The sequence below is a fragment of the Trifolium pratense genome, linkage group LG4, assembly GCF_020283565.1.
Source record: "Trifolium pratense cultivar HEN17-A07 linkage group LG4, ARS_RC_1.1, whole genome shotgun sequence".
Taxonomy (NCBI): domain Eukaryota; kingdom Viridiplantae; phylum Streptophyta; class Magnoliopsida; order Fabales; family Fabaceae; genus Trifolium; species Trifolium pratense.
Genome location: NC_060062.1, coordinates 47,927,214 through 48,042,976, shown reverse-complemented (window position 1 = coordinate 48,042,976; position 115,763 = coordinate 47,927,214). Strand labels below are relative to the sequence as shown.

General features: G+C 32.8%; 8 protein-coding genes, 3 long non-coding RNA genes, 4 other non-coding genes and 2 pseudogenes across 18 annotated transcripts; 7 read left to right on the top strand and 10 right to left on the bottom strand.

Moving 5' to 3' along the window:
- The first annotated feature begins 2,578 nt into the window (after positions 1-2,578).
- On the top strand, positions 2,579-7,197 carry LOC123881655 (annotated as a pseudogene).
- A 10,850-nt stretch (positions 7,198-18,047) lies between these two features.
- Positions 18,048-23,067, top strand: LOC123881654. Its single transcript, XM_045930374.1, has 12 exons — positions 18,048-18,636; positions 18,743-18,788; positions 19,179-19,248; positions 19,771-19,854; positions 19,970-20,086; positions 20,316-20,786; positions 20,905-21,305; positions 21,438-21,537; positions 21,637-21,696; positions 21,785-21,871; positions 22,137-22,265; positions 22,429-23,067. Exons 2-12 carry the CDS (start codon positions 18,745-18,747, stop codon positions 22,729-22,731), a joined length of 1,866 nt encoding a protein of 621 aa, XP_045786330.1. The 5' UTR covers positions 18,048-18,636; positions 18,743-18,744; the 3' UTR covers positions 22,732-23,067.
- Positions 23,068-25,604: 2,537 nt separating this feature from the next.
- On the bottom strand, positions 25,605-26,284 carry LOC123881652 (STS14 protein-like). Its single transcript, XM_045930373.1, has one exon. It carries the CDS (start codon positions 26,229-26,231, stop codon positions 25,722-25,724), a length of 510 nt encoding a protein of 169 aa, XP_045786329.1. The 5' UTR covers positions 26,232-26,284; the 3' UTR covers positions 25,605-25,721.
- Positions 26,285-28,688: 2,404 nt separating this feature from the next.
- On the top strand, positions 28,689-29,520 carry LOC123881651. The gene is made up of 3 exons (XR_006799558.1): positions 28,689-28,780; positions 28,912-28,992; positions 29,187-29,520. It is a non-coding gene; the product is annotated as an uncharacterized LOC123881651 (long non-coding RNA).
- A 208-nt stretch (positions 29,521-29,728) lies between these two features.
- Positions 29,729-33,614, top strand: LOC123881650. Of its 2 annotated transcripts, XR_006799557.1 has the most exons (7): positions 29,734-30,177; positions 30,431-30,496; positions 30,954-31,110; positions 31,613-32,035; positions 32,217-32,279; positions 32,410-32,467; positions 33,377-33,614. It is a non-coding gene; the product is annotated as an uncharacterized LOC123881650 (long non-coding RNA). The 2 variants fall into 2 exon arrangements; XR_006799556.1 differs by having other exon boundaries at positions 29,729-30,177; positions 32,217-32,467.
- A 789-nt stretch (positions 33,615-34,403) lies between these two features.
- On the bottom strand, positions 34,404-34,913 carry LOC123881649 (STS14 protein-like). The gene has a single exon (XM_045930372.1). The coding sequence runs from the start codon at positions 34,911-34,913 to the stop codon at positions 34,404-34,406; it is 510 nt and encodes a 169-aa protein (XP_045786328.1).
- An 8,392-nt stretch (positions 34,914-43,305) lies between these two features.
- Positions 43,306-44,278, bottom strand: LOC123881648. The gene has a single exon (XM_045930371.1). The coding sequence runs from the start codon at positions 44,033-44,035 to the stop codon at positions 43,490-43,492; it is 546 nt and encodes a 181-aa protein (XP_045786327.1). The 5' UTR covers positions 44,036-44,278; the 3' UTR covers positions 43,306-43,489.
- A 6,082-nt stretch (positions 44,279-50,360) lies between these two features.
- LOC123881647 (CASP-like protein 5C2) lies at positions 50,361-52,658 on the bottom strand. The gene is made up of 3 exons (XM_045930370.1): positions 52,185-52,658; positions 50,696-50,828; positions 50,361-50,607 (listed from the first exon to the last, which is right to left on the bottom strand). Exons 1-3 carry the CDS (start codon positions 52,313-52,315, stop codon positions 50,413-50,415), a joined length of 459 nt encoding a protein of 152 aa, XP_045786326.1. The 5' UTR covers positions 52,316-52,658; the 3' UTR covers positions 50,361-50,412.
- Positions 52,659-54,295: 1,637 nt separating this feature from the next.
- On the bottom strand, positions 54,296-54,520 carry LOC123882597. The gene has a single exon (XR_006799917.1). It is a non-coding gene; the product is annotated as a small nucleolar RNA U3 (small nucleolar RNA).
- A 1,709-nt stretch (positions 54,521-56,229) lies between these two features.
- Positions 56,230-58,466, bottom strand: LOC123881646 (oxygen-evolving enhancer protein 1, chloroplastic). Its single transcript, XM_045930369.1, has 2 exons — positions 57,965-58,466; positions 56,230-57,160 (listed from the first exon to the last, which is right to left on the bottom strand). Exons 1-2 carry the CDS (start codon positions 58,193-58,195, stop codon positions 56,402-56,404), a joined length of 990 nt encoding a protein of 329 aa, XP_045786325.1. The 5' UTR covers positions 58,196-58,466; the 3' UTR covers positions 56,230-56,401.
- A 6,610-nt stretch (positions 58,467-65,076) lies between these two features.
- On the bottom strand, positions 65,077-65,146 carry LOC123882528. The gene has a single exon (XR_006799856.1). It is a non-coding gene; the product is annotated as a small nucleolar RNA Z105 (small nucleolar RNA).
- Positions 65,147-65,210: 64 nt separating this feature from the next.
- On the bottom strand, positions 65,211-65,299 carry LOC123882612. Its single transcript, XR_006799928.1, has one exon. It is a non-coding gene; the product is annotated as a small nucleolar RNA SNOR75 (small nucleolar RNA).
- Positions 65,300-67,529: 2,230 nt separating this feature from the next.
- On the bottom strand, positions 67,530-68,506 carry LOC123881645 (cold-regulated 413 plasma membrane protein 2). The gene is made up of 4 exons (XM_045930367.1): positions 68,325-68,506; positions 68,105-68,212; positions 67,953-68,023; positions 67,530-67,841 (listed from the first exon to the last, which is right to left on the bottom strand). Exons 1-4 carry the CDS (start codon positions 68,504-68,506, stop codon positions 67,594-67,596), a joined length of 609 nt encoding a protein of 202 aa, XP_045786323.1. The 3' UTR covers positions 67,530-67,593.
- A 450-nt stretch (positions 68,507-68,956) lies between these two features.
- On the top strand, positions 68,957-69,028 carry TRNAG-UCC. The gene has a single exon. It is a non-coding gene; the product is annotated as a tRNA-Gly (tRNA).
- Positions 69,029-69,266: 238 nt separating this feature from the next.
- Positions 69,267-71,572, bottom strand: LOC123922792 (annotated as a pseudogene).
- A 902-nt stretch (positions 71,573-72,474) lies between these two features.
- On the top strand, positions 72,475-76,417 carry LOC123881644. Its single transcript, XM_045930366.1, has 5 exons — positions 72,475-72,867; positions 72,952-73,004; positions 73,790-73,827; positions 74,455-75,067; positions 75,993-76,417. Exons 1-5 carry the CDS (start codon positions 72,510-72,512, stop codon positions 76,122-76,124), a joined length of 1,194 nt encoding a protein of 397 aa, XP_045786322.1. The 5' UTR covers positions 72,475-72,509; the 3' UTR covers positions 76,125-76,417.
- Positions 76,418-78,976: 2,559 nt separating this feature from the next.
- Positions 78,977-87,718, top strand: LOC123881643. 3 transcript variants are annotated; one of them, XR_006799555.1, is made up of 3 exons: positions 78,977-79,379; positions 79,537-79,705; positions 86,412-87,718. It is a non-coding gene; the product is annotated as an uncharacterized LOC123881643 (long non-coding RNA). The 3 variants fall into 3 exon arrangements; XR_006799554.1 differs by lacking the exon at positions 86,412-87,718 and adding an exon at positions 80,592-81,298 and having other exon boundaries at positions 78,978-79,379; XR_006799553.1 differs by lacking the exon at positions 86,412-87,718 and having other exon boundaries at positions 79,537-80,133.
- The last annotated feature ends 28,045 nt before the right edge of the window (positions 87,719-115,763 follow it).

The following is a 115,763-nucleotide window of genomic DNA, read 5'->3' as shown; positions in this document are numbered from 1 at the left end:
TAACTGAAAGTTGAGGCAAAATGAGAGGTGAAAGTGTCGTAAGAAGTTGTTTATGGGTAATTCGAAGTTATTTTAAAAATAGGGAGCATAAAATAGTTTGTATGAAAAAATGATAGTTTGAAAAAAATAATAGTCGAGAATACATAGACAAAAATGATAGCATGAAATACATAGGATTAATGTATTGTTTAATAAAATAAACGTTTTAAATTAATCAAATGAACCAAAACAAATAATTTTGTTTGATTCTATTTCTGAAAAACCATTAAAAACCGAACCAAATCAAACCAATTCGATTGAGACTTTTCACTAAAAAAGAGAGTTCCAAATTGAACCGATTAGAATCCTACCCATATTGAATAATCTTATAAAAATGATAGAAAATTATATTAAATTTTCTCCGTCACAACAGTTTTGAAAGCTTAGATATTTGTGTATTTTGACTTTAAGTTATATAGTGTCATGACTACTTTGAAGTTTGATGCAAGGAAGAACTCATCCTTATGACTTTCACCTTCCAAGACTATGTAGTGCCTAATGAATTTTAATCTCGTATAGTCTCTAATTTTAAGACTTCTAACGGTCGATCTACACACTTAATTATATGGTCTATATTTCCTTCACTAATATTTTAAGAACTCTCAGATGAATTTTAGGGTGTTGTAGGACCTGTTTGTTTCAGCTTTAAAAAAATGGATTTTTTCTTTCTATTTTTAAAAATAGATTTTCTAAAACCGTTTTTCAAAATATTACAAGTTTTTTTATATTCGTTTTTTCTAAATTCAAACATTAATTTTGACATAATATAACATAAACACACATTATTGAAGATCAAAACATAGTCAAAATCATAATTTCTTGAAAAAGTTGTATTTCAAAAATGATTTTTATGATAATCTATTTGAAATAACTTCAAAATTAAATGATTTTTCGAAATTTTTATATCCAAAATTTTTTTCAATAAAATGATCAAATACCTAAAATCATATTTTAATAATAACTATTCAAACCAAATTTTCATTTGAAACTTTTATAAAAAAAATTCTTTGTAAATATTTTTTACTCAAAATTATTTAACACTACAAAAATCTATTTTGAAAAAATCTATAACAAACAGGCACGTAGTAGTTCATTGAGACTTGAGAGTAGAGACTGTGGGTAAGAAAGGTTAGAAATGTCCTCCATCAGAGGTTCAATTTGCAGTCTACACACACCGCAATGCCTAAGCCCGTAAGACATATGACTCAAAAATAAGTGTCATTTGAGGTTGCTTACACATATCAAAAAAAGTTAATAAACTTTGCTGGTAAATTCTTTGGGATAAAATTTGTCTATGGGGGTACCGTTACCCACAATGTAAGTTGGGTAATGGAGTTTGATTTATGGGTGCGGTTAACTTGAAGCCTGACGTTTTACATTTATCAAAATGGACCAATGATTTTAACTCTTGTAATCGAAAACTAACTCATGCTCAGATTTGGATTTGACTTATGGAGTTACCGCAAGAGTATTGACAACAAATGCTTTGTTTGAAATTGCGCGTGCAATTGGTACCCCCCCCCCCCCCCTTCTCGCCTTAGATGATGTGACGTTGAGTGGGACTTTTGGTCATTATGCATTTTGGTTGATATGGACCTGTCGCCTGTCGAAACAGCTATTTGATGAGATATTGGTTGAACGCGATGGTTATGCGGTCAAGCTTGCAGTTGTTTATGAACGTTTACCGGATTTTTGCCATCATTGCCATGTTATTGTCATCACATCGCGACTTGCAAATGGTTACATTCGCCGCGGATTGATAACAAGGAAGCAAATGAAAAGAAGCTGACCAGAGATAGTTCATAAAATTATTTTAAAAAAAAGTACGTCGCCAAAGTAGTTCAGAATTCTCAACAACAGGTACCAATATCCGCACCAGAAGGGGATAAAAAACCTTATGTTGAGATCGCACATGATAATGCACAACAAGTTCACTAATTAGATAAGCTTACAGGGGATATTATTGAGTCGAAGCCAAAACCAGTGCCTGCCAAAGAGGATGCCCATGAATTGATACAATTACATGATGAGGTACCTAAAGGTTGTGCATCCATCGCTAAGCAATAAGCACAATCATCGATTGTGATAGTACCAATAACTGACCTGAAGGTAAAATGCATCACTTCTAAGCAACCAACACAGTCACCATTTATGACATCACCGATAACAATAAGAACTTAAACTAAGAACCAAAACATGACACTTTTTTTTCTTCTTTTTGGTCAAGTAGTCTAGTGGTTATAAATTCCACCCATAAGGTGAATAAGTAGATGATTGAGATTCGAACTCCGACCCCCTTACATATATAATGTAATGTCCCGCTAATTGAGCTAATTTTATGAGACTACCTGCCACTTTTTTTACCGAGACAACAAAAAATAAAATTTGGTAATTACAAAGACAAAAATATATATTTAACCCTAAGATTTTAAAAAAAATAAAAATAGTATAAAAGTTAGTAATTATTAAAAAAAACAAAAAAATCAACCGGCCCATTAAGTGAGGGTTTAAATATGTGCGTGCTTTTCAATTTTACGCTATTTTGTGATTTGTGATGTGAAAAGAAAATAAAAACTCATTCTTTCTTTCTTCTTCAAGAAACGAATGAAACAAAAACGCAAACATTGTGGATCGAATTCGACACATCCATTCTTTCTTCTTCAAGAATCGAATGAAACAGAAACCTCTGTGCGTGGATGTTCGGTGGTTCGCTTAATCAACTTTATTATTAGCAGCATCAACGAACAACATTCAATTTCCTGCTTGAAAAAAGGTACAAACTTTACCCATTTTTTCTCATTCTTGATCATTCAAGAAAATTCAATCTTCTGTTTTAGAAAAACAAAAGAACCTTAAGTGTGCAAAAGGTGTTCTGTTTTGTCCCAAAAAAATCTTAAAAGATAGTTTTTTGTTTGTCACTATAGAGGAGTTTCACTCGTGTTTTGAATTGAGACATGTTGGGAACGATGGTGGGTTTCCTGTAACCCTAAATTTTCATTTTGTGAAGGAATCTGTTTTCATTATCTGAAAAAGGGATGGAGTATATTGCCCTAATAACCCTAAATTTGACCGTTGGAATGAATAAATATACTTTGTTTTATAAATTTTGTAATGGATGGATCATAGATGCCTTAATGACTCAAGTCCCTGAATGTGAAATCTATTTGTTGCCTATTTGACAGTTGGAATAGATGAATATATATAAGTTGTTATATGAATTTTGTAATGGATGGATCATAGATGCTTCAATGACCCTAGTCCCTGAATGTGAAATCTAGTTGTTGCCTATTTGACCGTTGGAATCGATGAATATATATACTTTGTTGAATAAATTTTGTAACGGATGGATCATAGATGCCTCAATGACCCTAGTCACTGATTGTGAAATCTAGTTGTTGCCTATTTGACCGTTGGAATCGATGAATATATACTTTGTTATATAAATTTTGTAGTGGATGGATCATAGATGCCTCAATGACCCGAGTCCCTGAATGTGAAATCTAGTTGTTGCCTATTTGACCGTTGGAATCAATGAATATATATACGTTGTTATATAAATTTTGTAATGGATGGATCATAGATGCCTCAATGACCCTAGTCCCTGAATTTGAAATCTAGTTGTTGCTTATTTGGAATCGATGAATATATATACTTTGTTGAATAAATTTTATAACGGATGGATCATAGATGCCTCAATGACCCTAGTCCCTGATTGTGAAATCTAGTTGTTGCCTATTTGACCGTTGGAATAGATGAATATATATACTTTGTTATATAAATTTTGTAACGGATGGATCATAGATGGCTCAATGACCCTAGTCCCTGAATGTGAAATCTAGTTGTTGCCTTAATTGCTACTCAAGCAATTGTCTCTATATTCAGTTTTGATGACCCTTAGTCCCTAAATTCGATTATGCAACTGCAATTAGAAGTGATTTTGCATTATGTACAACATTCAATCTTCTGCATCATAAAAACAAAACAAAAGAACCTTAATTGAGCAAAGGTGTTCTTTTTGTCCCATGACCCTTTTGTTTGTTTGGCACCAATTTTTGAAAGATATTAACTTTTTGGGTTGGTACGGTAAATTTTGGAACTTTCGTTTCAATATATTTGCATTCATGAATTCATGAATCATATATGATGAGATAGCCATTTTTTCATTTTTTATTTTGTCAAAAACATTCAATCTTCTGCTTGAAAAAGAGGTACAACTTTACCCATTTTTCTGGTTCTTGATCATTGAAGAACATTCAATTCTGCTTGAGAAAAACAAAAAGAACCTTAATTGTGCAAAAAGTGTTCTGTCCCAAGATCATGTTTGGTAACCAATATTTTAAACAAACAGTTTTTTTTGTTTGTTATGATAAAGTAGTTGCACAGGTTTTCGGAATTTTCATTCCAACATATTTGCTCCATCTGCATTACAATCAATACCTGTTGGGAACGATGATGAACTTCGATAAAAACTTTTAATCTTCTACTTTGATAAAAAGTGATTGGATGTCTTGATGCCAAAAAAATGCTGGATAAATTACTTAATGACCCTAGTCTTTGAATGCGAAAGCTAGTTGTTGCCTTAATTGCTACTCAAGCAATTGCCTCTATCGGTGTCCGCTTTTCTATTAAAAAAAATTATGAATTTTTATTCATAATAATGCATGAATGGGTATATAGTCTGCTTTGATGACCCTAAATTCAATTCTACAGGTGCCTATAGCAAATGCCATCTTTTTCTGTGGTGATCGAGTTGAAAGGACCGGTAATCCAGTAATTGAGAAGCTATCTGATTTACAGAAACTATCTGAAATTGTTGTGTCCAAATTCGGTTCTTCCATCAATGCTTGGGTTATTGAAGCTTCTGTTTTCAATGGACCTTTCGCTGTCTACAAAGATTTCATATCATCTGTGAATCAATATGGAGAGCCAGGATCGTACAATCCAATTGGATTCCCGGCATCTATATCAACAGCCTCACTTCTATCTAATTGCATTGAAGAAGTATGAACTGTTTCTTCCCTTTCTTATTATATGGACACATAGGCACTGTACTGTTTGCAACCTCTGTTTATTCCTGTCTGCTATTAATCATTTTGTCTAACATAAGTCACAGCTCAAACATATCTCAATCCTACATGCCATGTGTGCAGGGTGCATAGAACTTAAATCCTAATCTTGACCCTTATTAACATAATCTGACCTTAGTAAAAGTATGTGGCCTAATTATTTTGATAGGCAAATGTTAGTTATTAGTAGTAAATTAGTGGATAATGTTAGTCACGCAAGCGGCTCGAGCTATCAAGTATGTCTTCTTTCGTTACTCTTGTGTCCAAAAATGATATCGGTGTTACTCTCGTGTCCAAAAGGGATATTGGTGTTACTCTTCTTCTACACACCACTTCTACAAATCTACAAATGTTACATTCTTTGAGGACATACCATACCCACAATCCGGAATGGTCCCAATAGAACTGGGAGGAAAAACAACAATGGGATGAAAAACGGCGGCTCAAATGGATGGCTATAGTGTGGCGTGTGATAAACACGCGCCGGAAAATTTTGGCTATATTATGTGAGGAGAATGTACATGGCCTCCAAATCCATGGCAAGAATAAGGGAAAGAGTTAACTAAGAAAAGAAAGTTAACTCAATATAATCAATACAAATTCACACATTGTCCTCCTAATGGACACTAATCAAGAGGTATATGATTCTTATCTTAGTTTCTTATGTTTTGATTTCATGAGTGAATGTATCAATTTTCCTAGTTTGTATATATTTTTCTTCAGAATAATTGTTTGAGTTGCAATTTATTAAATAAATGGAGATTGCAGTTGCTACTGTAATTGGAACTCTAGTGGCATTTCTTTTAGTTCCTATGAGATCTCTTGGTCCTGACAACTGGAGAATAGCAGCAGCGCTAATGGGAAGCTATATTGGTGGACAGTCGCTTGGTTTGTCCGCATCAGTTTTAGCTGCAGGAGTGGCCACAGGTAATTTTATCTGTGTTGTTTATTTTATGGTGTTGCTTGCATTGGCTTCTAAAATACCTGCAGAGACCGCAACACCAACCACCGATAATGCAATGCATATGAAGTCAGAAAATGAGGGAAACATGCCAATGTTACAGACAGCTACTACAGTAGCTACATTATTTTTAATATGTTGAGCTGCTACATACTTCACAGAACAATATGGTATAACAAGGAGGAACTCTTCCAGGAGTAACTGCAATCATAGTCATTTTAGAAACTTTTCTACCAAAGCTGATTAGTCCCCTTATACCTGCTGGTCATACTGTTGGCTTGGTTTTGATGCAGGTATTTTTAGTGGTGGTTGGAGCTAGTGGAAGTATATTGAATTTGATCAAAATAGCCCCAAGTATATTCATATTTGCATTAGTTCAAGTAACTATTCATCTTATTGTTCTTGGATTAGGCAAGTTATTTAAGCTTGATTTGAAGCTATTACTTTTAGCATCAAATGCTAATATTGGAGGCCCGCTTGTGGAATGGCTAAGGCTAAAGGCTGGGAATCTTTAGTTGTTCCTGGAATTCTTACAGGTATTTTTGGTGTTTCAATTGCAACTTTTTATATATTTTGTAATGGATAGACCATAGAAGCCTCAATGACTATAGAGTAAAATGCTGGATGAACTTAATGACCCTAGTCCCTGAATGTGAAAGCTAGTTGTTGCCTTAATTGCCACTCAAGCAATTGTCTCTATTTGTGTCCCTCTTTTTTGACGAAAAATATATATGAATTTTTATTCAAAATGCATGAATGGATATCTATAGTGCTTTGGTGACCCTAGTCCCTAAATTAAATTTTGCAGTGATTTGAATTATGATCTTAATGACCCTATTACCTAATGTTTCATAAGTTTTGTAAGGAATGGATGCCTCAATGAGACAATGGCGTCAGAGTAAAATGCATTATGACCCAAATCGGGAATCTGTCACCGAGATGAATTTTTTTTTTTCATTATCTATAATGCGTTGTGTGGTAAACATGAGCCCACTAACTCAAAATTCAACAATAAGATGAATATACTTTGTTCTGTGATTTTTGTAAAGGATTTTCTTGATAGTCCAAAAATGCAGGATGATGCCTTAATGTTAAAGCTAATTGGTGAGAACTTTGTTCAACATTATTACACTAGTGCAGTTCTGTCAATAGTAGGGTTTTTTTTTTGACAAACGTCAATAGTAGGGTTAAAAACATATACTTACATGAATATCCATTTCATATGCTTCTTGAACGGCAAGGATGCAACAGAAGACAAAAATAAAAGTTTCTTTAATCTCTTCTCTCTAATTCACATGAAAAAAAATAGTCATCTTTACATTATTCAATAAAATAAAATAAGAACGTAACATTGATTTATCATTCAAAATTTCAATGACTATGATTTTAGAAGGTAACATGTAATGAGAAGTATGCTAATATTATCCTAACCAGAAAAGTACAGGATTTTCGGTTGTGTAAGTCTGACTTGCTTTTACCTTTTACTCTGTTCAGTGTTCCTTTATATTTAATCCTTGAAATTTCTCCGGGTAAATTTTACTAGGTGTTCTTTATTTGTAATATTTTAGATTTTTCTTTTATCATTTTTTGTTCTGTTTAAGTCATTTATCTTTTATAAAAAACACATATATTATTTTTCTCATTTTTTATTAAAAAAAATGTTGACGTGACAATCCACATAGAAAACTTTTATTTTTATTGAAATTAAAAGAAATTCATAAAATGTAAGAAAATATTAATATCTTCATATCTCGTCTTTTTTTCTTTGGTACATTCATATCTTCATCTTTATCGTAATATATATATTTTATTAAATTATTTATTAAAAATTTACACCCCCTAGACTAGGGTACGAGCAACGCCACTGCTTGTGTGCACATATTCAATGAATGCATACCGCCTAATTTTTAAAATAATTACCAACTTATTGGCTGTCTGGGGCCACCAAGAAGTTGTCGTGAATAATTTATTGAGGATCCTTGGCTGCCAATAAGTGTTACCAGCAGATTTTTTATTGGCTGACCAAGGCCGCCAAGAAGTGGTAATTAATTGGCGACTTATTGGAGGTTTTTTTGGCCGCAAACGAATTCTTTTTTTCTTGTAGTGATTCTCCTTAATTTATTTCACCCAACTCCCATCTCATTCTCTAAATACCATACATGGGGCTAGAAAATATGTCGAATTCATCTGAGGTCGACTTTACTCGAAACTCGGGTCAAGTTCGACACGAACTATTTTTCAGCTCGAGTTTGGCTTGTTTAAAGTTCACGAATAGTTCGATTCGTTAGGTTTAGTTCATTATCAAGTATTAATTATTAAAAGTGTGATTAGCGTGTCTTTCTCTCTTTTAATGTAAATACTCCATCCGGTCCTTATTATAAGGAACACTTTGAAAAAATCACACAGACCAACGAAGCACATTTAACATAATTATTTTCATTTAATACTCTTATAAATTTTAATTTATTCCATGTATACCCTTATTTAGTTACTCTTTATTCAACTAACTTACTTATTTTTAAATTCTCTCTCATAATAAATAAGGGCATAAGTGAAATTGAACATTTAAAACATTTGAAAATTGGTCAAAGTTTCTTATAAAAAGGACCAAATTTTTTGCCCTAAGTGTTCCTTATAAAAAGGACCGGAGGAGTAAGAAGTATGGTTAGTTTCAATTTTGGAGGAGTTAGAATTGATTTAAGATGAGTAAATTAAATTTTTCCATGTTTGATTTCTCTAAAATAGAATTGATTTTGCTTTCGGAATTTATTCCACTTGTGAAGTTATAAATTGTAGCTCCGGAATCTCAAATTGATTTTTACACTTAAATTTATCGTTTAACTCACTTTTATATAAAAAATAAATGTATATAAACATAAATCAATTTACATTCAATTGAATTAATTCACTCAAAGTAAAATTTCTCATCACATAGCCAAGTTTGGCAAAATTAAGATATAAGCTAGCTTATAGCTAAAAAGCTACTCCCTCCGGACACAAATATAAGAAAAAATAACTGTTTACGCGGTGTTTAAGAAATTTAGTTAAGTGTAGTTAATTTTCTAAAATTAATGTAAAACATGAGTTAAGTTTACTACTTTTGAAAAGTGGTTTATGCCTTGAAAATCACATAAAATTTTGAAAAGTGAAATGATTAAATAAGAGTATATTAAGAATAGTAGTATTAATTAGTTTAAAAGTAGTTGACTTTTGCTTATATTTGTGTTCAAAATTTGAAATGTTTTTTTTCTTATATTTGTGTCCGGAGGGAGTAACTTATAGTTGATAGCTGATAATTGATAGTTTATAGCTGAAAAGTTAGTAAAATGAAATTAAAATATTTGTCAAATTTAACTATTGTAAATACTAAATGACATAAAAGTACATGGTTAGTGTTATCAAACAAGTACTTAGTATTTTTTTTTGTTTTGTAATTTTGTCATTTTGGTGACATTTGATTTGATTTTCTATCTTGATACGGTTCATTTGTTTCAAGTTGAATGATTAATTTCGATTGAATATACATATCCAATCAATGACTTGACGTCAACAACATTATATATTCGCTTTCGAAAAAAAAAAACGTTGTATATCCAGGCTCGAGAGAGATTTAACAATTTTAAATTTTTATTGCACAAATATAATCCAACAATTTAACCGAATAAATATCATATTTTTTTGTGAAATAAAAAAAAAGTATTTGGTAAAAAAAAAAATTAGTAATAACCAATAACTAGTAGTACGGTACTACCGTGCGTCAAAAAAAAAAACTAGTACCATGACATCATCAAACTCTCCCAAAAAAGTACATGGACTATTTATCCGTAGAGTGTTCTGCGGGGCAAAATAATCTCATACATCTCACAATAAGATATTTTCTAAAATCGTAGCCATTGAACATTAAATTATAAATCATTGGCTGAAGTTGCATTTGGGTTTGATCTAATAGAAAAAGGTGTTGGGTCACAACAATGGGTAGCTCGGGAATCATTTATATTGGACTTAAAAACAACCATATACGTGAATTGAACACTACACTTATTTTATCCAAAATCTTAAGGTATTAAGTTTATGCATCATGCCACAACAAAAGTGTATTTGCAAAATACACCGAAGCTCAAACCAATATAAAGAGTTAGAGTGGAAAGTTTTGTGATGTCTTGCATTAATGTCAAAATGCAAGACATATCACAAATTGACCGCTTACTACTAGCCATTTGCGAACCAGAGTGGATTCAAGACTGCTTGAAGACTATGTTATATCGAGTCTTTGGAAAAGCAGGACTTCTAGTGGAGTTAAATTGAACCTTGGGTCAGTCCATATATACAATTCAATTGTTTCGAAAAACATTGAAATCTATGCATAGTTACAATTTTTTAAATGATATTAAATAATTTTATTTTAAAATTGCGCTTAAATTAATAAAGTTTTAGTCTCTATAAATATTTCAAATTCTAACTTTTTATTTCTTTAAAATAATTATCAAATTTTTGTGCTCCATATGTTTTCCGGTATGACTTTTAATGTCTGCTTTTAAATCATTAATGTGTATTTAACGAGGGAGCTTCTACGGTGCATTCATGTTTTAGACTGTTTTGGTGCAGTCCCTTTAGTTGACCAATAGAATATCAACTTACTGTCACATCAACGCAAGTTCATGGTAAACTCTATAAATTTTTTATTTATTGCACATCAATCCCTCATTAAGTAATATATATATATATATAAACATAAAAAGAATAGGAATCGTTATTAAAGTTAACCAACGAAATCTGAAATCTCAAGCAATCATCACAGATCTTCAATTAACTAGTGATCGAAATAATAATACTCACCCCTCCACTTTGGAGTATCCAATTATTGGTAGCAGATATCGAATAATACAAGTATACAACCATAACTAGGGTTATTGTTAGACATCTCATGAAAACAAATATTAGGCAGTTCTCGTTTATTTGTTAGACATCTAATGAAAACAAAGTTGTTGCATTTGATTTGTTGATGAAGTGGTATGTTCGTTCTTAATTTGCAACTTCAGATCCAGATCTATTAAGTCATAACGAACTCATATCTATTATTTTTTGTAACTTTATTTTACGTTTGTTTTTTTCATCAATTAGTTGGAATATTAGATCTACATCACGAACTTCCTTTAATAAATCAGATTCGATCATTAGAATGAGGATGACGAAATATTCTTTTTATTTATTTGTAAAGAAATGGAAGAAGCCATTTGTTATGATGGAAGAAGAAGAATTTTTTATTTTTTATTAGGAATGGAAGAAGCCATTTGTTTGAACAGAACAATGATGTTGTTTTAATTGATTTTCACAATAACAATTGGGGTAATGGTTTAACTTTTATTATAGTAGGGACTTAGTTGCAATATTAATAGATAAAGATACATGGTAAGTACCATATAAGTGGTATGTACCATATAATTCAAAGTGTTATTGATTGAGTCAACATTATTTTCTCATTGGCCAGATTATAGAATGTATCAATGAAGGTACAAATTAGGAATGCACCATAGAATTTTCCATTTAACAAACATGTCATGAAAATTGGATTTAGAGGCCTAACATATTTGAACCATTCAATTTCAAGTTGATGGCTAAAAACGTGAAATTAAATTGCATGAAAAGTGTAAATATATGAACCCGCGGGTCCTTCTTTCACGTACTAGTGCGTTAAGCTAAGGGAGACAATTTGTGTTGCCAACTCGAGACAGTCACTTGCTTATATTGATGCTGTGCCAACAATACAAATATATGGTTCACATATTTCAGAACACAACTTTGATTCTGGCACTTATGGTCTAATGATTTGAGCAAAAAGATGTTCTACCCTTTTCTTTGAAATGTCGTTTCTAATTTGGTGTATTCATAAAGTGCCATGCATGAATATATAGTGCGCTCGTATCTCAAGATGACCGATAGAGAAAGCCGATTTTTAATCGCTTCACGATGTTATTTCAAAAATCATGTATTACGTACGTACTCTAGTATTATTATTTTTTCGTTAATTATTTGGTATAATATTTTTAGCGGATGATGTTTTGGTGGACCACCTTCACAAGTAGTTAACTGTGGACAAACGATCAATACTATTATAACGAATACGAATTTTATAAAATTTATTGTTGAATTGAAAGTTTATATCGTATAGATCATTCATAAAAAAATTTAGAAAAATTTAAAATCATTTGATATGTTATTGAAACTTATCAAGATTAACGGTATTTAAGAAAAACTCATAAACCGCTAATCTTAATGAGTCTCAATAACATATAAAATAATTTTCAATTTTTCTAATTTTTTTTATGGATGTTCTATATGATATAGACTTTCAATTATGAATGTTATATAATAGTCGGTTTGACACTCCACCTCATGATTTTCTTTACTCCCCTATCTATAGAGTTTTTGTCTTTCATGAAAATTGAACTACGTACCCCGAAATTCAAGTACATCTTTAATCTATTTCTACTACAGATATATTGAGCTAGATATGTGTGTACTCAGATTCTTGTCTTATGAATGTTAGTATTTTGTAATCCTCAATTTAAGAGTTCTATAAGACATTTTCGATGAATACATAGATCTAGGAAGCATGTATGTCAGATTGATTTGAAAATCGATCCACTCACTTGGACTGAACCATATACTGCACATAATTTTCTTCGTATATCTTGGAATTTTCTGCCATTAAAAATTTGTCTTTGAAGAATAGTAATGGAATTTCAATTTCAACTATAAGATAAAATAGAAGTTTCATTTGTTTATTTATTGAGACCTTAAATTTTAACTCTTCATGCAGTGAAATTTAAAATAACAAATGTGTCCAAAGAAAAAAACCTTACATTTTTGTTTTACTTGTTGCATTGAAAAAATAACTTCAATTAATATTTTGTTTAGACAATGTTCAGATTTTAGATTATATACTTTGTCATTTTCCCTAAAAAGCAATACTATATATGTTATGCATAATCTCCTGTATCAAGGAAATATACTATATGTTGTTTGTCAAAGAAGTTTGTTGGTCTTTGTCTTGGTTATATTTTTTATGGAACGTTTTTTTGCTGTGGTTTGAACAAAAATTAACCTTAGTTTTAATTGAAAAAAACAAAGATAAGAAGTTTAATATATTTTATGAGAGAAAATTTGAATTATGAGAGAGGGAGCTGATGGAGTTTTAACTTTTAGGATATGTTTGGACTGGTAATATAGCCACTTTAACCTCAATTGGAGGCTACTGGATTTCGGTACACATCAAAAATTGGTGTTGTTTTGAATTTTTTTTTTTTTTTTTGGTGATATGTTGTTTTGAAATTTAAGTTAAGAGTAAATTAACACTCATAATTGTCAATTCAACTAGAGGCCTTTTATTTTGTCATAAAAATAAAATAAAGTCCTTCTATAAAAAATAAAATGGTGAAGAACTTAAATAATAAATCTAAGGTGTGATTGACTTGGGATTAGAACACTAACTAGTTTATCTTACATTTACGTAAACGTATTCAAATGTAAATTAAACCACTTCTATGAAGGTGAACAATATATTTATGTAAAAATTGCATATAAAGTTAAAAACTGCAAATATTAGTTTGAAATTAGAATTAAAGTTGAGTTAGGCCGTTTTGCGTGTTAAAAAAACCGACTTAGGCCGAGAGGATATCTCATCTTACCATATGGGCCGAGTGGGGAAGAAGGGTAGAATTACGGAATGAATACGTCTTGTGGCTAATACCTAAGGCATAAAAAAAGCATTTTCTACGGGATCTCGAAACCACCAACCACCCTGACCTAATTCACGATGAGCCCTCCAACTTCCTACCATGATGCCCACTGTTAAAAATTCAAATCTGTTTTTGGTCCTAGTCGGTGCCCTTCAACTAGGTTTTCCTCACAAACATAAAAAACATTTCTTCCGTATGAGTGGTAACAACACTCTAACCTGATCTACCACGCTAAGTGTCCCAATGACACATCGACCTCTACTGTATAACATTCTTACAATGCATTTGTAATAGTGAGATCCTGGACACCATCCTTTTTACCTCTTTCCTTTGTCTCACGATGCCCTCTAGGCAAAGTAAGTCACCAGTCATCTGCACAATGCACGACATACTATATAGCCAACTTCCTGGTCTCCGTCTTTCAAGCAGCATGCCCAAAGCCTATGAGTCATTCAAGACTATGTCGACATTAGAAACAAAATCAATTTTACTTGAAGACATCAAAGTATGTCAAAATAAATTTAACACATCTATATTTTACATTGTCTTTTAACTTTCAACAAGTTTTAAGAAGATACTCAAATTCTTATATCAACATTAAAATTCTTAAAATTTTGAGTTTGATCTAACCCAATCTTATAAAACTAACTATAGGGCGAAAATTGTCTATCTTTATAAACTAACTATAACACATCGATTTGGGCTCTTAGCACTGATGCGTGAATATAAATTGGGGGTAGTCCAATAACCGAAACTTAATAGCATGTGATTCAATGAATTTTAAAGAAAACTATTTAGTCCCATCTTAAAATTTTGGATTGGATCTAACTTAATCATACCATCTTAAATTATCTTTACTTATAATAAATTCATATCACATCATGAAACTTTTAACAAAAATCAGATAAAATCATCATTAGATTTTTGAAAAAAAAAATCATCATTAGATCAAACTACTGTGGTTCTGTCAAAATTAAAAAGATACTGTAATTCTAGTACTAGTACTGTCTACTAGTATTGTATTATTGTGTATGTGAACAACAGTGAACATGTGAACTTCCCTATCCTTTCCAGATCAAGCTTTTTAGAACTTATATTTGATATTTCAGCTTTTCCCTAAGCTCTTTCCCCTTCCTTTTTGAGTTCTCTTTTTCCGTCTCAACTCTCAACAAAGTTTACAGAGAAAAAAAGGAACTTTCTTTGATCAGAAATTTATTATAACGACAAAAAGAGGATGATAACTGGCCACCATACCACACTCCCATCATTTTCTTTTTGTATTGGTTTTGGTAAACATAAAGTCCCATTTGATTAAAATTATTTGTATATTTGTGACCATATGTGACAACCGTTACTTTACTTTCTTTGATATTGAAAGACAATATGCTTATCTCCTAATTCAACCAAAAACATTTAGACAAATAGAAAATTCACAAAAGCTATACTACTTTATATGTGTACAACATCTTTATGCATTAGCTTTTTCATCCCTTTTGAGGTAAATCCTTGCTTTACTTTCTTTGTAACAAGGTTATTTTGTTACCTAGTCACTTGTTTGATGTTTCCTTGTTATTCAGTTAAACTTTAGTGTTGTCTAGTGGGACTCTGTAAATAAAATGCCATTTTCATCATACATATATATGGATTAGACATGACAAGTATCACTTCCAATAGGAATGAATTCAAATAATTTTGGGAGCCTTCCCCATAATATGTTAGCGAATAGGTCGTTAAAATTTGTAAGCGTCGGTCAAATTAGTTCTTGAATTTTATTATTTATGAATACATATTTTAGATAGTAAGATGTCGATTAAAATAGTTCATCTATTAATTTTTATTATTATAAACTATCACGTGATGAACTACGTTATTTGTTTGGTACAAATGGTTAATAATTTTTTCTAAGACGAATTATTTATGAAAATTTGAATGGATTCTTGTGAGGAATAATTATTGATCAGATTTATCTTATTATAGCACAACAAAACAAAAATAAAAAAACTAATGATATGAGTCACTAATCGAATATGTGATTTTTTCACATTGATCACACACCATCTCACCGGAGATTAATTTGCCTACGGAATTTGACAATCTCAAAACAAATTTTGTGTTGAAAATGATATTTATAGAGAATAAATGCATAAAATCCAAGGTAATTTTTTTTTTATCTTTAGTTTGATTTATTAATTAACATGTGTTTTTTTTATACAATATTATTAACATGTGTTTTTTTTTGAAGGATATTTTATTAACATGTGTTATTAAGTCACTTGTTAACATTTTTCTAATCGTAATTGTGCAATGACTGGAATATTAGTCTACAAAAGACCTAATTTAAACTACCATTGATATAATCTTTTAGGCATGCATTGATATAATTAATACAATTAAAATTATAACTTGTTGTGGATTGCACCTGAGCCGAATTTGGCATCAAGCTCAACCTACTTAGCCGTCTAACTCGGCCCAAAAGTATGCTGACCCAAAGTCAAGTGAATCTGCTCAAACAGCCACATAAGTTAACCCTTATGTAACAGCCGGCATCGAAATGATTGACATTTATTATCAATCATAACTTTTGAGTGTGAGAGTATCTACAGGTATAATCCTCTTTCACACAGCCATATCAGCACCACCGGCTACATATGTTCTAATCAGGTGAAATCACAATCTTTAATTTATTTTATAATTTTTTTTTGGTAAGAATTTATTTTGTAATATATGAAACCCAGTTATTGAAAGTTGAACTACCAATGACAAAAAATCATTTGAAGATAAGATAAATCACCTGCCTTACCCAACACTGTATACGGATTAGTCCAACACACCTATAAAAATAAATATGACACAATTGTAGCATATGGTAAAAATATATCTCTTCAATTAAAAACAAAACTACTATGTAACTATCTAATATAATTTTATTTCAATTTTCTGTCCTTTATTTGTTACGTAAATTGAATTGGATTATAATTAAAGAGTGATGCAAAATGAGACAAATGGTGGAGGACAGTCACCAACTCTCACTTACTTACCGACGAGAGTAAAGAACATTGCATATGCATATGTACTGTAGTCAATGTAGATGTCTTTGTCTCTACTCTAGTCATCTACTATGTTCACCAAAAATATGTCTTCATTTTTAGAGGTATACTAACTCATAAATATACTATTTATAGATTCTCATTGACAAGAAACAAAGTTATATAAAATCTCAGTTCTTCATTCGAATGAAAATGTTAGAAAAAACACTAAATTACAATATACATAAATGTGGTAAATTGTTTTTTTACTTATGATTCCTCTTAGGTTGGAATTTTAAATTTGTTATATTGTGAAAGACTAACATTTATGCTCAAATGTTGCCTAACTTTGTACTCCTATTTATTTGTGGACTACAGTATTATATAATAATAAAAAATATTATAATATATTAGCCATGCCTTGTCCTTTGTTTAAGCCTAAAAGGGAAACAACTTTTCCATAGTGCATTTTTACACCTATTTATTCACATTTACTTATATGAATTCCTTAAATAAGAAAAAATATATATATATATATATATGTTCAAGTAGTTAAATATTTGAATTCCTTAAACAGTAAGTTATGAGTTTGATCTTGAAATTTTAGGTATGGAGAAGATTTAATTGAAAAGGGAGAATCCACCTTATATATCTAATAAATTTTTGACGAAATTAATCAAGGCTAAACAACGATAAAAACTTTGTATTTATAAGATAATAAAAAGTATAGCAAATTTTAACAAGTGTAGCAGGATACTAATATTAGATTTAAAAAAAAATTTGATGATGTGAAATTTAGGGTGAGAGATGGTGCCCCAGTCCAAGACAGAAAAAATTTTAGGGCTCTTAAATTAAATGTAAAAATATTTTCTTAAAAATTGTACGTTCAATACTATAAAAAAATTATGTTTTGGTTTTTTTAAAGACAAAACTCTTACTCCCTCCGTCCCATTTTATAAGATCTAGTTTGACTAAATACACTATTTATATGTCTTGTTTTAACTGTATTTTTCTAAAAGTATATAAATATAAATATTATCATATATGATCTTGTTTGATTTGTTTTGAAGAATATTTTCAAAATATCAAATTTTTATAATTTTTACTAATAAACAATTAAATATATTTGTAATTAAAAGTATGTATTAGCATACATGCAATAATTAATGAGTTTTTATATTTTGGAATGAATAGAGTATTTTATTTTTTATTTCCTAACAAATGCCTTTAGCAAGGCCCAAAAAATATTTAAAAATGGATGCTAAAAATTCCATGTATACATTGAGTGTTCACTTTAATAATTTCTACTAGTAATAAATTAGTTGAACTTGTGCCACTAAGATTATTTTCCTAATATAGTCTTCATTGAAGATAGTGAAGTTGGTCACTTTAAAGCCCTTTCTTCTTCTCTCTAGTGACATTGGATCTCTAGACCCTTTATGGTACTTTTGAATGTTTTGACATTTTGCTTAGTCTATCATTTTTCCTTCCTTCAACAAACCCCAAAAGGTAGTAACCCTTTACAAAAGCCTAGGATCATAGCACAACACAATAATCATTAGTGTATTAGTCAAAAACAAAAGCCTCATTAGTCAAAAGCTTCATTCTTTACTCTAATGGGTTTGGTTTGGTTTGGTTTGGTTTTTTTGTTGTTGGATAGTGCCATTAACGGTTCTGTTTAAGTTTTAAGCATTACTTGCTGAAAAAAGTAAACTTTTTTCTATGGTGAAATGCAACAAGAGTACAAGACAAGTCAACTGAAGTGAAGATTCTAGCTAAGAAAGTGTTTCTTTTTATCTTCCTAGGTAGGAATTTTGATTCTGTGTTGCTTTGTTTTTCCAATATTTACAGCAATTGATGTTTTGTTCTGTTAAATGTAATAAAAATTGTTTTTTTTATGATGGGTTTTAGGAATGGGGCTTGAAGGTTTGATTCCAAGGCACAACCGTTCTAAGAGGTGCTTACTCTATTTAATGTGTTTAAGTTCTTTTTTCTTTTTTTGAAGCATTCTTTTGTTGCTTAAAGTTGGGTCCTTTATGTATAAGCACTTTTGATTGTAGAATTTATTCATGAGGGGTTACTTTTTTTTTTTTTTTTGAGAAAATGAGGGGTTACTTGTTTTTCTGGAAAATAAAGGTTTCACATTTATGTCAATATTGTTTTTTTTTTTTTCCCTTTTGGGTCTAATTTTGTATACCCATTTGGATTTTGGAGAGAAGGGTGTACCTCTTTGAAAATTAAAATTGAAGGTTCATAACTCTTGAAAGGGTATCTCAAAATACAGTTTTTATTATAATTTTTCTTTCATATATTAATTGTGTTTTACTGTTTTTATATTATATTGCAGCTTTCCTGATAAGAAAACAGTAAAGGAGGATAGTTCAAATAGCTTTGAGGTTTCAGATCAAACAAAGCTGGTATAATAAATCTCTTCTCTATTTTCATCTAAAAGTTGTCATAACTTTTTTCTAGCTTTTTTAACTAAGGGAATTTGAAGGCACAATTCTGATAAGCACATTGAGTTTAATTTCAGTGTATATCAAAAGTAGTTTTAATTAAAGTATGGTGCTGAAATGTCATCATTTTTTTAGTTAATTTGTTATTGGGAACAGTGAACACCAAGGGCAGCCCAATTTTTTTTGGAACTGATTTTGTGGCATTTCCGGACACTTTAGATCAAAAGTGTCTGATGTCTAACACTGATACATGTGATTACATACAATTACTTCCATTTTTCAAATTATTATCAGTATTGATGTGCCAGTAGAATGAGTATCATGTCTGGTGTCGATGCTTCATAGAAAGCATGTGTATGTGGGTGGTATAAGTAATCCTATCTCTTACAGTGGTGATATTAATGATCTAGTTTATTATCATTGTGGACTGTTATTTATAACCAAAATTTTCATGCCTAAAGTATGGATTTGATCTGGTTCCAGAATGCAGGTTACCTCACTGAATGCAGTGAAGCTCGAAAAAAACAAACCCCTATGAATAATGTTCGACATAATCTGAAGCAAGAGGTACAGCAGAAGAACTATTTAATTATAATATTTAGCCATATGATTCAATAAGTCATTTTGTTTTAATCATGTTTTAACTAGTGTTTTCCAATTATCTATGTCTATTTTGTGGCAGATTCTACAATTGGAGAAACGACTAGAAGACCAATTTAAAGTCAGATGCACGCTAGAAAAGGCACTTGGATACAGACCTATATCTCTTGTTAATCCAAATGACATGACAATACCTAAGGTTGGAATTTCTTCAATAAATTTTAACAATCTTCTTGTTTTGGTTATGAAACCATTTTCTTCTGATGCCATAACTTTTAACTAATTATTATCAACATGTGTGACATATCCAGAATTAATGTACTAAATTGTTTTCTCAAATAACATTGATTTTGCAAGCATACGTATGGTTTTGATTTATCATGTTCGCGAATTTCTTTCTGTCTGATAACGGTTTTTTCTTAAACCAGCCAACCACAGATTTAATCAAAGAAATTGCAGTTTTGGAGTTAGAAGTTGTATATTTGGAACAGTATCTTCTCTCCTTGTACCGTAAAGCATTTGAACTACAACTATCCCCCGCCACGGTTCCATCTACCGTGGAGGAAAGCGAAAAGACTCCTTCTCTAACAACATCTAGAGCAAGATACCTTGAAGTTTCTTCACCTGAGGTCGTAACCAAAAGAGGATTTTCATCTGTACAATGTATTGATCATGAGCTTAATACTCCTCAAAAGGAATGTAATGGATACGAACTCGAGACTCCGGATAAAGAATACATTGTACATCATCCAGAAGAAAATAATTTAGACTCCAGTGTGCATCGCTGTCACTCCTCGTTATCCCAATATTCAGCATTTACAGAAAAAGTATCTCCTCCAGAAGAAGCGTCGACCGATTCTCTACGTGCGTGTTATTCTCAACCCTTGTCCATGTTGGAGGTAAATCATGTTTCACGGAAAATCTTTTTGTTTTAATATATAATGTTACTCCTAGTACATTGAGTTGCTGCGACCATATCGTTCTTAATTGGTTTTTGACTCATTTTGTTTTGTACAGTATGCCGAAAGTGTTGATGCTTCAACAAAAATAATCAGTCTAGCAGAACATCTCGGTACTCGAATATTTGATCATATTCCAGAAACAGCTAATAGGCTTTCCGAGGATATGGTTAAATGTATATCAGCTATATATTACAAACTTGCAGACCCACCTGTAACAAATCCTGGCCTTTCATCTCCCAGTACTTCAACAAGTGCGTTTTCTATTGGAGATCAAGGCGACATGTGGAGTCCAGGGTTCAGAAATAACTCATCTTTTGATGTACAGTTAGACAATCCTTTTTTGGTTGAAGGATTCAAGGAGTTTAGTGGCCCTTATAGCACGATGGTTGAGGTATCATGGATTTATAATGAGAATCAGAAATTGAGTGATACAGTGCAGTTGCTTCAGACTTACAGGTGAGTTTATTAATAGCTCTGATTCTTTTGTATGACTTATAGTTTGCTTATATGTCGGCAGGTCGATCAAGTAGACGTAGTCTTTTAAACTGGATTGTAGTATATTTGTCATGTACTTCTATGCTGTTTCAGATCACTTATTTGTCAATTAGAAGAAGTAGATCCGGGGAAGTTGAAACACGAGGAAAAGTTAGCTTTCTGGATCAACGTACACAATGCTTTAGTGATGCATGTAATTATTATTCTCAAAGCCATTTCACCCTTTAATACATTCCATTCCTCCCGCTTGATTAATTAATAGGTTTAGAATATGTTCTTTGTTTTCTGCTAGGCTTTTTTGGCTTATGGAATTCCACAAAACAATGTGAAAAGAGTCTTTCTTCTTTTGAAGGTAAAAAACCAATAGTAGCATTACTAGTCAATTTGAGTAATGAGTATGAAACTGAGCCTAACTGCTTTAGCTGAATTGCTCGTTACAGGCTGCATATAATGTTGGAGGTCATACAGTCAGTGCAGACACAATACAAAATACTATACTAGGTTGCCGAATGTCTCGTCCTGGACAGGTGAAACTTACAATCCCGACCCTTTACTCTATAAAAAAGTGTGCTATTGTGCCGTATATAGAATAATACTACTCTGTCCCAAAATATAAGGGAAAATTGGTCAAAGAATATTGATGTATTTGGTTAAAAATTTGGACTAGATACATCAACTTTGGTTGACCAATTTTCCCTTATATTTTGGGACGGAGGGAGTATCATTGAAAATTCATACTACATGACATACCTGCGAAGGATCTTCTTCTAAGTAACTTGCTTCGTATTGTAGTGGTTCCGTGTGTTCTTTTCTTCGAGGACAAAATTCAAGTCTGGAGATGGCCGACAAGCATATGCAATCAAACAGCCCGAGCCTCTTTTGCACTTCGCACTTTGTTCCGGAAACCACTCTGATCCAGCGGTACTTATCTCATTTCTCATATATATATGTGATTTTCATTTGATTTTGACGTCCCCATTTTTATAATACTTAATGCTATCTTCTCAATCATTTCTCAACAATAACCGTATTTTACATGGTTAACGTAAGTGAGTTGTTTATTTTGAACTGAACTTTATGACAGATACGTGTATATACACCGAGGAGAGTGTTTCAAGAACTAGAGATTGCCAAGGAAGAGTACATTAGAGCAAGCTTTGGGATACGCAAGGACCGGAAAATACTTCTACCTAAGATTGTAGATTCATTCTCCAAGGATGCAGGTTTATCCCATGCCAGTCTTATAGAGATGATCCAACAGTCTCTACCGGAATCCCTGAAAAAGAGGGTTAAGAAATCTCATCTTGCGAAATCCGGAAAGAGCATAGAATGGATTCCACACAACTTCGCTTTTCGATATCTCATACCTAAGGAGCTGGTAAAATAATTACTTGGTAGCTTTATGAGAGACCATATGCAAATGTTTGGTTAATTGTTATGTATTCTTTAGGGATTTGCATTTAGTGCAGTAACTGTGTCACGCAGTTTTCGATCTCGACTGTCTAATCTCAAATTAACAGTTGAGATCGTTTTAATTTTAAACTGATTTTGTTTTTTTGAAGTCTGAACTGTCTAATCACAAATTAACGGCCGAGATCGAAAACTGCGTGTACGTAACTGCGTCTATTGTTTACTGCAGCAGATCCTAGTCCTTTTGTACAAAATTGACAGTGTAGCATCAACTGATGAATCTAATATTGCAATATGTAGTAGCATTTGCATATATAATATTTCTTGCCATGTTATTTTTTTTTTGCAGTATCTGTAATTGTTGTAGTTTATCAGAAGATTTGAAATTCTACTATAAGCAGTGTAAATGATTTGTTGATATAATTTATTGTCAATTGAATTTCTTTGGACTTCAACATGGATTATGAAATTGAGATTCAAATTTTCAATACCAAGACCTATTTATTGAATCAGGATTAAATTTTATAATCAGGTAAAGTTTTCATAATATTAATAGCTATATAAATCAAGATACATGTAGTTTAACTTTTGTGCTTGTTTGTATGTTAAGTGTGAGGGTAAGAGTCTTACATTGGATGAAAAATTATATGTTGAGCATTTTAATTGTAAGTTAAGGGACCATATGACTTACTCCCTCTATCCTGATTTATAAGCAAAATTTTACGTTTAGATTCATTCAATAATGGGACGTACCTGGTCTATAATATAAGTCAGATACATTAGTTTTTCAATGAATCTGAAAAGTTGACTTTTGCTTATAATTAAGGATGGAGGAAGTATGTCTTAAGATTTTGCTTATGCGGTTGTTTTTAGTTTAATGTGATGAACCCCGAGCTCCTTTATGATCCAAAGGTAATATCATACATATGAAACACGAATACTCTTCTTATTAGACATGTCCTGGTGTCAGACATGCGTTGGTGTCAGACACTGACATACACTTATGATTACACTAAATTATATCATAGATAATGTTGAGAATCGGAATCCACAATTGGAAAAACAACAGTGAAGATTCTGAAACACACTAGTATATTATTAGTAAACAACATAAGAGATTTTGGATTGACTTGAGACAAGAAGGATTGGAATGGATCCACATTGTGTGCCCTCTGCATGTGCACGTGACCTCCAGGTGTGATTCATGGGATTCATATAATAAGTTAGTGACCTGCGGGTGGAGAGAACCCCACTAAACACATTGCCCCTCTCCGTGCAAACACATGACTTCAATTCAATCACATTTAATTTTGGTAGTTGAGTTAGTAAAACAACCATTTACCACATACAACAGGTTGAGATTGGGATAGCTGAGAGATTTCATTGAGTTTACACCACATAAAATATTTTGGTTTAATTAGTTTATGGGTTCCTTAAAAACATTTTAAATTTTAGGCTTTAATGCAGTTTTGATCCCCCTATTTTGAAAAACCTGAACTTTTGATCCCCCTATTTTAAAACTCAGCACTTTTGATCCCCCTATTTTAGTTTTTTGTTAGTTTTAGTCCCCCACCTCAATTTGGTCAAACTTTTGCTAATGTGTCATGCTCACTGATGACGTGACATTGTACATGTGGACAACTTGCTATGATGATGTTAGAAAAATTGGTGACACACAATATTTGACCTATAGAGATGCATGTTTTGCAATGGGATTCCTTAAAGATGATCGTGTTTACATCACTGCAATCAAAGAAGCAAAAGATTGGGGCTCGGGACACTATCTAAGGAAATTGTTTGTCCACATGTACAATGCCACGTCATCAGTGAGCATGACACATAAGCAAAAGTTTGACCAAATTGAGGTGGGGGACTAAAACTAACAAAAAACTAAAATAGGGGGATCAAAAGTGCTGAGTTTTAAAATAGGGGGATCAAAAGTTCAGGTTTTTCAAAATAGGGGGATCAAAACTGCATTAAAGCCTAAATTTTATAATGGTCCTTTAAAGAAGGAAAAAAAAAGTCTGGATTGGTCCCTTAAAGACATTTGTTTATCACATTGGTCATTTCCGTCAATTTTTTACAAAAAAAAACATTAGTTGTAGTTGACTGGATTGTGGATGTCATTAAGTGTAAGTGGTCCACCAAAAACCTTATTAACTTTTAAAATTTTAACCATTGGAATTTTTTGTTATATTTGGAGTTAAAATTTAACGGAAATGACCAATATGACAAACATATATGTCTTTAAGGGACCAATCCAGACTTTTTTTTTTCTTTAAGGACCAATCCGAACCTTTTTTTTCTTTAAAAGACCATTGTAAAATCTAAAATGTCTTTAAGGGATCAATAGACTAATTAAGTCATATTCTTTCTTACATCTTACTTAAAGTTTCTTCTTTTCTCGAAATTTTCCGTTGCTAGAAAGAGTTTTGATAATTCAGAGTTTAACAATAAATATTTGATAGATAAATGAAGTTATAAGTCGTTGGAAACACTGACGCGTACAAAGTAGATGAGTCGGATTTCGAACACCGGTCATAATGTCTAACCTAACAATTTTAATATTTTTCTCCGATTGAACTACCATGACTAAATCTTTTGAATTATCTGAAGCACAAATTTGATAAATAACTTCACATAAAGTGTGGTTAATGAACTTCCCCTAAAACGAATCATTCGGAAGAAGTTAAGTACGACTTTTTGTGGGAACAAATTTTTAGTAGACTTTACTTAACTAGCTGTCGAACCCTAGATTACTAGATCCCCTAAGAATAAGAGCTAACACATAAAAATAATAATCTAAGATCTAGTTTGTGTATCGATCATTATGTGTAACACAGATCAAGATCTGTAAACTAAAGTCATTATTTATTAATTAGCATTTAGAAAGTTGCAACTGCAAGAAGAAGTTGAGATGAGACCCAAATCAAGCAGATGAACATTAAAATTACAAGAACTTAACAATCAATAAGGACTCTCTCCAACATAATTACCAGGTGGATTATAGAAACAAATACTCAAACTAAACCCTTCCTTACCACAACTAGCTTGAGCACAACCAAGTTCAACACTCTTTCTCCAAACAACTTGAGTATAAACACCACACTTATGATTTGGAACACAAGAATTATCACTACGATTATAAAATTCTTTCTCCTTCACCCAATTTTCTACCACCATACGTGGCGTAACCGTCGTGCCACGTGCCATAAGTTGATTGGCGCCGTATTTTCCGGCTGTTAAGTTGGCAAACTGGCAAGCTTGTTTGTCTCTTTGATAGCGGACCAGCTTACTGGTAATGTTGGCTATCTGCTCGTTCCATGTTAATGGCTCTACGCCTACTGCTGCTCTTGCTTGGTTGTGTGTTTGTAGAAACTCTGTTGCGGTGGTTGAAAGTGGTGGTGGTGCTGATTTTGATGACACGTGGAAGGTAGTTAGAACTGCAAGAAAAAGAAGTAATTGATGGTTAACCATTTTCACTGTGTGTGTAGTTTTGTCTGATCTATTGTGTGCATGATGAACAGAGGAAGTACCAATATTTATAGGTGATAGATAATATTTTTTTTCTATTTATTTTCTTTAAACAATTTTTTATGCATTTTTCAAACTTTTTTTCAAAATAAACGACCCTTTTGATTTAATAAAAAGATATTTCTCAATACCAACAATGAATTGGTCTAAATGGTAAGAGTTTTTTATCCTTTAAATAGATAGTCAGAGGTTCAATTTCTAACTCTTGCGTATGGAAAAATTCGGTTAAAATATGAGAACCTGCTTTTGTGCCCACAGAAGTTGTCACTAACGGTGGTAGAAATTTTGTACATATATGGTAATCCAAAATAAGATATATTTCTCATTCAATTTTACACTTTTATCAATGCGTGTAAAATAGTTAAATGAGTCACTCATTTTTTCGATTTGGTATCTCTTTTACGGTTTGGAATGAGTCACTCATATTGTCGAACAAAGTGCTACAATTGTTTTTTACCCAAATGAGTCATTCATTGTGGGACGAAAATGAATGCTACTTTTGTTTCTAAATATAAGATTTCATCGAGTAAATCACGAGAAATAAAATCGATTATTATAGGATTAAATTTGTTTATAATTCGTATTGTTTTTATAAGTTTATCCTTCTAGAAAGAGATTGGTTCATTTTTACATTGATGAATGTATTTGTGATTGCAATTTTTTTAACATATTGTGGGTAAAAAAAATCATCAATATATATAGTTAAAAGTTTGAAAGAGGTCTTATAAAGAAGGATTGGAAAAAACTCGAGAGGTTTTATGTTTAAACTTATACTCTTTCCGTTTTAAAGTGAGTGTTAATTAAAAATTTGCACACAAATTAGACCAATTATATTAGTGATTTAATAAATCTAAAAAAAGAATATTTGCTTATATTTGAGATCTGAGTAGTACTTTTGTCCCAATTTACTAACAAACAAAATAACCAAATTTCTTTATCTAAAATTATAAGCAAAACAGATAAATATTTATTATTTGCAAAATTTATTTGTACTTATTTTGATGAAAACTAAGACATACTCTCCGCGATTTTAAATATAATTGACAAAAAATACAGCCCATTGGTTTGTGAGCTTACTCATATATGGAGTTGAGATCTCTCTATTTACTAGTCTTTTCATTTCCTCCGTTACTATATATGTTTGGAATATAAATGCAAAAGTCGGATATTAAATGAGTCCTAACTATAATAATTATAGTATACTTCAGATTAATAAAAAAAAACTATAATAATCATCCACAAGTTCTAACTTAACTGATAATAAATACCGAAATTATTAGATCGGACGTCATGATCAAGGAACAAACCCGGGCTCTTCTATTGTTTGTGTACGAGTATGCATTAATTAAACCTAACTTTATAAAGATTTTGTCATTTTGTTTATCTAAAAAAAACTATAATAATTGAAGAAATGGAAATAAAGAAAAATGGAAATTAGGAATGTACCAAAAAAAATTGGAAAGGATATTAAATCTCATATGTGATGTCTGTGGTGGGTAGCAAACTAATGGATTTGTTTGTGTACGAGTATGCATTAATTAAACCTAACTATGAGATCATGCTTTGTAGCCTCACAACTGGAAACATTTTTACGGATGAGGATCCTCTCAAGTAAAAAAACACTTAGAAAATAGTGTGTTACATTTAGATCTTTAAAATATAAAATAAAAGAACTTTATAATTTAAAATAAATGAAAAAAAAAATCGTTTAATAATTAAGATTAAACAATTGACAAAAATTGATAGGATTCTAGTGATCAATGAGACACTTTTAAAGTCTACAAAAGTGTTTTAGTAAAAAAAAAATTATTCTAATTTTTTGTTAAATATGTTTTAGGATACAAATTTTTTTAATTATATTTTTTTTTTTGGTTAACGATTGTTTTTTGTATAAAGATTGGTCCTGATTTTTGGTCTTAGCATTATGGTTCTTAGTACAAGGGTTGTGGTAATCTGAAGTTTTGCCAAAAGAAAAAATCAAAACATGTTCAACTTTTGTAGATCAAAACGCTTTTGTATTGTCAAAAAAAAAACTGATACGCTTTTGTAGATCATATATGAGGAAGTACTAACAATACACTATAATACAACTCTTTATAGTTAAAATTTATATGAATTCCGCTAAATTATGTAGGGAAATTTGCTCTTTAGCACCCCTATTTCCTCTCAAACTTCCCAATAATCCCAAAATGCCCCCAATAATCCCAAACCCCCCAATCAATTTCTTTCGTATCATAATTACCGAACACCTTCATTTCCTTTCCTAATTATTGAATTCGTGTTGATTTAGGAAAAAATCAAGAAATGTCGTCGTTTCGATAGTCTCGAACCGAACTCTCTCTGTTTCGGTAATCACAAACTGAAATCGTTCTGATTCGGTAATTACGAACCGAAATACTAGGAAGAAGTAGGGACATCGATGGCACTGGCATGGCAGAAGAAGGAAATCCATGGTTTTCAAACCTATCGATTCTTCTCTCGTACTGCATCAAGTTAGTTTTTCATTCTCTTTTTCTTCTTCCAAACACAGTTTCAGATCTAAATCCATGTTTTTCATACCCTTTTTCTTTTTTAATTAAAAAGAAAAAAAATAGAAAACAGATTGATGAAGTGAAAATTGAAGGTGGAGTTAGAGATAAAATTGATGAGATTGAATTCCAACCTCTTGATCAGTGTTGCTGCTGCTGATATTGTATAAGTACAAGTAAGATGCTGATATTGTAACAGTATCAAAATCAAAACCCTTGTTCAGTATCATAATCACTATCCGTCTTCTATTCGTGATTATGATACTGAACAAGGGTTTTGATTTTGTTTTGAATTCTATGAATTTTTGCCCAGTTTCGGTTTCTAGCTACCGATTCCAATTTAAAGAAAATACATGATTTCGGGTTGCAGGTACCAAACTGGTTATAACGGTAAAATGGTGAACATGGGGCCTGGAAGCAAGATGCAGCAGTTGCAGAGAAAAGAGAAATAGCAACAGAGAAAGATTGAAGCAAAAAGGGGGAAAATCTTATTCATGCAACTTGAATGATTACAACCATTATGATCAATCTTATATACTAAAGGATGTAACTAACTATCTAACTATCTAACTAACTATTACAACAAACTTAAAAACCAACTTGTAACTGCCTAACTAACTTTCACAATGCAGTTAGCTTGTAAGGCAAGTAAGATAGAATCTAGTTGTTATCTTTGTCATTAACATAGTGAATGGCTGATGACCCATTAGCATAACTTTGATATATGATTTTAACTTGTGATGGTCGAGCCCTTTAGTTTGTTTAAGGATTAGAAGTTGATTGACTTGATTAGACCTTGAGGCTTTTTTGTTCTCTTTATTTTCGTATAAACTCGTTTCACTAGTACAAATATGACATATTACACAAGTAGTTTACATCTGACGAGCATATGTCAGATGTAAAAGGCTATATAGAGTAACGTTTACATCTGGTACTAATATCCACTGAAGGGAAAAATATATAGACATAACTTGTTACATCTGGTTCTAATATCACCAGAAACAAAACTGAACGCGGTGGCAATATTGTAATTATGGCGAAAACACAGTACACCAAATAAGTGACTAACTGAGAAAACACAGTGCACCAGTCTCGCGAACTTCAAGCGCTCGAGAACAAAAAGGAAGGTCACGCGATTTTAGCAAAACCTCAAGAACAACAAACCCTCAATCCCTCTCTCGATTCGAAACTCTCTCAATCAGGACAATCCCTCACTCTCACTCGTCCTCTCTCACTCGTTCTGTCAATTTCGTCATCTCTCTCGGTGGTTCTCGAACCCTAGGTCCCAAATCGAAGTTCAGTGAAACAAATTGAAGCTTCTCTCAGATCGTTCCTCTCACTACAACTAAAAACACAAACAGGTACTGATTCTATTCTCAAATTTTTTAATTTCTTTTTGTTTGGTGAAAGATTGTAATTTTTGGGGTTTTATGTCCTGGGTTATATGTTGTAGATGATTTTGTTTATCGTGTTTTTGTGATTATATAGTGTTTTGATTAAGGTAAACCTCACTCTCACTATAGTGATTCCAGGTTGGTTACATTCTTTACTCCACTATAGTGATATTTACCACTGTCTGATTCTCAAATCAAACTGATGTGTCTTTCTGTTCAGGCTGCTGCTACAAGATCTTTAGCAAGGGGTACCAATTTTGATTCAGTTATTTCTATGTTGAAGGAGGTAAATTATGAAACTTTGTCATTTGTTAAATATTACTGTCATAAACTACAGCTTATAGGAGGAGGTTCTGCTGCAATAATTGATTTTCGTTCACCACTCATTTATTATTCTTTCCAATCATCTTATTTATTTGACAAATTAGCGGAGCAACTATCAGAATTTTCTATTTTGTTGTGAAGATTGAACAAACTCTACCCTGCTTTTGCAAGCACTGATGCACTTGTGTCTCGTAAACATATATAAATTGTGTCTGTTTTTGTAATATAAGATAATAGATAGATAGTTATTATTTGATGCTTATTGTTCATAATGAGGGTGCACACTGCAAACATATTTTATGTTTTAACAATTATTTCTTTTGTCTCAATTTCATCTGTTCATTTCATTCCATTCATCTTATTTAAATTCACAAAACCATGAATCCATGATGTATTCCACCATGTTGAACTTTTGGCAGGATATTTTGTGTAGTTAAAACTATTATTCTAGGAGGAGTTCAAAAACCTTATTGCTTTGTGAAACGTATCTTCCCTCGGATTCATGATTCATGGACTGGTTATCATTCTCAATGATATATTTGGCAGGTTATTCCACAATTGTCTACCCCGATTAAGGTAAACCCTAATTGAGGTTTAGCGCAATTGTTACATCTAGTGAATTTATTTGATTTTTAACTGATATATGTGTTCATTTGTTCTATTGGAGTCTGTTCTGATGTGTTTGTTTTGTTTAGTTATGATGAACTCTTTTGATTTTTAACATGTTTTTGAGATTATTTGGTGTTTTGATTAAGGTGGAGCATAATTAAGGTTCATCTGCATTAGCCATATCTAGTTAGTTTAGTTGAATTTTAACTGATATATGTTTTCAATTTGAGTGTGTGTTGATGCATATTATTTTTCTGGTTTATATACAGCGAGCCCTTTTCGATTTTTATCATGTTTTTATGATTATTTGGTGGTTTGATTAAGGTGGAACGTAGTGAAAGTTCAGCTACAATAGTCGTGTCTAGTGAATTTAGTTGATTTTTAACTGATATATCATATATGTTTTCAATCGGAGTGTATGTTGATGCAATTATGCGAAGCACTTTGTGATAATTGTGTTTTTGATTAGGTGGAGCCTAATGAAGGTTCAGCTTCAATTGCCACGTCCAGCGAATCCGTGGTTGATGCTCTCAAAGTTAAGGAATGGGAAGTAGGAATGTTTCATAATGAGGTTGCTGCTACGCAAGGTATAAGAATAAGGAGAAGACCACCAACTGGACCACCTATTCATTACGTAGGACCTTTTGAATTCCGGTTGGAGAATGAAGGCAATACGCCTCGTAATATCTTGGAAGAGATTATATGGAACAAGGACATAGAAGTCAGACATGTATTATACTTGTAAAATTTGTAAAATTCAAACAACCCAATTCATTGTGCCATACAATCTCCTTGCCCCTGCCAGTTACTATACAAAAGATAAATAAAATCTTCTCTTTTTTCCCAAATCAAAACAGGCATAACTTCCTCCAAATTTCAACCGGTTAGTAAGGTAGTTTTCTCTTTTGACTTCTACTCTATTCAACAATATTTCTCTGTTCGATTTTCCAAACTTTTCTACTTCTCTTTTTGTTTGTTCTAAGGATTTTCTTTAGTTAGATTTGCTTCTAATCCCAACACGCCATAAATCTGACATTTTGTTTTTTTTGGTTTCTTCTTAATTCTCTCTGCAGCAGCGGTGAAAAATAAGCATGCGGGTACTAGAATATCCGGATTTCGCCAAAAAAAACTCCTCGGTTCTCTCTTGATTTGCTTTTATCTTCTCTCTTTCTTTTTTTTTTTTTGTAATGTTTTCCTCTCAATTTCATTATTTCCTGTATTGATGGCATTTTATTCATTTAATTTTTAGTGTGTTTTCAATGGCAGGGTAAAAAAATTTAATGAGATCACATGGATCCCGAGAAAAAATTGGGCCTTTGTGAAGGTAATTTTTGTGCTTTTTATTTGCAATGCCAATACATTATCATTGCATTAACTTCCTTTGCAATTTTCATGTGGAAGTTTCTCCAATACAAATGAAAAGAGATGTGAAGATTCTATATAAAGATTATCCGGTTTGCAAAGGTTTTCAGCAAGCCAAAGACATATCTCATTACTTCATAAGCTGCGTTTCCTTTGTATTGGAGAAACTTCCACATTTGAATTACCAAGTTTATGGCTATTCAAAAATTGACAATCCATTTTTTTTTTCAACTTTAATTTCAGATTTTACCTTCTTGATTTTAGAGTAATGCTTAATCCATAGTTTTTTATTTTAAAAAACTTGAATTAAAGTAATTCTTATATGTTCTCAATTCTCACACGCTTTGCTTCTAACTTCTTCTATTTGACATGTTTTATGTTTTGTTTAGATGCAATGCAGGGACTATAATAAAATTAAGAAAGAAGGCCAGTGTTTATATAGCCTTGATAGAGAGATTGGAAATTTACTGAATATATGGTTTATTTATGTCAAACTTGATGTAAAAATGACCGGAAATAAAATCCATTGTGGCTGCATCTTTCTTTCGGTATATGTTCGATGTGAAAGAATGAATAAGTATTCTTATAATTTTGATGCTTCAGATTCAAACCGTAAAAAAGTTAATTATTCATGATTTAAGTATCTTACAATTAGAAATTCTTGACATTTCTCACAATTGTCTTAGCTGTTGTAGTTTCCTAGCTGTGTTTCCTGTTGTAGTTAGCTGTGTTTCCTGTCCTGTTTCCTAGCTGCATTAGCTGTTGTAGTTTCCTAGCTGTGTTTTGTATTTGGAATTATAATGGCATCATTTTAATCCTAGCCTTCTCACTTCTCATATGCTTCATTCTTGATCATGTATATGTATTGTAGGTGTTCGATGATCCCACGTCATTAACCGAGGAGGAGATGTATGAATTGCGAAACAACTGGGCTACTTGTTTTCTTGACCTGTACAATCCCGAGGTAGATTATGTTGTTTCCGATGATGAGGTTTAGGAGCTAGCTAGTTACAATGGATTCACATTAACTAGGATGTTTTGAATTGTAATGACTTGTATTTTGCTTGAATGTTATAACATTTTGGATTGTTTTGGTATTTTGCTTGACTTGTAAGATTTGGTATTTTATTTGAATTGTAATGACTTTGGTTGAATGTAATTGTATTTTGGTTGAATGTTGAATTTTAATGACTTGGTTGAATGTAATTGTATTTTGGTTGAATGTTGAATTGTAATGCTATTTTGGTTTTTTTTAATTACAAAATAGGATTTAAAAATATAAAAAAAAACAAAAAACGCAGGATTTTGAAAAAAAAAAAAAATTAAATAAAGTTACTATTTCACATCTGGTGACTTGGTCAGATGTAAAAGGTCCAATTTAATTAAAAAAAAAATAAAAAATTGGTCAGCTGAAACACGAGAACAGAGGTAAAAGGGGATACTTTTACATCTGGCGAATGTCAGATGTAAAATGCATAAACTTACTACTTCTCGTACGTCTACCTCTGACTTGGGCCAGATGTAAAAGGGGGTTTTGGCCAGATGTAAAAAGTGTTTTCTGTACTAGTGTTTGTTAAGCACATTTTGGTGGTTGAACTACCACTAGACCAAATCTTTGAAACACAAATTGATAAAATAACTTCACATCAAATTTAATTTTAACGAAAATCAATTTTACAAAACCAAAATTATATTTGACTACCCCTCCAAACATACACACAAAAATATAGGAGATCAAATGCTTGTGACCATGGAAGATTTACTCATATAAGACAGATCAAACTTAAGTCATAGATTATTTATTAATTATCATTATAGAAGCTGGTTGCAACTGCAAGAAGTTGAGATGAGACCCAAATCAAGCAGATGAACATTAAAATTACAAAGAACAACAACAATTAATAAGGACTCTCTCCAACATAATTACCAGGTGGATTATAGAAACAAATACTCAAACTAGGCCCTTGCTTACTACAACTAGCTTGAGCACAACCAAGTTCAACACTCTTTCTCCAAACAACTTGAGTATAACTATCACATTGATGATTTGGAACACAAGAGTTATCACTATGGTTATAAAACTGTTTCTCCGTCACCCAATTTTCTACCACCATACGTGGCGTATACTTCGTGCGACGTTCCATAAACTGATTGGCACCGTTATTTAAGGCTGTTAAGTTGGCAAGCTGGCAACTCATTTTGTCTCTTTGATAGAGGACGAGCTCGCTGGTAATATTTGCTAGCTGCTCGTTCCATGTTAGTGGCTCTACGCCTACTGAAGCTCTTGCTTCATTATGTGTTTGTAGAAACTCTGTTGCGGTGGTTGAAAGTGGTGGTGGTGCTGAATTTGATGACACGTGGAAGGTGGTTAGAGCTGCAAGAAAAAGAATTAAGTGATGGTTAACCATTTTCACTGTGTGTGTAGTTTTATCTGATCTATATCTAAATATATTGTGTGCATGATGAACATGTACAGAGGATGTACCATTATTTATAGGTGATAATAATAATAAGTAGGACATAATGTATTTACAAAAAAAGAAAATATTTTGCATCAATTTAAATTATTATTGTGTTTGATATTTTAAATGTTTTTTCTATTTATTTAAAAAAAAATTATGCATTTTTCAAATTTATAAGGTTATCTTAAACAGTATTCTCTTTGTTCAACAATGAGTGACTTATCTGACTATTTTACATATATATAATTTTTTTGGGGTTAATTTTACATGTATTAATAAAGGAAAAATTACGTAATGTATTGTCATGTGAGTTTAGCTCAATTGGTAGGACATTGCATTATATATGCAAGAGACCGTGATTCGAACCTCAATCATCTCACTTATCCACCTTAAGGATGAAATGTCTAGGCTAGTTAATAAAAAAAAATGTAATTAATGTTATGGAAAAAATAAATTATAAGTTGATTTACAAAATTGTCTTTCATTGATGGTATATATGAAAAAAAAAGTTAATTGAAGAATTGAAAGAATGAAGTGATAAATAGTTAATAGTATAATTGAAAAAATAGCCATAAATATTTCATTGTTATCATAAAATAACTTATAATTTAATATAATTTTATTTTCAAAACAACTTATAATTTGGTACGGATATACTCCCATGGAGTTTTTAAATGTAAGTGAACAAAAAGTCAGTCCATTGGTTTGCTAGCTTACTCATATGTGATGTCTGTGGTGGGTACAAGGAACTACTGGATTTGTTTGTCCTACGAGTGTACATTAACTAAACCTAGAGATTGTTCAGAGGCTCAACTAGCACTTCTCTTCAGTTAGTGGACAAGATCAAGTTATTTTCGTTTAGGTGGTTGAAGTCAAAGAATGTTACTTTGGCTTTAAATTACCATAGCTGGTGGTCGAGTCCTTTGTTATGTTTGGGCCTTGTATGATTTCGATCTTTATTTTTTCTCTTCCTGTCTCTTTGTAAACTCTGGTAGATCATCTAGGCACACCTTGTGCTGAGGTGACTATTTTTAGTTAATATATATATCTCATTTTAGCCTCTTCAAAAAAAAAACTATGTGATCATGCTTTGTAGCATCACAACTGGAAATTAGTTATGGTGTGAGGGGCTGAGTAAAGCTATTAAGCTATCGAGCTATTACGCTATCACGGTGGTATGTCAGAATATGGTGACTCGTTGTGATTTTACAGAAGCTATGACATATCCATCATGATACTAAACATCCTAAAAAGTGAGATCTCCGAAGAAAAAAAATTAAAAAAACAAATTTATGAAAGACCTTATATATATTTTTTTTTTGGTCAAGTCCTTATATTAATTTTTTGATACAACAAACAAAAACGTCACATTTTACTAATTTTAAGGTTAAAATTAGCAAAATCTCATACAAATTTGTTTCTCTCCTTCACCCTCTGTTACAATTTTCCCCATAAATACCTTTTCTTTTCACTTGTCATTTTTTTTTTCCTTTCTGCTGCCTTAAGTGCTCGACTCAAATTGAGTTTTTATGCCTAGACTCAAAACGAAAAATCAATGGACCAAAGTGTTGAGTCCATAAACAAAAAGTCCAACAAGATAAAAGCCCAATATAATTATATAACTGATTTTCACACCCTCATATCTCATATGTCATACACACTTTCTATTTTGTGTATATTGTAAACTTGTAATTTATATTTATACATTTTCCAAAAGTGAATTGTGGAGTAAAATAAAAGTTAGAAAATTATATCCTACATACACAATAAATCATGTAGTTTCCAATATGCACCATAAATTTATAGTTTGATGTGAAAATTTGTGGCGAAAAACCCGAGAACAAATATCACCCTCAAACCGGTTTTTATAATTATTTCTTTTTTTTTAGGTACATAATTATTTCAAATTGGTTCCTTTAATTTTTGTAAAATTGATTTTTATATTTTTCTTTCCAAAATTTTAATTTTTTTGCTGTAAATTATAAAAATTGAAAATTTGTTATTATAGATTTATTTTTTTTTGACGAATTGTTCATATAGATTTTAAATGATGTGAAATCAACTATGAATGCATTGATTTAAATCGTAAAAGATTTAAAGGTGATTGGGAGTTCGATCTTTAGTTGTTGTATATGGACTAAATTTAGTTGTAAGAAAAAAGCTTCAACTTATATTCTCACAAAGTTTAATTTCCACGGCAATAAAAAACTTTATATATTTTTTTGGTATATTATATCTATAACGACTTTTTTTTTTCTTCTGAAAAATTGTGCTATGAAAAGCCTTTCACTAAGGTAGTCTCTAAGACAACAAAAAACTATGCATAAGGGCGTTCCGGTTCATAATACCCGTTCTAGGTACCGAATCGAGTTTTACTTAGTTTGTTATGATTTTTGTTTTCTTTTAGTTTGTTATGCTTTTTTCTTGCTTTTTCTCTCTTTTGGTTTTGGGTGTGGATTATGTTTTTCTTTTTGTTTGAAATTTTTTTTGTCTATGCCCCCCTCCTTTTTTTTTTCAAGGTCTCTGTCTCCCTCTTTTTATTCATGCTCTCTTTATAGATATATTGGGTGCTACATATGATTCTTCATCTGTGCCTTTTTGCTTAATAAAATAACATGTAAAAATAAAAGTGAAATAGATATCCGAATTACTAGTAAAAGTCTGATTTGTTTCAATCTATTTGAACCTCATCATAAAAAATTGACATTTTTTTTTTATTAACTCTATGGTCTATAGGAGAAGATAATTATTTCCATTAAAAATCGAACTCGGAATATCTTAAACAGTTTATCCTAAAAAAATTATTAATCATTTGAATTTAATATTTTTGTTTAAAAAAGAGACCAATTTAATTCATTTGAAAAATTAATTAATCATTTGAAATTTAAATTGAACTTTTTATTTTTAATTCACAATGAGGTCAAAAAGTTGGGTACATAATGAATCTTGATGTGTGTCATGTCATTGTTATGTATGTCGTCAAAACGCTACAACAAATACCCTTTGAATCTTGAAGATGAAAGGGAATATGTTCATATGGATGGACATTGGACATCGTTGCGCAAGTGTATGTCTTCTTCACATTATTCATGCAGAAGCTTCTCACTCACTTGCATCGAAAGTTCTATCCTCTAATTAATTATAGGGGTTGACTTTCATTTTTAGTTTTAGCACTCCAACATGTTCATTCCAGAGACGGTCCCAAAATTTCATTATTTTTTTTAGCCGCAAATATATTACTCTCGTTGTCCCAAAATAAATGACATAATATTGATTTTGTGTATTATGTATATGATCTATTTTGACCATATTTTTCTACTAAAATGTACATGCAAATATAAACATATGAGATGTTGTTTGATTTGTCTCGATGAATATTTTTAATAATATATAACTTAAGATATTACTCGCTCCGGTCCTAAATATAAGAAAAAATCTACTTTTTAAATACATTGAAATATTGGTGTATCTAGCCTATAATACAGACTAGTACATCAATCTTTTAATGTATCTAAATTAAAATATGGATCTTTTCTTATATTTAGGACTAGAGAGAGTAATTATTAAATTAGTTGTACATTGACAAACGTGAATACAGTCAATTAAGTCATTCATTTTGAGACAAAGAGAGTATTAATAACAATTAAGTCTCTGCACAAAATAAACACATACCCGTAAAAGAATACTATAAAACAAAGGTACCGTACCAAAATTTTACTATTATATTATAAATGTTTATATAAAAGATTATACCAATGCATAATAGATAAACTAGTGACATAATTATATAAAATTGAAAAATAGAAGAGGTTAGTGTTGAGTTAAAAAATAGGGGAGGTGTTAGTGTTAAGAATTCCACAAGGGAGATGAGATGAGTGTAATTCATAAATCTATATAGTTGTTGTATGATTTCTTTTTATTTTCAACACAATCAAATATATTTTTATGTGACCAAAATAATCATTCAATAATTTATCTCATATACCATTGTAGATTTATTTTTTCTCATATAAAATTATTCAATAATTTTTTAGATTTTTAGTATAAACATATATAAAAATATTTAATAAATACTAACAAAATAAACAAATTAGTATTATAAAAAAATTGTATAACATGTTATACTACTCCGACCTCCTACTCTTTCGACCCAACTCAACTAATTCAACCAATTGAGCTACTAATGTATTTTTAGTATATTTTTATTTCGAGAGATACTCCCTCCATCCAATATATAAGCAAATATATATATATGAGAGATCAAATTACACCGGTGTAACATTTGAGTAATGTTACACCGCTCAATAACGCTTTAACGAATACAAATTTTACAAAATCCACCGTTTGATTGAAAACTTATATCGTATAGATCATCCGTGTTGAATTTTATAAAAATCTAAAATCATTTGATATGTTATTGAGACCGATGAAGATTAATGGTTTATGCATTTTTATTGAATACCGTTAATCTTGATCTATCTCAAAAACATATCAAACGATTTTAGATTTTTATACAATTCAACATAGATGATCTATTCGATATAAGCTTTCACACTTATATCGTATAGATGATCTATACGATATAATGGTTTGTAAAATTTGTATTCGTTAAAGCGTTATTGAGCGGTGTAACATTACTCAAATGTTACACCGGTGTAATTTGATCCCTCCACATATATATATATATATATTCACACTTATTAAGAAAAGTAAAATATGACAATTTGAAGTATATAACATTTTGTGTTTTCCTTGAAATAAGCTTCACAAGAAGGTGTAAAAAAAAACTTTTATTGGTTATTATTGGAAAAAGAAGAGAGAAGGTAAATTAAAAATAATTTGCATTTAATTTCACTAGAATGAATAAAAGTAAATCTTACATATAATAAAAGTTGATTTTTTTTTCTTATAATTTGGGATTAAAAAAAATTTATATTTTTTATTTATTTTATAATATGGGACGGAGGGAATAGACACATTTATAAAATCTATATACACCACCTCCAATATGAGTTGAAATAAAATACATGAGCCCTTTTTAACGGTCCTCCAATCCATCCATTATATCAAAATAGAAACTCTTCTAGGTGGTGAGTCGTACAAAGAGAGTATTTTGTATAACATTAAACAATTTAAAGGAGTTGTTATGGAATGGGACTAAGCTCAACTTAATGTTGATCACAATACACTTAAGCGTCGAGCTCGGCCCAATAGCACGTTGATCCAAGCTCACATGTTCCAGCTTAACGGCCACATAAACTGGCAACGACCGACATCTAGGGGTGTACGCGGGTTGGGTTGGGCCGGATTTAGCCTAATCCGTTACCCAACTCGTTCAATATTCGTTGGGTTGGGTTCATCATTAAACCCGTACTTTCACTATCAAATCCGAACCGAACCAACCCGATTATTAACGGATTGGGTTGGGTTCGTGGGTTGTTCATAAAATAAAATTAAAAATAATTTTTTGATAGAAAAAAATACTTTTTATAACCATTTCTAAAAAAGCTATAATACAATTTAACACAATTGTGATACATTTCTAACACTTAAATTGAATAAAACACTCTCATTTAACTTCAAATAAAAATTCGTCTTTAATGGTAACCCTTAATAAACTAAATAAGAGTAACAAATTTCCAGAAAAACACATCATTCCCATGACCGGGTTGGGTACACAGGTAAAAGGCTTCAAAAACTCAAATCCAATACTTGAACCGATTGCTTATGAGTATGGCGGGTTGGGGCGGATTCTACCCGCAAGTCAACGGATTCGGGTAAATAATGGGTTGGGTTGGATTGGGTTGGCGGATTCACAGGTTGACCCACACCCATGAACACCCCTACCGACATCAGAATAATTGTAATTTGCTGCCAATTATGTCTTTTCAGTCGTTATTGTGACAACTGACAACTATTAACGTTGAGACTGTGAGATTCACCCTCACATTAATTAATGGTCGTTATTGTGACAACTATTAACGTCGAGACCGTGAGATTCACCCTCACATTAATTAATGATCTTGAATTCGCACTTAGAACTACATATATCCTTCTCTTGTAGAAGGGTCAAATATTTTATTTCTTACTTTCACCCTCTCACTCTATGCAAATATTAACTTGAACTTCAGAATGACTTACACACCCATCTTCACCGCCGCCACCACCACTGTAATGAAGAAAAGTTCCACCGGTCAATGATCAAGAGAATTTTAGTATTTCGTAAATTTGTGTTTTGAAAATGACAGACAAATATACCGTCCACCTTGGCGTTCATACTCGCTCTATTGCTTTGCACTTGCGCGTTGAATTTTCCTATTTAACATCCTTTCATTTTCGTACTTTCTTCTACTGCTGCTTTCACAACTATATTGAGCTCTCCTTCCTCCAATCTTCCCTCCTATCTACTCTTCTTCATCAATCCACATCACACTCCCATCCAAATTTATCATTTGAAAATTCTACTCCTAAACTCATCTTTAATTACAACTCTTTTCACTTTTTATTATCACCGTCACACAGTACTATCAATCAACTAACCCTTTAACATGTTTTGGAAATCAAAGAAAATTCCAAAACAAGGAAAGAGCCTCCTCTTTGCAAATTTCCTTTTCACATCTCATTTTAATTTGGTTTTACATTTGATAATAAATGCAAGAGGACCTAAACTTCGGGGAAAAAAATTTAAAAAAATGCAAAGGGATAAGTTTCTAGCTTATACACTCATTAATCTACTCTACTAATTACAAATTAGACTTATATAGGTTTTATTTTGTTTAATTATCTCTTACGTGTAGTTGACAAGATTATAAATTTATACTAGTCACTTCCAACTGTTTTTTAGATATTAATTTAGCCTCAATAATTATAATATACTACATTCTACAAGTGAAGTTTATCCATCGTTTGAAATTAATTATGCTTATTCAGTCTGTCTAGCACTTTTTCTTATAGGATCAGATTCTACCTGATCAAAAACCGACAGACATGTACGGAGCCAGACCTCGCGGTGTTCAGAAGGCCCGACAAGACAAAGGTTTGGTGAAGCTCAGCCTCACTTTGTTCACGGGACCTTGTAACCCAAAACCAGAAAAACTTATATAGTCACAGTGATAAAAAGTCACACTAGTATAGTTTTTTATTATTTATGAAATAATGAAAAGAATAAAAATAAAAAATTTAGATTTTGTGAGTTTGACTAAAAAATATATATTTATTCACACGATCATATAAAAATAATTCATCCAAAACACAATTCCAAATAGAGAAGCATTTGTTGGGGGAGGTCAACCCCTTAAATGGATCTTAGTTACCTCGAGGAAATTAGTTTCTGTAGTTGCACGTGGATGATACATTTGGTTACAAATATATTTTATTCAATTTTATTCATAATAGTGAAAGGAATATATACAAGTTACAATGTGTAAGTCAATTACAGGAAAATAATTACACTTAATGGAAAATAATTACAAACATAATTATACTTAATTGCAATAATATTTTATTCTATCACACCTTCGCAATCAAAGCGGGAGGTTCACGTACGCTTAGACGGGTCCGAAAATCATCAAAAAGAACTCGGTGTAGACCTTTGGTGAGAATATTAGCAATTTGGTGACGAGAAGGAACGCGTGCTTGGTCACGGACAACCTTCTCTCAAACAAAGTGAATGTCCATCTTAATATGCTTAGCTCGCTGATGTTGTACAGAATTACCACTTTGTCTCGGTGTAGACCTTTGGTGAAAATATTAGCAATTTGGTGACGAGAAGGAACGCATGCTTGGTCACGGACAACCTTCTCTCAAACAAAGTGAATGTCCATCTTAATATGCTTAGTACGCTGATGTTGTACAGAATTACCACTTTGTTCGAGTGACTGTCATGATCGAAATTTGACCGTGGTTTCTCACTTGTATGTGAGCTTATAATGACTTTGTGTTTCATCTATCCACGCAATAAAAATGCAATATTTCTTATAAGAATTGTTTTATTTACCTATTAATTATTTAAATTTTGTTTTTATTTTTGAAAGAGTTAAAATTGATTTTACATCTAATATTGATTTCGCATTTGTTGGAGATACCCGAATCCATCAAATATGAGTTTATGATTCTATTTTTTTTATCCCCATTGAAAATTGAGATGAATTTAGAAATACTCAAATTTTATGAGTTTGAATTTTCATTCAAAAAAAAAAAAATTGATGAATTTGAATTTGGAGAGGACAAAATTCGTCATCGTTCAACTCTATTGTCATGCCTGATCTAATTATTATTACCGCAGAAGCAAACACGATTAAGATTGTGAAACTAATAATTCAAAAAAGAAACTAAAAAATTGTGAAATTAGTCGAATGAATAAATGAATTGAAAAGTAAACATATGAACAGAGTGGTTCTTAATCCTTCTAGATTAAGAAGTTTAAGATCACTACCGTGTTCAATAATTAATATATTTTTTTTCCGTGAATATATACAATAGAATTAAATAACCAACGGAAATAATTTATTCCGAAACTACCCCTATTCCGGAATAGCACTCAACGCCGCCATATACTTCCCCCTACCACCACCAGCACCACTGTATCTCCGTCTTCCATTACTCTTCGATCTAACAACACTAACAGCAACATCACCACCATCATTTTCCGGCGCAACTCTCCGACCAGGCTTACGGTTCCCATCACCAGCAGTAAACATAAACATAGTTTTTTTTTTCCGTCTAAACCGATTTTTCCCTCCGGCGCCACCACTACTCTCATTAAGCGCAGAATTAGCTTTCACGGCCAACGCTGCCATTTCCACCACCGATAAAGGCTTTTTCAACCGATTCAACGGTAAAGCAAAATAAAGTTGACCAAGTCTTAAAACATCGTCTTCATCCATAGCTAAAACGACGTCGTCATATCCCATTTCATCAGAATCACAAATAAAACATCCTTGATATATTTGTAAAACATAAGAAACTTTAACTTGGTACGAGAATTCTTTCATAGTACCGTCGTGTACGACAACTTTTGCTGTTTCAGATTCAACCTGCGATGAATCGAACGAGGTGCAGTTACCCATGATGATGTCGTTTTACAAATTTTTTGAGAATTTTTTTTTTTTGGGAAAATTTGGAAGTAAACTATGCGAGTTTTTGGTGTGTGATGGAAGCTATATTTGTAGATTTGATTAATTGGAAAAACAGAGAAACAGCGTGCGGTGTGTATTTATAAGAAGAGGATTAGAAAATGACAACAATTTGTTGCCACGTAGGATAATGTTTTCTTTTTTCTTTTTTTTTTCTCTAGAAGAAAAGAAAAAAGGAAAAGCACTTTTTTTTTTTTTGAAGGAAGCTAAAAGCGCTTATAAATGATTATGATTGTGTTGTGAAGGAGCGAGGAAATAGAGTACGCGGAAAGACTTTACAGGCTGGTGAGTGATGACAGGTTGTGTTCTTCAGACACATGTATTTGTTGTCTTATTTTGTGTTTTTTGACTGAATTTGTTGTCTTTTTTTACTTTTTTTTTTTTTACTGAATTAGTTGTCATGTTGTTTTTTTTAGGTATGTTTTTACTATGGTTGTTATTTACGCGGTTTTACGTTGTTATTTATTGGATAAGTAATTGTTTGTTTTGATGTAATTTATTGGATAAGTAATTAGAAACCATGTAATCCGATACAACTTAATTTAGTTTAGAATGAACTGATTTTTTGAAGAAGTTTTTTTTTTTGACAAAACAAAAATTAATCAATAGTATTCAATTATATGTTTGAAAAAAAAACATGAAACAGTAAAAGTTTATTAATTACACCAATAAGTACCATTAAAAAGGAATTTAATGATTTTCAAAAAAATTAAAAGAATTTAAAACCAGCAAAGAATAGATAACCCAGCCAGCAAGGCAGGGTAAGCGCTAACTGTGGAAATTTATTTTTGTTGACTGTTCAGTGTGGAAATTAATTTGGATTAATGAAATGATCTCGTATCTGATTGCGTAAGCGCTAACTTCCATTGCATAAGCGCTAACTGCGAAAAACATAAGTGAGTGCAACTTGTTAAAGAGCATCTTCAATGTATCTAAGATAGTTTCATAGACTAATGATACGGTATCTTAATTTTTTTATTATTGGAGTTTCATGACGTGGCACAGAGGATATCAACATTGATGATACCAGTACCTTAAATAAGGTATCGTATCATCAATTTAATGTTATTATTATTTTTATTTTTGGTATATAAATCCAATTTAATAGCTTACATATATGTCAAAACATTACTGTTTGTCATTAATGTATGATACTCAAAAAGTGATATCACAATTGGAATAAAATATGCATGAGTTGCATAAATATTACATGACATTATAAGACCACTTGTTAGTAATGTATGATATCCAAAATGATATCATCATTGGAGATGCTATAAGGACAAATGGAATTTGAACACTTAAGTTGAACATAGTACTCATTTGGATTTAAAAATAAATTTGAGTTAAATTTAAAATGAATTATATTATTTGTCAGAAATAAATAAATAAATATATTTATGGTAAAAACGAATTTTTTGAATAAAAAAAAAAAAAGAATTCCACTACACAGACAGACTCACCGAGCTTGACTAAATTATTATTTTTTATTATAATTTAATTTTTTTTCATATAAATAGTTTGGATTGAGTTGAGTATTTTTTCTGTTAATCCTCTGGTTCTTAAAGGAAAGATCACGAATAATCCAAAATTAAGTCGCGAATTAAATAAAGTCTAACTAAGAAATTGTCCCACCTAAAAATTGAAATTGAAATTCTTTAGAGTGATATGTCCTTTGTTGAAACTCATTAACCATTTAAGCTTATCGATTTGGTTGCTTGAGTTGAGTATTTCGTAAAAGAGAAATGCAAAGGTTTTGGAATAACAAAAATGAATTAGTGGAAGTGGTAAGATTGATGTCCCCCTCTTTTTTTGTATTTGTTTTTTCTATATATTTTTTTTAGGGGTTTGGTTCTTTTGCAAGCTTCCTTTGCGTAAAAAAAAAATTAGTGGAAGGGTAATTTTTTGGGAAAAGGATTTGGTGTAGTCGCTATGATGCAGTCAGTGTATTATAGTCATCTGATTAAAATCAAATGGCTCAGATTTCAATGCAATTTTAATATTTTAAAATATAAAAATTTTGATCCTTAAATATAAAATATTCGATCTCGGTCGAATGACAATGATCTTGCTAACTGCATGTATAGTCATGGGTGCTGACAGCAGCCAATCTAAGTCCAATTTTTTGTACTCAAAATTTTCTTAACTCTTTGGCAACGTTAACATATTCATCAAGTTAACAATATTTATGATGTCTGACCTTAACGGCCCGACCTACTTATTTATGATTATTAATTTCATTTAAATTTTAAATAATTTTCCTAGTGTCGTGAACTTATTCTCTTTTTCTTTAATCACGACTGTCCACGATTGGTACCCTAGAAAAATTGTATTTTAAATTTCAAATTTAAATAAAATTAATAATCATGAAAAATTAGGTCCACCCCTTAAAGGGCCGGCCCCCTTAAGGCCCTTTCTACAGCTATTGCCACCGCCAAAAACAATGTTCAGATGTTGGATGGAATGTGCGTTAGAGATGATCATGGCAGTTTTGTTGCAGCAGGAACATATTAGGGGTGAGCATGGTAAAGCCTTGAGTTTATTTCATGTCCTTCATTATATATATATATATATATATATATATATATATATATATATATATATATATATATATATATATATATGTTGACCTTCAAAATGTAAGTTTTGAACTAAACGGGTAGTTGATAGATATATCAAGTTGAACAATAATAACTATTCTTGTGTCATTCTTAATGTATGTGGATGAAAAGTTGAATCGGTTCTCCCGTTCGATCTAAATTTGGTGGCATAATTAGAAACACTTTCGGCCTTGTAGGCTTTTCAGGCTTCATTCAAGGGTGATCCGACATTTTGTTTGCCGAACTGTATGCTATCTACAAAGATCTCTTGCCAGCCATGGGTATTGTTGAACTTGTTTGCTACTTTGATTCTTTACATTGTCAACCTCATCGAAGGTCCTCAAGTTAAGTATCATATTCATGTTGTGTTGATCCAAGACATGAAGAAGCTGCTCTTTCAAACCAATGTTTCTCTTTTTTTTTTTTTTTTTAATTACCAATGTTTCTCTTTATCACACACTTAGAGAAATAAATCAATGTGCGGATTTCTTTGCTAAACTTGAGGCTTCCCCAGTTGCCGACCTCTTAACTCATGCTTCATCTCTAAAAGGCGTTTGTGATCTTCTTCGAAACAACACAATGTGAGCTTTCTTTCTTCGCGAATAGTTTTCTTTTTAATTTTTTTTTCCTTTCCTTTTTAACTTCCTAACAAAAACACAACTTTTTGAAAAGTGAAATATTGAACGCAGTTGAATTTATTAAGATGCTCTCATCCGGCTCAATTTTCAACCGAGATATTGAAACAGTGGGAGAGAACCCGCGTTGTTTTGATATACCACACTACAATCCATGGACTCTTATTGAGTGAAATCATGTGACACAAAACACGTTACCATTTTTGCATTTTCCTTTTAACGTTTAGTCATTTGATTTGATTATTAGCTTCGCGTTATTTTTAAAGTCATCATATTCCAGTGTCCATTACACTAAATTCGGTTATTGTCTATTAAGCAAAAAAATAAGTTGGGTCGAATTCGGCTTTACAAAATTTTTTCAAAAATTTGAAGGTCTTAATCGTATAGTATGTCATATGTGTTAAGTCACGATGGAATAGTTGGAGATCATTTATATTAGACTCGAAGCAACTGTATAAATTATTCCAACATCACATTGACCTAACCACCTTTGTTTGTTGGGTCATGAGGGGGACATCGGTGGATTTTCCACATTGGCCGCATGACACTTATACAAGTGAGTTAGACATATCTTAATCTAAAACCTTAAGACATTAGATTTATGGGTTATCTCATTTATAAAGTATTTAAATCAACCTTCAATTTTCTAAGCAATGGAGGACTTAACCCACACTTACCACGACAATATACTTATTTGTAACAGGCCTAATAATTCAAAGAGTTTAGTCTAATAATAAAAAGACACGTCTTAGATTCGTTAGGTTCCAAGTTCAAACCGGCTTATACTTTTAATTAAAGAGATTTAAATATAACTTAAAATCTTTTGTGCATTGAAGTGTGACACTATTCTTTCACCTAAATTAGATCACAAAGAAAAATACTATTTTCTTATCATAAGTCATGATATGTCATATAAATATATAATGTCCAATAACCATAAAGTTTCCGAAGCACATTATTTGGTCACATGATTGCTTATACTTATTACTTTTTCAGGGTCTTATGTCTCACATGAAGTTCATTATCTATGTACCTCTAATTGATACTATATTCTTTGAATCTACAGAGAAGAATGAAGTTTCGCAGTAATGACAATATCCAGCTTTATAATCAGTTTTCGATATGGTCAAAGATATACTAAATAGAATACATTGTCTTTGTGTCAAAAACATCATGAGACATGAACCATAATAAGTACGACATAAAATACTCCCTCCGGTCCTTATTATAAGGAACAATTTGGTAAAAACACACATACCAAGAAACCTTATCTTTCTTAATAAAAATTCTAAAATTTTACAATTTATTCCAAAACTAACCTTGGTGTATTAATTTATTCTTAGGGAATATGTCACTCTAATTAATGCATAAATTTGGAATGGATACAATTTAATAAGGGTAGAAATGGAATTGTAAGAATAAATTTAATGATTGTTTCTTATAAAAAGGACCAAATTTTTTTTCCAAATTGTTCCTTATAAAAAGGACCGGAGGGAGTATATTAGGATTGTTGTTTGTGTGAATGTCTTGGGTCTAAAAAAACATCATGTATTATTATGTTCAATGTGTTATGTCTGTTGGTGGGGATAACTTCAACAAAACTTATGATTCATAATAATCCAATTCATTTAGCCTAGATACATTAATAATACAAACAAGATTAATAGATTATAATCACCATTATAGAGGAGGATTAACATTTGGAGGGTCCCTCTTCGTTAAGTACATATTTTCCTTTAATTGTACTATACTATGTAGTATTAAATTAGTTTAAGTAGAGTTAGAATAATTATGGATCTATAAAATAATAAATATACAATTTTTTTTAAGAAGCCAAAAAATAATTCTCCAATGATTGCATAGATAATAATACCTGGTGAATAAGATTTTGAAACTTTTAAAGCTGGTGGGGCAATTTGCATCTTGTTGAAGAGGTTACTTGTTGGATTCTACTTTGAAGCTGTTTTGGTTTGGGATGATTTCTTCAATTCTTTTCTACCCCCCAAAAATCCAAGTTTGCCCCTTGCGGTTTGAAACATTTTTGCCAAAAAACTTCGGTTCGTATTCACCGAAGTCAAATATTAGACCATTTCGGTAACTGCAAACCAAACATTAGCGTTTTCGGTACACACAAAATGAACGTCAGCTTGTTCGGTATCTGCGAACCGAAATGTCCTAGATTTAAATACGTTGGTCGTTGGAATTAGGCCATTTTCGGTAGAAGTTTACCGAAATAATTGTTTCGGTACATGCGAACCGAAATGTCCCAGATTTCGGTAAGTGGTTACCGAAATTTATCAGCATGTCAGCTTATTTCGGTTCGTATAAACCGCAGTACCCCCAAGGACAAAAACGGAAATTCAGGGGTAGAAAAGAATTGAGGGGGGTTGGGAGAGAAATCATCTTGGTTTGGACCTAGAGGCCCAACCAAGATATAAGGCCCAATTCGAACGACAATAAGGCCCAACCAAGATATAAGGCCCAATTTAAAAGACGATATAAGAACCTCATCTTCGTAGCAAAGAGAAACCCACAAGACTCGATAAAGAGTCATGTGTCGGGTGCAACTGACAACTATATTTCGTGCCGCAACTCCTGTCCCAATACGTTTGGGACAGTTAACAAACTAACTAATTTTTCCGCCAAATCCACCAAATTGAACTATATAAACGAATAAGCCATTAAAAAATGAGGTACTCTTTCATTCCGTAACTTTTTCTCATTTTTAACTTATTTGAATATTGAAGTCCTTGTAAGTACCCCCCCCCCCCCCCCCCCCCGACCCCGTTGCTCTTCTTATCCGACTACTTCAAGTTCTATACAGTTTATAAGCTCTAACAAACTAGCTTAGGAAATGCTATATTTTGTCAATCACTCCATCACCACTGATCAAAAGACTAGATCACTGGAAATGAGTTGAGAACCAGTAAATGAAATTTTTCATATTTCTATTGAATTACAGAAGTAATTATTGCATGTAGGCTATAGTATGGTAATTTTATTCTAATAGATACAAAAAATGACTTTGCCATTTGAGCTCTTATCATTCTATACTATAAAAAATGAGCAAGATATTTCACAGAGAAGGAAAAAGCCAAAAGTTAATTAGACAAGAAGCTGATGAAAGAAACCAAGCTAAGATGGCCATAGCAGCAGAAATTAGGTATCTGTTGCATAAATTTTGTGGACAGTATGCTTTATCAGCTTTCTTCAACAAATCTGTGATACTAGCAGTTGAACATGCTGCAGCTAGTAAGAGATATGACAAAACCTGATGCAACAATTCTAATATTATTAATTTGGTGCATTACTGCAAAACGATAAAAAAAAAATTAGTCGTGGATTGCGATTGCACATACCATGTCGCCAAAAGTAATCGTGAAAATGAATCTCCGTTGCTTCGGTACATTTTTGACAAAGATAGAGTATCCATCTACAATCAATAAGGTTGTGCTCCAGGAAATTACCAAACCCATCACCATTACCAAAAAGCTGTGGAATAACAGAAAAGATAATTAAGACAAGATAAACTCCGTGTCCGCGACAATGTGACATTTGAAACTGAAAAAACATCCTTATACCAAAACATAAGAAGAAAAACATCAATTCTGCAAAAACATCATGCATTCTATCATAATCACCATGTTGAAGTGACCTTGGTAGTGAAATTGCATTAAGTATAACTATTAGAAAAGGAAACACTGCAGTGAAGAATGAAAAACGAGTAAACTGCCAAATTAGTCGCTGACTCTGTAAGACATTCTCAAACAGTGCTGAAAATTTAATATGTGTTAAGAAACATGGCATCCATGAAAAAGTAGAGAGAAAACTAGAAAATTCTTGTATTGATGATAATGAGTAGAATTACAATAACGAGAAAGTTAGGTACAAATGACTAGTGTAAAGCTTATTTATAGGCTAACTAACTAGACTAACTAACTAGTAACTAGATCAACCAACTATATCTCTAATAATATGAAAGTCAATTGTATAAATATTTCAGTTCAACTAAACACAACTTGAAATATTTCCTCTCTATAATGCCAAAATGTTTCAACTTTCTCCAGTGCTTAACGCTACTTGGCAACAAACTAATGTGCTTATTCAATGTAATTATTTTCTTCACTAATAACTGATTTACTAACTTTCTCCAGCCAAAAATCAGAAAACTATGCTAATCAATGATTATGGGATCCCTTCTTAAATTGACATAGAAGCAATTTTATTAATAAAGAATTCATACTACATCACTTTGCCTATAATTAGATCAGTGTAGATCAATGTAGCACTAACACTTAAAATTGAAGTTGTGTTCAGTGTTTGTACATTTCAGTGTCAGACATTGATACATGTGGTTACATTTAATTACTTTATTTTTTTCTAATTTATTATAAGTGTCAATGTGACAGTATCGTGTCTGATTTCCGTGTATGTGTCTGTGCTTCATAACGTAAATTAGTACTAGCCCTTGAAAGGAAAATTGAAACAATAGAATTGTAGCGCACACAAACATCTGTTTTTCTTTATTACCTTAACTATGACACAACAATCACAGGTACATGTGCATTCTATTATCCAAATAACACCCAATATGACTTATGTTTTCCCTCAAATACCTTCTTCTAGAAACCCTTCACTAATTTGATTTCTAAAGTATTTCTCATTGATCAATTCTACCAAACACATTCACAACTCATTAAAACACAGGACCCACCATCCAATTACTAGTAACAAAAAAAGGGGCAAAGTAACATTGAAAAAGTTTCAAACTTTACAAGAGCAATAACAAAATAAGAGATACCCAGAACATAATTTGATATGAAAATTAAGAATAAGTTAGAAACTAACCAGAAAGCAGAGTAACCATAGAAATCAACATCCAAACACATGAAGAAAAGAGAAGCAGAGGAAAAGACAGTTTGGCCCAATCTAAGAGCAAAACTTGAGCTAGTTCCTAACACCCCTGGCATCTCCTCCATTAATTCTTCTCATGATAATTCAATCCAAAACATACCCATAAACAAAATCAATGCAGAAAAATCAGAATGAATTTTATTATGATTATGAATATGTAATGTAACAATAGGGGAAGAGAAACAAATGGTAAAGTTAATAATAATAATAATTATTAGTATTTGTTCTTTGTTGAGTTTCTTTCTTGTGAGTTTGATTATTATGATTAGTTGATTATTAAAACAAAGTAGGTAAGAGGTATTCTCGTCCCCTCATTATGTTTGAGAGAAGAATAGGATCAGTTATTGTCGGCGCTGTACATGAAACATGGATCTAATCATTCTCTCAACTGTACTAAATTACTAATAATTGTATTCAAAAGTTTATAGAAAATTATGTGTATACTATTTTCTTTGACTTCTTTTATCACCACTATGCCCCACCCCATAGTCACACAAAAGTGGATTTTTTAAGCCGGTATCATTGCGCAACTGCAGAGATTAATCTCTCAAGTCTTGTGGGACTCAATGAGTGGCAAATTCTTCCTAAGAATTTTAACGCTGCTGCGTGCCCAAACCAGGGATCGAACAGGACCTTGGTTAAGTTAGAAGAGACTCACGTCATCTCATCTAAGTGCTCTTGCATACACAAATGTGGATTTGCCCGTAGTAAACAATAACCAGTTGCATACAACTTTTAATTTGCACTGGTGATATCAAATTAGACGGGTAAGATTAAAATTTGTATCTTTTGAATTAAAACAATCTAAATTATTAATTTTAGATCGGACGGTTAAGATTGATTATAGTGTCTTGTTGTTACAGCAGAAAATTTGTTTACGTCACACACATCACAGACTAAAGTAATCGAGAAATTGGATTTGTTTTGTTGTATCGGTGTCATGCAACTGGGTGAAATTATTTTCACGTGTGAAGTTTATGTTAAAATTTGATTGTCTAGTTTCAAATCAACAATCGAGATCTATTACGGTACCAATAATATGTATGATGACGGAATTGTATCTTCTACATTAAAAATTCTTTCAATTCTTTTCCATTATCAATCTTCACCATCAAAATGCACTATCCTTAAAATAAATAAAAACTCTCATTCTCTCTCTCATGTTTGATGGAATGTGATTTCATTTGAGAAAAATTGAAAGGATTTTTAATGGAGAGAATTGAAGTCTATGTGATGACTATTATAAACAAAAAACATGCTTCAAATTTCAGGCACTCTTATTATTAAAGAGTTAATCAAGCCTAAGTAAAGGATTTTTCTTATGATTACTATCAATGCAACATGCAATCTTTTAGATGTATAGGAGTTTTCGTTACCTGCTAGTTGTTTCTTTTGGTTTGTTAACGCAGTTGATTGGTCTCTTGTTATATTTGAGTTTTGTTCTTTAGGATATTAGCATTTCTTATGTTGTAATTTGTGTTGTTTTAATATAATATTCTCACCCGGAGTCCCGGACACAATTATAAGTAAAAAAAAATAAAAAATCACTTTTTAAGTTCATTGAAAAAGTAATGTATTTGGTCAATAATATAGACTGGATACATTATTTTTTCGATGAATCTAAAAAAAAAAATTGCTTGTAATTTTGACCCGAGGGAGTATATTTTTTGACTTTTCAAAAAGAAAACATAAAATTAGTTTTTATTAATATATTTAATAATAGTATTCTTTAATGACTTTGACGCGACTTTTCTTTGAATTTTTATTTCTTTTTCCTTATTTAAATATTGTAGAGTTTTTTTTTTCCTAGACGCGAGGCCCATGATTATTATTTTTTTATAAAGGAAAATGCTAAATAATACCTCCGGGTACTGTTTAAGAAAGCAAATATAATAATATGACATTGAAGATTCTACAATCAATGCCTCAAAAAGTCTAAAAAAAATGTTATTTTGAATTTAAAAATTTCCGACCCTTTTATAAAAGTGGATATGTATTAACTACCTAAAGTGTTTGATATGGTTTGTGATAAAAAAAGTGTTGGAAATCTGTCAGACAACCGTGTGACCAACCCAATTAGACTGTGCTAGCTGAGAACGATCATCTACAGTATGTTGTGATGATTCCCGTAGGATATCGCCACAGAACCGTTAATCATGCCTTGATCACACGATCATAATTCATCTTCCAGATTTATGTTTTCGTCTTCTTAAAAATCAAGGACACAGTAGTACGATCCTATAGAACAGATCATGTTCAAGTAAGGTCGTAACAAAAGAAAATGTCACATCAGGAGAATCTTCTAACAAAAGAAAATGAAAGTTCATCACTGCCAAGTTGAAAGAAGTAAAATGAGCTCGATGTGCAAGGTCTGTACATTTATTAGTGTCACTGCTAAGGAGTATAATGCAATTCAAGGTTCATAGTAGGATTTTTGAGCATGTTTCTGTCCTCCAAAGAGCCCACATCATAACAACAAAGAAAATAGATAGTAGTATATCCCAAGGTAGATTATCGATGTTCTTACACGTCAAGTTTCATTCAATCCAAGCAAAATATCAAAGACTAAAATGTTCTTCTTTTATGACTCTGAACCATAGCTCCTTTGTATCTTCACAATCTCCCAAAATAAGCAAAATTAACACTAGGGATTCCATACATCGACCACACTCAATATCATAAGTCATACATATTCTTACTCTTTCTTCATTTGTGAGAAGTCTTCCATGAGCAATTTTCCACAAAGTACCTTCCACTTCCAAACTTTGTCAAAGAGGAGATCCACAAAGTGACCCAATGGCGCAGGGTGTTGTCGGAAACCCACTCCTTATCATGTCATTCAAATTATCCCCCATCCCCATTATCCACCGCGGGAGTTTTTTCCTCTACATCCTCATTCTTGCGGATCCTCACGGAATCCCATTAGCATAAAAAAGAAGTAAATTTCTATTATTTTTAATCGATTAATTATTAAAAATAAATAAAATTTTACCATAAAACAAAATTATATTAAGAAATTATGGTAAACATTACTTATACTAAATTTTTATACATATTATGTGAAAGTACAAATAATATAACATTAAACACTTTTATATACAACTATAAAATATACTATTTTATTAATTTGTTCGGGATGGGGGCTATCATCCTCATCTCCATCCCCGCACTATCCTCGGAGAACTTTCTTACATCCCTATTTTCACAGGGAAAAATTCTCTATCTTCAGAGCAAACATGATAGTCCCCTCATGAACCCGTATTTGCTTATACAAATTGACATCCTACCTAATATTCAACTCATCCTCCCCCATAGGATAAAAATTTAATTAGAGACATGATAAGATGTCAATGGCTCAACAAGCATTAGACTATTTTGTCAAAAAAAATCAAGCATTAGACTAAAGCAACATATGAGTATTTGTCATATTTTATCTCTCTTATCCTAACCACCAAACAAACTCTAATATCATATATTGTGCCTCATATAAGAACTACAGTAGTAAGAAGGATGGATACAGATACCCTGCAAATTTTCAGAGTGCTGGAGTTATCACATTTTCTGTTTTGATATAATAGGCCCAATAAAACTTCCAAAACTAGCATGATACATGTTTGCAAGAACATTGCATCTAATAATCTAGAGCTCCTCTATCTCATATAGTAGTTGAAGAACACAAGGTAGAAGAACCCCAAGAATCCATTGCATAGAAGAAAGCAAAGCATTTAACTTGTTGAGTGTAAGGGAAGTAATGTTGGACATTTCTCATTTGTGAGTATCATCAAATACAAATCTTGTTAATTATGGACCACCAATGTTAGGTGATCCATGATAACATATGTAAAATAAAATTCAGGATAAAATGCAATATTAGTATTTATTGCAATGTGAGAATCCAAAAACCATATTTCATATTTGCAACAACAATTGCGGCTGCAAACCTAATTTCAATTTTCAAAACATTGGCAATACCATGAAATTTTAATTAATCTCGACATTAAAAGCATATTGATTGTAATTGAACGTCGATATAATATACAAACATGACAATCCTCTCAGGTTTTGAAAGTTGTTGAGTCAAAGGATAATGCATCAACACTCTTGAAGTTTACAACAAAATAAAGCAGAACAAAGAAGCTAGCTATAGCTATCTATGATTCAAGCTGAGCATACCAAACACCTTGGATCTTAACATCCTTTGGAGCTTTAGCACCCAAATCAGTATCAGATGGCTGAATACTCTCAAACACACCGATAAGCTCACCAGTCTCGGGCTTAGACTGAGTAACACTCAATGTGATTTTCCCTTTAGATGATGCAGCACTCTTGTTGTTTTCCTTACCAAGTTCTTCTTCATCTCCTCTTCCACCAGCTGGCAACGCAACAGCGTTGTCATAACCGGTTGATGCACCTCTTCCCTTTGGGTCCAAGAAAGAGCTTCCTCTGTATGATGGTACCAAATACTCGCCACTGAAGCTATCGGGTTTCCCTGATGCTACTAACTGCTTGATGGTGAAAAGGAACGGCACACGCTCACCACCAGGTAGCTGAACGGTGACAGCAGCGTAGTCAATTCCGTCTTTCTCCTCGAATTTGACAGTTCCGTCTGATGAAACCTCGAAGGGTCCTTCGATCTCATCAAGAGTGTAGGTTAAACGTGTCATAAGTTTGGTGTTTTGGAATGTGAGTGGGGAGTTTTTGTTTACGCCTTCTGCTTTAACTGTGAATGAAGTTGGTTCGAGGCAGAATTTCTTGGCGTTGTATTTTCCTGCTTTGAAGGCAAATGAGTCTACTCCTCCATCAATGGTTGGACATTGGTTTGCTGTTCCTGTTCCTTTGACTTCCAAGTATGTTTTACTTTGGATTTCGTCAAAGGTTAACCTCTTTGGAGCACCTTCTGCACCTGCTCCCTGTATTTATTTATATTCTTATTTTTAGTCATCAACAATGAAAATCATATATATAATGGAACAAGCAGGCCAACTAGTAAACACTTAGCAAATTAATCAGTTATCTAATTTGGTTTTACATGATTGAGCCATGTGCTTGAGACTTGCATAAATTAGCATCCCATTAAAGTGGGTCTGGATCCTCTCCTATGTCTGCAATCAGAGGTCGACAGATGGATTTATCCATCAGCCGACCTCTGGCTGATGAGTCTGGAGAGGATCCAAGGTGAATTCAAGTTAAGTCTACATTTGGTTAAGTGAGACTTGGGAATTAACATCACAAACCAAACCCCTTGTATTGAGTATGTGATGGTTAAACATGTTTTTAGTCTCTATAAAATTCTAACCTTTTAAGTTTAGTCCTTGTTTTGCTTTATATTTGCTATTTATTACTTCTTATCATGCTATCTTTTTTTGATAAGTTTTAGAAATATGGACTAAACTTGAAAGATCGTGATTTTTTACGAGGACGGAAAACATATACCTTATGGTACAAGTTAAAATTAAATTATAATGGTGTCTAAGATATTCCATTGCATCTTATTATTGTCTAATTGACCTCCTTAATCAAATTGACTTGTAACTACTTCAAACCAAAGCAATCCATTCATCACAATTAGTTAATGGAATTGACAAGATTCTATAGTAGAACCTTAAACTTAACTAAGTCATTATAAACAAAACAAAAAAACAGTAAATTCAGCAATATATTCATGCAACAACTAATGTATCAAATAGAAAAGAATAGAGACAAGGAAAACATACAGAGACAACAAGAGCAGAGGTAGCAAGAGCAAACCCAGCAATCTTAGAAGCTTCAACACACTTGTTAGCCAACTCCTTGAAATCATTCTGAAGGGAACAAGTAACCTTAGCACCATAATGTTCCAAACCAAAAGCCTTAGAAACAGATTGAGTAGACTTAAGCTGCAAACTGTTACTACGTAACTTTGTTGGTTGCATGAAAGTAGCAGCTGCTTGTAGTGAGGCTGCCATTGCTAGCTAGCTTTTTTTCTGTTAACTATTTTTTGTTGTTCTACAAAACAAACTTGTTTTCAAGAGGTTTTGTGTTGGTTGAGAATGTGATTGTTACAATTATTTGGTGGCTATGGTGTGAGTAAGATTGCGGATAGGATAAGGTGATCTCTCATTGGATGGTTTAAGGTAATGTTAATTGTTTTGTTGGATGCCATGTGGCAAGGTTCTTGATTTGGATAGAGATACTGTCAGATTTTTGGTGACTGGAATCTCACCACAGATTTCTTACATTAACAATTATTTGTCTAACCGATAGAAGAAATCACTTAAATAGATTTGTATTTGATACTCATAATTAATTTGTAATCTTTCATGTGTATATAACTTATTTTTATTCGTTGATGGGTAAACACTCCATATTATCAAGGGATAAATTAGAAAAATCCAACATTTGGTCTAAAGACACATATTTAAAAATATAATTTCGGTTCTAGAAATACATTTTTATATTTAGTTAATTAAATTTTTTTTTAGGTTACATGCTAATTTTATTATAATAAAAATGTCAATTTATTTACATTTAATCGGTTAAAAAGTAAAGGATTGGACATAGACACATATTGAGACATTTTAAGTAATGGGGGCATTTTTTATTTTGAGATAAAAATAAATTTTTCATACATAAATTATAAGAAATTGACATTATTTCGTCCTCCTAAAACTTTCTATTTTATTTTTGGTCCATAGGCACAATTTTTATATCTTCTGGATTATGTTTTTTTAACATGATATGAACATTGTGAGGTTTGCAATAATATTGATACATATTAAATATAAAAAGATAAAAATAAAAAAAATCGTAATCTTGACAATATTATGAACATAACCCAGTCCTTAGGAATAAAATCAAAACAAACAAATTTATGAGGATGAAAATATTAACATATTTTGTGAGATAAATTTTTTTTTTTTTTAAGATAAGTTAAGAAACATGTAAACATTAAGGGAAGTTAAAACATCCCAACTAAATTGGTATTTCTGGACATCCCAATCATATGAAAGGAAACATATACATTAAGGGTCTGTTTGGTGCGCAGGATAGGATAGTGATAGGATATGATATAAAACAGGATAAGGATAAGATATGATATCAGCAGGATAACACTTATCCTTAGTTATCCTATCTTGTGTTTGGTGCACACAGGATAATAAACATGATAACTATTATATCATGTTTTTAATACATACTTGCTCATAATAATATGATAAAATATATAAAATATTTAAATGACAAAATTACCCTTGTAAATCAATTGTTATTTTTAAAAAATTATTTTGTAATACTTTGAATTTTTTAAATAAAAAATATAAATAAGTAATCAAATAACTTTATATAGTTTTAAATAAAAAACATGAGAAAATAATAAAGTTTAATTTTTTATATGAATCATGATCAAATAAATAACTCAATGGTATATACATGTTATATAAGCTAAATAAATACTCCCTCCGGTCCTTTTTATAAGGAACACTTAGGGCAAAAAATTTGGTCCTTTTTATAAGAAACTTTGACCAATTTTCAAATATTTTAAATGTTCAATTTCACTTATGCCCTTATTTATTATGAGAGAGAATTTAAAAATAAGTAAGTTAGTTGAATAAAGAGTAATTAAATAAGGGTATACATGGAATAAATTTAAATTTATAAGAGTATTAAATGAAAATAACTATGTTAAATGTGTTTCATTGGTCTGTGTGATTTTTTCAAAGTGTTCCTTATAAAAAGGACCGGAGGGAGTATATGATATATCTCATATGAAAATAATAAAAATACCATTGCAAAATAATTATATTTAATTTTTTATAAAATTTAAATTAATATCCATATTTTACAATTTTTTAATAATTAGTTTACTTTAAAATATTGTAATTTTAGTATAATTTTGATTTTTTTAGATTATGTAAATTACAAAATTACCCTTGTGAGAAAATCACTTGTATATTTAAAAATTAATTATTTTATTATTAATTTACTATCAAATTATTTTATTATTTATATTTTATTAATTTTCATTTTTTTTATTTTAAAATATATTTTATAGAATAAATCAGTAAAAAAATATTTTATCCTATCCTGCTGGTAACCCAGCTCAAATTCAGGATAAAAATTTTAACTAGAGAGACAGGATAGGATAAGCTACAGGATTAACTTATCATATTCTGTTGTGTCACCAAACACTGGACTGAAACAGGATATGATACAGTTATCATATCCTGTCTTTTATCCTGTGCACCAAACGGGCCCTAACATTTTATAATTTGTGGGGATAACATAATATTTGAAGTGAGGTCATGAGAACAAAATAACATTTAACTGGTCAAAAAAACATAGTTTTGTCCAAGCCTGATCCGCAATATCGACTTTATTGGGCTGAATGCCACACATTCTCTTAAAAAAAATCAATACACCTAGTAAAATTTGAGGGACTAGTTCCTGTGGTATGAAGATTCACCTTGGTCTAATTCGGCCAGTTGGATAGAGAGAGGACTAAATCTGTCTGCGAAGACCTCTTGAAACGTGGGGTGAAATATTGAGGAGTTATACAGTCACAGTTGGTCTTCCCTTACTCTCTGACCAACAACAAGCCGAGAGAGGTCAGTCTTTAGATTTAGAAACAACAAGTTGGGAAATCAATAGAACGCTTCACATTTTCCTATGGGGGGGATAACATTAACATTATATTTGAAAGTGAGGTCATGATAGCAAAATAACATTTAATTGGTTAAAACAATATTAAGGTAGTGGGGTCAGCAACCCCCATTGAGCATAGTGTGCATCCGCCCCTAACTGGATAGGACCATTTGTACTTTATTTAATTTTAAAACTATTCCTGAAACTCGATAAACAAGGGGGTTAATAAAATGGACAAAAATTGAAATTTTGTACATCAGACATCATACAAGACAAAATGTGTTTAATATCTTAAATATTTGTCTTGTGTTGTTCCTTCGTGTACAAACCTAACTCTCTCTCGTCTTAACTATCAAATTCTTTTTCATCCATCTCTAAAAAACTCCGATAAATATACTAAAGTTACCATAACTTTTATTTATGTAGAACCTTGTCTAATACCCTTCGGAATAGCTTAAAGCTAAGGAACACTTTGAAAAAATTACACATACTAATGAAACACATTATACATAGTTATTTTCATTTAATACTCTTAAAAATTTAAATTTATTCCATGTATGCCCTTATTTAATTACTCTTAATTCAACTAACTTACTTATTTTTAATATTTTATCTCATAATAAATGAGGGTATAAGTAAAATTAAACATTTAAAACATTTGAAATTTGGTCAAAGTTTCTTATAAAAATGACCAAATTTAATTTTCATAGGAGTATTAAGGACATAAATGAGTACACTGCCACTTTGGTCCCTGAAAGTGACACTCGCTGTCATAATAGTCTCCCAATCATAAAAAAACAATTTAAGATCCCTGAAAGTGACTTCCGTTAGTCAGAATAGTCTCCGATGTTAGTTTACGTCAAAGAACCGTTTGGTAGTGCTGATGTGCCTATTTTGTTGACTTTGTTGACCAATACATGTCATTTCTTTTTTAAAATTGATGCCACGTAGGCAGGGACCAAATTGAAGGTAAAAAAAATCAAAAAGGTAGATGACCGTTGAGGGACTAAATTAACTAAAATAGAAAATAACCCCCAAATATAAAACCTAAATCAATCTCCATTTCTTCCTCTTCTCATCTCCATCTTTTTCCTCTTCTCATCTCCATAACCATTTTCGATTAGTTGAAAGATGAAAGGAGTTCCACCATTTTCGCAGCAAAGAGAAGCTTCAACTACACAAATTGGAAGTCAATCATCATCCTCGCGTTTTGATCGAAGGCCTGACTGTTTTTGTGAGAGAAAGACAATGATGCTTAGAGCAAAAACATTGAAGAATCCAAGGAGACAATTCTACACATGCCCACTAAACAAAGTATGTCATTTTTGTGGTTGTGTGTAATTTATGTTTGTTTACAGTTTTGTGCTTGTGTAATTACTATGTAATATATTTGATTTTGATTTGTTATGATGCTATGTTATGTTAATTTGCAGGAAGATAGTGCAAATTGAAAATACTTCATGTGGGTTGATGAGTGGGAAGACTATCTTGCAAATGAATCTTTAAGAAGAGTAGAAAGAAAAGAAGGAGTAAAAGATGATGAAATGAAAACTAGTGTTGGCAACAATTATGAAAATGATAAGTTCAAGAGAGATGTAAACTCAAAGTTGGATATGTTGGTTGTTGACATGAAGTTTATAAAATACTTTGTATTTGCTTGTATTGTGATTCAACTTTTGTATATGGTTGTTCACAAGTAGTGTTGTTGATTAGTGATTGAAATTAGTGAGTGTAATGTTATTGATTAGTGAATGTGATGTATTTTAGCTTTAACCAAAACATATTTGTGTCATTTATAGTGATGCCATTTATAGTACCAGTAGGTTATCATCATATGCTAGTTTTGATCCAAGTACCATAAGGTTTAAAGGGCGTGACTTTAAACCATTTGCCTGCAAGGTGAAACTAGTTATACGTTATAATACACTTAAATAATTAAACATAATATTACTTAAGTTTTAATTAAACTTAACATTTTACATAGCCTTCAAACATAAAGTACATATATGTCTTCAAATATAAGCATTCTTAAACTTAACATTCATCATCAATGCTAATGGGACTTTTTAACTCCTCTGAATGATAAGAATTATGTTCTTCTTCACTACTTGAATGAATAACATTTTCATGAATGATATTCTCTTGAACCTCACCTCCATCATAATCATTATGCCATACAAATGCTGCATCTAAATTTGCATTCTCAGCATCAGAATCATCATCCACCTCAGTGTAAGCATCCGAATCACCAACCACCATACTATCCACCTCAGTCTCAGCATCATAATCACCATCCACCTCAATCTCAACATCAGAAACTTGCACCTCCACCTCAGGCTCATTTTGCACCTCCACCTCATGCTCATTTTGCACTTCCACCTCCACCTCAGACACATTTTGCCCCTCCACCTCAGGCTCATCTTCACTTGCAGGTGTGATGATTAGAGGTACCTCTATGTCATGTTCAAAATACAACTCAATCTCATTGTTGTTATCCTTAGCAACACCAACCATGTCCATAAAGTCTTTATCATTAACCAATTCCCTTAAACCATCAAGCATGGTCATCTCAGGGAGCAAATACCATATATGGCTAATGTTAAAGTAGCGCCCACACTTCTTCACCATGGCTTCTAAGTCTAATTTGTTGAGGAAATCAACTTCAAGTCCTTCCCACACACAGATTTGACCTCTAATGTACTACAAGTTAGTGTCTCCAAACTTGATGAAATCTCCACCATGGTGGAAGATCAGTGTTAACTCAAATTCAGTTTACATCCTAAAAATGATAGCAAAACAATCATTTAAAAACACATTCAAATACATTATATTTTTATGAAACCCTAAAAAAATTCATAATCTTAAAATACAACAATAGAATATAACTAAACAGCCACAAATACAATTCTACTACATCATTAAACAAAATGAAACACAAGTAAGAAAAAAGCCCTAAAATAGCAATATTGTTAACAACCCACATAGACACTAACACATTGTAAACTTGAAAAATGTGTTTTTGAGGAAACAACAAAAAAAAACTTAAGAAACCACTAAACCCAACACAAGAACACCATTCTTAAGGACAAAAAAGTGACGAAAAATAAAATAGATTGACGAAAAACTTTACTTTGCCAAAATCGTAGGCTTGCTCGATGATGATGAACAAACCGATCAACTTAATAACTAGTAACAATGGAGGAAGGGTGATTGATGAAGAAGATGAGTGACGGTTTGCTTTGTCACTTTGAGGAAGGAAGAGTGAAAATGAGAGGAGTTAGAGAGATGAAATGGACCAAATAAAAAGATATTACCATCTATCTACCGTAAAAAAAACTCATTCATCTAACTTTTTTGATTTTTTTACCATCAATTTGATCCCTGCCTATGTGGCATTAATTTTTAAAAAGAAATAACACGTATTAATTTTCGAAAACAAATCAACTTTTCACAAACTTTTAATTTGTGTTAGATATAGCACTCCAACAATTTGTTTGGATTGATCGAAAGTGACAAAGCTAAATGGATCTCCCAAAATTATATGCAACGGAATAGAACTTGTTAATTAGACAATTTCTTCTTTTTATGTCTGTGCTTCCATGTTTATGTTTAAGAAATACGGTAAAATAAAATTGCATTTTGAGTTTGACATTTATGTTATGTTTATATCAATACAAACTTGATATCACAAGCAGATCGTTTTGTTGTGTTTTGTGAATAAATTAGCCATATGAGAAATTTGCAACAAAGTTCCCAATTAACATTAAGACCGAACATCATAACTAAAACTCAAACTCAATATAAAAATAAAAAAGAACAATGTACAAAAAAAACAGTGAACTCAAAAGGTTCAATTCTATGTTTACTTCCAAATCCCCAAGAAATGAACAATCATATATAAAATTAACAATGATTCTACAAAAAAAAATCAAATTAGTTGGAAATCATTCTTAACAATAATCTGTTTCTTTTAAGGAAAAAAAAAAGTATAACGAAAACATATATTAAATTATTCAAACTTGAAAAACAAAAGTAACAGAACATTTTTCATAAAGATAAAAACTATCCAGGTTCATAAGTGAAAAAAACAGAATGAAAGATAACTCAGTAAATGATTTTTATCAAAGCAATGCTAATTTGATTCAATTCTACTGAAAGAAACAAAAACCAAAATTAAAATTGAAAGTAAAAGTTAGAAAAATGGCACTCAGAATGAGTAGGAGGTTTTTTAATCACATAAAAATCATATGACAATAAATCAATCATCATCGTGCCAAATATAACTACAACAGTTATAACAAATAGAAAAATAAAACAAAAACATTATTGAAAAAGTGGAAATCCTCTCAGACAAATGCCTCGTTTCGTCCTCATGATTGTTTAGAATGGAAATTACATCGGACTCGTCATCGTTATGATCATCACTGAGAATACCACTTATTATTATTAGGGTTTTTTTAATATGCGCAAGATTCAATGCCTCATTTTGTGAATTTTCTAAAATGAGTAAAATTCCCTCATCAATGAGTTTTGGAAAATCCACAGGATGAGACATGGAAATCTCACACAGATTAGAAGAACCCTTCTTAATAATTCAAGACAATAAATTCATTCAAAAAAAAAACGAAACAGAAGGAAAAAACAAGGAATTTCATTTATTTATAAACTAAACAGCGGAAACGGCGAAAAAAAACAATTTTGCGGAAGAATGATGATGTTGAGAGTGAAACTCTGTTTCGTTTTTATATAGGCGAGAGTGTGTTTGTGAGAGGCGATTTAGGGTTTTCTAGTTTTTAGGGTTTCAATGGGCTTATTTGATTGGATCCTCTGGAAAATTTTAGAATACTTGGGCCTAACTTATGGTAAACTTTCCTAAGAAAAAATTACCTCATACCCCATAATTATACTTCTACCCTCCAAAAACATGAATTTCCCAAAACACCCTTAATTCCAACAAATTGAAAAGAAAAAATAATATCACTAGCCCTCATATATATACCCCAAAAATATATACTCCCTCCGTCCCAAAATATAAGTAAAAATTGGTCAATGAAAGTTGATGTATTTGGTTTAAAATTTAGTCCAGATACATTCACTTTTGTTAACCTCCTTTTACTTATATTTTGGGACGGAGTAGTATGTTATAAGGCGGATTTGATTATTTTATGCTTACGTGAATTTATCTATTAATATAAGTCGTTGTATTAGTGTTTCTGTATTAATAAAAAGTGTTTGTAACAACTAGCGTGTCAGGCAAGCGCGTTCCGCGTGTCTAACTTATGTAAAAAAAAATATGCCTTATGTTATAATTTGTTTGTTAATAAAAGATTTTTGCTACTAAAAAAATGTGTCTTATATTATGGTGAGTTTGTTAATAAAAGATTTTTGTTGCTACTAAAAAAAATTAAGGGTATTGTCGGTATTATTGTTAAGTGTTATTTCAAATGATAGTGAAGGGCAAAATGGACCAAAGAAAAAGTCAGCCCAAACTCCCTCATCCCCTTTATATATTGTTATAGATATAGATTTCATAAGCTACTTATGTCATATATTGTAATAAGCTCTCATTACATGTCATTGGGCTTAACAAGAAGTTTATGAAAAAATATATCTGATTGTGTAGATTAGAGTGATTTGATGGTTGAGGTGGATGAAATGGAGAGTAGAGTGATAAGGAGATTAGGAGTTCAATTTTCACCGTCAATCAATGATAGGCTTGCAAGCCAAAACCAAGTCATCAATTCTTAGAGTTGCACATATAGAAGACAACTTAACTAGATTGTTAATATTAGTAATTTTCTCCTTCATCGGGACTTGAATCCGGGACTTTTTAAACTTGAACTCCTTAAACCCTTAGCTCCAAACAGTTGAGCTACCCACTCCACCCCGAAAAATATTTGTTATCTGAATGTTAACTTAAAAATTAGTTTCACAACAAATTCAAAAGATCCAAGGTATTAGATATACCCTGAAGAGCAAAAAGCTCTAATAAGAGTTTGTAAATAAAATGAATTGCTTTAGCAAGGTGAAAATTTCTCATTTGTCTTTGATTCTTTGCTTCAACCAATTTAGGTAATACTTTATTTGATACTTACATCTTCCTTTTTTTTGGAACTAGAAAATATGCAAGTAATCAATCGAATTGTTTGTTGGTTCAGTCGTGATTAACGCTAAATTTGATAGGGATGACCATGATTTGATTTCTTGCAACTGCGGTCGAGAGTGGACTGAAACCACTTGATGCTAGAACTGGCCGCAAACCAGATTAGGCAGTACAATAGGTCGGATACTTGTTGTGGAAAAAATTATTTATACAAGCCATAATCTATTGTCACATTTTTTTTTTTTGAATGAGACCTCTTGTCACACCTCATCACTATATCTATCTCTCTAGAAATTCCAATTTTTTTGAATCGATTAGGTTATTAGCTTTTTCACTCCAATTCCAAACAATGTAATAATGAAAAAAATTGCATGAGAACAATATTTTTTTCACCTAATGTAAAACTTTCACTATTGCTAAGTGACAATTATATACTCTATTATATATATAACTTTGAGGACGAATTACAACAAACTCTGCATAAACATATTGTCTACAAAAAACTGTGAAGTACTTCAATTTCATTCAGACTCCAGTTTCCATAAAATTTATTTTCCAAAAAGATTTCACATTATTACCAACTTGTATTATACTATATGGTATGGTATAATGTCTTTATAATCAATGAATGAGCAATGCCCAAATAGGATAAACTATGAGGAAGATGATGCCAAGAGTGTTAGATATTCCATGTCTTTGTGTGAAAGAATTTCTGAATCCACCAGTTGCTCTAATATGTTCTTGTAGCAAGTAACAACCAATGAAAAGATCAATTGCTACTCCAATCCAATTGTTCCTAAACTTTATAGCAAACAAATCAGGTGCTACTGTCAAAAGAAGGATCATTGATCCTGGCATTTCCAATGAATCTGCATAGATTAATTATTGTATGATCAAAAGTTATGTTTTTCACGAAATTATTATTCATGAACATCACGAAATATACATAGGATGTGTGAGTTACAAAGTAAAACACGTACCCGGAAAATGTTTATTGAAGAAAAGCCTGAGCACGACTGCAACGAAAGCAATCCATTTTCCAAATTCTCCTCTGAATAATAGAAATGAAATTTACACTCAAGATCAATGTAAAATCAAAATGCGAAGAGAGGATGAAGATGTTCGTTATTACCTGAAAAAGTTAAACAAGGACCCTGGAAAGCTGAAGAATATGTAAGGTACTAATAATGAAGTTAGCATATTGGTTCTCCAATGTGTGCGATCCAGTATGAGTAAATAGCTGTAATGGACATTTTCTTATGTAGTCAGTTTAATTTAAAATATGCTTGTTAAGTCGATCATTAGGCAACTTATATGTATAGGTGAATAATAATTCCAAAATTTGATCTTACATTGCAGCAAAGGAAGCAATCCATCTAAGGAAAGACATGCCAATCCCTTTTCCTCCTACCATTGTTGCATCATTGAAGAGTTTTTTGGCTGCAAACTTGAGCTCATTTAAATCGGAGTCGATTAAATTAGCTACAACGGGATCCGTTTTCATAGCCAAATAGTTCATTAACGTTCTACCCATTGTGCTCACAATTTGCAAAAATTTGAAAAACTAGTTATAGCAGAATGCGATATATAGAGACAAATATAGATATAGATATAGATAAAAAGAAATGTGTAGTTTGTACACAATTAAAAAAAAAATGTACTAAGTGTTGAGTTTTCTTTATAGAACTAAGTAGTAAAAAAGAGTAGATTATATATGTGAAGGGTCCTAATTCAATGTGTCATCAACCAATGGTTAAGGAGAAAAACAATGCGAAGTTTTAGATATTTCTTTAATATGTTATTTCCACATGTATTCTGGACTTTGACCCTTTCTGTGGAATTCCAATGTCATTGGGGGTTTGTGATGTATGTTCCATTTCAACCCCTTATTCCATGGTCTGTGAAGTGGCAAGGCACCCATACACCATAAAGACATTTCTTAGAATATTTAAATTCATCAAATAAGAAATCAAAACAACAAGCAGCGTTTGTAGTCCAACGGTTAGGATAATTGCCTTCCAAGCAATAGACCCGGGTTCGACTCCCGGCAAACGCATCTTTTAATCAATATTGTTCTTTTATGTCAAATCTATTTCCATATTTTTGGTGCTTTTTGTTATACGGAGTACTAATTATGAAGACCATATTTTATTTTAGAAAGAGAAAACTAGTGAACTACAACGATTAACGACCATATTTATATTGAAGTGTTTTACTAACTCTTCTGTCAAAATATAAGGTAGCATGCATTACATCTTCACAAATCAGAAGCTTGCATTTGCCTGGAGAGGTATTTATGAGGCAGAGCCGGCTCTCAATTTTGCAGATCTTTGCTTGACAAAAAGACTCGATAGCACACTTTTGCTGCGACACTAGGAACACGGACAGTCTCACGTGGGTTTCGATTGTCAATGGTCTCAAACCCTCTAATGCATCCTGTTGAGTGTTGACAAAGAATCATCAATAAGTTCATCAAATAAATGTTACATAACAAAAACACTAAAAATGCATAACTTGCCAAACATTATCAGTTTAAGAAAATGCAAACAATTGCAAAAAATGGGTTAATATAATCATAATTTGAGTATTCTTTTGACCATGGAACAACATTCGAACTTGCTGATGAATATGACATTACCCTTCCCGTGACACCGAGAGTTTGGATGGCAGCACTAGAACTAGAAGTAGGAACCACGTTTGGTACATGGTTGTTTGATGCTGAGGGCTTCAACCGGTTAATCTCTTCATTTATCTGCAGGCATGCAACTAAGCTATTATTTCTATCGGAACAATGCAACTGATTGAACTTAATCATTTAATACACTTGAAGCTAATTAAGACCCGATAAATAATTATTTGATGATTAAGAAAAATGGTTATGGATTATCTAATGAAGCTAAGTCATATCAAGGAATAAAAGGAAATAAGGAAACTAATAAAAGAGAAACAGAAAGAATTAAACATACTCAACAAATACAAGGGATGCAATTAATCAAGATGCCTATAAGGTCGAAAACTCTTTGTAAAAAATATATAAAAAAAGAAACACTTTGTAAGTAACTTTGTGATTCAATAATGCCATCAATGGTAAAAGAAAATAAAGCAACAGTCCTGCACGGCCTCAAACTAAAAGCTTACTTTTTTGAAGTATGCTAACTCCGTTTTTTTAAGGTTGACTTAGTTTCTGATGCAAGATGCCATGAAAGAGTTTTTGCAACAGGGGTACCTAAATGCATCAGTCTGTTTGTATGAACGGAAATGTACCTTTTTATTGACCGAATCTAGCTTGCATTGTTAAACAGAAACGAATAAGAAGCAAATTTACCAAAACTAAAAACAAAATTCACAGTCTGTGGTGTCAATAACTACTAAGGGAGGAGAGTTAAAGCAGTTAAGCCTACTTGGCAAAATGTAGTGCTTGTGATGTCTAGGAATAATAGCCAACAACTGCTGTTGCCGAACACCCTCTTTATCTGTGTAAGTTCGGCATGTAAGAAGCCTCTGCAAGTAAGCAAATACCTAGTTTAATTAACATGATATCTCAAAAGTATTTGTACCTACCTGATTTAGAGTAGAGATCTTCAAGTCAATGGTTGAGACATCCACAATGTTTGCTGGTCAAGAAGATCAGTTAACTTGTAAGCTACAGTCCCAAGATGATCAACAGCATTCACAAGGGCTCTTGCAGCATAATCTTTCAGGTTGTCAAGTACCCTAAAATCCATTCAGGTAAAATACACAAGTATTATCGGTCAGCACAGCAGATGATACGCGAGCTTATAGTATCTCTCATATGCTTTTAAAATAACAAGTAGTGAAAATTTCAAGGACACAAATCATGCCATGTCCTTTTAAGGATGCCATATGCCAAAACATCATTTTCACCATTGAGACACTCACACAACACAAGTACACAACCATACATTTTAACAATCAGAATAATAAATGCTTCTGCATATAAAGTATAAACAATAGTGCTGATACTGGAAATTGAGAATCACTGAATCGGTTCCCACAGATTTTACATTAACAAAATGAAGGGTCTCCACTTTTAGACCATTCAAATTTTGTCATCAGAAATCATGGAAGTAAATTATTTTTTATGCACTACAAATTTACATATCTGTTTTTTTATGCACACAATTATATTTGATCCTACCAACATAAAGCAAAGCATACAACTTGCATCTATTGAAATACCTAATGATATAATAGAAAATTTTAGCCATAACATAATAGAAAATCACGCTTGTTTGTCCCGGTGTATGTTATTTAATCCTTTACCAAGAAAAAGCTCATGAAGGGGATAAGATCGCCTTCTACAACAACAAACTAAAAATCTCATTACGATGCGAACATCTTACATTTCTTTGTGATCACTACTGAGAAAAGATTTTTCACAGTACTCGGCAGCAGAATAGAGTTGAGGCCTCAGGTTCTTAAGTTCCTGAAAAGACATAACACAAGGATCAACATTTGAAATTGTATCTCAAATCACAATCTTTTCACATGAAACACAGCCTGCAACGGAAAAAAAAGGGAAATGCGATCATTCAATTACAATGACATAGTTCCTCTTTGGTATCCCTGACCTTGACATTTGTTTACTGGGCAATGCCAAATTTTGAGCTTAAAGCTTATACCTTATAAGCTTGTATGACAAAAAAATACCTGTTTGATAACAATTAAGCTTAAAACCTAATATTCCTTCCTTCTTCATGTTTAAAACCTACTAATTATTAATTTCAAACTTAATACCTTCTTCATGCTTGCACCAATTGAACCACTCGTTCATATTAGACATGACCTATTTGTAAAGCTAATTAAGAATGAATATTTGTCCTCGTGACTATCCGTTCGTAGACACATTGCATGTAATATGCTGGACTGAAATTCGAATTCTGACACTTTAATTTAGACACCTTAAAAAAAGAAAATTTTTAACAACCAAACTACTTATTTAAAAAAAATATAATGATTCCTATGAGTTAATTTGTATATTTATTGTCTATTTATATGATATACTTTTTATTGTCTCGTTAGATATTCGTCTCCTATTATATACTCCCTCCGGTCACATTTATATGAAAAAACTCACTTCAAATTTTGGTCACTATTATAAGCAAAAGTTAATTATTTTTAAACTAATTAATACTACTATTTTTAATATACCCTTATTTAATTCTATTTTTTTATTCATTTATTTCACTTTTAAACTTTTCAAAGAGGATAATATAGTAAACTTAACTCATGTTTTGTATTAAATCAAGAAAATTAACTACATTTAACTAAATTTCTGCGTAAACATTTTTTTTTTGGACAGGAGGGAGTATTTATTTTTAAGATATTATTATAATCGTAAACTTAAATATCTTAAATTTAAATCTTTTTTGAACAAAATTTAAATTTAAATCTAATAAAAAAATAAAGGTTCATGGCCTTTTTTTTGGAAAAAAAAAAACCTAATAAAAAATTGGAGAGAGGATATAAATGGGATGAAATAGATAAATCCGGATCTGATATTCATTCATTCATTCATGTTCCATTTCAGCTTCCTAAGAGGAATGTCTGTTCCACGCTTTCCTTTGACTCATATTCCTAACAATTACTATTACTATTCAAACCAACAACAACTGTTTAGCAATGCTTGTTCTGTTCCAATTCCAACAACCATCCCCAAATTAGCATTACCAGCTTGTTCTGTTCTCCCCATTCAACAACTTCAGATAAGTGTTGTTCATGATACAGAACAACAACACAATGTTGTGTTAATATCAAATTTTGAACATGATTCTCTTGATGAAAAAGTTGTTAGGGAGAGGATGAGAAGAATGAGAATAGGACTAGCAAACAAAGGAAGAGTGCCTTGGAATAAAGGAAGGGAACACACTGCAGGTACTACTTTACTTACATTCGTTAATTTTATTGGATGATTGATTTTATTGCATAAGTGATTATGATGAACACAATTGATTGCAGAAACCCGTGAAAGAATCAAGATGAGAACAATACAGGCTTTGAGGGACCCCAAGGTGAAGTCAAGTAAGATTGTCTTTGGATTCTTCCTTTATTTTTATCTATGTGTTGTGTTCACAATTCACATCACAGCTTCACATGCTGCCTTATTGTTCAAATCTATGATGCACGGGTACTCCATTTGAGCCAGAGTATCAGTTATTTTAGGTAGGGTTTTTAAATAGAGGTCGCGGAGATGCAGCCTCAAATCAATTGCGGTGTTATGGTTTTAGGCATAGTATCCCATAATTGATCAAACACCATGGCCACCTCGTCTTCCAACTCTTCACCCGACAGAAGTTCATCCACCAAAAGATTATAGGAGGATTTAACCGAAAACATCCCCTCCGGGTCCGGCTTCCAGCTCCAACAATCTTCTTCCATAGCGAACACCACCGGTTCCAACATTTCTCTCAACCGTACAACAAGGTCTTCCTCCCATTGGAAAAGCTCCCTACGCCAAGAGAAAGACCATCTCATCGCCTCTCCTTGTTGTTCGTAAAATTCCCCCACCATGCTATCCTTATGATTTGAAAGGGAAAATAGCCGAGGGAGTACAAACAAAAGAGGAACTTCACCTATCCAAATTGATGACCAAAAGGAGGTCGAATTGCCATTTCCTACCTTTCTAACCACCAATTCAACTATTTTGGTTGTGGTTCTTTTCTCTCATTGTTATTCAGATGTTAGTTGGTCTTGCAATACAATATTTTCGATTACTACATAGTTACTTTCTCTTGACTCATGATTCATTTTTAGTGGTTTATTATATTCACTTTCCTCTTCCACCAAAAATTTTCAGGTGAAGAAGAAGATGGTTGGACGTCCCCATTGTCATAGGTAAAGATGAGTCCTTCAATTTTTTTCTTTTGTTGTTGCCGATGCTCTTTCACCAAACACTTTGGTGAAATATTTCTAATGTTTGATGTTTTCTTCTGTAGCCAGCTACTATATCAATAAAATAACTGAGTAGAACAAAAGAAATAGATATGTATGCATATTTCACTTTTTTTATTAGCAAAAGTTTGATAAAGTGACTACAAACATAAGAAAAATCAAACAAAAATCAGACAACGTCTCAAACATTTCACTGTGGTTTTAGTAAGGGTCTGATAAATAAGTTACAATTAAAATGAACGATAATGAATACAAGATGATACCCAATTATTCAGTTTCAGATGATCAAGATTTAGAAGCTAATTTTACACTAGTTAAAAATTTCACGCTAATTTGTCAACAAAAAAAAAAAAATTCACGCTAATAGTAATAGTAATAAGGAAAATTGTCCTAATATGATAATTGGAGCGAGATATCGATCATCCTGTAGGTTTCAATAAGGTATGCTCTATTTTTACTTGTGAAGACTGTTGCACATAAATTTTAGGCTGTTTTGATCTTTCGCATGAATACCAAATGAATGTAGCTAATGGCAATTCATTTTCCAATCTTTTATCAACCTTCGTGCAGTGATCAAACCAAGGAAAAGATAAGTTATTCGCAGAGACGTTTATGGCAAAAGCGGCTGAAGTCAAAGCGGGTCCGGGAGCAATTTTTCCTCTTATGGGAACAAAACATAGCAAATGCAGCCAAGAAAGGGGGGACTGGTCAAGAAGAGTTAGATTGGGACAGCTATGATAGGATAAAAGAACAACTTGTGTTCCACCTAATTCTGCAGGCAGAGGAAAAAGAAAAAGAAAAATTGATGGCAATTGCTGGAGCTAAGAAATTCATTCAGTCATGGACAGAAAACATAGCCAAAGCAGCTAAGATAGGAGGGAGTGGAGAACAAGAACTGGACTGGGATAGCTACGAAAAGATAAAAGAAGAAATGATTCTCCTCAATCAGCTTCAGCGTACTACAGAGAAGGTAAAGGCCAAAGAGATGGCAAATATAAAAGTGGAGAAAGAAGCACTGATAAAAGCAATAAAAAAGATAACGCTCACTAAAAAGAGAAAATATCTCCGAGAGAGGAAAAAAGATAGAAAGAGTATAAAGAGTCAAAGATATAAAAATGCAGAGGAAGACAAATGTGCCATTGAAGTTACTCAAGAATTCCAACTTGTCTCTAAATTAACTGAGGTAGGCTTTCAATGTTTACCCATTTATTGGCTATTTATAAATGCAACACGATGTATGTTTTTTTATAAGCAAATGTAACATGATGAGTCAATTAAGAATGAGATTAGCGTACCTATTGAGATGCGGGATGAATTAATTCTGAGCTAAACTGTGCAATACTAGTTCATTGAAAGACAAAGGAGAATGCTGCACAAAGCTAGTTTAGCTTTGTTGGACTATAGAAATAGGAATTTAAATTGTTGAATCCACTTTCTGTAAAGTGATGAACTGTTTGGTTGCTTTGTCAGTTGAAATTGAAAACACTTGCACTCTTGGTTGTGTCTTATTAGAAACTTAAGCCCTATTTAATTTGCATCTTATAGCATAAGCGCGTAGGCCCTATTTAATTTGTATGTTATAGCATAAGCGCTTATGATGATAAGCTATTTCTATAACAATAGATAAAACAAAGTTAAATTGTTTTCTTATAAGTTGCAAGTTGTTTTCAAAAGCTATCTTGGAGAACTTATGAAAATGTCATAAGCTGTTTTCATATGTTCTCCCAATTCCAACAGTCTCGCAAGTGTGTATGCTAGGAATAAGCTCAAATAAGTCAATCCAAACAGACTCTTAATCATGATAGTCTGTATTTATCTTAGGAAAATAGTCTTCAACAGTGATACATAGTTCTTAAAAGCCTCTGTCCAGTATAGCTGTGACCGTGACCTTAACTCAATACTCAATTGAGTATTTTGAGCCCAACCCTTTTTCTGCTATTTATTTATTTAGTTAGTTATACATAGTATAGTATGTTATTCATCTGTTACTTTAAAAAAAAATAATAATATTGAGAGGAAAAGTGAGATTACTATTAATTATAGTGGAACTAATGATGATATATTTTTCCTCTTTGCTACTAATGATGGTATGATTTTCCTGTCTTCAGAATCATGCAAGTAACAACATCGGCAGTGAATTGGATTTAGAGCTTATCAGAAGAGAGAAGATGCTGAAAAAAGTATCACTTGCAGATCAAATCCAAGCTGCTAAACTCATAAAGGGAAAACTCCACTTATAAGGATTCTTCGCATTCTAACTTTTTGAAATATTTTGTATGTATTTTAGCTTCTATGTTATGACAAAATAGTTGATGAGGTATATGTAGACAAGGTAAGTATTTTGTTTCTTGTAGACTGAGAAACTGGTCTGAATAGTTTAATATCGTGATATCCATACTTTAACTTGGTTTTGGGTTTCAGCATCTTTGTTCTTGTTCTCTTTTCTTTGTACAGAAAAACACTCACCTCTTGCTCTATCTATTTATACTATTATGCGAGCCCGTGCAATGTATGGGATTATTTTCATTTTTAATATTATTTAAGTGTTTGTTTTAAAATACTATTTGAGAAATTTGGTTTAAAATTCCTATTCATTATAATATTATTTAGTCATAATTAGTCCACCATGGACCACTTGATGAAGTGGTCCATTTTAGAATTTACCTCATTTAATATAGAAAATTGCTCTTTAGGCCCCCTATGTTGCTCTCCAGGCCCCCTGTTCAGACCAAAATGCCCTAAGAAGGGATTTGGAATTTTGAACCCGAAATTAAGTAGTTTTGGAACCTATGTTCCGAACCTAACTTATCTGCTCCAACTTTGCAAGATGTCTTGTTGCACAAAAGTGCTGTATTTCCTTCTTGATTTTGATTTCAAAATGTGATTGTTTTCTTCACTGAAACCAATATAGCCTCCATTCTAGTCAAAACCATGTAATTTTGCAATGTTTCAATTACCCAATGCTTCAGAACAGAGCTCTAATTATACTGGTTTCATAAGAAAAACCAGTTATTGGTTTCGGAACGCAATGCAATGTTTCAAAAACCATGTATTGTTTTCAATATCATAGAGATACAGAAGCTCCACCATGTGGAGTTGATGATAGGACAAAGCTTGCTTACTTTCATGAGATCAAGATATGACACTAATTGTTCAAACTGCAATGTAAACAGAACTGTTCGCAAAGGAAGAAGGAGGTGAACAGTGTCTTTGCGTTCCAAAACGAAGCGTCTTTTGGATTGTAACTTACAAAACTTTAATATTAAAGCTACTTCCACTTCGGAACATAACTTTCAAAATTCTTTCACGGTGAATTGAATTCACGGAACACATATTTATGCGTCTTTTCAATTCCTTCATCATGAATTGAATTCATGGAACACATATTTATCCTCTTTTCAAAATGAATTGACATAATCACAATGGCAATAACAGCTTCTTCAAGATGAAGTTCCAACATAGAAGCATCAGCTTCTTCAACCACTTTCACTGCTTCGATTTTTAACGGAAAATGGTTCACTACGGCGAGTGTTTTTCACCTCTCACCACATCACCATCACTTTAAAAGCCAGGTCACCTCGACACTTTAAACCTAGTCATCCCAATAATTGCAGCACCAGAGTCAAACAACAATCGTTGTTTTGCTTTTAGTAGATTTGATCCAACAATGTTGGTTGAGTGGAAGGAAAGAGGGAAGGAAAACTGGGAAATCAATGAATGAAATTATACTAAAGTTTAGTCCAAATTCGTTCCTCAATTTCCATATTTTCTTTCCTTCTCCCTTTCCTTCCATCCAACCACACACGTTAGTATCAATTGAACCAATTTGGATTCCCTTAGCATGTTGTTCCATTGACTAGTCATCCACATCTATGTCAATTGAATTTCTATCCAACAACTACTAATGTGGTTGTGTGCTTGAATGCAAAAATTTGTGACCCCATGAATCCAAATTCTAATGAAATCCTTACAAATCCGCCACAATAGATGTTTTGCTTTTTGGGGAGTTTTAACTTTCCATAACAACCCCCACGGCTCGCTGCACCATTCACCTTTGTCCCTGATCAACTTTTTATATTCGGATCGAACCGAATAAATTCCGCTACTTTCTTCCTTCCATATAATCTTGTCCTCCTCGGCTGTAGCAAGTAAAGCGATGGAAAGTATGTAATTCGCTATATGTGTTGGAAAGAGAGAGATAATTTTCCTTTCGTCCCACTGCTTTTGGTTTGGAAGCATGAGTTGTTGCATTTTCAAATTGTGAACTGTGTGGTTTTGAGGTGCACTAACCCAACTATTATTACCGCTCCTCAACCATGGATCATGCATCACTTTTATTTTGCTTCCATCACCTGTCATCCATCTACAACCATGCAACAAAACTTGTCTAGATTTCCATATACCCCTCTAAACATAACTTGGATTATTACCAAGAACAACATCAAAGAGACAACAATTAGGAAAATACCTCGCTTTAAACGTTCCTGACACTAACGAGAGAGGTTTTGTGATAAAGTTCCATCCTTATTTCGCTACTATTGCTAAGTTGAAACACTTGAAAGTCACGGAATCCTAGCCCTCCTCTATCCTTGGAGACACCATTCTTTCCTGAGACAACCATTTGATGCCTCTATTATTGTTGCCTCTATTATTGTTACTTCCTCCCCACCAAAATGCATTAATCCATTCTTTCTAATTCTTTAATCAAAGTGTCCCATAGAAGATAAATACACATTACATAAGATGAAATAGTTTCCAAAATAGACACATTAATTTTTTTTTTTTTATATATATATATAAATAAAAATACAGTATATATTTTAAGAATAGTCTCGTGGGCAGCACTTATAAATAACCGTTAAGATTTTTTTTTAAATTAGTTTTTTTTTGTTTTTTTTTTATCAAGGTTTAAATTAGTTTTTTTTAAGTTAATGTTTCATTTAGCGTAAAATATAAGTGGTTAAGAATAGTCTCGTCTCGTGCAGCTGGCAGCACTTATAAATAACCGTTAAGTTTTTTTTTTTTTTTTTGTTTTTTTTGGTAAGGTTTAAATTAGTTTTTTTAAGTTAATGTTTCATTTGGCGTAAAATATATAAATTAGTTCTTTTAGTAAAGTGAAACACTTGACTCTGTTTTTGGGTTTTGACGGATGGAATTCTCTCCGATCACCGTTCCCATTCCAAACCCTAGTCCTTCTCCACCGTGCGATCTTCCCAAATCCACAACCTTCCATTTCTTTTACGACGATGATGATGAATTCGGGAATCTCTTTCTCTTCGTCGCTGCAGTTATGGCTTTCGTCGGAGTCGCAATTTATAACCGTTTCTACATATCAGAATGTGCATGGACAAAGTTCCGTCGAACGGTTACGGTGGAATTGATATCGGAGAAACCAAATCCGATTTCGTCGAAGTCTTTTCCATTAGCGGTAGGAAGGATGCGGTTTTTTATTTCTTCTAAATCTTGCCGTTTCAGTTTTCTTCTCTGCACTTTTGGTAATCATCTAGTTTCCTCATTGTTGCAATCGTTTATCATGCGTTATCCTCATTGGTGAATTTTGAAACTGTTGCGTTTGATTTTAGAATTTGGCATTGGAACTTGTTTTCTAACTAGGGATGTAAATGTTGTTCACTGTTGTGTTTGATACTTCAGGATTCGTGTTTGCAATCAATCAAGAAAACTAAAGGAGATTTCTTTTTATGTGTTTGGGGTCAATGTTCTTGAAGAATCTTCAAACCCTAAAAATGTGTTTTCAATTCGTGTGGATAAAATACTAGACAGTTTCTTGATTCCACATTCAACGAATCTGCGGTCTCTCAAGGTAACCTTTAGGTTAATTCCTCTCTTTTTCCATTTGTTATTCATCATAGCTTTAGTTTTGTCCAATATATTCACTGCTCTAGAAAATTGGATTCATCTTATGGTGTTGAGGTTTTAGTAGAGAAAGTATGGGAATAGGAATCAAACTATTAGAGAGAAAATTGAGTTTTCTCTCCCATTGCACCAAAGGTCGGAATATTTTGGTGATTTGGTAATATGTGGAGAGAATTTATAGAAACAGTTGGAGGATAGTGGTTTTGTTTGATCCATGTAGCCGTATTCACCTGGTGTCTAAGGATTTAGTTACGGGTTGTTATGTGGTAGGGTTTTATGCCATCCTTTGTGATTGGGCATATTTGATAGATGAGTTAAGAACACAAGTACCAACCCTATGATAAATAGTGGATTTATTGAATTCAAAGTTTCAAATGTTTAAACTGTAAACTGTTTTCTCCAATATCCATTGTTGAATATTTGTGCATAAGTAGTACCGTAATAGTTGAACAAATGCAATCTTTAAGATAAGTCGGAGTTATGATATGTTGTCACATGGGATTTTTTATTTGGTTGACAAACATACTCGGTTTTTATTGGATTTTCAATGAATCTGTAGTCATCTCAAACATATTTATAGCATGAAATGCATGTCATAACGACCCTTGATGGAATGACAATAGAAATACATTTATCTATGCTGATAAATTGAGATAAATAATTTTGGATGCAAAATTTGACATTTTTTTGACATTTAATCCTACAAGGTTTTAATTCCATAAATTAGAATGATTTTATCGTGCCTTGTTGGAAATATGATATCTGAGGCTATATGGTTCAAAATTCGATGAATTGGAAAGATGATGATATTGAATACGAAATTTGATATTTAGGTTATGTGGTCCCGAATTTGATAAACTGAATTGGTGGAGAATGACAATGAATGCTAAATTTGATCTTTGGATTATGTGGTTCGGAATTTGATAAACTGAATCGACGGAGAATGACATTGGAGGCGAACTTTGATATATGGATTATGTGGTTCAAAATTTGATAAACTGAATTGACGGAGAATTACATCGGATACAAAATTTGATATTTGGATTGTGTGGTCTAAATTTGATAAACTGAATTGACCGAGATGGATTATGTGGCCCTAAGTTTGATATACTGAATTGACGGAGAATGACATTAGATATGAAATTTGATATGTAGATTATGTGGTTTGGAATTTCATAAACTGAATTTGACGGTGACTGACATTGGATACAAAATTTCATATTTGGATCATACTGAATTGACTGTACCGTGTCTTGTAATGATTGTCATCTGAATTTGATGTATTTGATCATTGTTCATCTCTCTATTTTTTTAGTGTTTGATATTCTCCTTCAGATGCGAAATATTATTAAAAGGAGAGATATCTTTTGAGTAAAAGAAATATAAAACGTTTTGATTGAACTTTCAATAAATCTGCAGTCCCTTAAAGGTATGCTTTGTAACTATTCTGAATTGGATTTCTTTCCATCTTTTGGACTTGTCTAGTTTTGTATACATTGTTTTTTGATTGGGTCTTCAATGATTCTGAAGTCCTTTTAAGTTTACCTGATAGTTGGTCTAAATTTGATTTCTTAGTCTGTTGTTCGTCGATCTCTTTTTCCATCGTTGATTATTTGTGCCTAAGTAGCACATTAGTAGTTGAACAAATGAAATCTTTAAGATAAGTGGGAAGTTATGATATGATGTCACTAAATTTAAAAAATCAATTGGAATTTTTTCCATTTTTGACCCGTTGTCCTTGGGATTTATTGATTTATCAAGTTTTGTCTTTGGTTGAAAAACATACTCTGTTTTGATTGGAATTTCAATGAATCTGCAGTCCCCTCAAACATATTTATAACATGAAATGCATGTTTTAAGTGGAATTATAAGACAATGCAGTCCTCTCATTTTAATGGAATTACAATAGAAACACATTTATCTATGGTGATAAATTATGATAAATAATTTTGTGAGCGAATTTTGACATTTAATTCCTACATGGTTTTAATTCAATAAATTAAAATGATTGCATTGTGTTGTGCCTTGTTGGAAATATGATATTTGAGGCTATATGGTTAAAAGTTCGATAAATTGGAAAGATGTTGGTATTTTGCTGTGCCCGAATGATATTGGATACGAAATTTGTTATTTAGATTATGTGGTCCTAAATTTGATAAACGGAATTGATGGATAATGACAATAGATGCGGAATTTGATATTTGAATTATGTGGTTCAAAATTTGAAAAACTGAATTGACGGCGAATTACATGGGATAAAGAATTTGATATTTAGATTATGTGGTCTAAATTTGATAAACTGAATTGACGGAGATGGATTATGTGGTCATAAGTTTGATTTACTGAATTGACGGAGAATGGCATTAGACATGGAATTTATATTTGGATCATGTGGTTAGGAATTTGATAAATTGAATTGACGGCGAATGACATTGGATACAAAATTTGATATTTGGGTCATACAGAACTGACAGTACCTGTGTCTTATAATGATTGTCATATGAATTTGATTTATTTGATCTATTGTTCATCTCTATATTTTTCAGTGTTGGGTAGTCTCCTTCAGATGCGAAATATTAATAAAGGAAATTGCTACTTATCACGAGAGAAACCTCCCGACAATTTCACGAGTGCAAGTTTTACTTAATATATATCATAAACTAAAACCATGACCCCCCTGTTTTCCGCTAAACAACAATTTTAATTGGCCAAAATGGAATTCGTGATCAATTCGTGAAAAATCCATCGGGATAAATAGCACTGCTCATTAATAAAAGGAGAGTTATAGTTTGAGTAACAAAAACATGAAACGTTTTGATTGAACTTTCAATAAGTCTGCTGTCCCTTAAATGTAAGCTTCGTAACTATTCTGAACTTGATTTCTTTCCATCTTTTGGAATTATCTAGTTTTGTGTTTTGTTTAGCAAACATACATTTTTTTGATTGGTTCTTCAATGAATTTGAAGTCCTTTTAAGTTTACCTGATAGTTTGTCTGAATTTGATTTTTTAGTCAGTTGTTCAACTCTTTCATTTTCCATCGTTGATTATTTGTGCCTAAATATCACAGTGATAGCTGGAGGGATGCATTGTCTACCAAGTTTTGTCTTTGGTTGACAAACATTCTCCGTTTTGATTGGAGCTTTACTGAATGTACAGTCATTTGAAACATATTTATAACATGAAATGCATATTATGATGCTCCTTAATGGAATGACACAATAGAAACACTCAGGTGCTCCTTAATGGAATGACACAATAGAAACATATTTATAACATGAAATGCATATATGATTGTGGGTTCTTACTCTCTTTTCAAATGTCCCAAAATAAGCTCTCAGGTGCTGCATTTTGTATTTGATGAGATATGAAGTTTTCTTGTTCTCATATTACTTTTCATGCTCTTAATTGAATGTGTTATTTCTGCTAGACTGTTTCTCCCTACAAATCTGCACAATCGAGCCTTATATATCTGATTTGATTTCCTGTGCAGTCTTTCAGCTGAATTCGCAGTGATTGGATCACATAGTGTATATACTTGTGGGAATCTATACCAAATTGAGATAAATAGAAATACATTTATCTATGCTGATAAATTGAGATAAATAATTTTGGATGCAAAATTTGACATTTTTTTGACATTTAATCCTACAAGGTTTTAATTCCATAAATTAGAATGATTTTATCTTGCCTTGTTGGAAATATGATATCTGAGGCTATATGGTTCAAAATTCGATAAATTGGAAAGATGATCATATTGAATACGAAATTTGATATTTAGATTAAGTGGTCCCGAATTTGATAAACTGAATTGACGGAGAATGACAATGAATGCTAAATTTGATCTTTGGATTATGTGGTTCGAAATTTGATAAACTGAATTGACGGAGAATGACATTGGATGCGAACTTTGATATTTGGATTATGTGGTTCAAAATTTGATAAACTGAATTGACGGAGAATTACATCAGATACAAAATTTGATATTTGGATTGTGTGGTCTAAATTTGATAAACTGAATTGACCGAAATGGATTATGTGGCCCTAAGTTTGATATACTGAATTGACGGAGAATGACATTAGATATGAAATTTGATATGTAGATTATGTGGTTTGGAATTTCATAAACTGAATTTGACGGTGACTGACATTGGATACAAAATTTCATATTTGGATCATACTGAATTGACTGTACCGTGTCTTGTAATGATTGTCATCTGAATTTGATGTATTTGATCATTGTTCATCTCTCTATTTTTTTAGTGTTTGATATTCTCCTTCAGATGCGAAATATTATTAAAAGGAGAGATATCTTTTGAGTAAAAGAAATATAAAACGTTTTGATTGAACTTTCAATAAATCTGCAGTCCCTTAAAGGTATGCTTTGTAACTATTCTGAATTTGATTTCTTTCCATCTTTTGGACTTATCTAGTTTTGTATACATTGTTTTTTGATTGGGTCTTCAATGAATCTGAAGTCCTTTTAAGTTTACCTGATAGTTGGTCTAAATTTGATTTCTTAGTCTGTTGTTCGTCGATCTCTTTTTCCATCGTTGATTATTTGTGCCTAAGTAGCACTTTAATAGTTGAACAAATGAAATCTTTAAGATGAGTGGGAAGTTATGATATGATGTCACTAAATTTAAAAAATCAATTGGAATTTTTTCCATTTTTGACCGGTTGTCCTTGGGATTTATTGATTTATCAAGTTTTGTCTTCGGTTGAATAACATAATCTGTTTTGATTGGACTTTCAATGAATATGCAGTCCTCTCAAACATATTTAAATGCATGTTTTAAGTGGAATTATAAGACAATGTAGTCCTCTCATTTTAATGGAATTACAATAGAATCACATTTATCTATGGTGATAAATTATGATAAATAATTTTGGGTGAGAATTTGGACATTTAATTCTTACATAGTTTTAATTCGATAAATTAAAATGATTGCAGTGTTGTGCCTTGTTGATATTTGAGGCTATATGGTTAAAAATTCGATAAATTGGAAAGATGATGGTATTGTGCCTGAATGATATTAGATACGAAATTTGTTATTTAGATTATGTGGTCCTAAATTTGATAAACGGAATTGACGGATAATGACAATTAGATGCGGAATTTGATATTTGGATTATGTGATTCAAAATTTGAAAAACTGAATTGATGGCGAATTACATGAGATACAAAATTTGATATTTGGATTTTGTGGTCTAAATTTGATAAACTGAATTGACGGAGATGGATTATGTGGTCCTAAGTTTGATTTACTGAATTGACGGAGAATGGAATTCGACATGGAATTTATATATTTGGATCATGTGGTTCGGAATTTGATAAATTGAATTGACGGCAAATGACATTGGATACAAAATTTGATATTTGGGTCATACGGAATTGACAGTACCTGTGTCTTATAATGATTGTTATATGAATTTGATTTATTTGATCTATTGTTCATCTCTAGATTTTTCAGTGTTGGGTATTCTCCTTCAGATGCGAAATATTAATAAAAGGAGAGATATAGTTTGAGTAACAAAAATTTCAAACATTTTGATTGAACTTTCATTAAGTCTGCTGTCCCTTAAATGTAAGCTTCGTAACTATTCTGAACTTGATTTCTTTCCATCTTTTGGAATTATCCAGTTTTGTTAATTTCTTTTCATCTCTTGGAATTATCTAGTTTTGTGTTTTGTTTAGCAAACATACATTTTTTTGATTGGTTCTTCAATGAATTTGAAGTCCTTTTAAGTTTACCTGATAGTTTGTCTGAATTTCATTTTTTAGTCCGTTGTTCAACTCTTTCTTTTTCCATGGTTGATTATTTGTGCCTAAATAGCACAGTGATAGCTGGAGGGATGCATTGTCTACCATGTTTTGTCTTTGGTTGACAAACATTCTCCGTTTTGATTGGACCTTTACTGAATCTACAGTCCTTTGAAACATATTTATAATATGAAATGCATGTTATGATGCTCCTTAATGGAATGACAATAGAAACACTTTTATCTAAGCCGATAAATTGAGATGACCAATTTTGGTTGTGAAATTTGACATTTAAGTCTACATGATTTTAAATTAGAATGATCGTATTGTGCCTCTTTGGATGGAAAATATGATATTTGAAGTTATATGGTTCAAAATTCAATAAATTGGTAGGATGATGATATTGTGCGCAAATGAGATTGGATACGAAATTTGATTTGTATTAGCCCGTCCTAAATTTGAGAAACTGAATTGATGGAGAATGACATTGGATACGAAATTTGATATTGGAATTATATCGTCCTAAATTTGATAAACTGAATTGACGGAGAATGTTATTATATACTGTTCTGGGTGAGATTTAAGATTTTATAAGTCGATTTTTTCCATCCGGATAGATGGGCCCGAACATCTGCTGATCATTTCAAAGGGCTTGATCCGCCTAAGAGAGTAGAACACTTGGAAAGTATAATCGCCTTTCATAAGTCGGCTAAGTAACTGGTAAGATAGGCGGATCAAGCCCTTTGTATCGGCAACAATGCCTTTAATAAGCCGACTTACAGTTACTGGATTAGAAACCTTCGTAAGAATTGGATGCCTTTTTAGTTGTTTTTCTCAAACCTGGCATGATGCTTTTGAATTTTGATGATATTTTATTTGTTTAAATCAAAGTGATGGCTACCTAAGTGTTGATGAACTGAAATGTATACTCGGGCTTAGCAAAATGTTGCATCTAGAAGCGAGAAAGTTTCAAATCCCCCTCCCCACATGAGGCTCTTCACACGATTCAAACCACCAGTAGACAAGCACATGAGTACAATCATAAAGGGAAGACATATGTCAAAGAAGAAAGGTGTGAAACGAAAAATGAGCAAAATTGGGAAAATAAACTAAGTTGCCAAGTGAAGTGGCAGCAGCAAATGAGTCATCGATCAAACTTTTCTCGATGCCATCACGTGGCCAGCAATACTTTTCACTTTCAAAGGATTCAATTTTTGTCTGCGTTTCAAAAGTCCAGTCCTCTAGCACTCAGTCCTCTATGGTAGGTGACTAGGCGGCGGTGATGCCGGCTGAGTTGACTAAGATGTGAACCCGCGGGTGGAAGGCTTCTCGGCGGAATCGAAGAGAAACTTTACACCGACTGGATTGGAGATGTCGGCGCGGACAGTTATGGCTCGTAGTTGGAAATGTAGTTAATGACGAGTCTGGCACCGAGTGAAGCTAGGTGGAGTGCTATGTCTTCGCCAATTACGCTGGAGGAGCCGGTGACGATTGCGACTCTGTCTTGGAGCGGTTATGAAGTAGCCCTGGCAGTGTGAACCAATTTCGTTCAGGTGCCTTCAATCCTTTATTTTTTCTTTCTTGATATCTTAGAACTATTATGAGAAATGTTTGGATTTGTGACCTCAATTTATGATTTTGATCAAGGGAATGATGATATTCTAAAATGCAAATCATCAGACTGCTGATGAACATCTAATGATATGATCCACTTACTTTAGATTGATATTTATTTATTCATTATTTGAATAAGAGGTGTACAATGAATGTCACAATCTCCAAAAGTTTGCCTGGAAATTGAAATTATATGTTATAATCTAATTAGTGAGGGGAAAACAAATTTGAACATTTAAAGGCACTATTTGGTAGAAATTGAATTAGTTGGTATGTTATGTTTGTTGTTTCTGTCATCAACTGATTAAAGAAAAGTTTGAATGAGAAATGTAAATAAAGCAGATGAATGATACAAATGTGAAGTGTGTTTGATTGATTACTCTCTTTGTCATTGGCTGAACACATATATGTTATGTTTTCTTACTCTTAGGACATGATTGAGTGTTCCACTTTTCTCACTCTTAGTACATACTCCCTCCATATCACAATATATGTCGTTTTTACACTTCTACACATATTAAGAAAGGTAATTAATGTTGTATGGAAAAGAGAGATTATGAGTTGATTTACAAAATTGTCCTTCATTTATGGTATGAAAAAAATAAATCGAATAATTGAAAGAAGAGAGAGTAATAAATAGTTAAGGGTATAATAGGAAAAATAGCATTAAATGCTTCATTGGTATTATAAAGCGACATATATTGTGGTACAAATTTTTTCCCCAAAGTGACATATATTGTCGTATGGAGGGAGTATATGATTGCGGGTTCTTACTCTCTTTTCAGATGTCCCAAAATAAGCTCTCAGGTGCTGCACTTTGTATTTGATGAGATATGAAGTTTTCTTGTTCTCATATTACTTTCATGCTCTTAATTGAATGTGTTATTTCTGCTAGACTGTTTCTCCCTACAAATCTTGCACAATCGAACCTTTTATAGCTGATTTGATTTCCTGTGCAGTCTTTCAGCTGAATTCGCAGTGATTGGATCACATAGTGTATATACTTATGGGAATCTATACCAAATTGAGATAAATAGAAATACATTTATCTATGCTGATAAATTGAGATAAATAATTTTGGATGCAAAATTTGACATTTTTTTGACATTTAATCCTACAAGGTTTTAATTCCATAAATTAGAATGATTTTATCGTGCCTTGTTGGAAATATGATATTTGAGGCTATATGGTTCAAAATTTGATAAATTGGAAAGATGATCATATTGAATACGAAATTTGATATTTAGATTAAGTGGTCCCGAATTTAATAAACTGAATTGACGGAGAATGACAATGAATGCTAAATTTGATCTTTGGATTATGTGGTTCAAAATTTGATAAACTGAATCAGGGACGGAGGCAGGCAGGGGTTATGTGGGCACTTGCCTGCACAAACTTTTTGAGAAAATTTTTTATATGCTACTCCACCACATTCACCCATCATCAATTAGTAATTTTTAGTGTTGATATTTTAACTAGTCCCCTACATTCACCCATCATCAATTGAAAAGTAACTAGGCTCAATTCAAGTCATTGTCAAGGCAATATCAATATTTGTTTGGTAATACAAATAAGCTATCTTATAATTTCAAGTTCATTTGAAATAGTTATTTTTGAGCTTATGTATAAAATTGGATCTATCTATAAAAGAAAGATTTTTTAGATTATATATTTAATGTTACAAATTTATATATTTGGTGCCCCACTATTGAAAAATCCTGGCTCCGTCACTGAACTGAATTGACGGAGAATGACATTGGATGCGAACTTTGATATTTGGATTATGTGGTTCGAAATTTGATAAACTGAATTGACAAAGAATTATATCGGATACAAAATTTGATATTTGGATTGTGTGGTCTAAATTTGATAAACTGAATTGACCGAAATGGATTATGTGGCCCTAAGTTTGATATACTGAATTGACGGAGAATGACATTAGATATGAAATTTGATATGTAGATTATGTGGTTTGGAATTTCATAAACTGAATTTGACAGTGAATGACATTGGATACAAAATTTGATATTTGGATCATACTGAATTGACTGTACCGTGTCTTGTAATGATTGTCATCTGAATATGCTGTAAAAAATTACCACAATGTTGATTGGGAGGAATTGTGTCCTTTGCTGCTTGCTCAATACTTGAATATGTTTGAGGAAGGTTATATTCTCAGAGGTAGAAAAGATGCTTTTCAAAATGCACTTGCAGGACCTTTGGGTTGTGAACCGAAAGCTAAAGCAATGAATAATTAAATGGGTGGTGGTTGTGATGTAGTATCAGCTAGCTATGTCTAGAGCACAACAAAGCTCTATCAGTAGAATTGAAGAAATTAGAAATATGACACACATTCTTACCTTTCAGATTTTTTGACATAAGATTTTTGTGCTTAGCACCTTTGACTTATATTTTTGTTTGAAGAAATCATCCCTATCTTAAAGAAAGATGTTTTACTTTGGTTTTAATTGCTTATCTATCATAGATTGATGGTCCTGTTTTGCACCTTCAGCAATTTGAACTAATAAAAAGAATTGAATACACATGAAATTAATAATCATAGGGAATGCCTTCATAAGATTTGCTCATGTGATAAATTTGTGTTATTCTTTTTGTTTGTGTTTAACATAGCAAAAACGGTTAAAGTAAGTGTTAGCACATGTACTTGAAAGTTACTTTTCCTGTGCTGTAGAAAAGTTTGTTCACTGATTTCGTCATGACAATGTGATAAGTTTAAGAATATATTCAATTGATCTATTCTACTGCATTTTATTTTATGAGAAATCACAAATATCTCCTCTCTTCTAGTTGTGCTACCAAGTCAATCCTACCTATGATTTATTCTTATTTCTATTTTCTAATACCTGTGATTTGTCTTGTTAACAAGTATTAGTATTAATGATGCATTGACATCTGGCTCAGTCATCTTTGAACTGTCTACTGGGAAGTATAGTATCTGTTCTTCATGGTTCAGATAAAACCAAATTGGATTGGAGTAAAAGGTATAATAAAGTTTGCTTTTGGAATAGCTGGTGCTCTTCTTTATCTGCATGAAAATTGTGAAAGGTGAATAATTCAGAGATATGAAGGCAGGGAAGAAATAAAAATCAAAATTATTGAAACAATAATATGTGGAATTCTTTTATCCTTTGACTAAATTTGTGGAGAAGCTTGGTGGAGACCTGGAATCTTTTGTACCAGCACCCAACAAAGGATTCTATCTTCGAGAAATTGAGGTATTCTATTTAAATCCCAATTACTTTTTATATTGACAAGCAAACTAAGGAACCAGAAGACATAATATTAATACCAAAAGGTGATTGTCCTTTAACATCCCAGTTCTTAATAATTAATAATTTGATGGAGTGGTTTGCATATTGATGGAATTGTTTGCATATTGGTGGAGTTATTCTACATAAGAAATGCTCAAAAGAGTAGACATAGAACACAAATGTCCTCTGTAAGGTCTGCTGATAAAATTAACCTAGGAAAGAATTTGAGTTCATTGATTGAACTACCCTACATTTTACTAGCCTACCATAGAGTTTTCATCTTGTATACTCCATATGTGAATTTTAAGAAGTAATATCGCTCACATATCACTATTTTAACTTAAGTCATAATAGAAAATATATAGTTGCATAGTAAGTAACTCTAGTACAATAACAGGATGTCTCAGTATGTATGTAGAATTCTCATGATTTGTTTTTTCTTTCTTCAGTTTGAGTACTTTAATTTGTTTCTGTCCAATATTAGCATCTCAATTGAGACATAGTAATCTAAAACTCCAGCCAACACTTACTAGTAGTATGTTTGAAGTTCTTCCTAATATTAGTTGTTAACATGTTGCCAAACATGCTTGTATATGTACTTGATCGGTACTCGTCTCCATTGTGATCCAATGTGAGCCAATATGCATATTTTGTTTGAAGATACATATGCAATGGTGTTTAGTAGTCCTGATTGTCCAATCCATTTGTACATATACCAATTTTATAAACCATCGTGCTTAGTTCATATCTACTGCAGTGATTATATTGTCCATTTGTCTTTGAGCGCTTTTTCATCTTGAATTTGTGTCCAGAGAGTTTGAAATGTCAACTGTGCAAATACTTACAACCTTGTTATTCTTTGCTTTATGCATACCTTCTATCTGACTGTTAGGAAGTAATAGACTTAAGTGTTGGCTGAATCTTTTAGTGGGGAAGGAAACTATCTTTTTCTATAATGGCATTAAGAACATGTAATCATTGCAAAATCTCGATGTTCCATATTTCTTAACCAACACAATAGGAGAAGAAAACGGACTAGTACTAGGTTGAATGATACCTTGTGGTAACATCTCATGTACCATCTTTTCTATTTGCTCTTTTTGACTAGAAACTGTGATATCATGATCATTCATTTGCATGGTTAATACTTTCATGTACCCTAAACAATCATCTTTTGTCCATTCCCCACTAATACTTGACACTGTTGAGCGGCCTCAATGGGAAGTTTCAAAGGAATGAATGATGTGAGTTTGCATAAAATTGTCTGAACTACATCCACCCAATAAAATAAACCACTTACAAAGTCAATGCTGCCTTTAAATTTGGTTATGCCAAAACATCCCTTCCTTTCATGGCATTTATAGGGATAAGTGATGTTCAGTTGTATTTTGGAATTCCGTGGATGTCATTAGTTGGTAAGTCTTCATCATCAAATTGGAGCAACATATGAGGTGCTTTTGTTGGGGGCACTTGTGAGAAAAAGAGAATTTATCATCACAACAATAACATAATCCTTTTTCTTTCCTCAATTGCATTTCAGCTGAGGATATTCTTTTGATGTTTGGATTTTTTCTAGTGTAAGTGCATAGGTCGTTGGTAGGGTAGGTAAGAAAGTTTTAGAAAGAAAAAATCAAGAAGTTTCTAATATTAACCCTCTTGGGGTTGACTTAGGGATGAGAATGGGTAGGGTATGGGTAGGGTACTATAGTATCCATCTCCATATCCGCGGATTGAAAAAAATACCCGTACCCATCCCCATACCCGCGTGGGTAACAACTTTTGCCTCTATCCCCATACCCTATGGGTACCTAGGTACCCGTACCCGTTACCCGCATTTTTACTAAAAATAAATTGATCAATTATAAAATATCATATAATTTTAATAGAATTAAAAGAATTTCAAAGATTTTAATATTGACTAATGAAAATTATAAACAAAATTATTACTAACCTTATGTTAAAGTTCATATTTATGTTAAATATTCACATTATTTTTATATTAGGTTATAAATAAGCATTTTTATTAAAAATATGTAATAGTTTAATAGAGTTGTATTATTTTAAATTGATTTACATATATTATAATATAATAATATAAATAAAATAAATATATATTATGCGGGTATGGGGCGGGGTGGGTACTAAAGTACCCGTACCCGCACCCATACCCGTTCATTTTTACGGGTAATTACCCATACCCGTGCCCGTACCCAAAATGCGGGCTTTTACCCTACCCATTTTGGGTAATTTTTGCGGGTACCCTCTGGGTATGGGTCAAATTGCTATCCCTGGGTTGATTTAGTGGTGTTGGCTTGGATCCTTGGAGCATGCTCATCTCAAGGTCTCAGGTGGGATTCCCACCGGTGCCAATTTCGGTGGGCTAGTCCATACAAAGCAAAAAAATTTGGCTTTAAATGGGGCTCCCGCAAGTGGGTGATGGGATTGGTCCCCTTGGATTTGTCGGTCCTTTAGCCGGATACTAAGTTTTCAAAAAAAGAAGTTTTCAAATTGTCACAGCAGGGCTAGGGCAAAAAAAAAGGGTTTAAATAGGGGCTCATAATTAGGATAATTAGAGGACCAAATGTCTTGGCAATTGAGTTTTTTAACGGCTCTAGTTGGGATAGGGGTTCAGTGAATTAACAAATATACTGACTGCAGTGCAGTTGGCCACATCTAAACCGTCCGATCAAGATCGAACGGTTCAGATTTTATAATCTGACCTTAAAATCTGAGCCGTCTGATCTTGATCAGACGGTCTAAATCTACTGACTGCATGCAGTCAACTTCACACAATCCAAATCCCTCTTGTTGGGATGTATGTAGACACTTACTGTTTGTTTGGCTAGACTAAAAAACTGACTTATAGTTATGTCTTATAGCTTACTCCCTTTGGCCTTATTTATAAGCAAAAGTCAACAAAATTTTTTGGCCTTAAATATAAGCAAAAGAGTTTATTTAATGCTATTCTTCCAAAATTACCCTCATTAATTGTTCTACTTTTTAAAATGATTGTAGAGTTCCAATGCAAATTTAAGGTCATTTTAGGAATTGTAGTAAAAATTTTACATAAAATCAAGACAAACAAGTATCTTCTTAATAAGTGTGCAAATAAGAATATTTGCTTACAAAAGAGGTCGGAGTAGTATAAGCTAAAAGATTTATTTGGTAACAGACTTTTCACTATGAGCTTATAGTTTTTTTTTTTTTTTTTTTGAATAAGCCAAAATGAGATATATATAATAAATAATAGTCATTCAGCACAAGACGTGCCGAGAAGACTAGACAAGGTTACAAATAAAGTCAAATAAATTCAAAAACAGGAACCAAAAGAAATTATACAAGGCCTAGGCTAAACAAAGGACTAGACCACCAACTATGGCGATTCAAAGCTAAAGTGCTACTCGTCGCTTTTAACCACCTATAAGAGAAAGTTTTGATCTTGTCCAACATATGATGCACCGAGTTTGTTGAGCCCCTAAACAATCTGTGATTTCTTTCGGTCCACACAACCTATACACAAGCAAGCCAAATGAGTTGCATAAAAGAACGTCGTGCTCGAAGACAACCTGCTGAATCTGTAAACTGAACAAAGTGATCTGAAAAAGTCTGAGCAGTCACCAAAGAAGAGCCAATCCAAGAACTGGCAAGAGACCAAAGAGCGCCAAAGGTGCTGTAGGAGATGAACAAGTGCTGAGCCGACTCAACCTCTCTGCAACCAGAAACACAAAGACGAGCCTCCGCAGATAAGATCCCTCGAGTAATCAGGTTGGCTTTGGTAGGTAATCTGCAAGAGTCGTCAGACACAAATGGAAACCTTCAAAGGAATCTGACGGTGCTAGATAAGACCTGACGCAACATCTAAAGTAACTACATCTTGGGTCGTCAGAAGCTGATAAGCACCATGAACCGTGTAACCGTCATCCAGGTCAGACTGCCACTTCCACCTATATGAAACATGGTCCTGCAAAGAGATGGTAAGTAGAAAAGACTGACATTCCCCCAACATTTCCTCCTCCCACGCCCTCAACTAACGCCGCCACACCCACGCCTCTCCTCCAGCCTCCCACCCACGCATAAACATCTCAGCCACTGAGGCCGATTTTTTTTTTTACCAGGTCAAACAGCCGCTCGTTCCGGTCCCGCAACGAGGTACCATCCACCTAGGGATCAGTCCAGAAAAAAGTGTCTGACCCATCCCCCACCCGTCTCGAAACATGCTCTCTAAACCACCCTCTCTCTGCCTCACCTCCACCATCTCGAATGCGCGCCAACTGCCTCCACCACGTCGACCCACGCGCTCCACCCTCACACAATCTACCTCTCTCAACCCAATATCGTCCTGCCAACACTTGGAACCACAAACCCTCACTATCCACTAACAACCTCCAACACCACTTGCCCAGTAGGACCAAGTTAAACTCCCTCAACTGCCTAAACCCCAGACCCCTATACTCCTTACGCAAGCAAATAGTTTTCCAATTAATCCAAGACACTTTCCTTAGATCCTCACTTCCCTCCCAAAAAAATTTAATCAAAATAGATTCAATATAAGAGATAATACCTGAGGGAGCTTTAAAGAAGGAAAGGGCATAGACAGGCAAGTAGGCCAACACAGATTTAAGCAAAACTAAACGACCACCAAAAGAGAGGAATCAACTCCTCCAACTCGATAAACGATTCTTTAAACGATCCAAAACTGGTTCCCAAAAACGTAAACACCTGGGATCCTTGCCAATAAGAAGGCCCAAATAAAGGAAAGAAATTTTCCTCACTTTACAACACAGAGCTGATGCCGCCTCACCTAACCAAAAACCAGGGATATTAACCCCAACCAGCATGCTTTTGTGAAAATTCACTCGCAAACCAGACATAGACTCGAACAACACAAGGACAGCCCGTAGAGCCCGGACATTCACCCATCTCTTAGTCCCCATCAACAACGTATTATCGGCAAACTGAAGATGTGACACCGACACTGGAGCATACTCACCCACACTAAGCCCCGTGAACTGATTTCGCTCCACCATAGCTTCCATCACCCTGTCTTAAACCCCTCTCAAGAGGAGACTCATCAGTCGGACTGCCATTAACCAAAACTGAAGTTGTAGCCGTACACACACATTCTTTAATCCACTTCCTCCAAAGGGTTGGAAAACCCATTTTCCCCATCCAAATAACCCCAATCAATTGAGTCATAAGCCTTCTTAAAATCGACTTTGAAATTCTGGTATAGCAGAACCAGATGTTGTATAGAATGTCGAGACATCTGGTCTGACATGAATAACACGGCAAGGCATATAACATTAAAACGGATACTGGGGAATAATGTTTGATCAGATGTTCCAACATTCAACTTAGAGAGAATGTCATACTTAATGTTGGAACATCTTACGAAACATAATAAAATCAACAAGTAAATAAACTGCATAGGAAATTGTTAACCCAGTTCAGCCAAACTGCCTACTCTGGGGGATACTAATCCAGGAAGGAAATCCACTAATAGCTCTAGTCACTAAGACCTCCAGCAAACCCTTTGAATTTACGTCTTACACTAAGACCTCCAGCAAACCCTCGGTTTACGTCTTACACTAAGACCTCCAGCAAATCCTAGGTTTACGCCTTATGACCTCGACACTACTCATGCAACTTCTGCCTAGGAACTCCTAGACATGAGATCCCATCTCACTTCCACACAGCCAACACAACCTGTGTTGTTCATATAATGTTGAATAAAATGTGGTGACAATCACCGTGACATATTTTACTCTTGCTTAAAAGCTTCGAGTAAATCACACACAGTTAACTCCGTACTTCAAAGCTTAGGAGTAACCTTAAAACATTACAACTCAATAAAACACAGTCCTACTCAAGTATCAAATCAATACGTGAGAGGCTCACAAACACTATCTCCTTGCTTAAAAGCTTCGGAGATATTACAATACTCTACTCATTACCTAAAGGTTTCTGAGTGAGGACATAGTGACCATCTCACAACCCGAGTGGTTCACTTACACCAACTCTCCTAGAGAGTGGCTTAAAGACACGAAACCCTAAAGACTACATCTTTGATGAACAATGGTTTCGGTTACTAAAATCTTGGCCTTGAGTCTTCTTTATATAGACAGAGCTAGCACGCTCCTGATCTTCCAAGATAAGCTTCAGAACACAGCTGGTCTTTGAGTCACGTCCAGCTAAGCAAATCAGACCTTAATAAAAACTTTCCTAAAATAGTTGATCCTCTTTAGGAAATAAATAATGTGTTGAATCATTCCATTAAGTCTTGATAAGAACATATCTGCACTAATAACGTCTTGATCAGATCAAATCTTGATATACACGTTTGTAGAGTGGATTTCCATATATAGCAGATACGTGTAATAAATGCGCGAGATTTGGGCAATCTGACTGTCGTACCCAAACATGTTACAACATTTGGTCCAACATCTTTTGTACCTAACATGTTGAAACATTTGGTCCAATATCTGTTGAGGCAAAATCCATTTTAGTGTTTTAATGACAACAAACCTTATGGAATAAATGTTAAGTTTTATGAATGGTGATCTACTGATGTTTGCACTTGAGTTTTTGTTGAAAGATAGGTAATGACAAAAGTGGACAAGCTAGAAGCCACTCACATCAACAAGTGCATTTTAGATACTCAAATAATGAAAGAATCGGAGTAGCATCAGATGATCATAACAATAGCATCACAAGCTTCATGAAGATTTTTAAAGGATGTTGTTTGAATCATAAGAGGTTTCATTTGAAGATTCAAACAAGAAAGCAAGTTTCATGGTTAATAGTCTTCCTCATCACCACAAAATTCACAATGAATATTAAAGATTCAAGGAAGAATATGAAGATCATATTTGATGGAAATACTTGCATCACAAGCTACACAAGAACATATTTGATGCTATCATGTCAAAACTCACATTGAGTTTTGTCACATGCTTTGAGGATTTACTACTACAATTAACATCAATGGAAATGATGCATATGTTGAAGATCTTCAAAACCTACTCAAAGTTTCATCTTAGCTTCTCAAGACAAGAATGATCTAAGAATGATTTTCCATGAATTTACAAAGGAGCTTATGCACCACAAGGCATAAAAGTTTCAATCATTGTCTAAGCTAGAAAATGATAATCCTCATGATGAGTACTCCCACGCCTCCACTAAAAGCATCTCAAAGTACTCAATGAACAAGCAACAATGTGTGCAAAACATCAAGAGGAATTGTGGAAAGTTTTGCAGCAACATGAAGATCCCTCTTTAAGAAAATCTTGAGATACTGTTTCAAGAATGATCTGAGAACATTCTTAGCAGACAGACTGCAGCTTTGACAAATAAGCACGTTTTGGAATAAGTGCTTTCTGGTTTTTCAAGTCAACTAAGAACAAAACAAATAAGCACTTTACAATGGATTTATGGACCAAATCACTACAGGAGATAATCTCTTTTGGGATCAACAACATGTGATGGAATTTAAGTATATGCTTTCCTAGTCACATATCATGAAGAAAACCATGAGCTTGATCAATTGTGGTATTGGCCAACCAATGAATACATCTGATATAATATCATGGACCAATCACAATGGAACAACCAGATTCTAAACTATGAGTTGTGATGTACTTGCAAAATGACTATGTTGGAACATTCTTCAATGGTGTTGTCATACAAGTACATTTTTGTCTCACATGCCTTTGTACTAATCCAGCTGGTTTATTCCCAAGCTAAGGCTATCTCTGAGTTGTCCTTGAGCCTACTGAACAGCTGCATATCACAAAGGAAATAGAGATGAAGGTTCATCACAATTGGCTGGTGCAGTCAAGACTGTTTCAAGACTGATGCAAGACTGATCCTGCACACAGTTTTTCAAAACCATTTCCAACTGTCATAAGTCCTTTTCTGAGCATCCAAACGGCTATATCTGATACATGACAGTGGGAGGAAGTAAGAAACAACTCATATGTACTTGGTAACAGCTCACACACATTTGGATCTTATGGATCAAAGCCAAATGGAAATCAAGACTGGTTCAAGACTGATTCAAGAACGTTCCTGCACACAGTTTTGCAAAACCATCTCCAACTGTCATGAGTCCTTTTACTGAGGTTCCAAACGGCTATATCTGACCTCTGACATTGGAAGGATGCAGGAAACAACTCATTTGTACTTGCTTACAGCTCACACATATTTGGCTCTTGTGGATCAAAGCAAAATGAAGTTCAAGACTGTTCCAAGACTGAACAGAGAACCTGTCAAATATGCAGAAGTTGTCTGCTGCTTGTGGAGCACTGAGTAACAGCTCTTTTTTGCCCTCTAACTGATATACTTGAAGGCCAAGCTTCAACCTCAAGCAAGCATCTATAAAAGGCAAGCAAATCCAAGAGAAAGAGCAAGAGTTCAAGCTACAAATCATCAATTACTTGTTTTTGTCTACAAGTCCTAAAACTCTTCTTTCATCACTCAAACTCAGACTCTTCATTCACATCATACTTCTGAGTTTATTGAGTGTTTCTATTTGCTTCTCAAACAACCTTTGAGTTTCTACAAGCAAATTTCTCAAGAGACCACTTTTCAACATAATCCACTTTTAAGTGGTTATATCTTTGTCTCTCAATTTTACCACTCACACTCCAGCTCTCTATCAACCTATTGGATCACAATATTACTGAGTGTATTGAGTGTATTTTGTATAAGCTTCTCAAACTAGTTTTGAGTTTGTGTATAAGCTTAGATCCAGAACAACTTCCTTTGTAAAAGAAGATGGCTCAAGTCAATACGTAACTATTGATTGAGTGACACCTCTGTAAGGCTGAGGTAGATCAAGCTTGTAGGGCTTAGAAGGTTTTGGTCTTGGTTTAGATCAAAGAAGATTTGTATTTGAGATCGGTAGTATCTCAAGATCATAGTGGAAAACTCACAGGCGTGGGGACTGGACTAGCCCAGTATTTGGGTGAACCAGTATAAATCTTTGTGTGTGAATCTCTCTAACCTTTATCTCTTTATTTTATGTAAACACGCATCACACGAAACACTTCATTTACAGTTACTTTGAAATTCTCACGCAGCTGAGATTGTTCTTAGAACAGTCTGATTTTTAATTCACTAACATTTATCCAAGTATACACTTGAGATCAATTTAGTAGATTGCAGGATTAATTTTTAAAAGGGTCACAATTCAAACCCCCCCTTTCTTGTGACTATTTCTTCCACTTCAATTGGCATCAGAGCTCTGGCTCTAAGGTTTGAGCACTTAACAGTGTTAGAGAAAAAGATTCAGGAAGAAGTGATGTCAAAACCTGCAAATCAAAGTGCATGCCATAAATGCAAAAAGAAGGGACATTCCAAAACTAAATGTCCTCATAACAAGAAACTGCAAAGAAAGCTCGCTTCCATAAAGAAATCAACGTTAGCAACCAAAGGTGACGTTGATGACTCAAAAATAGAAGAGAAAGTCAACACATGTCCAACGGTAAATGAAGAGGTAACATCTTTTGAAACTTGTCCTCTATGTAAAGAAATGGAAGTTGGATTTGATAATCTCCTAAATGACTCAAACACTTTATCTCAAAAGTGTACTTTACTAGAAAATCAGTTACTTGAGATAAAGAAAGAAAAAGAGAAATTACAAATCTTGAATGATAAATATTTTAAAATTATTCAAGAATTGCAATACTCTCATCTTAATATGTTTGAGCAACAAAAGATTCTCCATGATAAACAAACCACTAATCATCTTTTAGAATGTTCTAAAATTCATGAAAAGGATGTTGTTTTAAAAGAAAATAATTCAGATTTGGAAAAAGTCATAACAAGCTCTGTAAAATCTACAAAGAATTTTCAAAACATTAAGGAATCACAAGTTATAATCTTTGACAAAACTAGTTTAGGTTGTAGAACTTTTCAAAAACAAAAGTCATTTGAGGATTGTTTTGTTCCTCATAATGATCAAAGAATACAAAGATACAAATGCTCATATTGTTCCAAATATGGTCATATTGAATCCTTTTGTTTTAAGAAAAAATTCAAAAGAAAAGAACATTCTCATCAGAAACAAGAACAGTCTCAGAATGTTCTGAAAATGCATTTTTATTCCAAATCTTCCTATAAGAGATCAACTTATTATCATAAGAAGAAATCTTATAAGAGGAACAACACTAACCTCCAAGGACCCAAATCACTATGGGTACCAAAATCATTATTAACTTGTGTTGCAGGAATGTCTTTAAGCAATCAAGAAAAAACTTTGAGGCTTGGAAAATTGATGCTCAAGGAATATGACTTTAGAAAGACAATATTTCCTCACATTTAAAAAGGGAGGAATGGTGAATCTACAACCGTTGCAATCATCGACAAAAATCAAACCAAAGGTACATGTATCATTAAGTAAAATGATTTTGCATAAATTAAGGATGATTGATATGTTAAAGGTCTAACACATAACTTCATTAAATTTTGGGAAAATTGGAATTAAAGTTATTTCATCCTCATCCTCATGATTATGATACTTAGATGATTTTTAAATCAAAATCATGTTTTAATGTCCTTGAAAAAGATAAATATTTTGGACATAAAATGGCCTGTCAAATAAGTATGAAAACTTTGGCAAATTTATTCAATTTTGATCTAGTTAGATATTTGTTAAAAATTGGTTTTGAATATGATAAAGTTTGTGAAACTTGTATTTATTATGTAAAGAGTAGTCTTCATTTGAAAAATACAATTTTAACCAAAAATCTTTTTGAACTACTTTATATTGATTTATTTGTTCATTACAAAACTACTAGTCTTTTCACTTTGTACTACTTGATGATTTATTCAACTTGGACTTAAAGCAAAAGAACAATTTCTTTTAAGACTTTTAAAGTTTTGTGAAAAATGTTCAAACTTTAAAAACTCAAAAATCATCTCTTAGTAGTAGTGATCATGGGGAGATTATGAAAAACTATATATCAAAACATTCTTTGAAGAAAATGATATTTCACTTGATTTTCTTGGTTTAGAATTTCAGCAAAAACAGAATTGTTATAAAGAAAAATTCATTAGATGAAATATTTTTAATCAAGTGTTGAAAAATATTTTTGAAAGAAACCATAGACATTGCATATGTTTTTGCATCATGTTTCTACTTGAGTAAAATTTCATCCCATGTGAAAATATAGAAATTTAATCATATCATGCATTTATAATTTTGATGTCATTACTATACTTGACATAGTAAAGAAAACATTGAGAAAATTGTTTTAAAATATAAAAAGCATATTTTGTTTACTCTCTACATTAAAGATTATACAATATGCAATCTCAAAACTCATATTTTAAAAAGCATGCATATTATTTTTTTTAATAAGAGAAACATTGATAATAGTGTTGATGATGAATGACAACAAAATATCATAAGAACATATCTCTCAATTATAAGAACTTTTTCAATTGGAATGAGCAATGGTATTGGTACACCACTTTGAAATTGTGAATAATATGGTACTTAAATGGAAGAATCTCCCTCATCAACTCTCAAGAAGGAATACAAGTTGTTTCACAATATGTTCTAACATTTTGTATTTCCAAGAAAATGAAGCAAAAGAAAGAAGAGGCTGAAAAATTTTATTCTTCCTTTTGGGATGATCTTCACCAAGATTTTTCATACCTACAAATTTGATCTTAAGGAAAAGATCTTCATGTCAACACCACCTTTAATATAAAGAACATTCATCACATGAGATAATTGATGTTGAAGCCAAACCTGGAAACAAAAGCTTTTTCAAAACATTTGTTGAAGCTGAGTTTTTCAAGGAGTACAGTCTGAGAACGTTCTTGCTGTTATGATAACAACTTCCAAAGGCAAATGATCTCTCACTAAGGGTACTGGATCTTAGTCTAAGTTCATTCCCTTTGTGGACCTTGATGCATGCATCACTGCATTTTGACTCAAGTGTAGACATTGGTGTTGATCTCACTCAATCACAAAGCTTCTACAAAGAGTTCTTGGAGATTTTTCAACCATACCTTATCCTTTTGACCACTCTTTATTTTTCCCATTTGAGAATCACTATCAAAGATCTTTTGATTCAATTTTTAGCTCTGAATTCCTAAACAAAAATTGCTCAAAATACCAAGCCCAAAAATCCTAGAATATTTGTTTCCATATTCTCTACAACCGCTGCACCAGTTTGAGATAAAGCAAACATTAGGCCTAAGCGTTCAAAGATGGGACTTTGAAAAAGAAAGCAACTTGGATGAGTTACTTTATACTGTGCTGGATCCAGTAGATTAATCTCAGAACGTTCTTCCTGCCAAGTCAACAAGTGAAAAGATACTTGAGAGATGATGAATTTACTCAACATTGGAGAATGCTCTAAAAGATAAAAAATTCTCCTCAACCGTCAACCAAGTGTTCTATATTTACAATGACGAGCATGTGGTGAAATTTCAAACAATTGAGATGCTCTCATCATTGAATCTCAAGTGGGGAAATCCATTATATAAGGTACACAAACTTCTAGATCTTATAACATTTGCATTATATTAAGCTTGAATACATTTATGCAATGTTATTATGTGATTGATTTGATGATCTTGAAATCTAGAATTCAGTGTGAAATTTTCTCTATACAAGTATATGACTTTAAAAGCTTAAATTGCATATCATTGCTTGTTAATGACTAGTATGTGCATATGCTTAATTCACATCTTTAATGCACTCTTTGTTCTTACACTTTTTCATGATTTTTGTTCATATAATGTAAAATCATCTCTTTCAAAATATCATACTAAGTGTTAAATGAATGAACATTGTTGCTATGCAAAATAATCTTTCTACACCTTTGTAAGCAATACATTTTCAAGAATACTATACTCATATTGCTATCAAAGTTTTTGTTAAGGGTTATTTTATCAAGTTAGATTTTCTCCATATGTCTTAGTCACATTTTTCAATGATCAATTTTATTTTGATATACCAAACGACAATTTTATTTTAAATTAACACTTGTCTTAATTTATGATCTCGTGATAAATATTTTAAAAAAGTTCATGATCACATTGTTGATAAATATTTTTAAAAATACAAGTCATGTTATGTGCTTAATGAAAAATTATCCTTAATGATCAATGAATAATTTTTGGAGTTAGTCTCTTAATTATCCTTCATGATAGACCAAAACTTTTAGAACAAGAAAAATGACATAAAACTCATAATTTTGATAAACCATTATATGTCATATTTGTTCTTACATAAGTCCGGCTTATAGTATACTTTTTTATGAAAACACATTTTTTCTATAAGTCTTTTATATGTGCACCGCTCTCAATTTAAAACTTTGGATGAATCCAATTTTGTTGCACATCTTGATTAGCCTATAGTTTGCTTAATTGATGATTAAGTAGAACTTTTTGAACATGGCTACTCAAAAATTGAGAATTTGTAAAAGATCATCCTTCAAAGGTTTTAAATGAATATCCATTTTTTGTTGGATTTATTATTTGAAGGATTTTAACAAGAGAACATATGTTTGGTCTTCATGAGAATAATTTGTGTGTCTACTCTCCATAAAATTAGAATTTGGTCTAAGAATAATAGTTCTTGCACATTATGTTCATAAACTCATATTTGACTTTTTTCTAAACTTATGTGTTTTGATCAGATGTTTTAACATAAAATCCTCTTGAATTTTTTGCTATAAAAAGGAAACATCTTCATCATAGAAATATTTGGAAAAGAGAGAAATCTATTTTTGACATGTTGTCAATTTACTCTGATTTCAAAGTTTTTTCGTTTGCGCTATTTTCTCTCTAATTTCAAAGTTTTTGGACAATTTTAAACTATATTTTATTGTTAAAATGACCACAACATAGTCTTGTCCATCATTTTTTTTTGGAATGATCATGTTTTAAAAAAAAAAAAAAAAGTTACCTCTACCCAAATTATTTTGAAACTTTTAGAGAATATTCATCTCATAAGATTTAGGGGGAGTTTTTCTAAATTTTGAGAAATTTTGTTTCTTTAGAACTTGCAATATCTTTGAGGTCAAAATCCTTTTTTAAATTGAGAATGTATAACATTATCTTTTAAAATCAAATATGTTTACATGTGATTTAACCATTATTCATGTTGTGATTGCAATATTTGATTAAAATGATTATTGATGATCATACATGCTATGTGCTTTAATGTTTAAATGCAAACTTGATAAGTTTGATATATGAATGAACTTCTCAACTTCATACTCTATGTATGCAATGTTTCTTAATTTGAATCCTATCATTGCACTTCATATTTAAAATTACCCCCAATACTTTTTGATAGATGACAAAAGGGGGAGAGATAGATATATATGATGGGAGAGAAATGTTAGATGAAACTAATTAATGAAGAATGTTATGAATTAACCTCTTGCATGTATTTAGGGGGAGTTTAATTAGAATGATAAGAATTAAACCCTTGCATGTGTTTAGGGGGAGCTTAATTGCATATCTACGAACATTCTTGCATTTGTTATTATTTCCATCCATAAAACATAAGATTTATTCAAAAGGTTTGTCATCATCAAAAAGGGGGAGATTGTTGAGGCAAAATCCATTTTAGTGTTTTAATGACAACAAACCTTATGGAATAAATGTTAAGTTTTATGAATGGTGATCTACTGATGTTTGCACTTGAGTTTTTGTTGAAAGATAGGTAATGACAAAAGTGGACAAGCTAGAAGCCACTCACATCAACAAGTGCATTTTAGATACTCAAATAATGAAAGAATCGGAGTAGCATCAGATGATCATAACAATAGCATCACAAGCTTCATGAAGATTTTTAAAGGATGTTGTTTGAATCATAAGAGGTTTCATTTGAAGATTCAAACAAGAAAGCAAGTTTCATGGTTAATAGTCTTCCTCATCACCACAAAATTCACAATGAATATTAAAGATTCAAGGAAGAATATGAAGATCATATTTGATGGAAATACTTGCATCACAAGCTACACAAGAACATATTTGATGCTATCATGTCAAAACTCACATTGAGTTTTGTCACATGCTTTGAGGATTTACTACTACAATTAACATCAATGGAAATGATGCATATGTTGAAGATCTTCAAAACCTACTCAAAGTTTCATCTTAGCTTCTCAAGACAAGAATGATCTAAGAATGATTTTCCATGAATTTACAAAGGAGCTTATGCACCACAAGGCATAAAAGTTTCAATCATTGTCTAAGCTAGAAAATGATAATCCTCATGATGAGTACTCCCACGCCTCCACTAAAAGCATCTCAAAGTACTCAATGAACAAGCAACAATGTGTGCAAAACATCAAGAGGAATTGTGGAAAGTTTTGCAGCAACATGAAGATCCCTCTTTAAGAAAATCTTGAGATACTGTTTCAAGAATGATCTGAGAACATTCTTAGCAGACAGACTGCAGCTTTGACAAATAAGCACGTTTTGGAATAAGTGCTTTCTGGTTTTTCAAGTCAACTAAGAACAAAACAAATAAGCACTTTACAATGGATTTATGGACCAAATCACTACAGGAGATAATCTCTTTTGGGATCAACAACATGTGATGGAATTTAAGTATATGCTTTCCTAGTCACATATCATGAAGAAAACCATGAGCTTGATCAATTGTGGTATTGGCCAACCAATGAATACATCTGATATAATATCATGGACCAATCACAATGGAACAACCAGATTCTAAACTATGAGTTGTGATGTACTTGCAAAATGACTATGTTGGAACATTCTTCAATGGTGTTGTCATACAAGTACATTTTTGTCTCACATGCCTTTGTACTAATCCAGCTGGTTTATTCCCAAGCTAAGGCTATCTCTGAGTTGTCCTTGAGCCTACTGAACAGCTGCATATCACAAAGGAAATAGAGATGAAGGTTCATCACAATTGGCTGGTGCAGTCAAGACTGTTTCAAGACTGATGCAAGACTGATCCTGCACACAGTTTTTCAAAACCATTTCCAACTGTCATAAGTCCTTTTCTGAGCATCCAAACGGCTATATCTGATACATGACAGTGGGAGGAAGTAAGAAACAACTCATATGTACTTGGTAACAGCTCACACACATTTGGATCTTATGGATCAAAGCCAAATGGAAATCAAGACTGGTTCAAGACTGATTCAAGAACGTTCCTGCACACAGTTTTGCAAAACCATCTCCAACTGTCATGAGTCCTTTTACTGAGGTTCCAAACGGCTATATCTGACCTCTGACATTGGAAGGATGCAGGAAACAACTCATTTGTACTTGCTTACAGCTCACACATATTTGGCTCTTGTGGATCAAAGCAAAATGAAGTTCAAGACTGTTCCAAGACTGAACAGAGAACCTGTCAAATATGCAGAAGTTGTCTGCTGCTTGTGGAGCACTGAGTAACAGCTCTTTTTTGCCCTCTAACTGATATACTTGAAGGCCAAGCTTCAACCTCAAGCAAGCATCTATAAAAGGCAAGCAAATCCAAGAGAAAGAGCAAGAGTTCAAGCTACAAATCATCAATTACTTGTTTTTGTCTACAAGTCCTAAAACTCTTCTTTCATCACTCAAACTCAGACTCTTCATTCACATCATACTTCTGAGTTTATTGAGTGTTTCTATTTGCTTCTCAAACAACCTTTGAGTTTCTACAAGCAAATTTCTCAAGAGACCACTTTTCAACATAATCCACTTTTAAGTGGTTATATCTTTGTCTCTCAATTTTACCACTCACACTCCAGCTCTCTATCAACCTATTGGATCACAATATTACTGAGTGTATTGAGTGTATTTTGTATAAGCTTCTCAAACTAGTTTTGAGTTTGTGTATAAGCTTAGATCCAGAACAACTTCCTTTGTAAAAGAAGATGGCTCAAGTCAATACGTAACTATTGATTGAGTGACACCTCTGTAAGGCTGAGGTAGATCAAGCTTGTAGGGCTTAGAAGGTTTTGGTCTTGGTTTAGATCAAAGAAGATTTGTATTTGAGATCGGTAGTATCTCAAGATCATAGTGGAAAACTCACAGGCGTGGGGACTGGACTAGCCCAGTATTTGGGTGAACCAGTATAAATCTTTGTGTGTGAATCTCTCTAACCTTTATCTCTTTATTTTATGTAAACACGCATCACACGAAACACTTCATTTACAGTTACTTTGAAATTCTCACGCAGCTGAGATTGTTCTTAGAACAGTCTGATTTTTAATTCACTAACATTTATCCAAGTATACACTTGAGATCAATTTAGTAGATTGCAGGATTAATTTTTAAAAGGGTCACAATTCAAACCCCCCCTTTCTTGTGACTATTTCTTCCACTTCAATATCTTGCTTGTATATTTGTTTTAGCAAAATGAGGCCAACACACAAATATCCAACAATCTCCCCCTTTGGCAATTTTTGGCTAAAACAACTTCAGTCCATTAATTAGCACAGAGAGATTTAAAAACCATACAATCCTTCAAGTCAACGTGAGCACACAAATATGAAGGAAGGTAGAACGTCTTCTATGTTACTTCCAAAAGAATTCCTCAAATGAAAATAACGCACAGGGTAAAGAAATAAACTTTACCATAAACCATCAGAGGCATACACAGCAGCGGAATCATAACCAACTTAGCTTCATCCTTCAGTAGAGAGAAATAAACTCTCACAAGCACACTTGGGAAAAATAAATTCCCACATCAGCATCAAGATGTTTCAACATTTTGTAGTGCATCATAACATCCATACATTAAGCACACATAGACAGAGAAATTGATATTGCATTACTCTCCCCCTTAATATCAGATCAGAGAAACTTTACTTTTGCTCCCCCTGAATACATCAGCTCATGCATCTCATCAGGCCATCAGAAAAAAATGGTTCTTACTCCCCCTGAATTCATGCATGTCACAACACACACTACTACTTCTTCATAGACAAGCTAGACTAGCATGTCACAACATCAGATACAACATTGTAAAGTAGCAGACAAACACAAACATACTACTCCCCCTTTTTAGCCACAAAATATGCCAAACAAAAACTTCGTGCATTAACAGCAATAGTAATGAACATCACAGAAATCCATAGTGCAGAATATCAGAGCATAACAGATCCATATATTAGTATCTAGTAATCCATAGTCTTGAAATAGCAGAAGCATTACATCACGTACCATCAGAAAAGGCAAATGTCCTCAACATTATGCTCCACATCATATAATCATCAGATACCATACATCACATACTCATCAGATATAAATCAGCAGTGAAGTCATCATCAAATAGCCTAAAACAGATCACACTTCATCAGCACAAAACTTTCAACATGATGACCAAGATGTTTCACCATCTAGTAGCACATCAGATAGCACAGGTTCCTCCGGTATGGTATCAGAGCATTGACAACAAAGATGTTTCAACACATGATAGCACAACACATAGCACATGTTAGCAAAGATGTTTCAACATGTTTATTTAGCGTGGTATTAGAGCGAATAGGAGCAATCACAAAATACGTCACATGTTAGCAAAGATGTTGCAACATATGGTAGCACAGCTTCTAGCACAGGTTCTTCCAGCATGGTATCAAAGCACGTGGTCTTCCAATCAGGGCATGGAGCATCCATCTAACAAAAACTCCCCTTGTACACATGATCCCATCTTTGTGCAAAGGAAGCACGATGAAAGGAAACATTGTCACAGAGAGCAACAAGCACATTCTGAGGGATCTTTTTCCCACCAGACTTTTTCTTTGAGGCAAAGGGTGTGATGTCTGGCACATCCTCCTCAACATCATACTTAGAGTCACTTGAAGATGCTTCATTTCTTTTCAGACTTTGTTTCTTCTTACTAGTAGGCACATTAACCTCATACATATTCTTTTCAGAATCAACCATTTCTTTATTAAGTGGCACAGTTTTGATGACTTTCTTTAGACTGAGAGACCATTCTTCAACCACAGTAGAATTCTCTTCATCAGACCCTGTTTCTTCATCAGATGAGTCAGATGGGTCAATAGATGTCCCAACATCTTTCACCACAACAGTTTCTTGAACAAGTTTCTGAATAATAGTAACATCAGCCTTAGGTTGGTCCACAGATGTGTCAACGTCTGTCACAACATCCTTTTCAGGAACAGTTTGCTATGATTTATCAACAACAGAACCAATAGCATCTTTTATCTGAGATACATCAGCAACAAGAACATCTATAATTGTGTTTGTGGAATCAGCAACATTCACACTAGCAGAGATAATAATGTCAGGAACTAGCAATACTTTTCATAGCTTCTTTCTCCTTTGAAGCACAAAGGGAGAAATAAACTCCCATATACTGAAGAAAATAAATTCTCATACATCAGAGAAAAATCAATTCTCAAAAATCAGATCAGGATGTGTAGACATCATGGGTGACATCATAGCATAACATATTTTGTGAGAACATAAAGCTAGAGGTTTCAAAGGAAGATCTGAAACTGTCACATATAGCAGTAGTAATCACATTTATGTATCACAAGTCTGACCATTATCACAGCTGATCACAACACATCTGAACACATTTAGTACTTCTCAGCAGAATGCACATCCACACAAATAGTCATAGCATGACCAGTTCTCTTTCAATCATACTTTGAGCAATAGCTTGGTCACATGGAAGATCATCAAGATCAGTTTCTTCCACCACATTCTAATATTCAATACTCCAAATCACAATTAGTTTTAAGACTCTCAGAACCATATCAACATCAGTTTGGGAATTGTAGAACAAGTTTCAACAACACTAACAGGTTGGTCCAAGATGTTTCGACATCTGATGTGACATCAGACTCAGGTGAGGTTTCTTTGGGGGACACAACCACAACTTTAGTAGGGGATAATAAAGTGACAGAATCAACAGCTTTGAAAGATGACAAATGGAAAAATTTCAAAACAAATGTCATCAACAACCACAACATTCATACTAGACTGACCTATGGTTTTAAGAGATCTTGGTTTATCTAGAATTACAATTTCAGAGACAGATCTCACAGATGTTTCAACACTACCCACAACATTTGAACTGACAAAAACCTTTAACAGAGGTAACAACATTTAATTCAACATTAGGGGTGACAACTGAATCAATGAGATTATCAAAACGAGTTTGGTAGGTTTATTAACATCATCAACAAACATAGATAGACTTTTCTAGGACCTTTTGAGAGATAAGATTAACCTGGATAATGGATTTAGAAATAGGTTTCCTAGATGATGCACATTTTGTTGACCAAGCAAAATAGAAGTAGATTCAGATGGATTCAAAGTATTCACAGACCTTTTATGCATTCCCTTCTGACACGTGGTTGATCACACTGTCCAATTCGCTTCTTTGTTGATCTTACAGGAAACATGTCTCGAATAATGTTCTAACATTCAGTCAGACATTGTCGTCTTTTACTTGCATTGATCAACACATCTTCAAACATACTGTCTTCCACTTGATTCGAAGTGTTCTCCTTTCACTTAGACTTAGTGACACATACCAAGACATCTGAATATCACATTTGTGACATCTCTCAATAATGAAGACTCTTGGAAAGTCCTTCCAAAAAAAAAAATGTAGAGAAAAATAAATTCTCCCAGACTCAACCATTTAACCACTCGAGAGATATGTGGATAACTGATATAATTATTCAGCTTTACATGAATAGAATCAACCATGCCTTGTTAATAATTTCATAATGTCACAACATGTTGTCTGACATCATATTCTCATATGAGGCATAAGATCTCCACAAGCTTGTACAACACTCTAGACAATATATATGTACCAATGCAATCCACAGATAAACACAAGACTCTACTTGTCATAGATAATCAGGGCTCCAGCTGAAGACGAAAACTCGAGCACTTAATGAAAACATGTGAAAGACTTTATGCTTTCATGTTGAAGGGCAACACCAACTCCCTCAGTAGAGTCGATTCTGAGTCAGATACTCTCACTTCTTGAGAATACATCCAAGCATTCTGACCTATTCACTTAACAAGGACACTTCTGATCAATGTCCTAGCAGAACCACACTATGTATCATGACCTTTTGAATAGGCAGGATGTCATGCATACAAGGTGTAAAGTCACTCACAAACTCCAAAACATCTTAGTTTGCTTAAAAGCTTGACTAAGATCCTGATTATCAACCCTTTTTCTAGAGTGACTTGCAACAGAAGAAAACCAAAGACAATTATCAAACCTCAGTATTTGACAATATTCTTCTGGCCTTACATTCACTAGTAGTTGTTGATACTAGTGGAATAAATAGTCATGCATTGCTAGAGCATACTATTAAAACAAGATCAGAACCTCCACATTCTGATTCACATAGTCAGAAACACGTCTTCTGATCACACAGCTTGAGCACTCCCATGCAAAGTGTCAAGCACCTTCCACAGAACAGCCATCAGTAAATATGATGTTACAACATCATTTGGGACATCAGCTTCTGATTTTGGAACCCAATTACATTGGTTCATAAATCATCATTCAAAAGGATTCATTGTGCATAGACATCCTTCAAGAAGCTCCCAATAGAGTACCATCAATGCAGATCATCCAGGTTTTTCAAAACACCTGAATACCATGAAGAGAAATATACTCTCCGAACAATAAAGTTCAGACTACATAATTGCACAGCTCTTCAGACAAATATATCAGTTTTATGCATAACTTCAACAAAGGATATACAGATACTTAGCTCTCATTAAAGTATTTATCATTTGTCAGATAGGATTACCTTCTCACACAAGGTAGGACATTAGATCTGACATCATTCTTCTGCAGATATATGGCACCAACAGATAACATCCACTCATGACAGTTATTCTTACAAAAAAGTCATTCCAGATTAGGTCAGTTGCTTGACCTTGTACTCCACCCTAAGTAGAACCAGCTTCCTTGACTGAAGGAGAAGCTGTTGGAGAAGATGTTTCAACATTAATTCTGACATCAATCTCAATCCCATTGGTTTCATCCTGAACTATGGTCTGAAGATACCATAGTAGTCCATAACTCTTGCAAGGGGACACAGGAGAATCAACCATCGGTAGTTGATCAACCTTCAATATCAAATCATCCACACATGCAGGGACGTGCATATTTTACATCTCAAAAACTTCTTCTAATGTTCCAACCCCTTGTCTTACTTTGAGATGTTTGATGCCATTCTTCTGAACCTATAGAGGAGATTCCCTCTAACAGGTATCTGGAACACTTTGATCCAACATAATATCAGGTACCACAGATGTGACAGTACTTAGCACAACATCAGTCTTAGGTGCCAAAGATGTACCAACATTCGACACAACATCATTTTCAAAGACAGATCCTTTGAGAGACTTATCAACAAACTCACTTGTGACCTTAGTGGACGCATTAAATACATCAGATGGATTTCCCTTGATTAGTGTGCACCAGACAATGGAGAGAGGGATGCAACATATACTTCCTTTCATTTCAACACAAACACACATCTTGAAGGGAAGTAAAAACTTTGTCAATCTTAATTCAAAAGATATCTTTAACGCACAAGGTAAAGAATTAACTTCACCAAAAATACCAGAACACCATAATCCTTTGGTCCAAAAAAAATAAATCCTCCTTGTTTAATCATGCATTCATACAACTAGATATTATCACAAGAATATAACATGCATGGTTAAAACATCATATAACACATCAACACTGCACACAACTTCAACTACCACTTACTTGGATCAGACATGAACTAACCCGAGAGGTCAACCATATGTTGATCGTGTCCCAACAAACTTATCTAAGACATGTTTCTAGCGTAGAAACCATCTCAGACACAGATGCCTCCTCTTCCAGGTCAGGAGAAGGTTCCAAACATATGTAACCAACACACACTTGTTTAGCACCCAAGCATCTACCATGCCCTACTGTCATCCAACAAGATTCTGCAGAATCTGCTCGTCAGATGTTCCGTCGGATGTTCCAACATCTGGTAAGACATCAGTTCCCTTTTAACAGAACACACCAAGAAATCCTTTATCAAAGCCAATGGAGGTTAGCCTTTTAGAGTTGGAAGCAAAAATAAATTGCTCATAACTTTCTTCAGATCCCTTTTCAACAAACTCATACATGAGTGCCTTTATGAGTGGACTTAAGATCACCCCCAAATATCTTTGTCATCTCTAACAAGTTAATTAAACAAACTCTCCTCGAGCATCACCACACCAGGGCTTACATCATAGAACAAAGTGGTGCATCCTCAACAAACAAAACCACCAGGAGTTTTCCATCAGATATATATGCAGCGGAATTCAAACCATAAAACTCCTCAACAAACTTCAGGCACACTACAATAACACATGTTTGAAAATAAATCAAACCATACAGCAACTCATCACAAGATCTACACGCCTGAACAACAAAAGATAGGTCTAATACACACCCTATCATGAATAGTCCATCCTCCACTTCTAGGGACCATTCAATCAATGTGAACTTCTCCAAGTTCAAACAAATTTTCAGTATTCCTTACTTGCCCATAACCAGAAAGTATCTTCCCTAAGATCTCATCCAGAAAACAGAACAGGATGCCTGCTCTGATACCAATTGAAATTCTGGTATAGCAGAACCAGATGTTGTATAGAATGTCGAGACATCTGGTCTGACATGAATAACACGGCAAGGCATATAACATTAAAACGGATACTGGGGAATAATGTTTGATCAGATATTCCAACATTCAACTTAGAGAGAATGTCATACTTAATGTTGGAACATCTTACGAAACATAATAAAATCAACAAGTAAATAAACTGCATAGGAAATTGTTAACCCAGTTCAGCCAAACTGCCTACTCTGGGGGATACCAATCCAGGAAGGAAATCCACTAATAGCTCTAGTCACTAAGACCTCCAGCAAACCCTTTGAATTTACGTCTTACACTAAGACCTCCAGCAAACCCTCGGTTTACGTCTTACACTAAGACCTCCAGCAAATCCTAGGTTTACGCCTTATGACCTCGACACTACTCATGCAACTTCTGCCTAGGAACTCCTAGACATGAGATCCCATCTCACTTCCACACAGCCAACACAACCTGTGTTGTTCATATAATGTTGAATAAAATGTGGTGACAATCACCGTGACATATTTTACTCTTGCTTAAAAGCTTCGAGTAAATCACACACAGTTAACTCCGTACTTCAAAGCTTAGGAGTAACCTTAAAACATTACAACTCAATAAAACACAGTCCTACTCAAGTATCAAATCAATACGTGAGAGGCTCACAAACACTATCTCCTTGCTTAAAAGCTTCGGAGATATTACAATACTCTACTCATTACCTAAAGGTTTCTGAGTGAGGACATAGTGACCATCTCACAACCCGAGTGGTTCACTTACACCAACTCTCCTAGAGAGTGGCTTAAAGACACGAAACCCTAAAGACTACATCTTTGATGAACAATGGTTTCGGTTACTAAAATCTTGGCCTTGAGTCTTCTTTATATAGACAGAGCTAGCACGCTCCTGATCTTCCAAGATAAGCTTCAGAACACAACTGGTCTTTGAGTCACGTCCAGCTAAGCAAATCAGACCTTAATAAAAACTTTCCTAAAATAGTTGATCCTCTTTAGGAAATAAATAATGTGTTGAATCATTCCATTAAGTCTTGATAAGAACATATCTGCACTAATAACGTCTTGATCAGATCAAATCCTGATATACACGTTTGTAGAGTGGATTTCCATATATAGCAGATACGTGTAATAAATGCGCGAGATTTGGGCAATCTGACTGTCGTACCCAAACATGTTACAACATTTGGTCCAACATCTTTTGTACCTAACATGTTGAAACATTTGGTCCAACATCTTGCTTGTATATTTGTTTTAGCAAAATGAGGCCAACACACAAATATCCAACAGACTTTAAAGAGAAGCATCTCCTTCTTAGACTTACGAGCCTCATCCACTACCTCGTTCGCAACGCGGATGCCATCAAGAATCTGCCGACCCTTAACAAAAGCCGTCTGGGATGCAGATATCACATTGCCCATCACAACACGCAGACGGTTCGCTAACAGCTTAGCCAAAATCTTATAAAGGCTGCCCACAAGCGATATAGGTCGGAAGTCATTCAACATTTGAGGACCGTCAACCTTAGGTATTAATGCTATAAAAGTAGCATTTAAACCCTTAATCAATTTACCATTTCAATGAAACTCCGAGATAAAACGCATGATATCACCTTGCATCTCAGTCCAAAAATCTTTAATAAAAGGCTTGATCAACACACTCACCTCCGACACCTGCAACCGTTTAAAAGTATGATTCTCTACCCCAGACCTTTCCACGTTAACGGCT

Excerpts from the sequence above, each read along its gene's own strand:
- LOC123881649 (XM_045930372.1), bottom strand. The coding sequence starts at position 34,913 with ATGGTTAACCATCACTTAATTCTTTTTCTTGCAGCTCTAACCACCTTC.
- LOC123881646 (XM_045930369.1), bottom strand. The coding sequence starts at position 58,195 with ATGGCAGCCTCACTACAAGCAGCTGCTACTTTCATGCAACCAACAAAG. Across the intron at positions 57,161-57,964 it reads CCTCTGCTCTTGTTGTCTCT|GGAGCAGGTGCAGAAGGTGC; the intron begins GTATGTTTTCCT and ends AAATAAATACAG.
- LOC123881645 (XM_045930367.1), bottom strand. The coding sequence starts at position 68,506 with ATGGGTAGAACGTTAATGAACTATTTGGCTATGAAAACGGATCCCGTT. Across the intron at positions 68,213-68,324 it reads ATTGCTTCCTTTGCTGCAAT|CTATTTACTCATACTGGATC; the intron begins GTAAGATCAAAT and ends TGTCCATTACAG. Across the intron at positions 68,024-68,104 it reads TCCTTGTTTAACTTTTTCAG|AGGAGAATTTGGAAAATGGA; the intron begins GTAATAACGAAC and ends TCTATTATTCAG.
- LOC123881648 (XM_045930371.1), bottom strand. The coding sequence starts at position 44,035 with ATGGGTAACTGCACCTCGTTCGATTCATCGCAGGTTGAATCTGAAACA.
- LOC123881652 (XM_045930373.1), bottom strand. The coding sequence starts at position 26,231 with ATGGTTAACCATCAATTACTTCTTTTTCTTGCAGTTCTAACTACCTTC.
- LOC123881647 (XM_045930370.1), bottom strand. The coding sequence starts at position 52,315 with ATGGAGGAGATGCCAGGGGTGTTAGGAACTAGCTCAAGTTTTGCTCTT. Across the intron at positions 50,829-52,184 it reads TATGGTTACTCTGCTTTCTG|CTTTTTGGTAATGGTGATGG; the intron begins GTTAGTTTCTAA and ends GTTATTCCACAG. Across the intron at positions 50,608-50,695 it reads CGATTACTTTTGGCGACATG|GTTTTGTCATATCTCTTACT; the intron begins GTATGTGCAATC and ends TTGTTGCATCAG.
- LOC123881654 (XM_045930374.1), top strand. The coding sequence starts at position 18,745 with ATGGGGCTTGAAGGTTTGATTCCAAGGCACAACCGTTCTAAGAG. Across the intron at positions 19,249-19,770 it reads TTTCAGATCAAACAAAGCTG|AATGCAGGTTACCTCACTGA; the intron begins GTATAATAAATC and ends ATCTGGTTCCAG. Across the intron at positions 21,872-22,136 it reads GAATGTCTCGTCCTGGACAG|TGGTTCCGTGTGTTCTTTTC; the intron begins GTGAAACTTACA and ends TTCGTATTGTAG.
- LOC123881644 (XM_045930366.1), top strand. The coding sequence starts at position 72,510 with ATGTTCCATTTCAGCTTCCTAAGAGGAATGTCTGTTCCACGCTTTCCT. Across the intron at positions 73,005-73,789 it reads AGGCTTTGAGGGACCCCAAG|GTGAAGAAGAAGATGGTTGG; the intron begins GTGAAGTCAAGT and ends AAAAATTTTCAG. Across the intron at positions 73,828-74,454 it reads GGACGTCCCCATTGTCATAG|TGATCAAACCAAGGAAAAGA; the intron begins GTAAAGATGAGT and ends ACCTTCGTGCAG.